This window comes from Vulpes vulpes, chromosome 7 (assembly GCF_048418805.1).
Source record: "Vulpes vulpes isolate BD-2025 chromosome 7, VulVul3, whole genome shotgun sequence".
NCBI classification, from domain to species: domain Eukaryota; kingdom Metazoa; phylum Chordata; class Mammalia; order Carnivora; family Canidae; genus Vulpes; species Vulpes vulpes.
The window spans coordinates 108,077,246-108,213,551 of NC_132786.1; the positions used below are offsets into that span (position 1 = coordinate 108,077,246).

Here is a 136,306-nt window from a genome sequence, read left to right on the forward strand (position 1 = left end):
GTGGCTCAGTTGGTTGAGTATCTGACTTTGGCTGAGGTCATGATCTTGGGGTCCTGTAAGAGAGCCCCACTTGGCGGGGAGTCTATTTGCTCCCTCTCCTTCTGCCCCTCCCCCTACTTATGCAGGTGTTCTCTCTCTCTCAAATAAATAAATAAATAAATAAAATCTTTTAAAAAATATCCATTAAGTAGTTTGGAAAATTATACAAAAGCCATTAACCTGATTACACTAAATATGAAAAACAAGACAGTTTCTATTATTCAATCTATCAAACCATCACCATTTCAAATTTGACTGTAGGTCACATTCATTCTAAAACTGGTCATTGAAAGTAATAGACACTTGCTCTTCCCCTGCCTGATAATGAGTTTACAAAATCCTAGAGGAGATGGCCTGGCTTTCCAAAACTCTTGTTTCTCTGAAGTCTGTGTGTATCAAGCTAGGTGAATTTTCTGTATGATAGGGCTTAAAAAAATTTTTTTTTGGAGTGGTACATTTTAAGCTGTTTGTGAGCTAGAAAGGAAACTCACTTCCTTCTGAAACTCATGAGTTATTGTCGAATAACTTTAACTCAGTAGAAAAAAAATCCTACTGTATTAAAATGAAATGCTAATCATAGCTGTCATTCTCCTCAATACTGGCTTGGCAGTGTTTTTCACTTCTTAACCCAATCAGTGGTGGGGGATGGGAATAAAGAAATAACATTTATTAGTAGTATGCCATCTGTTAAAAAGATATACTGGAGAAATCTGATAGATGTACTTGTGAACATTTAATTGAAATGTTATGTTCTACTGAAGGAATTCAAGAGCTTTTCAAATTCCTCCCTAGCATTTCAGTGAATCACAATTTCAATGTATTGAAAATTCTAAAAAGTAACAAATTGTCTTTTCCAAACCTATGAATCTGTTGTCTTGCACGGGTCATATCTGTAGTTCCTTCCTCTTTATCTTTTCCTTTTTTCTTCACCTCATGGAAGCAACTGAATTCTGGTAATGCTTTTACCTCTCATATTTTTGACAGTCGAAATTGAATCAGAAGCTGCCTCTGATTTTTTTTTTTCTTTTTGCCCTCTCTCTGCTAAATCTGTGTATTTTTAGTGCAGCACATTTTATTTTCCCACCTGTATGATTTGCTTGAAGCTTGATATGAACATGCCATAAAAGAAAATACTCTGCATGTATGAAAAACACACACATTGTTGTGAAATCTGATTATTTCATAATGTTTAGATCTGTTTGTTTCAATGAGAAGGTTGTAAGACTGTTTCAGGCATTAGTGTGCTAGAGGTTAATATTCATTCATTTGCACTTAATGTACGTGTTTTGCCCATGAGAGTGATATGAAAATCATTTGATGAGATCTGTTGAATCTTCTTCCATTCCCACTGCTACTGATGCGGGTCAGCTTCATTATGTTTTTAGTCTGGTAAAATGTACATAACAGAGAATTTACCATTTTGAGCATTTTTAAGTATAGAGCTCATTAAGTACATGCACGTCATTGTCATTTTCACCTGGGTACCTGCACCAGCCTTCAAAATCCAGCCTTGCTCCTAATTTTGTCCCCACTAAGGAAAGAGAAATCTTATCTCTGTTGACTTATTTTCATCATGTGTATCAGAGAAAACTGGGAAAATGGAAGGGGTATTCTTTTCCATCTCTTCTGTGCTTTTAGCTTCATAGTTGGTGAAAACCAAATGCAGTTAAAGTTCTCGAGGCAAATAAAGGCATACCTGCTCTACTAGTTCCATCGTCCCTGGTGCAGCTTATTTCGTGCTCAGGACATCACAGCCAAAGGAATCGTTAGGTGGACCTAGAAAATGTAAATGCTCTTAGAAACTCATTTGGCCTTAAAGGGTCTAACCACCGGAAGCACATAAAGGCTTTTCAAAGTAAAATCTTCAGCTTTACAATGTGTGGAAATAATCCCAAAAAATTAAGAGCTAAAACTTCCAGGTGGCTAAACTTTGCACCAGTGCACACGAGTGTAAAGAAGCCTGCCCTGCCCTGGCCCCTCCCAGGGCAGCTGGAATCCCCTGGTCTGCCCTGGGTCTTGAGCCCTCCTGGGGGACAGGGGAATTGAGGGGTTACACACCAGAAATGAGGAGCCCATTGATGCAAACTGCTTCAGGTTTCAAGCCTTTGGCAGTGCAGTTTTGCATCACTAGATGTCAGTGTGGACTTTCCCAGCTGCCACCTTCTTTCCTCTGTGGGAGATGTCCCAGCCTTCACCCAGGAGCCTTCCTCAGGTCCTGGCAAACACAGGCCTATCTTGATAATTTTAATTTCACCAAATATATTGTCTACACACATATTTTAAAACACAAAATCCCTGAATCCAAGGCTGCCCTCCCTTTAATACCATGACCTTCTAATCTCAATGCTTGCAGTTAGGTGGCGGTCTGCGAGGCTGGGAAGTCAGGACTGTGTTCCATATAGGGTCATTCAAAAACAGCATGCTGGCACACCTGGGTGGCTCAGTAGGTTAAGCATCTGACTTTGGCTCAGGTCATGATTGCGGGTTCCTGGGATCAAGCCTCATGTCAGGCTCTCAGCTTGGAGTCTGTTTGTCTGTCTCTTGCTCCTTCCCTCACTCTCTCCCTCTCTCATAAATACAAATACAATCTTTAAAAAATAAATAAAATAAATAAAAGCAGTATGCTACCACAGACACCCGGCCCCAGGAGACCGCAACAGCCATTGCTACCATGGCTAAGAGTAGGGCAGGGGGCCAAGAAAAATGTATAATTAGCCACATAAGGATTTAAGGATATCATGGGCACGCTTATTAGATTTGTTTCTGGTTTTGAGGCAGCTTATAGTTGGGGGCTTCCGAAATTTTTAAGAAAAGTCATTGTATCAGTCTCCTTGTGCTGCTGTCAGAAATTACCATGAGCATTGTTGCTTAAAACAACACAAATCTATTACCTTACAGTTCTAGATAGAGGTTGGAAATACCAAATGGGTCTAACTGGGTTGAAATCATGGTGTCAGCAGGTCTGCACTCCTCTGGGAAGCTCTCGGAGAGGATCCATTCCCTTGCCTGTTCCTGTTTCTAGAAGCCCCTGGCATTCCTTGGCTTGTGGTCCCCTTCTGTCTCCAAAGTCAACAATGGCCAATCAGGTCCTCCTACTGTACCCTACCTCCTATGCCTCTGCCTCTCCTCCTCCCTCTTTCGCTTACAAGGAACCTTGTAATTACATGGGGCCCACTCACATAATCCAGGACAATCTCCCTACCTCAGGCTCCTTCATTTCTCTTCACCTACAAAGCCCCTCTTGCCACGTAGGGTGACATACTCCCGGGTTCCAGGGACGAGGGCATGGACATCTTTAGGTAGGCATTTTTCTGCTGAACAGAGTCATCATTTTAAAAATAATATATGATGCAATGTTTGAGGTGAAGAACTTTTTAATAGCCTCATTTAGTGTAAGAGGAAACCGCTGTTTGTACCACAAACTGTGTTGGAAAATAACAAGCCCTAAATTTCCCCTGCTCCTGGAATGTTAACAATGAAGAAAAATAAATTTGCCACACCCAGCATTAATATTTGGTCGCCCTCCAACCTGACTGCACAGCACTAGCTCTGCTGCCCCTCGTGACTCCCCATTTTTAGGATGTCTCTCGTGAGACAGGGAGAACCCACACACGAGGGTGGGAGACCTGGCTTCAGGGCTGACAAGCACTGGGCAACATGAAATCCAGGCCTTTGAGAAACCTGACTGAAACAACCCATTCCACATAGGATTGGGTGTCTAAAGCCAACAGAACTTAACCCTGCGCCTTGTCACAAACCCAAAGCTAGTTGTGTTCCACCTTGCAAAGCTGACTTTGTCAGCTTTTTTGTTTGACTTATCAAACTTGATCTTTCGTCCGTACTTCCTACCTGGTGCTACCAGGGAGCAGAAAGCTTCCCCGTCATCCCTGACCGTGCCTTCTCAGTCATACACAACATCCAACTGGTCTGCAAGACCTGTGGAGGCTAGTCTCTTAATGGCTTTTGAATCTACCCTACATCAGCCTCTTGGCCCATCTTTCACTGTACTCTGTTTCCCTCCCTCCTATCAATAAAGCCTCCAAAATACTTCCTGATTTATTTTTAAGCTGTAAACACAATCAGGCTACCTCTCTGTGAGGTGGTTCCCGTCTGCCTTCTGGAATGATTCCAACCTCTTAGCCCAGCACACCCAGCCTGTTAGACTCTGCCTCAACCTACTTTTCCAGGTTATTAGCTCACCTCATGGCCTCCTACTCTTCATTCCAGCTATAACAAACTGCTTGCAGTGCACCCCATGCTCAAAGCTCTCCCTTGCTTCAGGCTCCCTCAGCCTGGAATGCCCATGGCTGCTTAAGCCAACTCTCTCTCAATACTCAGCTCAGTACCACTTCCTTAAGCTTCACCCAGCCCCCATCCGTGCACTCAGCTCCCCCATGCATTTACCACACTGCACTTGATTCACCTCATTATTTACATCTGTGTCCCCTGACTATAAGGTTTTTGGAGGCAGGGACCCTGCTTGGTTAAATTTTGCATCCCTAGTGCTAAACACAGGAAAGGGCACATTAATGACATCCAGCCACTTTTGGTTTAAAGAATGAAGACATCTCCAGTATGGGTCCCAAGATATCCTAATGCCTCCAGGCACCAGGGATGACCCAGTAGAGGGCTATGTTCTAATACCTGCCCAGTTTAGACCTGTATCCCTAGACTACAGCCAGAGAGCTCATCTGGCTTCTGGGAAACGGAGGGTGGGGCAGGCTGAACAGTAGCTCTTGTTGCTCTGGGTTTTTGCTTGTTGCCCGGGAAAATTAGACCTGCAATTATGAGCTTACCATTTCCAACCTGGCTTAACCTGGGAGCATATATCAATCAGTAGCAATTCCAAGGGAATTGGCTGCCTAGGGCATGGGCTGCCCTGCCCTGGCCAAAGAGTGTAGAGGACAGCAGATGTGACACACACAAACTTAATGTGGTAACAACAGCCTGGTTAAGTCAGTAGTAATTCAGGACATGCATTATCACTGCTGTCCCTCGTGATCCCCAGCAGTTACTGAATGTCTTCTGTGTGCAGATTGTCTGGGAGCTCTACAAGCAGGCACTGTAGAGAATTAAAAATAAAACAGAAACAGAGTTTCTGTACTTGGGAGCCTTATGCAATCTAGGCCAAAAATAAGGAGCTTGCCTTTCTTGGGGCTTTTGGCTACCTTTGGTGGGAGGAGGTGGTAAGGGAAAATGTCTTATAACACTTTTTAATCATTCATGTATAACCATAGTGATTTAAACCAACGGTAGGAAGCAGGAATAAGAGTGCATATGCATTGGAGGTGGAGCCACATGCATTATGTAGCAAAGAGCTATTTTTTCTCCAAGCTATTCTTTACCTCACTAGGCTGGGAAAATTCTCTTGGTACTGACCCCATGTCACACCTTTCCACTAAATGTTATATCTTTTTCAACAGTAGGTCCCTAATAATAAAGATCAGGGATTCCTTTTAAAATGCTATGTATGGAATCTGAGCGATTTCTTCATAATGGAGGAAAAGCAGCATGGTTTGTGGTTATTTGGTATTAAGGGTTTTAAAATAAGGGCTTTTAATGATTTTTTTTAAAAAAATGTCATTTCCAAGCCAAAGTAGATTGAGAGTAGAGCATAATATAAATATTTAAGCTCTGATTACTACTCTATGCCACTTTGATATAGAAGAATTATTTTTAGATAATAAAAATAGGTGCTGACATTGTGTCTCAAGCTGTATTTAGAAAGGAAAATGATTCAGAATCTATGTTTAACATAGCTTAGGGATCTGGTCACTGATTGATTAACATGAAGTGCTTTTACAACACATTTAATCCTATTCAGGACCCCAAAGTCTCCTTAGTGAAAGTGAAATTTAACTGCCCTCTAGAATCAAAAGATGTTTTTTAAAAAAAGAAGAAGAAGCTTTAAATATTAGAAATTTCAAATAGCTAATCCCTGGTCTCTCAATCACAATTTCTTTTCAAGTTTCATAGAGATATATATGCATGCACATCCATCCATCCCGTGGTAGAAAAATGTAGGTTTGTCATCATGATATGTCATAGTGTGAAGATTAGTGATGTACATACTTATTAGAAAATGACTACTAAACAGTTATTACCCATAAAGCCTTAAGTGTCAATAATGCATTAAAATTATGCAAAGTAATAAAATCAATTCCAGTGAGTATTAGTATATATTACAATATCTTGACTTGCTAGAGAAAGTATGCAAATTAGTATAACCTGCTAGAGATAGTGACACTAGGATAAAAATTTGTAAGTTTATTAACACATTCATTATTATTTTCAGATAGAGACTCAGTCATTTGAGACTCACAACTCCTCTGTGAGACTGGTCTTATGATCATCTGCATTTTAGAAAGGAAACAGGTTTAGCCAGGTTAAGTAGTTTGCCCTAAATCCCACAGCCAGTGCTGGACAGATCCAGGGCCTAACTCTGGCTTGAGCTTACCCACTTCATGGTGTATGTTTATAATCTGGTAGTGATTGGCTCCATCCTTTGGAAGATAGGCATGATTGATTAAAAAATCAATCAGAGTAAAGGGAAGAGAGAATCTGGCTTACTCATAATAGAGAAGTGTGTTAAAGGCATTGTATAAATTATGGATGTTCTCTGAAAAATTACCACACAATGTGATCCTTAGATATTTCTCTAAACTAACTTCTGTTTTAGAATTTAAGATATAAGTTTCTAATCACCACTAAAATCCTAAACAGTGTTTCCTATAGGATTTAGCAAGATAAATGGAACCCTGCCTTGGGCTCCCCACTTAGCAGGGAATCTGCTTCTCTCCCTCTGTCTCTCTCTCTCAAATAAATAAATAAAATCTTTTTTAAAAAAGATAAATTTGGGGATGCCTAGGTGGCTCAGCGGTTTAGTGCCTGCCTTTGGCCCAGAGCATGATCCTGGAGTCCCAGGTTCGAGTTCCATACCAGGCTCCCTGCTTGGAGCCTGCTTCTCCCTCTGCCTGTGTCTCTGCCTCTCTCTCACTTTCTCTCTGTCTCTCACAAATAAATAATTAAATCTTTTAAAAATAAATAAAAATAAAAATAATAAATTTTAGATGGTCCATTTATTTCTTTAAAGAAATGAAATAGCGATGCCTGGGTGGCTCAGTGGTTGAGTGCTTTTGGCTCAGGGCGTGATCCTGGGGTCCTGGGATGGAGTCCCACATCAGGCTCCCTGCATGGGGCCTGCTTCTCCTCCCCTGCCTGTGTCTCTGCCATGAATAAATTTTTTTTAAAGATTATTTTTATTATTCATGAAGGACACAGAGAGAGAGGCAGAGACACAGGCAGAAGGAGAAGCAGGCTCCATGCAGGGAGCCCGATGTGGGACTCGATCCCAGGACTCCAGGATCATGCCTTGGGCTGAAGGCAGGCACTAAACCGCTGAGCCACCCAGGCTGCCCAAATTTTTTAAAATGAATAAAATAATAGGAAAAAGGCTATTTAAAGATAAGTAATTATGCAGATAGTCCTATAATTTGGTAAAGAGACTGGGTAGTGTATAACCCTAAAAGAAAGCAGGGAAGGGGGGGAAACCATGGCCATCTTTTACATACTACGAGAGGAAACATGGGATGGCAGAGACTTTAGCAAAAAGTGTAGGTCTGGTGCTGGCTGCAGGAGAGACCTATTTACAGGCTGTGGGTCCTACTGACAAATGGTGTGGCAGGTCTTCTGCCCTATGCACATCTGTTTTCCTGACTGTCAAAGATCTGATCCAGCACGGCTTTAAAAGAGTGGATAAGACAGGGCACCTGTCTGGCTCAGTTGGTAGAGCATGTGACTCTTGATCTTGGGGTTGTGAGTTCAAGCCCCATGTTGGGCATAGAGTTTACTTAGTAAAAAATAAATTAAAAAAGAGTGGGCAAGACATTTGCAGCAACCTAGATGGAGCTAGACAGTATAACACTAAGTGAAATAAGTCAGAGAAAGACAAATACCATATGATTTCACTCATATGTGGGAATTTAAGAAACAAATGAACAAAAGAAAAAGAGACAGAGAGAGAGACAAACCAAGAAACAGATTCTTTTTTTTAAAAAATAAGAATTTATTTTATTTTATTTTTTTAAAGATCTTATTTCTTCATGAGAGACACACAGAGAGAGAGAGGCAGAGACACAGGCAGAGAGAGAAGCAGGCTCCATGCAGGAAGCCTGATGGGGGGCCCGATCCCGAGACTCCAGGATCAAGCCCTGGGCAGAAAGCAGATGCCTAACCGCTGAACCACCCAGGCATCCCAAGAAACATATTCTTAACAGATTCTTATTGAGAATAAGCTGAGGGTTACCAGAGGGGAGGTGGGTGGGGGATGGGTGAAAGAAGTGATGGGGATGAAGGACTGAACTGTGATGAGCACCAAGTGATATATGGAAGTGTTGAATCACTATGTTGTACACCTGAAATTAATACAACACTGTATGTTACCTCTAAGGAAATTAAAATTAAAAACAATTTTTAATTAATTAATTAATTAAAATAAAAGAATGGGAAGAGAAGCAAAAAAGAAGAATAAGTGCCCAAGGGAAGAGACTCACTTCAACTGAAATCCAAATTGTGTAACAGCAAACCCATCAGGCAGGTGCTTTTTGTTTTGTTTTAAGATTTTTCATTTTCTAAATAATCTACACCACATTTTCTACCAACTAAGCCGGCCAGGTGTCCCATCAGTGAGGTATTTTTACTGACAAGCCCACAATTAGCATACCTGTTCCAGTGTGGGTTTCTGGCCACCAATGTTGTCGATGTTCAGTGCTTTAACAATTCAAACTCATTTCAAACCCCAAAAGTCTTGGGTCAGAATATCACCATTTAATCATGTGAGGAAGAAGAAAAATAGAGCATATGAAAAAGCTTCAGAGATTAGGATTTTAAAGAGCTGGGGCTCTGTTACTTAAGAGTCACGAGGACATGAAAAGAACAGTCCTGATTATGTACAGGGAAGCATCATTTAGAGCGATGCTTCTCCAAATACAGTCTGAGGTCTTATGGCATCCCTGTTGCTGGGCTGTTTGTTAGAATGCAAATTTTCAGGGCTCCGCCCTGATCCAGGGAATAAGAATCTTGGAGGGTGGGGCCTGGCAGTCTGCTTTAACAAGATCTCCAAATGCTTCTTTTGTGCACTAAAGCTTGCAAAGCAGTGATTCAGATTTTCATTACCAGATTACCACCCATTAGTGGGTTGTAAAATCAATTCAGTAGGCAGTGACCAGTATTTTACAAAAGCAAAATCTAATACAATAGAAAATGGAGCGCATCCCATGTTACATGGGTATGAGCTCATGAAACTTGCTTCTGTTCTAGACATGTATGTACACCCATGTGTACTGATTTAAATGAAGCAGCACTTTTGATTTTTGAAGAACTGGTAGGATATAATAAGAAGCTACACATTTTATATGAAGCCAGAACTGTTTGGTTGACGATAAAACACATTGACAGCTTAATGTGGATTCCTGTTTGGAAAGAGAGTGAAGAGAGAAGGAAGAGGGCCAAGGAAAGAACATAGCAAGCCAAGGTTTTTTAACTCCAGAATTATCATGGGGAAAGAAAAAAAACGGCCTACCCAGAGAGGAAAAGGAGGGGGACATATACCACAGAGGAGATGTCAAGGAGAATAAGTATAAGACAAGGTCATGTATGACCTTCAAGAAACAATCATGTAAGTAAGAATATTCATTCACTCATTGATTCATTCACAGAACAACTATTGCCCATCAGAGGTGCCAGGCACTGTTAGGTGCTGGGGGTTATATAGAATAGAAGAGATGTGAAGCCTATCATGGACCACACTGCTTAGTGACTAGCAAGCAAGATCAACAGCATGATCAGTGCTGTGGGGAAGCATTAACACAGCACTTAGTGGGAACACAGACGTCAGCCCGTGATGATGTGGTTGGAGTGGGGTCACAGCAGACATCCATATGGAGAGGGCATTTAATCAAAATGATGATCACATCTTTTTTTTTTTTTTTTTTTTGATTGAAGGGGAAAGGAGGGAAAATGATGATCACATCTAAACGTGGTATTCTATTTTGAAACTAACCAGTGAGTATCCAGGTCAGTGTTTCTCAAACATTAGTGTGCATCAAAACCCTTTAGAGGAAGCCCTTCAAGCACTTTTGGATTCAGTGGGTCTGGGGTAGGGGTCTGATAATTTGCCTTTCTGACTTAGTCCCAGGCAATTTAGATATTGTTAATCTGGAGACTATTCTTTGAGGATTACTGATCTACATGGTTAAATTAAGAATTCTGTTAGATGGTGTTTCTAGAAGCACAATTTAAAGTAGGTGTGCGGGGCTGTGGGAGTGTGCGGGGCTGCGGGTGGGAAAGGGGTACTGTTTCGCTGCTCTGCACCCACCAGAGCTGGCACCCATCTGCCTGTGGTGTCTTGTCTTCCCTGGAGCATCCTCTCTGTGACCCTGAAAGGATGCTTGGTGGAACGAGAAAGACCTGGCTATATTTTTGTGGGAGGCTGTGGAGGAAAGTCTTTCCAAAGTCCAGGAACCCTTGAGCTGACATTATGCATATGGTGGAAGGTTACAAGGATGGGAACCCTTTTCTGAGGAAACTCCCTAATTGTTCAACCAAAGCAAAGACCACCAGTAGCAGGCGGCCAAAGAACAGAAAAGGAAAGTACTTGCCATTGGTGTGTTAAAATTTCCAGAAAAGTCTTCCCACAGCAGTGCTATTTTGAGAACAACAGGACTAGAAGAGAAGCCTCGGTATCATCTATAGGATCTCCCTTATTTGCCCAGTTTGCTCAAGGTCAACAACAGATTATCAACAGATTAAGACTGGAACCCAAATTCTGTTATGTCTTTCCATTTTGCCACACCAACACTCCTATTTGCTCCTTGTTCTGGTTGTTGAAGTACGTTCCCTCAAAGTTCATACGTTGAAGTTCTAACTCCCCAGTATCAGGAAAATGTGACTTTATTTAGAAATAAGGTCGTTGCAGATGTAATTAGTTGCTGAAGGAGAGTGGATCTCTAACCCAATATGACCCGTGTTCTTATTAAAAGGGGAATTTTGGAGCTGGATAGGTGCGCGGGAGTATGACGTGTTGACAAAGGCAGAGAGCAAGAGGATGCACCTATAAGTCAAGGAATGTCAAAGACTGCCAATAAACCACCATAAGCTGGAGAGAGGCATGAAACAGATTCTCCCTCCCAGCCCTCAGGAGGAACCAACACCTTGATCTCGGACTTCTGGTCTCTGGAACTTTGAGACAATACATTTCTGCTGTTGAAGGGAGAAAAAAAGTAGATAGAATTTAGCTGATCTGCACGCATATAAAAATTAGTTTTTCTTTGCTTACATTTTGATGGGTTAATAATTCACTGTCACTAGAAAATTTTCACTTAACTTTTATTGTAAAATGTTTTACTAAGATTTAATATTTAGCTTAGGTATTTGACAGTCAGGCAACTGTTCTTGTGTGTGGCAAAGACATGCTTGCTATGTGCTTGTCAAAGTGATTTTTTTTTTTTTTTCTGGGCACACACATAAGACCACATTTCCTGACCCTTTTGCAGTTGAGTTAGACCATGTGACTGATTTCTGCCAGCACGGATCGTGGGTCGGAGGGACGCAAACCCTTCCAGGCCTGGCTGAAACTTCTTTCAATTGCTGCCCTTTTCCTCTGGCCAGCCAGGCACACAGGATTTAGAGAAGGCTCTGTGAGGAGTCTGGGGCCTGCTGAGATGCTACATAAGAGCATGGGTCCCTAAGCCACCACTTTGAAGAGAAACCCAAGATTGCCATGAAGGTGGGGAACCATCTGAAGAGAGATGAGAGGGCAGACGAGGTGAGCTCACAACGTGCTTTCCTTGCATCATGGCCCTCAGGTTTCAGAGTTTGATTCCACGGTGTAGCCTATCTTGTCCTAAGATGCCTGGTACAGAGTCACACAAAACACGTAATTATGAGCTTAATGATCAGCTTCAATTTCTATTCTCTTATGTCCAACATTCAGGCTGTAAATGACTTTTCTGGCCACTCATTTATTCAATAGATATTCACCTAGAGGCTACTGTGTGCCAAGTACTGGCAATGGTGAGCAAAAAAACACACGCCTTACATCCAATCATGAAATTTAGTCTTGTGAGGTAGGGACATAAATCAATGCTCAAACATGTAAAATTCTAGCTGTTGTGGGTGTGATGAATGTTAGAAACCTGGTTCTATAAGGGGTGGATTTTTTTTCCCTAGCTAGGAATAAATGTTGCATGCTTTGACATGTTATTAGCATCTAAATAAAAATGATTTTAAAATATAAGTTTGGTTGTGATGAAGCAAAATATAACAAAATCTGGATACAACTAAGACTCATACGGTTTTATCGATAAATCTTTACATTTAATAGTTTTAACTACTGAATGGCATTTGCTCCATGTTATAGGCACCTAAACTTTTAAAATGCATATATAATGATGAATGTGAAATTCTTTAACTTATCAGTTGTCAGCTCCTCAGAAACTTGCAAACAGTCTTTTACTCCCTTTTTTAAATCATAGTGTGTTACTTTTCTATATTCCTGTACCAGAGTTTTACACTGAAGGCCTCATTCAGTAAAAGCTAGATCACATCATATCACTAAATACCTTCTTGAATTAGAACTTGTCATTCTGGTAACCACTTTAGCCTTTCAAATTTTTCTCTGCTTACCGTGTAAACAAAGGTTTCAGTAAGCTCACACACAGGATGAAAGATTTTTTTTAGGTTTGCATTGAGTCACTTTGTTTTTCCATTCTCAGATACTGATACATATATATTGATAAACACATGCATATACTTTCTCAAACATGTTTTATATACACACACAATGCATCTATATCTACATATTCTTCACTTTTTGTTTGAAAACTTGATTCTCATTTTTGGACGATGAAAATCATCACACAAATGACATTACAAATGTGGAAAAAAGATAAGTTATTTATTTGTGCAGCTTGTACAAAAATATCAGTTATTATTTTCACATAGTGGATACTTCAGGCATTTTCAAAATGCATATCCAGACCATGCTCTGCCACCAAGATACTACATAACAGAAATGAACTGAGGATTAAAAAAAAAAAAAAAAAGAAAAAGAAATTCTTTAACTTATCAGTTTGTTAGCTCCTCAGGAAATTTTGCTAATTTCCATTTTAGAGAAATTATAGGATTTTATTATTATTTATAAAGTTTAAGTAATCTCTACACCCAAAGTGGGGCCCCCCATCCCAGATATCAAAAGTCTCATTACTCTACCCACTGAGCCAGCCAGGTGACCCTAGAGAAACCACAGGATTTTAAAGCTGCCGGTGCCCTAGGAATTTAATATAAACATCCCCGGTCAGGAAACTAAAGCCCAAAACGGTAAAGTTTGTTCACGACACGTAATTCAGTTCTGATCCCAGACCTAGACCCCAGATGGTCCTAAATCAGGTGCAGCTTTCTCTGCATCACAGTTTTCGTTTTGCACCCGAAGGTCAGGCTGGATTATCTTTAGTTCTTCCCACTACGCTTCCTCCAACGGTCAGTTTCATGGGGGTGAGTCTAGTGAAGATCTGAGTTGGCTTCTGCCCTCTTGGGTTATTTATGTTTTTGCTGTTTAGTTTTTTATCATCAACATCGCTGAGCTTCTGTCTTATTTAAAAGACACGCTCTGAGTAACATGGATGAGCCTCCGCAAACACCCCTCCCCCCCGCAAACCGAAGGCTCGGGACCCAGGAGACAGACCCCTCCCAACCCCCCAGCAGGGAAAACCACAAGTTGCGAGACGCGGTCTCATCCAGGGTCCCAGGGCCACGTGCGAGGGGAGGGGCCGCCTTCTGGTTGGCGCCCCGAGGGGCTCCGTCCGTCCAATCGGCTTCGGCCCCGCGGTGGAGGAGGGGGCGGGGCCAACGGCCTGTCCGTCACCGAGCCCACGGGCCGCAGCACCTACCACACCGCTGTACCTTGGCGGGGGCGGGGCGGGGCGGGCAGGCCGCGGCCGCGGGGGGCGGGGCCGGGCCGGCGGAAGCCAATCCGCGGGGCGGCGCGAGGGGGCGGGGGTGGGGCCGCCCGCCCGCGACCCAAACACCCGAGTCCGGGTGCACTTCGGAGCCGCGCTGCTCCTCGGCCTTCCGGTGCGAGCCGGGGCGCCTCCTCCCCGGCCGGGCGCCCCCACCCCCGGGGCCCACAACCCCCCGCCCCCCGCGCCCCTCCTTCGCAGCGGGGAGTGCGGCGACGGTTGCCGGGAAGCGCGCGCCGCCCCTCCCTCCCCTCCCCTCCTCCGTCCTCCCCTCACGCGCCGCCCGTTTTTTTTTTTTTTTTTACCTCTTTCCTCCGTTAATACCAGCTGGGTGGCTGGGGGGAGGAGGGAAGGTGGCCCCGGCGGAGTCTGGGCGGGCGCCTCCCCCTCAGCCGCGAGCCGCCGCCGTGTGAGCCGGAGGATGGCGGCGGTGGCTGCGGCCGCCCGGGAGGAGGCGGTACCGAGGCCCGGAGCGCAGAGCGCGGCGACGGCGGCAGAGAGCGGCAGCGGCCCGTCGCGGCGCCTCAGAACCGAAACCGGCGGCCGCCGCAGCGCCACCTGAGCCGGCCGCGGCGCGACCTCCTTGCTGCCCTCGCCCCCCCTCCGCGGCCTCCGGCGGGCCCCCCGCGCCCGCCCCCGCCCCGCGAGCCCAGGAGCGCGCCGGGCGCCGACCGCCCTTCGGGGCTCCGGGCGGCGGCCCTGGACGTGCGGGCTGGTGGCAGCGCCGGCCGCGGCGCCTCGGCCCTGCCCGCTCGCTCCCGCCCTCCCGGCCCGGGGCAGGGCGGACATGGGCGCCAAGCAGAGCGGCCCGGCCGCCGCTAACGGCCGCACCCGCGCCTACTCGGGCTCGGATCTACCTTCCAGCAGCGGCGGAGGGACCAACGGGACGGCGGGCGGCGGCGGCGGCGGCGGCGGCGGCGGCGCGCGGGCCGCGGCGCGGTTTCCGGCTCAGGTGCCGGGCGCGCACCAGCCCAGCGGCTCGGGCGGCGCCGCGGCGGCCTCGGCGGCCCCGCGCAGCCGCTCCCTCGGCGGGGCCGTGGGGAGCGTGGCGGCGGCGGCCCGCGCGGCGCAGTCGTCCTTCAGCATCCCCAACAGCAGCAGCGGCCCGTACGGCTCGCAGGACTCGGTGCACAGCAGCCCCGAGGACGGCGGCGGCGGCGGCGGCAGGGACCGGCCGGCGGGCGGGGGCCCCGGCGGGCCGCGCCTGGTGATCGGCTCCTTACCGGCTCACCTCTCGCCGCACATGTTCGGAGGTACGCCCGGCTCTCCGCGCCTCTCCCTGCACGTGGGCCGCGGCCGCGCCCGCGCCGCTGCCCCCCTCACCTCAGCCGCGCGGCCGGGCTCGCCCACCGCTCGGGGGGGAGGAGGGCGGGGGGGGGGTCGCCGCGTAGCCCCGCGCGCGCCGCCCCCTCCCTGGGCGTCGGTTGTGCGACCCCGGGGCGCCCCCGCACGGGAAGCCCCGCGTCCCCCCCCCCCCCCCCCGGGGTGAATGGAGCAAAGGTTGTTTCTCCAGCAAACCGAGGCGCCAGCCCTCGTGCTTTTGTAGCTTTGAGGATCAGGAAGTCGGGAGAAGACCGGCTGGTTGCCTAACGTGGTTCTTTATAACTGGGGACCCGAGCGGTGAGCTTTTTTTAAAAAAAAAAGAAAGAAAAAAGGAAAAAAAAGGCCGAGAGTCCGTCCGAGCGTGTCGAAGGAACGTAGGGGTGTCTGAGAAAGGAGGGAGTCCGACGGTTCACGCAGCCGTAGCCCCGAAGCCTCTGTAAACAGCCCCACCTACCGCGTAGGCTGGATCGGCCGCGCGTGCGGTGGGAGACGCGGGTTTGAGCCGCTCGGACCGGGGCGTTTGAAACATTGGAAGCAGTTTCTCCGAGGGAAGCCCGATGACCAGAACTCCGCCCAAAAGACGCGGTGAAAAGCATAGGCAGGCGCTTTTACTGGAAAGCAGTGCTGACTAGGAGTTGAGGAGAAGTCACTTTGTGGTGACTGGAAATTTTCAACGGCAAAACGATGAGCTTCTGTGTGGAAACAGGAAGGGTGCACTTGATCAGAGGAAACTGGATTTGGCCTCTTGAGTCCTGTTCTATAGTGATTTACTCTGCCTTAAAAACGGTTAGCGTCGTAAACGAATCCCTTCCCAGTTGGTGAGAAGAAATTGGAAGTTTGATCTGGTCGGGGGTGCTGACTACAGTAGTAGGTGAACATCCCCATATCATTGCCTTGTGTACTGTGATCTTACATAAATTCACAAGTGAGCACAGCCGGAGCAGTGAGAAAAGCATTCCCTCCATTTTTGTAGCCCTTTTTTCCCCCACAGAGGTGAGAAATTTGAGTTGGTCAAGTGGAATGTTCAGTAATTTATCTGTTCTCGTGTTCTGTGCTTTCAATATTCATGTTGGCAAATTGAAAATGGGAATGTCAGGTTTCGTTTTTTTCATGTCATTTATGCTGCCTTGCACATTCAATCTAGAACAACTCTTTACTTGAATTACTTGTTATAATTTTGCTATGAAAATAGAAATATCGACGCTCCTAAAATTGCGTCATTAAAAACCATCTTGCATTTTTGAGAAAAAGAACTGGTGCTGTTCTTACTGTGATTGGAGCACAATGCAGTTGAAGATTAGTTTGATCTTAACACAGCTGTAGTCGTAGTCAGTCACTACACTGAGGAATAACAAAAGACAGTTTCTTGAGAATGGAAGATTAGTGCAAGAATAAAGGATAAGCTGGTTTTTAAAAATATCTTTTTAAAGTGAAAATTTGCATTTAGCAGTTATGATCATCAAAAGGTATATTTAAAAGCTTGCTAAAGGAATAAGAAAGCTTGTCAAATTATTATCTTATTTCTTTAATATACTGATTACTATATTTTTCCTAATTGGCTGATAATTACCCTTAACAAAGAGTTAGTATATCTGTATGGATTTATTTTCTGAAAATAAATACCTTCCATTCAGAGTGGGGGGTGGGGTGGGCAAATAGTTGATATTCCTGCTATTCATGGTAAGTTAGCAAATGAAAAAGACCTAGTTCGTAAGAGTAGAAGTAAAGTAAACTTAGCCTTTTTTTAAAATTTAAGTTCCTAGTTTTGTGCACTTAGTTCTTTTTGTACTTTCAGGGTTAGGATGATAGGAGCTAATAGTACAGTGACGCTGTAGAACTTGTGGCAGCCTTTCCTAACCAGGTCTCTGTAGAGAATAGAGCCCTTAATGTCCTAAGGCATCTATTGTATGCAGCTAATTAACTTTTTTCTCCTTTGCATTTAGAATGATTCTAGGTATGTGTCATTCTTCTGAAATTTGAGAAAACAGTCAAATACTCTGTGTTTGGTAGTTCAGATGAGGAACTCCAGTTGAGAGAGCCTGGAAGGGGTTCAGAGAAATTACCTATTCCCATTGTATGATAAGAACAAATCAATATGCAGGTACCTTAAATCCAAGTTGACACAGGGAGATGGAATACTCTTATGTAAAAACGCATCTTCCTACAGGCATATGCTTTCATGAGATTTTTACTTCTATTTCAATGGGCAGGTTTATCAGGGAAACTTAATAGACAAATACTTCTCATCCAGAGATTTAGGAAGCCAGTTGACGAATCTTTATTTTCAGATGATGAAACCTTATTTTAAAAAATTAAGCTTGATTATACTTCCCATTGACTTAATTTCTTAGTATGTATTTATAGTATTAATGTATTCAGTTATAAATTGTATACATGTTTGGGCATATATAAAGTAATTCCCTCTGAAAATTGAGAAAAGGAATTATTTCCGAATTAGTGGGATGTTTTGCTGTAATTTTGTAAGACTTCTTTTAATTGATATTTATGTTATTTTGTACTAAGAAAATATGGTACTAATAAGATTCAAAATTGTTCTTCTCTTTTGGGCCTGTCATGTAATTTATAGAAAAGGAAAACCTAAACAGCATACCTCTCTCTCTTTCACAGTAGCCTAGCAAGGTGAATTGTTACTAGTTTCATGATAATGAATTACCAAATTGATATAAGGTTTTCTGTGTTGGTTTTGAGTATATTTTAGCTGTATATATTATTATTCAGTTCTCTGGAGAGAAACAGAAGAGAGGTGCTTAATCCAGATATTTTAGTGTACAGAAATTTCCTAGAAATGAAGGATTTTTCTTATTTTTGTTCTTTCAGACTGCTGAGTCTAATACTATTAAAGTGAACAAACGCCTTCTCTTTGTTTTAAAACAGGCCTTTGGTAATACATAGGCTACTATTTAAAAGCCTTGGTGGTATTTTAGGATTTGGGGGCCTTTATTTTATGTCTACATTTTGTCCACTATCAAGTTGCTAATGTTCATAAAATCAGTTATTATGGGTGGATTCTTTAATGATCGATCCAGCAAGGATGGGGAAGGTAAATTGGACTATGAAAAAATATACCAGTGAATGGAGACTGCATCTACAGAAATCATGTGGGCTTCTCTTATAACCAGTCCATGGTTATAAGAAGTGAAAATGTAGAATGAATTGATCTAGACAGGTAACTGGTGGTACTCGATTGCTCTTGGCCTTCTCCTAAATGGCTTGAGTTTGTTTGGGTCTGTGTGTCCTTGAGTGTTTCAGTAGGCTAATTCAGGCGCCTCCTGTTACTTAAGAAACATGCTTCCTTATGTTGAAGGAGTGTGGCTTATCTCTTAAAACGGAATGTTTTAAATTAAATCTGTATTTCTAGATAGGTTTATTTCTCTGAATTTTCAAGAAAGATGCAGGTTTTTTTTTTTTTTTTTAAAGATTTTATTTATTTATTCATGAGACGGAGAGAGAAAGGGACAGAGGCAGAGACACAGGAGAGGGAGAAGCAGGCTCCATGCAGGGAGCCTGATGTGGGACTCCATCCTGGGACTCCAGGATCAGGCCCCAGGCTGAAGGCGGCGCTAAACCGCTAAGCCACCGGGGCTGCCCAAAGATGCAGGTTTTGAAGGTAGTGCATTTTCTCCGTTGTTCCTGAATTATTCTCGGTCATTACTTTTTTTACCAGTACTTAGTGCCAAAATGTTTGAATTTGGGATATGGTGATTCATCTACTTTCTGTTTCTGAATTTTCTTTTATTCAGTTGAAAACCTTTATGCAGTGTGGCAGAAGAGAAATCTGCTGCTTCCTAAGAAAAGTTACACTTCTAAACACTACCCCTGTCCCTGCCGGAAAGAACAAGAACTCTGGTGGCTAATGTTTCTCACCTGTAATCCCACATATCTTAAAACACTATAGGAGATATCTAATGTTGTATGCTTTGTTAGGGTAAAGTGTGGACTCTGTCCTGGAAGTTTCTGCTTTGGGAATATTTTGAAATGGTCTTTTCTCTCCCCCCCCCCCCCCCCCCAGCTTTATTTTTTGATCTTTTATTTTCCCTGAAAATTCTCTTGTCTGTAGGGTAGAAAGTGGGCTGGAGGAAGGAATGGTTTGTGTTGCACTGGGCATCATCTGATATGAAAGGTGCCTGACCTAAGTACTTATGATGCTTTGCTAATTGCAAAGCCAGTCATCATACTAAAGATAGTGCCTCCAGCAAGGCCCCAGCCCTTTCCAATTTGATTGCTTTGCCTGGTAACCAGTTACCAATACTGTTAATTAGGTACCAGCTTTTAAAATATTTACTTTTTATTCTGTGTTTATAAGGAGAATTGCCTTAATGTTACTGCATATCCTGGGTATATTAGCAAATGGGTTAAAAGAAAGAAGTATAGGAACAGTTTTATGTAGCAAAGTACTTCTTTTTTTTTTTTTTTTAAAGCAAAGTACTTCTTAAATGTTTTAACTGTGCGTGCATTTGGTATTAACTAATGAATTAAGTTCTGTCCTTGTTTAAGTGCTTAGAAATTGGGGAAAACGTGTCTTTTGTGTAAACAGCAAAGGGTTCAGAAATATCAGGTTCTGATTATATAAGTTTTCTATGCTGCTTATTAGGAATTGTTATAAATTTTGCTGTCCAAAACAACACATTTATTATTTCAGTTTCTGTGGATGAGGAGTCTGGGTTCAGTTTAACTTAGGTCTTCTGCAAGATTGCAATAAAGGTATGCCAGGACTGGGTTGCTATTTCGCGACTCACCTGGGGAAGGGTCTGCTTTTGAGGCCTCCCCTACCCCCCCAAGTTGTTGGCAGAATTCATTTCCTCATGATTACTAAGCTCATGACTTGCTGCTTTAAAGCCAGCAAAGGAGATGGTCTAGCAGGGTGAGCTGGTGTTACACTCTTACGTAAATATGTACATGTACTCACATAAAGCCCATTGCTTTGCTGCTACCACTGGTTGGGAGCAAGTCACAGGTCCTGCTAGACTGGAGGGAAGAGAATGACAGGTGTTAATTTCAGAAGGCAGGGATCATGTGTGGCCATCCTGAAGTCTACCACATTGATTATAGACTTAGGTTGACTGCTAAACATGCAACTATTCTAACTGTATTTTTAAACTCGTTTTTTATTTACTGTGGGAAAGTTGTAATAATGCATGTGGTAAATGTTGCTTTAGTAAACATGAATTTATTTTTTAAAGGGCTGGCATTGTAGTTTTCAGGGGTGCAAACCAAGCTTCTCCTGTGCTTGCTCGGGTCTCAGTTGAATTTGAGGTTATTATGCATTGTAACAAGTGCTATAGTAGGGCTATTAGCAGAAAGCTTTGTAAGGTTTCCTTGTCCCAGGTAGGGAACACTTCACAGAGGCAGATAACATTTGAGCTGTAAGGATTTAGCAGTTGTACACTGGAGGGGTGGGGGGGGGGTGCCGCACACTGCAGACTAAGGAAGAATCCACAAAAGCCTTGGATTTTGATAAGGCATATTGAAAAGTTAAATGTGTCTGGGTTGTAGGGTGTAAGGAGGACTGATGAGAACATGAAACTAGAAAAGTTGGTTTGGGCCATTTGTTGAAGGCTTTTATAGTGCTATACCTTTGTTTTACTTAAGTTTTTTGTTTTTTGTTTTTTTTTTTACTTAAGTTTTAAAAGTAGGCACCACTCCAGTCGTAGTTTGTATGGATGGCAACCTTCCTGAGAAATTACTGCAGTGCTCCGCCTGTGACACTGTGAGAGCTCCGCTGATCATGATTAAATTGCCTGTTAAGAGAGAGGTAGCAGGAAGATAAGCTAGGACTCTTTTAGACTATCGTTGGTGGAAGACACCTAAATTGAGATTATGGCATTGTGGAGGAGAGGAAAAATTGGATTTGAGTGAGATTTCTAAGGTAAAACTGAATAGGATTGAGAAACCTGGATGCATAGTGATGTCATTAACCAGTATTAAAAATACAAAAAGAAAGAAAAAAATTTAGGAAATGAGGAGTTCTTTCAGGCCTGTTAAATTTGGAGTGGCTATGGGATTTCCATCTGGAAGCATCCTTTAAGCAATTGGAAATACACATCAGTAATTTAGTACGTTACGAAAACTTGAGAAATAGCCAATTAGCAGATTTTAAGTGAAGCCAAAAAATGGATGAGATTACTAAGGGATGAATATAAATTGAGGAGGAGCAAGCATGGAATCCTGGCGAGCGAGAATTTTAAGAGAAAAGCAGAGTAGGAGGACAGTGATCAGAATTGAACCCAAGGAAAAGAAGTTGATAGAAATGTTTTTTATCATAAAAATAATACATGTTCACTAGAGAAGACTAAAATACAGAAAACACTGAAAAACACACAAAAGAAATAGCAAATCACTAGTAATCTTATAGCCAGAAATAACCAGAATCAAATGTTGATGTCTACTTTTTCTTTAAGTTTATTATTAAAATTTTATTTAAATTCAGTTAGTTAACATATATTATTGGTTTCAGAGGTAGAGGTCTTCAGTCTTATATAACACTGAGTGCTTATTATGTCACGTGCCCTCCTTCACGTTCATCACCCAGTTACCCCATCCCCCCACCCTCTCCCCTTCAGTGTCCCCTGTTTGTTTCCTGTGATTAAGAATCTTTTGGGATGCCTGGGTGGCTTAGCAGTTAAGCTCCTGCCTTTGGCCCAGGGTGTGATTCTGGAGTCTCGGGATCAAGTCCGATCGGGCTCCCTGCGTGGAGCCTGCTTCTCTCTTTGCCTGTGTCTCTGCCTCTCTCTCTGTCTCTCATGAATAAACAAACACAATTAAAAAAATAAAGAATAATCTTTTATGGTTTATGTCACTCTCTGATTTCATCTTATTTTTTCCTCTCTTCTATGGTCCTCTGTTTTGTTTTTAAAATTTCATATATGAGTGAGATCATATAGTAATTGTCTTTCTCTGTCTACTTTTTCATATATATGTTTTAGATAAAAATTTGGAATATTCTTTTCATTTTAAACTTTTCTGATGTTCTAATGTAAAATTTGAAAGCTACAGATTTCCCTCTGAGAATTGCTTTAGCTGAATCCCACAAATTTTGAAGTGGTTTTATTAGCATGTAGTTAAAAATATTGTCTGATTTCTCTTGTGATTTCTTCTTTGATCCATGGGTTAGATATTTTTTGATGACATGCTCTTTCCACTTTATCAGTTTCTTCTGTGACCTTGAGATTTTTTTATATGACATGGTTTTTAAGGACGGCTCAGTGTTCCAAAATTCACTCAGTAAATATTTAATGAGGACCCACTTTGTCGTGCACTGCTCTAAGGATACAGAAGTGAAGAACTTAAACACATATCCCTGCTTTCATGGACCTTATATTCTACTTGAGCGAGAGAGTAAACAAGTAAAAATATATCGTGTGTTATAGAGTGTTGAATGTGATTGGGAAAAATGGAGTGGGAAGGTGGGCAGAGATTGTGGGGTGGAGACTTGTCCCTGTGTTAAATAGTGTTTGGAAGATAATCTCACTGACAGGGTTGACATTCAAGCAGAGGGGAGGACGCAAGCCATGAGGGATCTCTAAAGGAAAAGCAGAAGGAACAGTAACTAGAAGGGCCCAGAGGAAAGAGTGTACCTGATGTGAGGTGTGAACAGCTGTGAAACCAGTGTAGCTGGCAGAGGGTTGTAGATGGGAGCAGAGAGGAGTGGGATAGGGCTGAATCATAAAATGCCTCGAACCACGGACCTGTCTTTTTGACTTGTTTTAGAAAGAGATGGGGAAGCATTTGAGAGTTTTCTGAGCAGAAGACTGACGTAACTGGACTCGGGCTTTTAAAGGATTACCCTGGCCACAGGGTGAGAGCAGACGCTAGAGGGCAAGAGTCAGGCAAAGGAGTTAAAAAATCAGGGCAAACTATAACAGTGGCTTGGACCAGGGTGGTGGCACTGGAGGTGGTGAGGAGTGGCCAGACTCTGGATGTCCTATTCTTGGAATATGGAGCCAACTGGATGAGCTGTTGGAGGAGTGCAAGGGGAGGTGGAGTTTATATGGTTTGTTTACATTTGGGCACTATTGGGTACTAGTGCTGTCAAAATCCTGGTGTGCAAATGTTTAGGTCTCTCCAGTTACTTCTTAAAAATTTATCAGAGGTGTGGGATTGTTAGAACCAAAGATATGCATATTTGTTCAAGGCATTTGATCTTTGTTGCTGAACTGTCCTTTGGAAAGCACAGCTTCTTCAAGCAGAGTATAATTTCAGGAGTATCTAATTTTTTTTTCCCCCTCCCCTGAAAACTCTAGTGAGGTTTTTAATACTAAAGGGCAGGTTCATAGGTGCATTTTGAGTAGTATCTATCAGTCATTATTCTATTCAGTGTTCCTTTTTTTTTTTTAGCAGTAAGTTTAGCGTATCAAAAAAGAATAAGTATATTCCATCGTTTGAATTTAATAAATTCTGACCATCTTGTATATCCCAGTTTTTGTTGGAATTGCGATTAATCTGTGATAATTTATAAATTTATTCTATTTGTATATATGTTAGCTGAGAAAAATAGAACAGAGAAACCATACACTATACATAGTTATTGCATGTAATTCTTTTCAGAATCAGCCTTTGGTTTGAATGATAAATCTTACCACTTTTATTATTGATTTTTAAATGTCATTAGTACTGTTATTTTCTTTCTCATTTTGTGAAGTTAATTTTGCCCTTTCTAGCTGCTGCTTTTTTTTTTTTTTTTTTAAAGTAGTCTCTACACCTAACCACCTAACATGGGGGCTTGAACTCATGGCCTTGAGGTTAAGAGTTTGCATGCTCTACTGCCTGAGCCAGCCAGAGGGGCCTCACTCTTCTTAGTTCATTTTACTTTTCATTTGTTCTTTTTTAACGATAAAAGCACTAAGGCAATGATTACTCCTTGGTACATATAGTCACTTTCCGTAGCTTTAGATACTAAGTATTTTCATTGTCATTAAGTAAATGAACTCTCTTGAGGAATAATTTTCTTAATGAAGATTTTTTTTTTTTTTTTTTAACCTGGGAGTTATATTAAAGTGTGTGGCTTTAACATCTTTGGTAAATTTACTGCTGTGGTTCTTGCTATCCTCTTGTTATTTCTAGTTACCTAGAAGTGTTGTGTTGTGGTCATAGAGTCTTAAGACTTTTTCAGTTGCAAATGATAAAAATACAACATAAAGTAGCATTACGTAGAAAAACAGCATTATAAGTCTTGGATGGATCTATGTTCATCCACTCATCCACTCTTTTTTTTTTTAATAATTTATTTTTATCGGTGTTCAGTTTGCCAACATACAGAATAACACCCAGTGCTCATCCCGTCAAGTGCCCCCTTCAGTGCCTGTCACACATTCACCCCCACCCCCCGCCCTCCTCCCCTTCCACCACCCCTAGTTCTTTTCCCAGAGTTAGGAGTCTTTATGTTCTGTCTCCCTTTCTGATATTTCCTACCACTCATCCACTCTTGATAGGCCTTCCAAACCTGCTAACTCTTTCATTTGGGGTAGTTTTTTTGGAATTATTAATATTATTTTTTTAAGATTTTATTTATTTATTCATGAGAGAGAGAGAGAGAGGCAGAGACACAGGCAGAGGGAGAAGCAGATTCCATGCAGGGAGCCTGACGTGGGACTTGATTCCTGGTCCCCAGGATCACACCCTGGGCTGAAGGCGGTGCTAAACTGCTGAGCCACCCAAGCTGCCCTTTGGAATTATTTCTGTGATTATTTCTTCTGCCATTTTCTTTTCTCATTATTTTAGTGTTGGACACTTAGAGTGATCTTTTGCTTTATTTATTTATTTTTCTTTTTATGGGAGTTTTTCCTTCAACTTTTATCTTCTGACCCTGTTGTTTATTTCTGTAATCTTTTAAAATTTCCAAGAGCTTTTTATTGTGAACTTTTTCATACATTTTGTTCTTGTTTTGTGGGTACAATACCTTTTTCTTAGGATATTAATGTTTTTGTGTATGCATTTGGGTTGGTTCGTTGTTGTTTTTTGTTTTTGTTTTTGTTTTTGTTTTTTCCCCTCCCAATTACTTGATTTCTTCCCAGTTGCTTTTTCTCTTTGTTTGGCTTCAGGTTTTCATTAGGTTCTTTCTTCAAATGTTTGGTAATCATTGGCTCATTTATTATTTTAAGCATTCAAAATTCATTGGAAGCAGTCTGTGCATATAGAGTTATCTGTCTGGGCCCTTTTTCTGAGGAATTAAGAAATTCCTAAGAATTAAATTATTGCCTTTTTCTTTGGATTGGTCATATTTTCCAGAGTGGTGTCTCTCTCTCTCTCTCTTTTTGCCTGGAGGACGAACTTTTTATACTTCTAGGAGCAGAGTGAGAAGAAAGTTGGGAGTGTTAACACTCAGTTGGTATTATAATTTCCATATTCATTATCAGTAGATACCTCTGCCTTTATTCCTATTATCCCCAAGTCCAGAAACTTTTCTTTCTCCAATTAACAAACCTTCAGTCTAATGCCAGCGTTAAGGAGGAACAACTGCCTAGTTGCTGGAAGTCAGGGAGAATAAGAGACTTGGAGTGAATCTTCTCTCTTTAGTCCTCTTGTGCCTGCCACTTCTTGTGCGTCCTGTGAATAGGTTGCTTGTCTGCTTTCCTAATTCTGCAAGGAGTTACCACTCATTTTCTTTCCATAGTCTAATGATATCCTTTTTTCTCTCTCTATCCTTTTATAGATTTATTTTCTTTAAAAAATATTATTAATTTTGTAGTATTATTGTAATTATTAATTTTTGTAATTTTGTAATTATTTTTGAAAGATGTTTGAGCTGAGAGGGGCTGTTAAACGTGTTCAGGCAGTTATCCTTAACTTGAAGTCCTCTTTTCTTCTTTCTAATTGCCTTAGAAATATGAATCCATTTCTGTAAATTTCAACAATTCAGATGAAAGTCACTTTCACGTCTTCTCTGGTGATCCCATTCATTCCCAGATGTTACTATTATTATCTTTTGTATGTGTATTTCCTAACCTTTTGATAAATTGACTTACATACTTACAGAGGAAGACAGTTTCATTTGTATGAAATTTTGTGATAGAGACTTATTGACAAGAACATGGTCACACTATATTCTCCTAAAACCTTTTTTCTCCACTGGGTTTAGAAGTTTTTTTTATGTGGCAGGACGTAGAAGTATAACTCTTCTCTGTAACTGCTGCATTCTTAACTATTCCATAATAAGCATGTGCTGTAGTTTAACCATTCTTCTGTTGGTACACATTTAGGTGTTTATACTTTTCTAATGCTGTAAAAACCGTCTTTATCAACATATGCATATGTACAGATTTTTCTCAGATGGGTACTATTATGACACCAAACATCTGGAATTTATGTCAGACTCCACAGGTTTAAGGGCATTGTCCTGAGAAGACTACTCTCACTTCAGATTCAGCTACATTTTGGGGTCCCCAGGCCACCTGTACTTCGGATCAAATGACTAAAAATTTGGAGGAACAGGTGGGAGGGGAGGTCCCATGACTTCTCCGGTTTGATGATTGACTAGAATAATTCACAGGACTCAAGAAAATGGTATACTCAGGATTATAGTTTTATTATAAAGGTTATAAAGTAGAACCAGCCAAATGAGACACAGTGTAAGATCTGAGAGGATCCTGAATACAGTGCTTTCCTGCCTTTCTCCTTATGGAATCAGGCTGGTCACCCTCCTGACACAATAATGGATACACAAACTAGGATGCTTCCCAAAGCCTAGGTGTCCAGACTTTTTTATTTGAGTTTTATTACGTAGATGTGGTTGTTTAAAAATTGGCCACATGATTGGACTCAGTCTCTGACTCCCTCTCCTCTCTAGAGGTTGGCCTGGCTCATCACCCCTCAAGCCTTTACTCTCTTAGGGTTGGTTTTTCTGGTGACTAGCCTCTATTCTGAATTGTCTTAGCAGCATAAAGTCACATGTGATCCCAGGGGGCTCATGAATAGTGAAGACATTCTTATCACTCAGGAAATTCCAAGGGCTTTAGAAGCTCTGTGCCAGGAACCCAGGAACAAAGACCAGACAAATTCTTCATTATACAACAGATACCTAGAAGTAGAATTTTCTGGTTGAATGGTATACACTCTTTAGTTTTTAATAGATATTGAATAGATATCTAATTTTAATAGATATCCCTCAGAGGCACTACAAAATCTATTTTGCACTATTACATAATAATACTAAAATTTTCTGTAACTTTGCTAGTACTAGATGTTAGTATTTTCCTACATTTCTGTTGATGAAAAATTTGGATTTACATTTCCTGATTGCTATTGAAAATAAGCACTTTTCCATGTGTTTTTTATTAGCCACATATATTTCTTTTTTGAATTGCCTACTTGTTGACTTTGTCCATTTTTTTTGTTTTGTTATCTATTTAATATTGATTTGTAGTTCATTATATATTCTACAGATTAGTTTTTGGTTCTTTATATATTTTAAATATTTCCTCCCAGGTTATTGATTTATAAGATTAAATTTTTATGAATTAGGTTTATTGTGTCAATTGTAACGGTACAGGGTTATGAATTTAAATTATTAAAATGCCATGTAAAAGTCTATTGCTTCCTATAGATGAAGAAGAAAGGGCCTTTATTTATTTATTTATTTATTCATTCATTTGAGACAGAGACAGTATGAGCAGCATGAGCATGAGAGGCAGAGGGAGAGGGACAAGCAGACTCCTCACTGAGCAGGGAGCCTGGGGCAGGGCTCCATCCCAGGACCCTGAGATCATTACCTAAGCCAAAGGCAGAAGCCTAACCATCTGAGCCACCCAGGCACCCTGAAAGGGCCTTTGTTAATGGCAAGATTCTTTTGGATGATTTTTAGCTGTCTCACATATTGGATCTAGTTTCATAGGGATTTAAATTATATAAGCCCCCATTTGTCTCTGTCCCATTTTTGGGGAACATTTGAACTCTCTCAGAGTAATGAAGAATGGGAAGAGAATATTTGTTGTGGCAGTATGGTGAGAGAAGTCCAAAGGTAATAACTAATTAAAAAATTCTGTGAATTGTATTTACCCAGATCATTCCTCTTCTGTTTTATTAAGGTGATTTAAAATTGACCATAACTCCAAGTGACATAATTCTATAAATATTAAATTCCCTATTATAATAACTTACTGTATGTTTAGTGTCTTTATAAATTGCTATGTGATGTGTTCTTCATGGAATATAGAAGTATGGAGTAGAAGACTTAGTTCTTATATTTACAATTTTTCCATTGATGGGGCGGGGCATAGAGCTTAAATTTTTTTTATCATTGAAGTGATTTCTTAAAAATTCAAATACTAATTTTTTTTGGCCTAAAACTTTCAGGAATACATCGTTTCTTTTTTATTATTTTTATTTATTTTTTTCAGAAATACAGTTTCAATAAATATCAATGAAGCCTTGTTTATAGAACTTAATGGTATAGTGGTATATGTACTGAATATATCTTAATATCCTGCATGAATGTTACCTTGTGTGATAATATTACTAGTTCACACCCATAGATACTTTACAGTTTATAAAAGCATATTTACATACTCTATTTTCAAGTAACATTTTGTAAGACACCGAGAATGTAATTTTCATATTATAAATGAGAAAACTAAGCCTCTGAGATGTTAAGAAATTTGGCTTTTAAGCTGTTTAAATCATAATGACTCTGAATCACAGGAGTGCTTTTTTTTTTTTTAAATTTTTTTTATTTCACTATGTGTATTAGTTTCTTGCAGATTTTGTAACAAAGTACCACCAGTCTAGTGACTTAAAACAGGGCAAATGTAGTATAGATACGGAGGTCAGCAGTACAAAATGGGTGTCACTGGGCTGAAATCAAAGTGTTGATAGGCTGCTTCTGGAGGTTCTAAGGGAGTACCTGTTTTCTTGTTTTTTTCCCAGCATTCAGAGACCACCTGTATTTCTTAGTTTATATGACCCCTTCGTCCTCCTTCAGAGGAAGTTACATGGGCCAGGTTTTCTCACACTGACATCTTTCTGGTTTTGACTCTTTTGCCCACTTCCACATTTTAAAGACCCTTGTGATTGAGTTGGGCCTACCCAGATAATCTAGGATTATCTCTCTATTTTAAGATCAGTGACTAGCAGCCTTAATTCCACTTTGCCATGTAACCTAACATGGTTCCAGGGATTAGGCTATAGACATGTTTGGAGGGCCATTATTTTGCCTATCACGCCATGATAACTCTTGAGTATCCTTTAAGGAAAATGAGGTAGTTTTGGTTTTATAATGAGTTATCACTGGGAGAGGAAAAAATGATACCAAGCTGTAAGAAAATATTTAGAGTAAACTTTATGTATTGGCTATTGAATCTAAAAGAGAATTAGAGGAAGTTCTTTTTTTCAGAGTGCTTGGCTGGCTCAGTTGGTAGAGTGGCAACTCTTCAGGTCACAGCCATCAGTTCGAGTCCCACATTGGAAGTAGAGTTTACTTTAAAAAAAAAAAAAAGAATCTTTTTCTGAAAGATAGTTAATATTTCCCAAGTCTATGAAGCAATAAAAATAAGTGAAATGGTAGATTACAAAAAAACCTATTGTAGTGATTATGATAGTCTCTTGAATAATTCAAAGCAGAGTTGTCATTTTTATTCATATTAAATACTAAAGTCTAGTTATAGTAAGAGGTTCTTCACTTATAGTCTATTGGTTGCTGAATTCGTAGGAAAAACTTCAGGTGGTCCACAAAGCTTTTGAAATTATACAGAATTTTGTGGTTAATGTTAATTTTTTTAGAGGAATAATTCATGGTTTTCATCAGATTTTCAAAGAGGTCTTTCACCTTAAATTAACAACCATTGGTCTACACATTTTTTTTCAAGTCCAGTTAAATTACTTTTTGGTGGGATCCCTGGGTGGCTCAGCAGTTTGGCACCTGCCTTTGGCCCAGGGTGCGATCCTGGAGTCCCGGGATCGAGTCGAGTCTCCTGTCGGGCCCCCGGCATGGAGCCTGCTTCTCCCTCCTCCTGTGTCTCTGCCTCTCTCTCTCTCTTCTCTATCATAAATAAATAAATAAATAATTAATTAATTAATAAAATCATTTTTTTAAATTACTTTTGGTATAGTTCTCTGATGTTTTTGTATAGTTCTCTTATACTTGAGATTTAATGTGTAAAGCAAAGTAGTAAACTTCTACCATTTGCTAGTTGTTGATAAGGAGTGAATGTTATAGATACGGATCCTGTTTTCATCAAGCAGAGTAATTGTCACATTGTTTTCTAATCTTTTTTTTAAACCGTTTTGATTTTTTTTTTTCCTGAGCCTTCTCTAATTTTATCATCATTGAGAACTGACAGCTTTGTCGAATGGCAGTGCAACTACTTTTTTCTTTTAAAAACTTAGGATTGATTTGCATACATTGGAATGCACAGATCTTAAATGTACAGTTTGAAGAGTTTTGACAAATGCATTTGACAATAATATACTGTGTAATACACTATCAAAATAGAAAACATTTTCTTCAACCCAAGAGTTCTCTTACGCTCCTTTGGAGTCATTCCCACCCAGCTTCCAAAAGGCTGAAAAATATTACCTGTTTCTGTTATCTCGATTAGTTTTGCCTGTTCTTGAACATCGTATATATGGAGTCATACAACATGTACTCTTCCATGTTTGGGGTAATTGTTAAGTAAGTTAGAAATGGGAGGCATTAGAAAAATTAATGAAATTTTTTCTTTCTGCTCACATTTCTCCTCTTTGTCCCTTCATGCCACTCCCTCCACAGTTACTGTACAACACTATAAGGTGCACACTCAAACTGAGAATAAAAGTGTCTAATGGGCACGTAGCAGAAGCTGTGATTGTGTAAATTTCTCAGATACAAGATAAACCTAATTTGAAAATTAAGGGTTGAATTTATTCTTACTTTGTCTATTCTTTAATTTTAAGTTATCTGATTGGGAAAGTTTTTAGATGATATTAAATGTTTTAGATGGTATTCACTATAGCAAAGTGGGATATAGTGGTTGATTTATTTGTGGATTGTCAATTGTCAGGAGGAGGACAAAGTTCCAAGAACCTTATTTTTAGGAAAATATTTCCAAGTATGAGGGAAATTTTACTTGTCTGCGGAATGTAGATAAGCGGGTGAACAAAGATTCAAGAGTCGGAACTTTATTGTTTTTGGTTTAGTCTAAATCTTTTAAAAAATTAAGTAGACAATGGCCAGGCATAATTTTCTTTTTGCCTATAACATGTTTTTGTTTTCATACAAGTCCAAGAAGTATAAATGAGTCAGGGATCATATTAAGTTCTGTGTACGGCTTACTCATACTCCAGAATAACAGCTGGGCCTGAAAGAAATTCCAGCCTTTATGCAAGAGGAATCAGAAAAGGGGATTCTTATGGCTGTTGTGATAGTGAGACCAGCTATACCAGGTCTCTGGAATCCAGATTTGCCAAAGCTGAGACATGTGAGGAGAAGGATCTGCTGGTGTGTGCTAGCCTTCTATATGAAGCTGCATGGATTGGGGGTGACGAGGATGGCAACATCTCAGCTGCGGAGTCCTCTAATAATTATGAGAAAGAGTGTTTTTATTTATAAATTTAAAAAATATATAACATTACATAAATTCTGGTGTAGAGTGTGATAATTTAATACATTCTATGTTGCAAATTGATTATCAAAATAAAGTTAGCACTTTCATCACCTCACATAATTACCATTTATTTTGGTGTAGAGAACATTTTGGATGTTCAGTCATAGCAAATTTCAAGTCTATAATACAGGACTATTAACTGTACATTAAATTCCCTAAAACTTTTTCTTCTTATAACTAGAAGCTTGCACCTTTGACCAACATCTTCTCATTTCCTCTACTGCTCAGTCCTGGCAGCCACCATTCTCTCTGTTTCTATGAGATTGGCTCATTTATTTAAATGTAATTAATATCTATCCACTGTTAGTTTCAGGTGTACAGCATAATGATCCAGCAATAGTGTACATTGTTCAGAGCTCACCACGATCAATATAGTTACTGTCCCGATACAACACCCTTACAGTATTGTTGACTATAGTCCCTGTGTTGCACTTCTCATCCCTATGACTTTATTTTGGAGTAAATTCTTCCCCCAACAACTCAACTCAAACTCATGACCCCGAGATTAAGAGTAAATGCTTTACCAACTGAGCCAGCCAGGTGCCCTGCCATGAGCTTATTATCTTAGAACTGGGAGTTGTTACCTCCTAATCTCCTTTACCTATTTCACCCATCCTGCTGTCTTCCTTCTCTTTGGCAGCCACTAATCCTCTGCATTTAAGAGTCTAGGTTTTGTTTTTTTACTCATTCTTTTGTCTTTTATATTCCATATATAAATGAAGTCATACAGCATTTATCTTTTTCTGTCTTATTTCACTTAGTATTACACCCAGGTCTATCCATGTTGCAAAGGGCAAGATCTCATTCTTATGGCTGAATAATATTCGTGTGTGTATGTGTGTACATATGTATGCATGTGTATGCACTACCTTGGGAAAGAGTGCTTTAAAAAGCTAGTAAACAGACCTTGACCAGAATTCCTAAAAGCAGTCTGGGGCACAAGTTAGCTGCATTCACTTCTGATATATTAAATATTTTTGGAAGGGTCACAGATAACAGAACAAGTTCTACTTAGAAGTAAATAAAACTAGCTTTATGACTTTCATCTTTCATTTTTTGGACTTCAGTTTCCAAATAAACTATTGAATAATAAGGCTTTTAAATATAAAACCATGTCCATAGTTTCAGTTTGAATATACTAGTACAAATTCCATTATTACAGATTCCAAAAAGGTAATTAAATTTACTGTATATGAACAAATGATTAGATCAGCAGCCTAGAGAGAGTGTCCTTCTGTAGGCTAGTGCACTCAAGGGAGTCATAATGGTACTTGTAGAAAGGTACCTGCTGTTGCTTATTCAGAGAAGGAGGTGGTTTTGCTTTTTTCAGGGATGGTGGTGAACTTATGCTCTCAGCATCATTTCCTTGGTGTTCTAAAAGCAATTTTCCTCTCAGAGGCAGGAGCTATGGAAGAATTTGGGAAATTTGACAAGCTTACTCCACAAAAAGTTGAAATCTGTTGGGTACCAAATTGTTAACCATCCCATTGACATTTTTGCTTTTGCTTTGCACAAACTGAATGTATTTTTAAAAGTGATGTTATATATAGCAGAATCTAGAGAAGAATATTCCTTATACTACATATGAAAATGTGATAGCTTTAAAGCAAAGGCAGCACGACAAAGCCTAGATATTCTTTTGTGTTTTAGCTGACTTTAAAATTGAGCATGGAGGAAACTTGTTCTTAACCATCATATATAGTCTCTCTGATTTTTCCTTGTTGTTTTACTTACTCAGTCATTAAATATGTAATGCATGCTGCAGTAAGCTGGGTAGGCTTTCTGGTATTGGAAATGCAAAGGTGAAAAACACTTTTGTTCCCCAAAAATGCATAGTCTAGTAGAGAGCTAGCTTGGAAACAAATGAGTGGTATGGGGCTTGTTTTGGTAATTTTGTTACCAAACGAGTGCATATATGTGTAACAAAGAAGAAAGACTAGGAGGTCTTTATCCATATACTAAAAGTTGATTCTCTCTGGCAAGTAGGAATACTGCTATTTTCTCATATTTTGCCATGTCTCTACAGTAATACACAAGTAGCTTCTATAAACAGAAAAGAACTGATAGTGATGTCATCATCATGGCTACTCTGTTACAATTCCCGAGCTACTATCACTCAATTCCAGAGCTCAGATTCATACTCAGATCCGTCTGACTCTAGGTATCTGCCCTTAACCCTCTGGCCCTAAGGAGCAAAACTTACTTTGGACAGCATCATTGATAGTTTAATCCTATCACTGTTTCCATAAGATTTTCTTGGAAGGAAGAGTTCTGTAGACAGGGCATATTTGTAACGTATTAATGTTCTCTAGTAAAGAAATCTAAGTAACTCATTTTGATTCCTCATTTCCCAAATTAATTTCATAGTAACCTGACTTTATTTTTCCAGTAATCCTGTATGGTGTATGGCTCTCATACTTTAGTGGACATGAGAATCACTCCTACCTCCAGAGTTTTTGATTCAATTAATTTGGGGATGGTGCATGACAGTTTGTACTTTATTTTTTTTTTATGATTTTATTTATTCATGAGAGACACAGAGAGAGGCAGAGACACAGGCAAAGGGAGAAGCAGGCTCCTTACAGGGAGCCCGATGTGGGACTTGATCCCAGGACCCCAGGATCATGCCCTGAGCCAAAGGCAGATGCTCAACCACTGAGCCACCCAGGTGTCCCTATTTGCACTTTTTAAACGAGTTTCCGGAGTTGCTGATGCTCCTGGTCCAGGAACCATACCTTGTGCTCATTTTTGTTAGGTGATTTGCAATTCCATTTTACCTTGAGATACAAATTTAACTGATTATGATATTGGTGTTTTCTTGCTGAAAGAAGGTATCTTAAAAGCTGAAAATAATTGTGTTTAGCATAGAAAGAGCCTCCAGAGGGGCTTTCATTAACTAAATTAACCAAGGGGCCTTATTTCCCTCTGTCATTAGTATTTTTCTGCTGCCCTGTGAACTTCCACTTAGTCATCTGTGGATGGAAATGATTAAACCTGCTTGGAAAGGTTGTAATAAAGATTAAATGATACAATATTTGCAAAAGTGCCTAGTACAGGGCTTGGTGCATTCCAAGTGCTTAATGCCTTGCTAATTGAAGTTCAGTCTCTGAACTAATGGTATTTACTTCACTTGGGAGTTTCTTAGAAATGATTTCACACCCCACCCCAGATTTATGGAAACAGATTCTGCATTTTAAAAATGTCCAGGCGATTTATATGCACGTTGCTACATGAAAAGCACTGGTAGTAGCATGCACCTTAAGAAAAGCTTTCTTGATGCTGTATGTGGCTTATTCTCTACTTTGTAAACTGACCACCCACGGCTCTTTCTGTATAGATGTTACTGATTGGAATATTGTTTATTCCAGAGCCCAGAAATACTTGGCCCAAAATGATAATATCTACCTTGGTGTTTCCTGACTATAAAGTAATGTATACTATTATTAAATCTTGAAATAACACATAAAAGTGTAACAAAAAAAAAAAAAAACTACCTGACAGTCCACTCCCTGTGATAAATAAATAAATCACTAGCACTTTGGTACACTTAGTCAGTGCATGTCTTTAAACATGTATATATGTGCACGCCTAATTTTGAGAGGACTTTTTTCCCCCTTCTTATCCCCTGTACCTTTACCTGCGGAATAAATGAACCCAGTATTTGTCTTCTGAACCTTTGTGCTATGCATGGACATAATATATACACATATAAAGGGATTTTGTGGTCATTGTCTTATAAAAATGGGATTATATTAAGAGTGGTCGCCTGCACCTTTTCTCACTTGAAGTACTGTGAAAATTCCTCAAGTTGTGTACACATTCTTTTTAAGAACAGCTTGATAGGCCATGGTAGGGATATTGGACAAATTATTCTGCTGTTTTTATTGATGATGGTCAGTTTTTGCTACTAAAAACAGAAGTAAAAATCCTTGTTTGTCTATTCTTTGTGTATTGATACCATTATTGCCAGGATAAATTAACAGGTGGGGATTGCTGGGTCAAAGGGTAATTCTTTTTTTTTTTTCTTTTTTTTTTAAAGATTTTATTTATTCTTAGATTGAGAGAGAGAGAGGCAGAGACACAGGCAGAGGGAGAAGCAGGTTCCATGCAGGGAGCCCAATGCGGGACTTGATCCAGGGACTCCAGGATCACGCCCTGGGCTGAAGGCGGCACTAAACCGCTGAGCCACCCAGGCGTCCCTCAAAGGGTAATTCAAATTGCTTTTGTTATGAAATATATTTTACATATAGAACACATATACATCTTGAAGACTAATAAAGTGAATTTTCCTGTACCACCATCCATACTGAAATAGAACATCCATGGTTTCTTAAAATCTCCCTCTGTGCCCTTCTATTGTATTCTTTTTACTTAATATTTTCCCTACTTTTATAGCTTTACCATTCAGTTACGCATCCCTAGAGAGTTAACATGCTCAAACAGTAGGCTTGGTTTTCAACATTATATTAATGGAGTCATTCTAAATATATGACAGTATTATTTGTATACTTCACTTATGTTATTGTCTGTAGCTATAGCTTATCCCTCTTTGTTTTTATATCACATTCTATTGAATGAATACTACAGTTTATCCATTTTTATTATGATGGAATTGGTGTTTCCAGTTTTGTTTTATAAACAATGCTGCCATGAACATTTTTATTCATGACTCGTGCACATATACACAAGTACTCTGGGGCATTGAGCTTCAAACATTTTTGCTTTTTTATCCCCAAAATAATTTTGTTAAGCTGTCTACCTCCTTGCACATTTTTTTTCCCTTGCACATTTTTAAATTGACATTTAATGTTTTTATCATAATGTTTAAATAGTTGCAAGTATGTATTTTCAGGAATATTAAAAATATTGATGTTTTAAAATATTTATATCCCTATTTTTAATTTATTTTTTAATTTTAATTCCCATGTAATTAACTTACAATGTTGTATTAGTTTCAGGTATACTATAGAGTGATTCAACAATTCTGTACTCAGTGCACATCATAGTAAGTGTACTCTTAATCCATCCCTTCACTTGTATTTTCCACCACATCCCCCTACCACTGTAACTATCAGTTTGTTCTCTAAAGAGTCTGTTTTTTAAAAGGTTAGTCTCTTTTTATCCTTGTTCTTTTGTTTTAAGATTTTTGAGAGAGAGTGTGCAGGCATGAGCAAGGAGGGGTAGGGAGGAGGGAGAAAGAATCTAAAGCAGACTATGTTGAGCATGGAACCTGACTCGGACTCAGTCCCACAACTGCCGTGAGATTGTGACCAAGAGTCAGCCACTTAACCGACTGTGCCACCTGGATGCCCCCCTTTTTGTGTCTTAAATTCCATGCATAAGTGAAATCATATGGTATTTGTCTTTCTCTGAGTGGGTTATCTTACTTAGCATTATATGCTCTGGGATCCATCCATGTTACTACAAATGGCAAGATCTCATTCTTTTTTATGACTGAGTAATATTTCATTGTATGTATATATACATATATACATATATAAATATACATATATTTATATATGTATATATGTATATATACACCATGTCTTTATCCATTCATCTATTGATGGGTACCTGGGCTGCTTCTGTAATTTGGCTACTGTAAATAATACTGCAGTAAACATAGGGGTACATATATCTTTTCAAATTAGTGCTTTCATATTCTTTCAGCAAATACCCAGTAGTGTGATTACTGGATTGTAGGGTAATTCTGTTTTTAATTTTTTTTTAAATTTTTATTTATTTATGATAGTCACAGAGAGAGAGAGAGAGGCAGAGACATAGGCAGAGGGAGAAGCAGGCTCCATGCACCGGGAGCCCGATGTGGGATTCGATTCGGGGTCTCCAGGATCGCGCCCTGGGCCAAAGGCAGGCGCCAAACCACTGCGCCACCCAGGGATCCCTGTTTTTAATTTTTTGAAGAACCTCCATACCATTTTCCACAGTGGCTGCACTCAGTTCGCATTCTCACCAATAGTGCAAGAAGTTTCCTTTTTCTCTACATCCTTACCAACACTTGTTTCTTGTGTATTTGAGTTTAGCCATTCTGACAAGTAGGAAGTTTTTATTTTAATTCCAGCTAGTTAACATGCAGTGTTACATTAGTTTTAGGTATACAATATATAAAAGTGTTAAATTTCTATGTTGTACCTTACCCTGTGCTCATCACAAGCGCACTCCTTAATCCCTATCACCTATTTAAGTCATCCCCCCACCCACCTCCCTTCTGGTAACCCATCAGCTTGTTTGCTATAGTAAAAAATCTGTTTCTTGGTTTATGTTTTTCTTTTTCCCCTTTGCTCACTTATTTTGTCTCAAATTCTACATGAGTGAAATCATTCAGGACTTGTCTTTCTCTGACTTGTTTTTCATAGCATAATACTCTCTAGCTCCACCCACATCATTGCAGATGGCAAAATTTCATTCTTTTTGATGGCTGAGTAATATTTCATTATATATATCTGTATATAATGTTCCATAGTTTGGCTATTGTAGATAATGCTGCTGTAAACTGGGTATATTATTGCTCTTTTAAATGTATGTAATAGAGTATAAACATAAAATAACTCCAGTGTTTTGAAATTTGCTGATATCTTTTAAAACATCCACAAACAAGCTAGTTTAGTCTAAAAATGTTGGAAATTTTACATTGTTCCTTTTCCGTCTTAAAATCCTCTTTCTATTCAATTTCCCCCATAGAATTTTATCCCAGTGGAGCACACTTCTGTGTTTAAAAGTCTTCAGTGATCACTTTGTCATACTCTTTAATTCCTGTATGCATGTATATATGTATGTATAGCATGTAGTATGGCTTCATTTTAAATATACTTTAATTTCATTAAAAATTTTATTTTGCCATCAAGTTCTAGATATTAAATATTTTTTGCAGTTTCCAACAATTGATTGAAAATAACACTGAGGTTATAAAAATGTCATATTTAGCATAAAAATACTTTATTGGAAGTGTTTTAATGAAACAGACTGATTGCTTTGATTAAAGTAATTGTCACATGCTTCCTTTGGTCCCAGGAGGTTTTCAGGTCATGGTATATAGTACAACATAGTAAGAATTGGAGAGAGAGAGGTATGGTGTTCTTTATTATAAAGTGGTAGAAGGGCATCTGAAATGGGAGGCAGGGAAGGAGAACCTATACCCCTTCCAAGTAAGTATAAGGAACAACAAGTTCTGAAGTTGAGTGTGTGATACGGCTGCCTTGGAAGGTGTTTGGGTGCCCTCTGTTTCAAGACCCCTGTTCTCAGGGGACAGAGGAATCTTCGTGTTGGTGGAGAATACCATACTGTTTCCTGAAGCGGTGAAACTGATTTTAGGATCTGCTGGCAGTGAGTTTGTGATTCAGTTACTTTGTGGCCTTTGCGCCTTCTACCAGACTTCCTAAGTTTTGCCATTTTGGTGGGTAAGAGGTGATATTTCAGTGAGATCATAATTTTCTTTCCCATGTTGCTGATGTATTCTTTATAAATGTTTCTTCTAATCAAGTGCCTGTGCCTTTTGCTTATTTTTCTGTTGTCATTTGTCTTCTTAGTGATACGTAGGAGCTCTTCTTATATTCTGTTTTCTATCTTTTCACCAGTTCTAAATTTCTTCTCCCAGCTTAATGCTTTTGACAGTAAAAGGAAAAATGTACACAAAGGTTGAGAAAGGTAATATAATAAACCATCATTACTCTGATGTAACGTTTATCAAGATTGTTGCCATACTTTATCATCTATCTCTCTCCCTCTTTTTTTTTCCTGAAATATTTTAAAGCAAATTCCAGACATGTTTCTAAGAAAGACTTTGGTAAACAGAAGTCATCTATTTAACGTCACATTTATCATTCTTCTCCTATTTTCTAAACTCTTCTCTTCTCTCAGGTTTTTAAAAGTATAATAGTTTTGCCTTTTATATTAGGACTTCAGTCCGCCAGGAATTGATTTTTATATATAAGGTAAGGGTCCAACTTTTGGGTACCCGTTATGGATACCCATTTGTCCCAGCACTGTTTGGGAATCCTACCTTCAGCATTGCCACCCTTATCATAAAATGTTTGCTTCCTTCTGGGAGCCTGGGGACAAGAGGATCACCCTACATCTGTGGTCCTGGCTAAGTGTGGCCCCAGGCCAACAGTGTCAGCAGTGCCTGGGAACTGGTTATGCAGATTATTGGGCCCACCTGCTTACTGTGACCTTGGAAGGGGGTGGAGCCAGCCGCATACTAAATAAATAAGTAGGCCCTGCAGGTGATTCTGACACAGGGTGGATTGTGGGAATGCCAGTTGAGGGGTTTTAGACCACTTTGGAATTAGAAATTGGGCAGCAAAGGCAGCAAGAGCTCTATCTGTGGTTCCAGATTTTCAGTGGTGATTTTTCCACCCTTTAACCACCCAGTGTCAGGCTTCAGTGGGTTTTGCTTGAAGTTGCCTGTGGGTGGCATGAGGAGAGTCACTTCTGATACAGTGAAATCATAGCCCATTGAGGGCATCTGAGTTCAAGGCAAAAACCTACCACTGTTTACTGCTTTGGATTTCCAGCTTTTTTCCTCTTATTTTCTGGCCTAAGACTTTGTAGCTTTCTTTGCCAGCTCATTAATGTTTTTAAGATCTTTTTTAATCCTGAATTTGGAATGTTTCTTTTAGGAGGGTTGATCTAAATAGTCTTCTAGCATATTCCTGGAACAGCATTCTCTTTTATTAAATTCAGTAGATTCTGATGGACTGCTTTCTAGGGAAATGCAAACTGAAGTAGTAATAGGATAGCCCTTTCTGCCAGTCAGGTTGGCAGAAGTGAAAGTAGTAACATACCATCACAGGTGACAGGGGTTGTAAGTGATACTGGTAGAAATGTAAATTGTGCTGGTCTTTTAGGAAACTTAAAAACAGCTTTTATGCAGGCAAGTCTTGTCATGTCGAAGGAGTAGATTTAGGGAAGTATGTTGGAAGCAAATGCATCTGGCCATTGCTTTCATTTTTCTGTGGTGAAGACTGGGGAAAAATATGAATGTTACCAGCCTCTCATGTTTAGGGGAGGAGAGGTGGGTCCTGCTTAACTGAACTGCAAAAATAGGTAGACTTGGGAGATATTTACATAGACCCAGAAGAAATAATAGAGAGCTTAAATGATTAAAATATTACAACTTTCTTCCTTGCTAATCTACCAAAAAAGTGTAATAGGAAAACGTGAAATAAAAGACTGGACAAACTAAGAAGGGAACTGTATGCCAGTGGTACACTGGAACGAGTGATTCCTGGAGCTGATGGTTAAATCTAGGATTTTGGCAACCATTGTTAAAATGAAATTATGTAAATTTATATATAAATTTTACCTAAAACATAGGCAGTAAATTCTCAAAACCCGATCACTTCCCAGTTATCTTATTGCATTTTACTATTGTTTGTGTTCCTGAGATTATTGACATCTATTTTATCTGGATGTTCGTCGAAAGACTATGTAACAGTATGCTCTTGCTCTTTTCTTCCTCATTCTGTGTTCAGTGATCACGTATTGGAAACCTGACATCAGTCCTAGTTTATACTATGGAAATCAGTAAATACTGAAAGTCAGGGTTTTTGTCTTTCCCGGAGAGTAGTTGTTAGACATCTGCCAGAATGCCATTGAGTATAAATATCATTTTGCCATTGGAGACTCTGATCGTCTTTCATCTTTGTATCTGTACTTACTTTCTGAAGTTTTGGGCCTTCCACTCTCCTGTATAAATCATTAATTGTTCTTAGGGGAATGAGGAACTGTTTATGCTAGTTCTATGCAAGTGTTAAAGATCTTAAGCTTAAAGGAAGGATATGCCTTTTATTTAGCTTTTACTAGATAGTGTAGACAGTATTTACGCAAATTTGTTCTCCGAGTCTTTTCAAACAATGTTACTTAAAGGTATCCTTGGAAAATCTTTCTTTATAACAACCATAGAGAATTGAATCTGTCTTTGAAAGCCATTAGTTTCATTTATTGAGTTTCTTGTAGCAAGAAGGAATAGACTTCTTTTGTTCTTTTAAACATGGACGTGTGTGTGATTTAATTCTTACATAGCGTTATAGAGGAGGTTGATCAGTTAACACTAAAAAACATTACTTCTAGTATTTCTACTTATGACTGGAATTTGATTTTTTGGTAAGATTACAGTGTTTTAATTATTTCCTACTTGTATATTTGATGTCTTTATGTTTTTAGAAAATCAGTGAATTGGGAAATTTTCCATGAGACTTGTGAGTCACTTTACATTTATCTGTCCTACATATTCTCAGCACTTAGGATAAGAAAAGAAGACTGAAATGTTGTGAACATATTCTAAATTGCTTATTACCATCTATATAGTATAGTAGTTTTGTTTTGTTTTTGTTTTTTTTTTTTTAGTATAGTAATTTAAATTCTTGAAACTGTAGTTGAACCTTTGTGACTTTGGCCAAAAAATTTAGAATCTCTCAGCCTCTATTTTTTCCAGATGAGATTTGCAGCATTTAGCAAATTGGTTGGCTCATGGTAAAGTGCTCTGCAAATGTGAGCTAACGTCATTATCAAGGTGTTAAATTTTATCTACAAGTTGCCCTAAAAGGTAGATATGAAAGCTAGTAAGCAAAAGATTACATGAAATACTTAAAATAATAAAAGCTTTTGAAACAAAGTCATGAAGAGGAAAATCCAATCTCTTAGGGCATTAGATGCATATGAATAAGGTGGTTAAGTATTGTCGCCTTTCATTTGTTCAGCATAATGATTTGATCGCCATACCAGCAAATAATTACACCATGTATTTTGTTCACTGAAATGCTAAACCTTTATAGTCTTCAGTTCTATAAATATATTTTGGATAAATAGTAGGTGATTTTCCAAAAAATAGTGGATAGCCCAATTGCTATAGAAATAGAATTTAAGACAGAATAGGATTCTGTAATCCCTTTGCAATTTGAGTTGCGTACTGACTTGATGGGCGTGATAAAAATTAGACTTTGCCTTCTTTCCCTTCCCAAGTCTGCTTTTTAGAATAGCTGGCTGTGAAGTAGCCCTGTGTCCAAGTAATAAGCCAAACAGGAGCAAGAGGCAGAAGGGGGCATTGGTAATTCATCTCTCAATACTACTAGCAAGTTAGCTGCCTAACCTCTTATTTTATATTTATTTGCTATTTTATTCTAGCTACCTAGAGTTGATATTGTGTTGCCACTTTTTATTCTTAGTATTGATTGGGTTTTTCCCTCTTTTTTCTACTCTGCTACCTCTATTCCTTCTGGAACCAGTAGTTTAATGGTAAGTATTTAAATAAGATTTACAAAGTTTTTGACCTAGTGAGGAATTTTTTGCCCTCACCTGTCTTGGTGAAAACTTTGTAGACTCCAGATGGTCTCTGTGGTTTCCCAGGTTTTCATTGTTGCCTTGTTTGTGTGTAGACTGACAAAACTTTAGTTTTGAGGTACTCCTGTCCTTGCATGCTGTGTCAAATGGCATCCATTGTGTGTGTGTTTCATAGTGATGTTTTTCTTGGAGCTTGCATTCTTTTTTCCCTTCTTACTGCTGTTTTTTGTTTTTGGGGTTTTTGTGTGTGTGTGTGTGGGTGCGGTTGGGGTGAGAAAAAATTTTTCTCACATATGCACTTTTATTTTTCCTGCAGTATTTGGAATCTTTCCAAATTTTTTTGCCAGTTAGATATATGTGAGATGTCTGTTCTGTATACATTAAAGGTATAATTACTGTTATCTTTGGGCAGAATTATAGATCGAGTCCAAGTCTGTTAAATGATACTGTTGTCATCCATTGAACTCTTAACTGCTAAATTTTCTATCAGACTCTGTTGCTTTATTTCTCATTTCAAATTTCAAGATGTTTGAGCCTTTCAAGTATTTTTAAAAGATAGAAATACGATTTTTCAGATTTATCATAGCAATATCTATCCGTCAGGCTGTTGCTTCAAAAGAAATTTGCATTTACCACCAAGCCTCATGTTTAATTTTTTTAAAACTCAGCTTATGAAATATAATTTAATTGAGTAAAAGGATGAGGCTAAGTTTAGAGCACTAAGATTCAAATAGTAAACTTAGAAAGTCACTTTCATAACATTCTGTCATCAAAGAAAATCTCTTAAACTTTTTTCTTATTTATACATAAGAAAAACATAAAACAGAAGAATCCAGTTTTACAAAGTAACTATCATTCTATGTCTGGAAATAGAACATTGCCAGTAGTACCTCAATGTGTCTTCCTGATTATAAAACCTTTCCTTTCTTTTAGAATAACCATAATTTTTATAATAATCATTTTCTTGCTTTGTTTTATCATATATATATATATATATAATTCTGAGGAGTATTTTTAAATTTGTCAGCTCGATATAAGTACAATCATACTCTTACTTTGTTTTTGTTTTTTTTCCCCTAGTATTGTAAGATTTATTTATACTGAGTGTAAGATAGGGGAGGAAAAATAAATTTTCCTCTACCCTTCTGAGTTCTTAGCTGAGACTCTTACAATAAAAGACAGATTAACAAGACAAATCTGACTCCAGATCTCTGCTCAGGATCTTGATCTTAGGGTCCTGAGTTTGAGCCTGTTTTGACTTTCATGCTGGGTGTGGAGCCTACTTAAAAAAGACAAAGACAAACAAGTTTATTAACATGTGCTTCATTAATACAGGGGAGATACCCAGGGCAAAAAGAGTAGCTCTCTCATGGCTTAGATGGCTTGGAATTCAGATCTAAATATCATCTTAGGAAATGGGAGAGGAGATGTAGTCCTCTCAGGGGATAGTAAATGATTTTTTAGGAAAGCTGAATTAGAATAGATGAAGAGGTATGATCATATGTGACATAGTTGGTCTGGATGTGGTGTCAACTTGTAGTCTCCTCTCCTGTGATGAGTCATCCCTCTCTGGTTGATGAAACTCTTGGGGAGGGTATTTATGGCCTTGAGAGATAATGTCTTTAGATAGATAAGGGAGTTCAGAGTAAGCTTCTCCTTGTATTTGTTGTTTTTCAAGTGCTTTCAGCTAAAAATAATCAGTGTACCAAAGAGGGCTCTTCTGGAGTGGCATATTCACTGCCCTCAGTAGCTGTGCTCATCCACATCCATCATTCTATTCTCTGAGTATACCATAGTTTCCATTTTATTATTCTGAACACTGCTGCTGTGAATATTTTGTTAATCACGTATTCTGGTGAACGTGTGCCGATTTCTTTAGGACAGTATTAATAGTGTGGTTCTCTGACCAGCAGCATTGGTGGTGTCACCTGTGAACGTGTTAGAAATGCAGATTCATGGGCTCTACCCTCCTCTACTGAATCATAGTCTCAGGAGTGCGGGTAATAAGCTCTCTGGATGGCTCAGTGGTTTAGCGCTGCCGTCAGCCCAGGGTGTGGTCCTGGAGACCTGGGATTGAGTCCCGTGTCAGGCTCCCTACGTGGAATGGAGCCTTCTTCTCCCTCTGCCTGTGTCTGTGCCGTTCTCTCTCTCTCTCTGTCTGTCTCTGACTCTCATGAATAAATAAATATTTTAAAAAACACTTTAAAAAAAAAAACTCTCTAGATGAATCTTACACACGTTGAAGTTTGAGAATCACTGATACATACCTCGAAGTGGAATTGCTGAATCATTGGCTCTGCATACCTTCAGCTTTATTTTAAACTGTTTTCCAATATAGTTGTATCAATTTTCACTTAGGCTGGTGGTGTTCAAGAGTTCATTGTTGCTCTGTATCATCTGTGACAATTAGTATTGTTAAACTTTAATTTTTTGAAGTAGAACTGTAGTATTTTCTGAGCTCACTTTTAACCATAGTTGAATTTTTGCCTATTCAGATTTATTGCAAAAATTGACTTCTTAGATTTATGGGAGACTTTTTAAAAAAAAATTAGAAAAGTTTTTAAATATACTGAGCGGTAGAGAGAAATAGTACCGTGAACTCATAAACTTCGTATAGTCATCATCCACTTTTACCAGTTAATTATATTTTGCCATATTTGCTTCAGCTATCCCTTTTCTCTGAAATATTTTAAGCCAGATACCATATCATGTTACCTCATATACTGTGTGTATTTAAAATATATGCCATTTCTTTACATGATGATAATCTTTCTTAATGAGGGCCTTTTCTTTTTTAAAAAATATCTTATTTATTCATGAGAGAGAGAGAGAGAGAGAGAGAGAGAGAGGGAGGGAGGGAGAGACATAAGAGGGAGAAGCAGGCTCCCTGTGTGGAACCTGATACAGGACACAATCCCTGGACCAGGATCGGACCCAGGATTGTGCCCTGAGCCAAAGGCAGACCCTTAACCACTGAGCCACCCACGTGTCCCGAGGGCCTTTTTTATTTTAAAAAGAGCAACATCATTAAAAACATGTAAAAATGTTGAAGTTATGACAAGGCACTGTTTATCATTTGTGATATTGTGAGAGATTTTGAATGAACTTACAGTCTGAATACTCTCTACACTCTAATGTAGTCAAGTAAGTAATCATACTGAACCATTTTTTATTTCACCAGCAGAGTCAAAAATTCAGGTTTCTTGGGACACTTGGGTGGCTCAGCGGTTGAGCGTCTGGCTTTGACTCAAGGCGTGATCCAGGGGTCATGGGATCGAGTCCCATATCGGGCTTCCTGCGGAGAGCCTGCTTCTCCCTTTGCCTGTCTCTGCCTCTCTCTCTCTCCCTCTCTCTCTCTCTCTCTCTCTCTCTCTCTGTCTGTGTGTGTGTGTGTGTGTATGTGTGTGTCTCATGAATAAATAAATAAAATCTTTAAAAAAAAATTCAGGTTTCTTAAAATGATGGATTATATCAGGTTTTGCTCTTAAGGATAAGAAAATGTTTTGAGTCCTCAGAAATTTATTCTCTAATAAAATTAAGCATATGTAATGATGTCTCTCCTAGTTGATGATTTGAATAGACTGTTAAAAGAGGCTTTATTCTGGGCAGCCCTGGTGGCCCAGCGGTTTAGTGCCGCCTTCAGCCCGGGGTGTGATCCTGGAGACCCGGGATCAAGTCCCACATCGGGCTCCCTGCATGGACCCTGCTTCTCCCTCTGCCTGTGTCTCTGCCTCTCTCTCTCTCTCTGTCTCTCATGAATAAATAAATAAAATCTTAAAAAAAAAAAAAAAAGACTTTATTCTGACTGTTTTTAGAAGCAACCCTCCCAGACATACAGTCTTTCACAGCCACTGGCTTGTGAGTTGTACTGGGTTTAGTGCCTTGAATCAGCACATCCTAGCCTCAACTTCCAGCAGAATTAAGAGCACATTTTTGGTTTTATAATGAATCAGGCAATGAGTCATTTTTGAGTGGGACTACTATTTGGCATTGTTGGATAGAAGTGAAAGTAGAGGTCACTTTCAGGTACTTAGGAAGGCAAAAATTAAATACTCCAACACTCCATGTTATTATGCAGTAGATAAGATGCACAGTGACCTTTGATATTTTTTTTTTTGCATTTGTGATTCAATTAAATATTAAATCATGCTGATAGGAAACTATAGCTACACGGTATGGAATATATGTTATTATTATTTTTTTTAAAGTCTGTAGTTGGGGCAGCCCGGGTGGCTCAGCGGTTTGGCGCCCCCTCACCCAGGGCCTGATCCTGGAGACTGGGATCCAGTCCCACGTCGGGTTCCCTGCATGGAGCCTGTTTCTCCCACTGCCTGTGTCTCTGACTCTGTCTGTCTGTCTGTCTGTCTCTCATGAATGAATGAATAAATAAATAAATCTTTAAAAAATAAATAAAAAGTCTGTGGTTGAAATAGAAATGAAGCTGGAGTTGGGAATGAAGTGATAATTCAAGGCTTTGTATAATGAATAAAAAGGTGTGAGTGTGTTAAACAGAAGAGTGACAAGATTGGATTTGTGTCTTGAAGATGGCCTATAAAACTATAAAAGTAGTTTGGGGAATGGGAGGATTAGAGCAGATGTGTATAGAAGTTACTGCAGTAGTCCACTAAAAAAGATAAAAGCTAGATACAGGGTGGTGATGGATGTCTGAAGAATTAGGGGATTTGACAGGTCCTTGAGAGGTAAAATCCACGAGGTTGTTGATGGATTGAGAAGAAAGAGGTGCTGCTCCAGAGAAGCAGTGATAATACTGGACTGGAACATCATCATCGTTCCTTAACTCTTTTGTAGATGAAACTTTTAAATCAAGTTCACTGGCAGCTTACAGAGTTTTTGTCATGACCAAAATTTTTCAAAGGGTTTTCAATACACTTGGGGTTTTGTTTTTGTTTTTGTTTTTTAGATTTATTTATTCATGAGAGACACAGAGGCAGAGACATACATAGGCAGAGAGAGAAGCAGGCTCCCTGTGGGGAGCCCTGTGCAGGACTCAATTCTAAGACCCCAGTATCATGACCTGAGCCAAAGGCAGATAGATGCTCAACCACTGAATCACCCATATGCCCCTCAAGGAGGTTTTCGTATTTCTCCCCTTTGAACAAGTATTTAGACACTTTGAACAATTTTTAATGACTTCAGAGATCAGCAAACTTTCAGTGAAGGGCTAGATGATAAATTATTTTGGGCTTTGCAGGCCATTTGATTTGTCACCATTGTACTGTGAAAAAAAGCCATAGAAAATATATAAAATGTATAAAAGCATGTACGTAGCTGTTTTCCAGTAAAATTTTATTAGTGGAACTGAAATTTGAATTTTATAGAATTTTCATGTGTCACAAAGTATTCTTTTTCTACTTATCTTCCCCCCCTCCCCCCATTTAAAAAATCATTCTTGACTCAAGGGCTCTACAAAAGCAGGTGTTCAGGCTGCATTTAGCCCATGAGCCCAGTCGTTTGCCAAAATTGCTCCAAGTACAGTTTCTTTGCAAGAAACCTGTCAGATAAGTAGCAAATAGGCTGTGCCGATGTTAATTCCATTCATTCCTCAGGAGTTATAAACTCTTAAGTTTATAATGCTGTCATTTGATCCTTCCTTTTGTGAGTTTGGAGGGCCTCAAGAGACAGGAATACACATAGAAACAAGGAACTACCAGCAAACTCGGTATAGCTAGGGAAATATTTAATGCAGAGTGAATTCCCTGAAGAACTGTAACTTTAAGAAGGTAATTAACACGGTAGCAATGAGAAGTAGTTTCCAGAGGTCAGCACCTATGGGAAAGAAAGTCAATAACTTTTGTTAGACTAAATACAAATGTGTTAAGAAAGTGGAGTTGGGTGTTAATGTGAGGAACTTGAAGTGTATTTGGGACTTGGCATGTCTCTGCTCTTCTTGGAATATTGCATAGTAGTGATTTCACATCTGTTAAACTTGAAAACCCTTATAGGGCAGCCTGGGTGGCTCATCGGTTTAGTGCCGCCTTCAGCCCTGGGCATGATCCTGGAGACCAGGGATCGAGTCTCACGTCTGGCTCCCTGCATGAAGCCTGCTTCTCCCTCTGCCTGTGTCTCTGCTTCTCTCTCTGTGTCTCTCATGAATAAATAAATAAAATCTTAAAAAAAAAAAAAAGACATTACATATGGAAAACAGTTGAATAATATTTTAAAAAGCAATATCTGGATATTTCAATTACAGTTTTTTGTTTTGTTATTTTTGTCTCACATTTCAAATTATGGTACATTAGTATGTGGGGAAAAGTAGATTTATTCACATAAGTGTTAAGATACAACTAGGATGGCATGAATATGCTGGAAATCTAATTCTTAAAAGATGTATATGTTTTGCATATATTATCTGTGACCCGATGCTTTTCCTTTCAACATTGCTTTGTATTTCTGTTTAAAATATTTTTTCCTTTTTGGGCAGTATAGAGCACACTGAGCAGGAAGTTGCAACTGTAGAAAAGAGGCTAATCTTTTTATTATTTGCTCTTCCTGTTTTCCCACCTACACTCTAGCCGCTCTGCTCTAGCCAGCCAGTATATCAAGGCTCTTGTACTTTCTCTTGCTCTTTAAGCCTTACCAGTTGGGTCTTGTCTTTTGCTTCTCTGTTCTAAGTAACTAAGTCTCTAATTCCATGCAAGTGAATGATATCAGTAATTTTAAGATTTAGTTGATCAGGATCAATGATAAAAGATTATACCTCCTTTAGAAACAAAGTACACACTAAAAATTTTAGCATTTTTAAAAAGATTTATTTATTTTAGAGAGAGTTACACCTTGCACAAAGGTGGTGGAGGGGCAGAGGGAGATAGAATCTTCAAGCCGACTCCCAGCTGAGTGCAGAGCCCAAACACTGGGTTTAATTCTAGGACCCCAAGATCATTGCCTGATCCAAAACCGAGTCAGGTTCCCAAAATTTAGGATTTTATTAAAAAGTAAATCCTTTAGGAATATAATTTACATACTATTTTAATAAAAGCTTTAAAAAATCTTTTATCTTTTGGTCAGGGAAAATTTGTACTGTGATTATCAAGAGAATATGTGCCTCAATGTATTGCCTTCTCTCTCATTTTCCCAGGGTTATGAATGGAACATTAAACTCTTTAAATATATTTTATCTGAAACAGCAGCAGAAAGGCACCAGCTACTGTCCATCAAAGAACTAGTCTAGATTTATATTAAATAAATCTTGGGGAGCCCCTGGGTGGCTCAGTTAAGCATCCGACTCTTGATTTTGGCTCAGGTCATAATCTCAGGGTCCTGGGATCAAGCCCTGCATGGGCTCTATGCCCAGTGGAGAGTCTGCCTGGGATTTTCTTTCTTTTTTCTGCCTCTCCCTGTTGCTTGCTTGCTCTCTCTCTCTCTCTCTCTCTCTAAATAAATAAATCTTTAAAAAATAACAAATTTTGGAATTTCTATTTTCCCAGCCCCATGGTCTCCATCTCATTTTCTACTTTTTAGAGAATTAAGTTTTACATATTTTGTTGTCTTTAATTCTGATAGCTGACAGTATAATAAAATCTCCATGTTATGTGTGTGTGTGTGTGTGTGTGTGTGTGTTACAGGTATGTGTTTAAGAGGAAGAGGGAAAAGAAAGAGAAACAGTGAGCCTTGCTTTAAAAAATAACATTTAGGGGGTGCCTGGGTGGCCCAGTTGGTTGGGCATCGGCCTTCAGCTCAGGTCATGATCCCAAAGTCCCCTGAGTTGGGCTTCCTGCTCAGTGGGGATTCTGCTTATCCCTCTCACTTTGCACCTCCCCCTGCTTATGCTTGCTCCCTTTCTTTCTCAAGTAAATAAAATCTTTTTTTTTTTTAATGTCATTTAGCTACCTGTTCAGAGCTGCCATTGTTAGTTTGAGCAGTAAGAGAATTATGGAAAGAAAAAGAAAAAACTACACTTTATCCCCAAATTTGGGCAACATGAAGGATACATTAGGAGGAGGATATAGTTGTTCATTCATTTATTAAGTATTGAGTATCTACTTTGGCACTTTGGCATGGTACTTTGAAGTAAATGGATATTTTGATGTGAAACAAAGATACGAGTTTTTTTTTTTTTTTTAAGATCTGTTTTAAAACCAAGTACGATATTTTGAACATTTCATACTAAAGTCATTTGACAAGTGGTTTCATTAAGACTATAATGGTGCCTGTAGTTCTTGAATAAATTTTTAGTCTAATGAAGTCTGGTTACTGCACAATAAGAGCCATAATTTTGTTTTTGTTTACATTTTAAAGAGACTTAAGACCTTCAGTAAAATTCAGCTGAACCTTTGACAGATAGTTTTTGAGATAGCTAAAACATGATGAGACAACAAGGTTGAAAATGATAGGAATAATATGTAGACCTTACAGAACCTGAAATGAAATGGATGATAAATAATTATAAACCAGTTGATATTGTTTCTAGAGCTCATTATCCAACTTTGGTCATATTCTGCAAGTCAGTGGACTTGGAAACATGTATTTTTAGAAGCCAACTATTTTGGGACATTAAGGTAATTGAGAATTTTAGCTGTCGCCTATCTATATAGATTTATCCTAATTTTTTGCTGTAAGCCAACAAGTGTAAACAGTTGTTAACTGTAGTGGTTAGAGCTCATTGTCATAATTATTCTGAAATCTATAGTTTAAATTTTTCTTTTCTTTGACCTCTGTGTTTATTTAGGGCCATGGCAAAACATATTGCTCATATGTATGACCCCATAGACTAGTGGGCATTATACAGCTGAACTGTGTTTTAGATAAAAAGCTGTGGCTCAGAGGTGCATTTCTCCATCTATCGTGTGAATTCCTAGAGCAAATACTTCGTATTTGCAATACTCCTCCCATCCCCACCTTCAACTGTGAGAAAATTGCAGAGCCTGTCGTCCTGTATATGAAAATAAACAAATAAATAGACTGATTCCTGTTGAAGCTCATTCTCTGTTCCAAAGGTGCCTTGAATGCTGCTATGGTCTGAATGTTTGTGTTTCCCCCCAAATTCCTATGTTGAAAACCTAATGCCCAAGGCTATGGTATTAGGAGGTGGGGCCTTTGGGAGGCACTTAGGTCAGGAGGGTAGGACCCTCAGGGATGGAATTGGTGCAGTTATAGAGAGGCTCCAGAGAGCTCCTCATCCCCTTTCACCCTGTGGGGTTACAGAGAGAATTCTGACCAGGAAGACCTCATTCAGTGGTTATGGTACCCTCATCTCCAGAACTGTGAGAAATAGATTTCTGTTGTCTATAAGCTACCTAGTCTCTGGTATTTGGTTATATAAATAGATTGAGACACATAATATAGTCAAGTCTCTAAAATTGCCCCCAAAGAAGTAGAGACTAAATTACCCCTGGCACTGAGGCTGCCTCCTCCTCCTTTCCTGATAGTGATGAAAACTGCTTACTTCCCTTCATCTATGTTTTGGTCGTTCTGTACTTTGCTTCACCACCTTCCAACCCCAATCTGGATGTGTGGCCATTTTGAGGTTCATTGATGACAGAAGATATTCAATATATTGAATTTTATAAGGCTCATTTGTACTAGTTAAACCACTGATCCTTCAGTCCTTATACTATTATTGGCATACCTTCTTATATTATAAATTAAAGGTACCTTGTTTATATCACTACATGGAATTTATTTAGTTTTCCATGGGAGCTGACCTGTCCCATACTGCCATAGTTCTAAGTTTACTTTTCTACCATTCTGAATAGCTGTTTGCTTGTTCTATTTTCTAGCTGTTTAAGAAGAGTAATCACATCATACCCTATTTAGCATTCTTATGTAAGATGGGCTAATTTCTTAATTCATTCAAACAGATTTAAACACTGAGGGGGTTGTTTGTTGCACTTAGTGTAGTTTTAATATAAAAATATCCAGTCCCACAAGTATCTTATCAAAAGAGGGAAAAGAAATTATCCTCCTTCCCCGTTTTAAGCTACAAAGAAACCTTTAGAGCATATTTAAACTCTTGTAGTACGTTTTATGAATCATTCCAGTGTGCTGATATTTAACATAAAAAAATTGTACTTCTGGGGTGCCTGGAGGGCTCAGTCTGGGTTAAACATCTGCCTTCAGCTCAGGTCATAATCCTGGGGTCCTGGGGGTGTCCTGGAATAGAGCCCTATGTCAGCACCCTGCTCAGTGGGAAGGAAGTCTGCTTCTCCTTCTCCCTCTGCCCCACACCTGGCTTGTTCTTTCTCAAATAACAAAATTTAAAAACATATATGTATATTATGTATCTGAAAAAAGAATAAAGTGATAGAATTACCACAAATAGCTAGATAGAAAATAATGACTTTCCCTGATAGACTTAAAATATGACCTTGATAAAAACTAAGTTTTTTTAGGAATGTTTTTTATGCAAATTGATCTATATTGATGTTTGTTTTGTAGGTTCATCAAGGATTGTTTTTGATGATTTATAGAATTTGATATTTAAACGTTTAATCTGGTAAATATGCTTGTTGAGCAAGGTTAAAACTTACTCTACATTGTGTTGTAGGAACATTTGTTATCCTGCCGTTTTTATTTTGTTAGAGATATTTTTGTCCCTTATTATGTAGGTGTGATTATTAAACAATATAAGTTTTACTTAAATGTTTCCTTTTGGCTTGAGCATCTTTTTTCATATAGCAGAAATTTTACTTATTAGAGAAATGTGATCGTTAGAAAATAGCCTGCAACTCATCTTGCTGGTAGTTACTTAGGTTTACTTGGCTTTCATTTTCTGAGGAAATTTTTCATAACAGATAATCCTATATTTGCCAAATTCTGAATAGGTCCTACTGGCAAATGAAATCTCTTTTCAGTTTACGCTCTAAACCTTTTGTTGTATGGCATATGTTGTATATGCTGTAAAACTTTGCTTATGGAAGTTGATTTATTGATCTTTCTTTTTATTGGCATGTTTTTGCTTCTTATTGGCATGTTGAGAACAAATTTACCTTTAAACTGAATTTTTTGAAAAAAATGCTGTTCATTCCTGCAAACAATGGGTAGGACTCTATTAACTGCAGTTAGAATTCCCTAATCTGCTTTTTTGTTTGTCTGTTTTTTAAGATTTTATTTATGAGAGAGAGAGAGAGAGAGGGAGAGAGAGAGAGAGAGTCAGAGACACAGGCAGAGGGAGAAGCAGGCTCCATGCAGGAAGCCCGACGTGGGACTTGATCCCCTGTCTCCAGGATCACACCCTGGGCTGAAGGCGGCGCTAAACCGCTGAGCCACCGGGGCTGCCCCATAATCTGCTTTTAATTGCATAACTCTTGCCTCTGTAGAATCAAGACCAACTATACAGTCCATTCATGCATGTGTTTAGGTACTTATTGAGTCAACTATAAGTCTAGCTGGATGCTAGGGTAGGGTGATTGAGTAGAATACTTAGAATATACAATTTCTGTCCCACAGATATTAATCCAATTTCAGAAATAAAATCTACATGGAAGAAATGTTGTAGATGGTATATATCAAATGATTGTTACCAGTAAACGGAATGTAGAACAGAGATGGATACATGGTTTTGAGTTCTCTTAAAAGGTTTCATTGCAATGGTGAGACTTGATCTGGGCTGAAACAAATAGGAACAGATCTTTTTTTTTTTTTTAGGAGCAGATTGTTAATAAAATTAGAGAAAAGCAAGCCATATTGGCTAAGAGCAAGAGCATAGAGGTGTGAATAGGTATATTTTGTTGGAGGAAAGATTAAATTGGCTACACCAAATTTGTACTAGGGTAATCGTTAACAATTATCTGAAAATCCCAGCGTAGGAGAAAACAGAGTGTGTTTGTGTGCAGTAATGTAAAAGATGATCAAAAGCCAGAAGCTGTGGTAAAAACCTCGATAGCTTAGGAATTGGAAGAGCCAAATTCTGTCACACTTGATTTTTTTGCACTTAGGTTGCTGTTCTCTTCAAGTGAGCAATTTAAACCAAGAGAGCCAGTGGACTCCTTTTGTTTTAATATTCTTCAGTTCCATTATTGAAAATAGGAAGTGGCAGTCACTATTTTGTATTACCTGGGGTGTTTGGTGTAGCAGATGGAGGTCACCTGCTGTAAATATCCCCCAGAACACAGCCCTCTGCTACTGATTCATCCATTGCCCTATTCAGTGCAGGTATACTTAAGTTTTTAGCTTATTGGTCATTTCCTTTTAAATTGTAGTAGTCAGGGGATCCCTGGGTGGCGCAGCGGTTTCGCGCCTGCCTTTGGCCCAGGGCGCAATCCTGGAGACCCGGGATCGAATCCCACGTCGGGCTCCCGGTGCATGGAGCCTGCTTCTCCCTCTCCCTCTGCCTATGTCTCTGCCTCTCTCTCTCTCTGTCTGTGACTATCATAAAAAAAAAAAATTGTAGTAGTCAATTCAACTATCTAATTGATATCAGAAGGAATAGAGCTTTGTTTAAGGGAAAGTGTAGAGGAATAGTTTTAATTTTGGGAAAACTTGGAGTACCAGATTTGAGTCGAGGACATTAGTAATCAGTAGGGTTAATAGTAGGTTGATAGCATCTGAGGGAGGGGCTTCAGTGCCAACCCCAGGGTCACAGAGTTTGTATGTGGTAGACCTGGATTTGTACCCAGGTCTATACTACAAATGTAGTACAAATACTACAGACCATTTAAGCTAATAGGAAGATAGACACAAGTAATTACCATCCAATATTCTACATTATAGTATTGGAAGTGTCATCAAAGCACAGATAGAAGAAATACAGAGGGAAGGAATGATTAGATCAGCTCTGAGATGGAGCATTTAGAGAAAGATTTCTGGAGAAGGAGGATACCCAAGTAGAGCTTTGATAACAATCTCAGAGCTGTGAAGGGTAAAAGACGCGGAATAGTAACATTCATGTATCAGTACCTCTGTATTTTGCTTTAAAAGACCAGGGTTATCTGGCTCATTTCTACTGTCCATTCTTTTCCATCAGTTCCCCCTCCTCCTTTTTTTTTCTCTTAAGATTTTGAGAGAGTAGCTCACATGTGCAAACACGAGGGGGGGGGGGCGGGGAAGGACAGAGGGAGAAGCAGACTGCAGAACAGGGAGCCTGATGTGGGCTGATCCCAGGACCCTGAGATCATGTCCTGAGCCAAAGGGAGGTGCCTAGTGGACTGAACCACTCAGGTTCCCCTTCCTTGTCCTTTTTATACAAACATGATTGTAACATTCTCCTCCCAGTTTGGGGTGGTTCTATCATTTTCACCTTGTCAGCATTTTTAATATTTATATGCCATACCAATGATTGAAAACTGTACCAAAAATTCCTACAGTTTTCAATGATTTCTTCAATTAAATTAAATAATATTGTATGTAGTATACATACTACTTATGTGTGTATATAAAACACCACAGCTTGTCCATTCCTGAATTATTTATTAATCTCTTGAATGGGTCTTGAGTATTTGAGGATATATATTTCTTAAGTCCTACTTTTTCTCCCTTCTAAGTGTTCTTTTAAATTTTTTTTTTAATTTTTATTTATTATTTATGTATTATAGTCACAGAGAGAGAGAGAGAGGCAGAAACACAGGCAGAGGAAGAAGCAGGCTCCATGCACTGGAAGCCCGACGTGGGATTCGATCCCGGGTCTCCAGGATCGCGCCCTGGGCCAAAGGCAGGCGCTAAACCGCTGCGCCACCCAGGGATCCCCCCTTCTAAGTGTTCTGAAGACACCCTCCCTCCCAGGCATGCACAAAAGTGTGTCCAAAGTAATATCTGTGTATTCTGTGGATAATTCTGAGACTAGTAAGATTTCTGCCACCCTTACTCCTCAATTATTATAGATATCTTATGTTTTTTCTGTTTAGGTAGTCACTAGGATTCGATTCTTTTTTTAAATTTTTTTTTTTTTAGTCTTTAATCATTTTGATCTTTTTTTTTTTTTTTTAAGATTTTATGTATTTATTCTTGAAAGATGCAGAGAGAGAGAGAGGCAGAGACACAGGCAGAGGGAGAAGCAGGCTCCATGCAGGGAGCCCGATGCGGGACTCGATCCTGGGACTCCAGGATCACGCCCTGGGCCAAAGGCGCTGAGCCACCCAGGCATCCCTGATCTGTTCTTTTGATTACATTCTGTATTTTGGGGAAAGCAGTTAGCCTTTGTTTTCCATGAATTTTTCTTTTTTCAGATTACTGCCATTTTTGTTTTGTTTTTCCATAACTCTCTGCTTTCTATGTCAGTGATGTTGTCACTAGCTTTTTTTTTTTTTTTTTTGTCACTAGCTATTTCTATTTCTCTCCAGTTCTTCAGTGTTTTTTATTTCCATTACAGGTTTACTGTCATATTGAATTTATTTGCTGAACTATAATAGCTGTTTCTGGAGTTCTTTAAATTGTCTCAGTCATCTGCCTTTTTAGTATGGTGGATTCATAGCATGTAGGTCCTATACTGAATCCTTTTTTATTATTATTCATCAGAGAATGGAGTCGCTTCTCCATTGGGAGAAACAGTCTCTGTTGGGACTGTTGTCAAGGGAAGAACAGTGTGGGGAGAGGGTAGAGAAAGTGATCTAGGGAAGGCAGCAGCTTCAAATCAGATATGTTCTTGCAGAATACTCTTTCACTAGGCTGATGTGTCCTGTGCTCTGAAGACATTCCTTCCTTCAAAATAGGCTTAATTAAATCAAAATTTAAGTAAAATAAATCAAATGTATATTTTGTGTATATTTTGAAAAACGTACTTTTAGTCTTATAATAAAAATTATTATTCCCTTGCCTCAATTATCCCCAACTCCCAGGTTTTTTTCTTGAAACAACTATTTTCAATACTTGTAGCTGTCAAGTATTTATAAGTAATATGCTTATATTCTTTGTAATTTTTTAGATGTTAACTATTAAGTACTTATTAGAGAGATGAGGACTTACTATATATATATCACCTGTCTTCATTTTTATCCTTCTACCTTTTGAACATCTTTTTAAATGATGCTCTGCTTGATATTCATTGTTTATAGATTACATTCCTGTTGTGTATTTGGTAGTTAGAAATTGCCTCTATTTGCTTACTTGATTTTTAAAATTCCTGTCAGTTCTTCCCAAATTTGCAAAAGAGTTATAAAACTGTCTGAACACAATACTGTTTTCCACCCGATAAAACACATCAAAAAACCTTATCTGTTCACTCTCTACCACTTCCCACCCTCTTCCTGTCTTCCCTAGATCCTCTACTCTCCTCTTCCAGTCTGGACCAAATACCTTCTAGACAATTATCCAAGGATTTCCCTTCACCTCACCCATTTCCTTTATCTCAGTGTCTTTCTCTCTCTTTTTTTCTTTTCTATTTGCTCCTTTGTTTCAGTGGACCATGTGTTATAGAAATTGCCTGAGGGTGCATAGGAAGGAAAGTGCTTTGATAAAATGTATCAGTCAAGTGTGACTAGTAATAATTTGGATATGTAGTCTAAATGAAATAATTCTGAGATTTTTAAAGTTATTACTTCATTTGTCTCTTTTCAAGTGTTGCTATTAAGAAGACTAATGCCATTCTGATTCTGAAAAGCAGATAACTAGGCTCTCAAAATATTAGTATCATGAAAGGCAAAAAAATGTAAAAGTCTGGGAAATAGTTCTAGATATTTTTCATCTTTTTTCATTTTGAAAGCTTTCAGGCTTTGTTCTTATACCTAATGCTCTGTAATTTCACAGTACCATACCTTGGTATGGCTATTTATTTTCATTTGTTATATGGGTACATTCTTTTAATTTGCATAGTCATGAACTTCAGTTTGGGAAATCATGTTTTTGGTAGTTTCTTCCCTTTTTCTCAAGTCTGTTTCTAGTTGGTTGGATGTTAGACCACCTGAATTGATCTTCTGATTTTATTATTTATTCTCCTGTTTGACTTTTGGCTCCACTTCCTTCGAGATTAAAAAAGATATGCAGAGTAATGGTGAAGGACTTAGGCTGTGAAGCCAAAAGCCCACTTTGGTTTTTGGCATTGCCAGTTTCTGGCTGTGTCACCTTATGTAAGTTACTTACCCTTTGAGGTAAGTTACTTAACTTTATGTAAGTTACTTTACCTTTTCTTTTCTTTTCCTTTTTTTAAAGATTTATTTATTTATTCATGACACACATACACACACACACACACACACACACACAGAGGCAGAGACATAGGCAGAGGTAGAAGCAGGCTCTCTCTGCAGGGAACCCGATGTGGGACTCCATCCAGATTCCAGGATCATGCCCTGAGCCAAAGGCTCAACCCCTGAGCCACCCAGGAGTCTCATCCTTTCTGTTTCTCATTTGCAAAATAGGGTTTGTATTAGTACCTCATTCAAGGATGTGAGAATAAATGAGTTAATTGACCTAAACTGCTTAATTTCCTGGTATATAGTAAATGTTCATTGTTGATTACCTCAAGTTAATATTGAAGCTAAGTTTATTTCAAGAGCTTTTGTTTGCTTCTGTGTTCCTAGTTTATGGTGTATTGTTTCATGGATGCAGTATCATCTTGAACTGTTGGGACAGTTGAGGAAATTTGGGGAAAACTTCCAACATATAAGATGGACCCCACAACTAAGTAGAAAGAAAAGTAAATAGAAATCTTGTAAGATTTTTGGGGTTCGGCAATGCTCAAGTTCTCTTGTTTCCTGTGTTGATGGTTTTATCATACTTTCTTCGAATTTGTTTTGGCTGGAGGCTCTTCCTAAATTTCCTCATAATGAGGTTCTAGTTAGATTTGGTGGAAGTATATATACGTGTTGTGCCCTCAGTGAGTCACATCAGGAAGTACAGATGTTAGCTTGCCCTTTTGTCGGTGATACTAAGTTCAGATTTAAGGTGAGGTGAGATAGTTTCTACATTTTAAGAGTACCTTTTTATCTTTGTTAGTGATCTTGGGTTGATATTTTCAGAATGTAATTATTTATAATTACTTTTGCATTCTTTTTAAATATAAGATACTATGATCTCTTATGTCATTATCCATTTTGATTCTCAGGTTGTCCAAATCTGACCAGGAGAAACTTTTTGAGGCTGGCTTCTTTGCCTTTTTATGTGTTCATATCAACTTTGAGCACTTCCTTAGTCTGGCATAACAATATATTCCAGGCTCGCCTGTACTTTCCCTGCCCCAGACCTAGAACCCAGATTTTTCTCCAAGGAGCTCTTGTTTTTCTTCACAAAGGAATGATATTAAGAACCGTCAGATCTGGGAACTGAGTCTGCTCTTTGCTACGCAGAGGTGTCATTGCTTCCAAGTACTTTTAGTGGACTGATCTGAGTGTGTGTGTGTGCATGCACGCATGCATACTTATATTTGTACCTGCACAAGCCTGTGTGTGTTTTTTTGTTTCCATTTATATTTAATTTTATTAGGGATTTCCCCCCAATTCTTGGAGTTTGTTTGTTTGTTTGTTTGTTTGGATATGTATTCATTAACATTGTTCAGAGGTCCAAAACTATTAAAAGGTACACCCAGGAGTACCCCCCCTTTTATAGCCACACTTTCATTACCTATAGGTAACATGTATATAAACCTTAGTTTGAAGCTTATCCTTCCTTGTTTATCTATTTGCAGATAACACACATGTACATGTATTCTTAGTTACTCTTTTTTGGTGCACAGTAGTTTGCATACCATTGCACTCTTTTTTCACTTAAGATAGTCTTGGTATCTCTCCATATCAGTTCATAATGACCTTTCTTCATTTCCTTTTTATAATATAGTATCCCATTATAGATGCCTAATAGTTTCTTCACTATGTCTTTTATATGGTTTCAATATTTTGGCTATTCCAAAGGGTGTCCTCATAACTTACTGTGTGTGGTTTTAATTAAAACACATTTTTTTAAAAGATTTTATTTATTTATTCATGAGAGGGAGAGAGAGAGAGAGGCAGAGGGAGAAGCAGGCTCCATGCAGGGAGCCTGATGTGGGACTTGATCCGGGGACTCCAGAATCACGCCCTGGGCCAAAGGCAGGTGCTACACTGCTGAGCCACCCAGGGATCCCTAAAACCTAAATTTATTATCTCTTGAGGTTCTATGAGTAGAGTGGAATCAATTGTTGGAGCTCTTGCTTGGAGTTTCAAACAGTTGCAGATGGAAGCTGGGGCTAGAGTTCTCTGAAATTTCAAAGTAACTCAACATCCAAGGTAGCTCACTCAGTATACCTGGCGTTGATACTGGTCATCTCAGGGCTCACTTCTGGCTGTAGCTGACATTCCCACTGGAATGCCTATTTGTGACCTCTCTATGTGGCCAGAACTTCCTAGAGCATGTCAGCTGGGTTCTGAAAGGAAGTATTCCAAAAGCGAGCATTTTAAGAGGTCCAAATGGGAGCTTCAAGGCTTCTTAAGATTTATCCCAGAATTCCCAGAACATCACTTCTGCACTCTTGATTCACTAAAAACATTTAGGCTGGCCCAGATTTAAGGGGAAGAAAATTAGTCGTCTTAATGTGAGAAACAGGGTGCATGAAATTGAGAGCAACTATATTTGAAGACTGTAAATGTATCATAGTCTGCCTTCTGGCAATCACAGTTCACATCCCTTCCATATGTAGGGTGTATGCACTCTTTCCAGCATTCACACAGTCTGATCCCATTAAGGCATCAATTTGAAGTCCAGGATCTTGTTATTGGAGTCAGGTCCAGATATGCATGGATAAAGCTGCTCAGGTGCAGTTCCTTCAGTACAGTTCTTCAAAAACAGTTCCCCTTGACCTGAAGACCTATATTGAGACCTTTATTTCTCCTTATGTCTTTGAGTTACTATTGTCCAGTGTTTTTTCATTTCCTCCATTTCTTCTAGGACGGATCTAATGGTGCTGAACTTCCTCAGCTTTTGTTTTATCTAGGAATTTTATAATTTCTCCTTTACTTTTGAAGGAATTTTGCTGGATATAGGATTCTTAGTTGATAGGGTTTAATTTTTTTTTCCTTTGAACACATTAAATACATCAGCCCACTGTCTTCTGGACTTCAGAGTTTCTCATGAGAAATCTGCTTATGATGTTAGGATCCCTTAATGTGATGATCACCTTTGTCTTCCAGTTTTCAAAATTCTTTGTCTTTTGAAAGTTTGCTTATAATGTATCCTGGTTTGGGTGCCTTTGAGTGCATCTTACATGAAGGCTGTTGAGCATCTTAGATGTTCATATTCATGTCTTTCATCAAGTTTGGGAGGTTTTCAGCCATTATTTATTCAAATATTCTCTCTCTCTTTGTCTCCTGGGACTCCCACAATGCATATATTGCTCTGCTTGTTGGTGTCCCATGGGTTCCTTAATCTCTGTTCACTTTTCTTCAGTCTTTTTTTCTTTATTCCTCAGACATGATCTTTTCCATTGTCCTGTCTTCAGATTCACTGATTATTTCTTCCTCCTCAAATCTGCCTTTGAATTGCTCTAGTGAATTTTTCATTTCAGATACTTTTAAAGTGCAGAATTTCTTTAGGGTTTCTATTTAGGTTTTCTATTTATTGATATTTCCATTTTCATATTTTGATCATATTTTCTTGACCTTTTCTACATCTTCCTTTAGTTTTTTGAACATCTTTAAGATAGACATTTTTGGCTAGTATATCTGCCCTCAGAACTTTTTCAGTGACAGTTTCAGTTTTATATTTTTCCTTTAAAGGAGCCATGCTTTTCTAAGCATACAGCTTAGAGTTGTTGTTTTTTTCTCGCTGAAAACTGGTTACTTGAATCTAATCATGTGGTAACTCTGGAAATCAGATTTTTCCCCTTCCCCAGTGTCTGCCATTTTTCATTATTGTTTTCTGTGGGATGTATTGTAGGCACTCTCTGAGGATCATCAGCCTGAGGTAAAAACTTAAGGTCTTCTCTGAGACTTACCCTGGGCATACAGAGTCTCTTTTCAGCTTCCCCTGTATATATAGTTTTGAATCTCTTCTTAGTCTTTAATGTTGGGCTCTCAGAAAGGGAAAAAGCAAAAAATAAAAGGGGGAAAGGTGGATATAGGCCCTTTAAATCCCATTGGAGTTTCTTCAGCCAGAGTGGGGGGCCTTACAGTGGGAGCGGTCCAACAGCAATGACTACTCTTCTCTGTATCTGTACCTCTTTGATCAGAAGCAGCAGAGTGCAAGGTTCTGGTATTTGAAGAACAAGAGTCCTCTGTACCCACCCTGGTTCCTGCAGGCTATGTGTAAGCTGCTCTAACAACAAATGCACTGCTGCCTGCCGTGTAGCTGGGGGTGGGGGTAGTGGGAAGGATAGCTGTTACTGTGCTAAATCCTGAAATGAACCACAATGTACTGCTCAGGTCTTCCCCCTGGAAGTTGCAAGCTCCAATAAACTCCAGAGTTCCAAAATAGTTCCCTCAGGCAGACTCCACCAATGCAATTATTTAGTTGGGGAGGCCAGTTCCGCTAGTGCTTTCTACTCCACCGTCTTCCCGGCATCTTCTATCTGTGCATGTGTTTTTTGTGTTTGGGGGACAGGATTGCTGGATCAGAAGATAAATATATGTGTAATTGTGTTAGATATTGCCAAATTGCCCTCTGTAGTGGTTGTAAAATTTTGTATTCCTTCTAGGAATATATGAAAGTACTTGTTTTCTCACAGCCTTACCAACAGTATGTTGTCAAGCTTTTGAGTATTTGCCAATCTGGGGTAAGTGGTGATATCTTAATGTAGAGCTTTAGGAGAGAAAACAGTATGTACAAAGAACTAATCCGAATTTCTAGTTAAATAAAGTGAATTAAACGTGTGTTTTGCTTCCCTCCTAAAACCCACTAAAATGGGAATAAAGAAAAGTAACTTAAGAGGAATAAGAGGAAGGTGTTTCTTCTATTCTGACACTGCAGTTATTCATTTGTTTAAAGATCAGTTAACTATCCTTGTTTAAAACTTTTCCCCATTTTTCTGATACTTGGTTTTCCACAATTTTTAAGAATCCTTTTATATTAAGGATATTGTGCTTTTGTGATACATGTTGTAAATAGTTTTGTCTTTTAAATTTGTTTCTGGTATGTTGTGTTTTAACCATGCATTTTTTTTTTTAAATTGTGTTATATTTATGAGAGAGGCCCTGAAAAGCTAATTGGAAGCTTTGTGTTTAAGGCTGGGGTTTATCAACAGACAATGTTTCATTCTGTGGGACCTTTTGATTTAAGAGAAGAATCTACCAATTTCTTGATAAAGATAAAGGAAATTGGCAGAGGGGCCCTTTTCTGTACGTAGACCATTTATTTCTGTGTTTTCTTTGTTGTGTGTGGGGGTCCTCAAGTCACTCTATTTTGGGTCTTTTATTCTATACTTAGCCTTCATTCTCTTGCTATACTTGGGGAACTGTAGTTTCTTCTAGTTGCTATATGTTCTGGATTGAGGACATAGAACCCCACCCCCCACCCCCCCCCCATTCTTTGTCTCAGGAAGTCATTTGGAGGTATAGATTGAAGAGTCCTTTGAGAATTAGGTAGTAAGAATTGACTGACTTCCATAGACACTTAGAATGTCTGTTTTCTCAGTCCTGGTAGTCTGTTTTCTCATCTGCTGTCTCCTTTCAAGTTCTTCTTTGTCTTATTTTTATTTTATTTTCTCTTTCAGTGGATTTTAGATGGGAGGAAAAAGAAACATTAATTTATTGTATTTAACTAGAAATTCGGGTGGTTCTGTGCACATTGAGTTTTCTCTCCTTAGGTTCTACTTTGTGAGCAATTGGATAGTTCTCAGTAGTTCACAGTATTGTACTTTGGTGATTTAGAGTTTATGTGCCTAACTCAGATGATTATGATGAATAGTTAGAAAATTGGCTGCCTTTTGCCCTCTTTTATGTCCTGTTTAATTTCAAGGGAAGAAATTTTTTTATAGTTCCAAGCAAAAGATTGTTGGTTGGTCCTTGAAATACGAATGCTACTTGAGAGTCTGTCTTATCCCCATTTGCTATAAGTTTCCTTATATTGGTATAGTCTGTGTTTGATGATTATAGCTATTTTGTAGTTTCATTCTTTTTTTTAAGATTTTATTTATTTATTCATGACAGGCAGAGAGAAAGAGAGGCAGAGACACAGGCAGAGGGAGAAGCAGGCTCCCTGCAACGGGCACGATGTGAGACTTGATCCTGTGACTCCAGGATCATGCCCTGAGCCAGAGGCAGATACTCAATTGTTGAGCCACCCAGGCGTCCCTGTAGTTTCATTTTAGATGAATTTCCTTTCCTCCTTTTCATTTTGGTGGTTTTTGAGAAGGAGAAGTATGTTTACTTTTATTCCTTTTATTATTATTTTTTAAAGATTTTATTTATTTGAGAGAGAGAGAGCATGAACAATGGGGGGAAGTGGCAGAGGGGGAGGGAGAAGTAGATTCCCCACTGAGCAGGGAGCCTGGTGCTGGGCTCAATGACCTGAAGTGAAGGCAGATGCTTAACCAACTGAGCCACTCAGGCACCCCTATTCATTTTTAAAAAAATGCATTGTGACAAACAGTGTTCAAAAATCATGTGTTTCTTTTCCTAATTTGTATACAGTTCTACATGAAGTGTGATTCTAGTCTGACACATTTGATAACAGTGTATTTAAGCCACAATGAAAGAGGAAGGTGCCTCTAAACAAACATGTGCTGTCAGACTTTGAGTTTCTTTCACTACCCTTCTTCATTAGCTTTTGTCTCTCATATAGCACATTGGCTCCGAGATCTCCGTGCACACCATTGTCCTCTCCTGGCCAGTAGTTTCTGTTCTCCTATAAGTTCAGCTTAATGAGCCACTGGTCTCTCTCTTACCTACATGTGACCTTTCTGCCTCCACTCTTTACAGCTGATGAGATGAGTGTACTCTCTTGCTGTTTCTTGTCATGTTTCCAAGGAAAACAGATTGGCCCACACTATCTTTTTGTGCCACTTCTGAATTGTTTTTCCTAGCCAAACTATAACTTGCCTCCATTGAGTCTCAGGTGTCCAGTGCTGCTCAGGTCTGTTTAGGGATGACAGAGAGGGAGGCAGCAAGGCAACAATAAGGAGCAGTTCTCCTGGTGAATGAGGGAGTAGGATAGAGCTGAGTATAGAGCACATTCCCTATTTCAGTATACCAGTTTATTTTTAATAGACTACTTTAGGCAAGTAGTGCCTGAATATTGAATATTGAATATTGTAGGAAACTAGCTAATATTTAAGTGTTAGAATTGACTGGGAAATCTGCCCTACTTGATGCTATTTTCAGTTTGCTTTGTGACTAGTAGCATAGTGTGGGAGAAAGATCATTATACTGGAAGACAGGAGTCCTGATTTTGCCGATGTTGACTTTCTTCATCAGAATAATTTCTAAAAGGTCAGTGGAGTAGAATAGTTTCAAAGGTACTATCTAACTGTAAAACCTTGTGACTCAGATTGTGCCCTACGAAGCTGGGAAAGGTAATTTCCACAAAATCAGAAGTTTAGTTAATGTTTTAAAAAAAATAGAAACAAGAATCACTGGGCCCATACATTAGAAAAAGATAGGGGAGTTTTGTAGTGAGTCTAATTCTTCTCATTTGTGTTTATTTAAAATGGGATGGTCCTTGTAAATTGATTGAAGTCCGTTATACTTAAACTCTTTTTCCCCAACTTAACTTGCAATTAAGTAGTTATTACTGTAATACTGAAATTTGAAATGCTTTTTGTCTTTGATGCTTTTTTAAAAAATGGAATTGTATATTCAGAATAATTGAGTAAAATGGATTTCTTTTAATTTTTAGGATTTAAGTGCCCTGTATGCTCAAAATTTGTACCTTCAGATGAAATGGATTTGCATCTTGTGATGTGTTTAACAAAGCCAAGAATAACCTATAATGGTAAGTTCAGTGCTTTAAAATACTATTTTAAATTAGAATTACCGTAGATTTTCTGAATTTTATGTTTTAGGTGAAATTTAAAAGGCAAGGAACCCTGGAGCTAACTGGTATTTTAGTTAGGTTTGGTGCATTGGCTTTACTGTTCCTTCATGACCACAGTCTCCAGACATTTAAAATTCCAGGGAAGAGTTTTCAGTGTAGCTTTGGTACTTTTTGAAATAGACTTGAAAAACAAAATCACATGATTCATTCCTGGTTTTTTTCAAAATTTCATTAATAGACAAATTTCAGAAGCCTATAAGAAATTTCAGGGACTTTTCAAAGGTAATATTTGGTTTAAATAGAATAAGCAGAAAAAAAAATAGAATAAGCAGGAAGAGCACCAGTAAACGGTGAAGCCGATTGAAAGGTTGACTTCATGCAACAGATGTCCTTTTATCTTTGAAGATTTTTTTTAAATTTTATTTATTCATGATAGACATAGAGAGGCAGAGACACAGGCAGAGGGAGAAGCAGGCTTCATGCAGGAGCCCGACGTGGGACTCAGGCCCGGGACTCCAGGATCGCGCCCTGGGCCAAAGGCAGGCGCCAAACCACTGAGCCACCCAGGGATCCCCCTTTTATCTTTAAAGAGATCATGACCCCAGTGAAATCAATAGTTGGTCGCTTAACCCACTGAGCCACCCAGCACCCCTCAGTACATGTCTTTTGAGAACCTGTGGAGTATAAGGTGTAGTGTTAGGAATTTGGGATACAGCAGTGAATAAAACAGAGATGGATCCTACAACCTAGCATCAGCCATAGGTTAATCAATGTAGTGGCACTTAGTTAAGAATCTGAAATTTCTCCCCAGATTACAAAAATGCTGGGGTGAGGGGTAGACTTTAATATTGAAATGGACATGTTACCCTAACTAACTTTTTTGCAAACTGTTTTAGGAATCTTTCTCTAATGTAGTGGTGCTTCAGCCACACTATTATAATAGTGGCTGATGTGGGAAACAAAGGCAGAAGAAAAATTATTATATTTCCTGACTGCCTACAGCTCACTGAAACAGGCAGAGTGACCTTCCTCTAGGGACTCAACTGCCTCGATGTTAATACTTTGATAAGAGCAAAAGGCAGTCTTAGCCCAATCCCCAGGATCCTGTAAGTCTATTTGAACATAAAAAAATTCCTTTGGAAACTTCCTTTGCTGCTTACCCCTAAGATACATGTTGGCAATCATCCCCTAAGCACATGACCCACCAATTATACATCTGAAGGGTCTCATGACTCAGGTTTTATTAGATGGTAATAAATGACTTTTTCCCAACAAGAGCTAACCCCTCAAGGTCCTGGAACCTTGCTTCCAAAATTCCTCAGAGACTTAGGCTATCCCTAACCCCCTCCTAACTTGGAAGTCCACAATGGGCCACTCCTCATGAACCCTCTGTAGCTCTTTCTGCCCACAGGTCCTGTCCACATGCTTTAATAAAACCACCTTTTTGCACCAAAGACGTCTCAAGAATTCTTTCTCAACCAATGGCTTGGAACCCTAATGTCTTTTCCTACATCAGTGACAATAGAACTCTTTTTTCCCACTTATTTTCCAAAGAATAAGCAAAAGGAGATTGTAGCAATTCCTTTGAATAGTAAATGTACCTGTTGATTATATCCAAACCCCTTTGCATTGTGAAATTGAATTGGCTAATTTGCATAATACAGTTACAATTCAGTTACTTAAAAATAAAAAAGCATTCTCAGGTTCAAAATTTGAGATAAAAGTGATTGGGCCTGTTTCTCATTTGTACTCAATTATCTTATCCTTACCCTTCATAATCATGTTTATTACATGTGTCTTAAAAACCCTTAAATGTTAAGAATTTAGCCTTGAATTTTGAAAGCAAAATGTTAATTCTTTGACTATATTTGCATAAAACCTTAGTATTCATACATTTACTTTTTGTGTGATATATGTACAGTACAGTCTTTGTGAATGTTGATTTTGTCAGTTTTTGATTTCCTGATTTAACTGGACTCAAGTCATTAAGGTTTTTTTTACTAGCTCATGTATTTGGTGTCTTGAAGATATCTTCAAGACCCAGTAGGTAACATTCTGCTTGGGATACTTTTTGTTAAAAAGGAACCTACAGGCCCAAGATCGTGTCACTTAGATCAAGGCACCAACTCAGTAAACCAGGACTTTAATACCTAGCCTAACTGCAGTTACAGCCTTTAAGCAGTCAACATGAGAATTTCCTGGTCATCACTGGAAATCTGATAGACCCCTTCACTTCCCTTTGGAAGGGTGACCTTGCCTAAAACAATGGATTCTTTGCTAATCATTTTCCTTTTTCCACTCCCTCTCTACCTTTAGAAACCTTTCCTTTCTTGTAGCCCTTTGGAGCTTCCCTCTACTTGCTAGATAGGATGCTGCCTAATTCACTGATTAATAAAGCCAATCAGACTTTAAAATTTACTGAGTTGAATTTTTGTTATTGAACACTATAAACCCAAGGATTTAGATTTTAAGTATTTGATAGTCTTCCAGTCCAGAAGTTAGTAAACTTAATGCAAAAAGCAAAGTCGCAAATATTTTTAAGAATGGCTACCTACTTTATAGTAGGTAAATCTGAAACTTTTTAATTTGTTAAATACATATTAAGTGTCCATAAACATTTGAAACAAGCAGCCAAAGCAGCTTCTTTATAAAAATTATATGTGGCTCTTGAAATTTTAAACATGAGACAAGTGGCCAGCTGTGGTAAAAGAAGGAGTTTTGACTGACTGATTTAGATTAGACAGTGGTGGCTAATGCACTATATGCCTCCCCATAACAGTCTGTGGGAATTCTTACACCACGTTCTTTTGAGGGCAGAACCCCGCAGGGAAGGAAAAAAATAATCCTTCTTCCCTTCTGAGTTCTTGGCGAGCCCTTTAATAAAAGACAGATTAAGAAGAGGAAAAACAAACAAAAGTTTAACCTGGTTAAATCTTGTATACATGGGAGATACCCAGGGGAAAAGAAGCAAATCTCTGAGATGGTCTAGAATGTGTGTTTGAATACCATTTTCAGCTAAAGACAAAGTAAGGGTGGGGTTGGGAGTGGCTAATTGTGGGAGGTTACCAGGAGAATCATGGTAAACAAGGGGTTTGTTATGCATATTTAAGTCTGCTCCTTCTCCATAGATGAGATTGTCTTGCAATATTCATTCTCTTAGGATTTAGAGTCAGTCTTTTCTTCCTGGTGCTGAAAGAGAGACACCCTTACAAACAGATTTCCTTTATAAATGTAAATTTCTCTTACAAAAGGATAATTTTTACTCTGTTTTCAGAGCTTCTCCCGTGTCTGTTTTTCAGTCTTTTAAAATAATCCTTATACCAAAGAGGCTTATTTTGTGGTAGCATATTCTGTTACTTCAGGCTCCCAAATCTCTATCACAGGTGATGACGCTTTGTGAAAACTGGTCTCTTTAACGCCTAAGGTAGGCATCTAGGATTACTATAATGTTTAGAGCAAGGTGATTCAGAGTCTCTGAAATGGAATTGTTTTAGTCACTTGGACTTTTTATAACTTCATATTTGAATTCCTGGAAACTGATTCTGTGGAGAGAGATGGAGCTTTTAAATTGTGTTGATACTCAATTGAGAGTTCTATTCAGCATAGTGCTTATTAATAAGTTCCACCTTTTACATCCTTTCCTACACTAACTGGAATTGAAATTTGGAAATTTATTTGTTGAATGTATATTAATTTAACTGTATAAATATTCACAGCAAGGAGATTAGTTGGGCTTGTTTTTCAGGCTGGATATATTTATAGTCCATCTCTAGAATAAGATGAATTTCAGAAATTTAAATAGAAGCTGGTGATTCAGAATTTTAGATTTATACTCAGAGATGTTACTTTAAATGTTGGTTTGGTTTCCAGACTAGCTCACAATAATTTCCTTTTTTTCTTCTTTAACCTGTAATACTATATGCAAATACTCAAGTCTTGGTAACTGAAAAAGAAAATGGGCTAAGTTGAAGCTCTCAGGGTTAAGGCAGCTGGCTCAGCAGAGGTTCAGGTAGGAGGCCCAAGGCTTTCTGGCAGGGAGTGATTCAGAATGATGAGAGTGGTTATCTATTGCAGATGGTGTTTTGGCAAATGGGAAAAAATTCATAGTTCCACAGTGAGCATTCATCTGTATAGATCACCCATGAATCAGGGACTGCCTGTTGCAGGATCACTGAGTGTGCCGGGCCAGTTAAGAAAGAACTCTTGAGACATTTTACGGTGCAGCTTAGTAGTAAAGTTCATTTAAGTAGTACAGGGACAGGACCTGTAGGCAGTAAGAGCTGCACTTTGTGTGAAGCGGCTGGGTATATGCTTAGTGTTCAAGAGGGAGGGAACACACAGTATTAGATCATCAGTGTTTTCTTTGACTTTCTACTCGTAAAACCACTTTCACAAGATTTCTCTGGTGCTTATCATTCAGCTTGATATTAACTGTCGGTGACATATACAGTCATGAGACCCCCTTAAGAATGTAGCAACCAGTCCATATTTGATCCTTATCGGAACTATGCAGGCTATAGGTCAGCCTTCTGGGCTAAAGGTGAACATTTTTCTGCTTCTGTCCCTCATCACTGCTTATTTCGTATACTTTCCCTTTTTTGTGTGTGCTTCATTGTTTAGTTTATGGACCTAATCATTCATTGTGAAGCTAATATAAGTTTTATGAGTGCAGAATTTTTCATTTCCTTGTTCCTCATTTTCTACAATGTTTCAGAACCAAAACTAAAAAATGAAATAAATATTGTAGGCAAATTCTTAGTCTTGATTTTATTGGTCCTTAAAGTTTGGATGATACCATGTTTTTTTGTCCTATGAAGTTCAGTTTTTATTTTGGTCTCCTGTGCTTGAGGGTAGTAAAGATTCGTATTTGAGAAATCATTGCTATTTTGGTAGTTGGTACTATGTGTGTGCATGGGTACTTGAAAGAGGTGTAAATTAAGAGTTACTCTTCTGAGAGTTAATTATAAACTTATCAGTGAATCAAAGCAGAGCTTTTCAGAATCATCAGGAATAAACCTGACTCTGCAGACAGAGAAAGATGTGACTATTACGCTGTCAAAGTAAACAAATTTGAAATAAGATTGAGTCACTTGGAAGGGAGCTTGTTCTGTCATGAAAGTGAGAAAAAAGGCTCCCGCCTTCTGTGCAGTCAGCCAGAGAATGTAACTTACAGACTTAAACATTGAAGATACATTACACTGGGCAATCAGACTTGGATTCCGGTGTGCACAAGTAGCTTTCTAGTGGCCTGGCTTTCTGTGTAAGAAAAAAATGTACTTTTTCCTTCTGTAGGTATTATGGCTTTCCAGGTGGTTGTGGTTTTCCTTTTAAATTATAAACTTGCTTTTTGCCTTACATACTACATTTTCTTGGTTTTAAGACCCCTTCCCCATGTTTTAATCTTTCTGAATTCAGGATGCTTTCTGAAAATGGCATATCTCCTATAATTGAGGTAAAAATATTTTTTTTTGCAAACCATTAAGCAGGATTTTTTTTCTTAAAGATTTTATTTATTTATTTGAGAGTGAGAGCATGCCTCTGAGAGCATACAAGCAGGGAGAGGGGGTGTGCGATGGGGAGAGGCTGGGGGAGAAGCAGACTCTCTACAGAGCAGGGAGCCAGATGCGGGCCTCAATCCCAGGACCCCAGGATCATAACCTGAGTTGAAGGCAGATGATTGCTTAACCGACTGAGCCACCCAGGTGCCCTAAAGCAGGATTTTAAATAAGGAGGTAGTTAGTTACCATTGTCTGAGTTTGTGTGACCTTTGCTTTTGTGGAGTTTCTTTTATTTGTGATTTGGCATCTGTTTATTTATTTGCCTTGGTGTGGTTACTGTGGTTGAGTTTTAACTTTTAAAAGTGGATTCTTAATAGTTTTAAATGACGTGGTAAAAGGCTACATTATAGGACAGCATTGAAGTAAAGTTATTTTTTTGTACCATAGATTGTCATGCAATGCAGTGAAATTGAAGGCAGTAGAAAGTGTAAAACCCTTTATACTATTATATTATAGAGATTTCAAAATAGATACCTTAGAAGAGGCTGGCAAAATAATAGCACAACTATTCTAAAACCCACATGGGATCCTATAGAAATATACTGTTATCTATTAAAGGTGTACCTGTGATGAAAAATTAAAAATATACAAGGACTGAGAGCAGATGTGATTAGAATTACCACCCTCAAGAACTTTAGAACTATAAATAGATTTATTTTCAAATAAAGGATGAATAGGAAATAAGCAAAAAAAAAAAAAAAAAAGACACATGGCGAAAAGATGGAAATTGAACTCTTTAGGCTTTAGTTATTGAAATTAAAATCTCAACAAATAGATTAAAAGCAAATTAGATAGAGCCATAAGGAGAATTAGTGAGGTATAAGATGGGTCTGAGGAAATAAAGCCGAGAGTAACAATGGTGGAAAATATGAGAGAGGTACATGGCGTGTAGCCTAGAATAAGAGCATCTACCATATATAAAATAAACTTAGAAAAAGAGATGGAATTTGCTTCTAGTTTCTAGTTCCACATATGAAGAAACTTGGAAGTAGCCACTCTGCCCTAGCAACAAGTAAAAAGCCGAACAGACTGAAAAACCAATAACTTTTCTTGGTTCATGAGATGGGAGGACACCGTGATTGCAGAGACAGAGGAGCCTCTCAGGTTTGGCTTACTGGAGCAGAGGCTCAGGAGTCGGAACCAGTGCAGGAAACCAGTGCCAAGGGTAGGTAAACCTAAACTGTAATTGAAGATTGCTGGGGGCTCAGTGCAGACAAATCTGAGAGTTTAAAACTCCACGAAGACCAAGTCACAGTGGGGCCTCCACGGTTTTGTAAGATTCTCCTCCAGGAGCTTGCCCAGGTTCCCATCATAAATATGGGAGAGGAATCCCTTCCTGCTTCTGGTAAGGGTTGGGGGAAAGGGACCATTTTGAAATATACCAGAGGACTCTGTTCTCAACAAGGCTTGCCTCAGGGAAACTAGTTAACCAGAGCCTAACTGAACTGGGAGAAGGGAAATCCTCACCTCCAGCCCACCCTAGCCATCCTTTTCCACCTAATGAAGGAGAAGAAAACGGAGAAATATTTATGAAGTTTATAGTCTGGAGGCATAGGCTCACTAAAAGACCGTGAGATGAAAGGTATAAATAACATGCTATACAAAAGGTATTATGCATGCGAGATAGGAGATGGAATTGGCAAGAGGCAATCTTTGAGGGGAAATGGCAGAGAACCTTCCAGAATTGCTGAAAGACAGGAATTCTCTGATTTACGGGAGCATTATGATGCCAAGCAGAATAAATAAAAATGAAATCATACCTAGAGACACCATAAACCAAGTACTGAATAAAAAGAGAAAAATGTTGAAGTAATCTGAAAAATATTATACCTTGTTCCACTTGTATTAGCATTTCTAAAATGCTTTTTGTTTTGTGTAGTAATGTGTTTATAAAGGCAATGGATCAGGAATGGTCATATAAGAAACTTAAACATTGTTACAGTCATACATTTATGAAAATTGTATGCCTATTTTATAAGATAAAAATAATAATAAATAATAAATTCAGTTTTACTGCCCTACTTTTAATGTATAGCTGCTCAAAAGCAGCACTAATTTGCATTTAAAATGTTATAAAAAACAGCAGTACCTTGAACAAAGTATTAACTTTGAATTCAGCTTGCTGAGTTCTTCAGGTCCTCATTCTACTACATACAGCTGTGTCAGCTTGGTCTTTGTTTTCTCTCCCAGAAACCTAGGGCTAGAAGTAGTGCCTCATAATAGATTTATTATAAGAATCAAGTGAAAAATCATGCATAGTTCTTTGTAGGTAGTGAGTGCTAAGTAAACAAGAGCTGTTCTTACTAAGAAATATTTCCTTTGACTTGGAGAGGAAACCTATCGCAGGTGCCATATTTAACATGCTAACAAATCTGCAATTCCTTTGATATTTTATTTTAAAAGCCCATAGTTATTTAATCCCAAATTAGATGTCTGAAGGTCTTGCACAGGAGTAATAGTTGTATAAGATATGGAGAAGGAGTGGGGAGCAGTGGGAGAGTAATTTGACTGTCTGCTCTTGTAATGATGTAACAATTTAAAGCTGCACTTTAATAAAAAAAATACTTTTTGCTTTTTATCAGCAACCTCATGGCCTACATAGCTAAAATCTGAAGTCTGAATTTGACAGGCAGATTGCTTAATCTTCTGGAAGCCTAGGTCCTTTCATGCTCCCTATAGAAAAGAAGTACTGTAGAAAGTATAGTGACTTACATGGATAACTGTTTCTCTGGAGATGCATTCTTATGGCATACTAAAGGAGATACATAGACTAGAAATTGAACTAAAATACATAGTTCAGTGAGAAGAAAGTTCTGATAGATTTCTAAAGCATGAAGTAGGTTTCAGATTCCTTTTCTGATTTCATTAATACAATTTCGAGATGATGACATTTATTTACCAATTCTTGATTTGTTTCATTTCATAGATCTTTCATATCATATCATTTATCAGTCTTGACTCTTTTGTGTTCTCCTTATCCTTGCATCACTTTCAGAAAGTTGATTTTTTAAAACATTCTAACATTTAAAGTAGTAAACTTTCTGATTTTAAGAAATCAAAGAAACACAAGAGACCCTAAAAGACCAAGTGAACTGACAATATCTCTCCTCAAAGGGAAAAGATTTGTTCCCTGGTCACTCTCTTGTTTTGGTTAAGATGTGTGATATTAACAAAGTCTTATTTCCAAGGAATTCTAATACAAATATGAATAAAGTGCATTTCCAAATTTCTTTTTTTTTTTTTTTTTTGCTTTTCCTCTGTGAGAGTAAAGCTAGGACCCAGTCCACATCTGTCAACAGTTTTGCCCTTTCGCAAAATACTTTATATGTATAGAAAAAGATAAATTATTTAGATATTTAATCTAGATTTTGAAAGGATTTAATACAATTTAAACAGAGGGCCTGTTGAGAAATAACAAGTAGGCAGGTATTGTTTGGGGCAATGGAAAATGATAAGAGAGTTGAAGGTGAAAAGATAGATTAGTGTGATGCCTGGGTAGCTCAGTGGTTGGGTGTCTACCTTTGGCTCAGGGCACGATCAATCCAGGAATACTGGGATCAAGTCCCGCATTGGGCTCCCCAGGGAAGCTGCTTCTCCCTCTGCTATGTGTCTGCCTCTGCCTCTCTCGGTATCTCTCATGAATGAATAAATAAAATCTTTAAAAAAGAAAAAATAGATTAGGGCTGTATAAAGAAGTTTTTAAGAAACTATTTCAGGGCAGCCCCGGTGGTGCAGCAGGGTGTGATCCTGGGGACCCCAGATCGAGTCCCACGTGGGGCTCCTTGCATGGAGCCTGCTTCTCCCTCTGCCTGTGTCTCTGCCTCTCTCTCTGTGTCTCTCATGAATAAATAAATAAAAATCTTTTTTTAAAAAAAAGAAATTATTTCAAACTTGGATCTTTCATATGCAAAAATGTTTGTAAAGAAAGTAATTTCTTTAAAGACCAGTTTAGAGAATGGTGTGATACTTGGTGTGGAAATGGTTAGGTGAAGCAAGGGGAGGAGAAAGAGTCATGTCAAGGCATTACAAAGAGAGGATGAGTTGGGCTTAGTGAGTGCTAGAAAACAAGAGGGAGAAGTGTTGGCTTCAAAGCTCCCCAGAGTTTCCCAGTTGTGACCTGAAACTGCCCTGCTATGCAGAGGGCAAGAAGAGACCAGGGAGAGGCCAGAGACCAAAGGAAGAGACAGACCATTACCATTCCAAATTGCTGGGGTCAGTTCTTTGTTTTTAAAAAATATTTATTTATTTAAGCATCTCTCCACCCAAAGTGGGGCTTAAACTCACAACCCCAAGATCAAGAGTCGCATGTTCCTCTGATTGAGTGAGCCAGCCAGGTACCCCGGTAGGTGACAGTTTTAATAAGCACGGGAACTTAAATACTAAGTTTGTCTTTGGCAGCAACAATATGGGTTGATCTCTGCCTGCCAAATCTTAAAAGATTATATAGAGTCCCTAACTAGGTTTAGTTGCTTATATTGTCCTCATGTTCTCAATACCACATAACTATCTCAAGGCTGTATCCTTGAGGCAGCTTCTGAGAATAGGGAAGGGAAGCAGAGTGCACATTTTAAGGACAGAGGAGAGGAGTGAGGAGCCTCCAGATTCCCTGAGTCCAGCTAGTTGACTTTGCCTGCAGTTAATAAGCCTTTCCAACAAAGAGTCTCAGGTGACTTGAGGGTTAACAGTAGAGTGACTCACTGTGGGGTAAAGAGATAGTTAAGAGAGTATCTGGTTCCTCTAAACAAATGCCAGGGATGTTGATCTTTGCAAAATGTGAAAATTATGAAATGTGATTTTTTCCCCCTGCCTAAAAAAGGGGGAAGTAAGGATTCTGCAGAGAGTTGCTGAATAGTTTGTTGAGTTGAAGAAAGATGTTAGAGAGGACTATTAAAGAAATGCTTGTGAATATTTTTTCAGTGGCCATTTATTACTTGAATAACTTGTTTTTAAAATCCTTTTTTTCCTCCACAGTAGCCCTGATAATTCAAAATAATTCCCTGGATTTGCCTCAGACATGGCCTTGAGAGGTATATTCTCAGCCATTGAGTGGTTTGGTTTCAGGGAAGGCAGTATTAGCATAGTGGCCCTGCATTTTGGGGGGATTGTATTTAAGTCTTAACATTTTAAGGGTATTAAGGTAATATAACAATAAAAGTCATGAAGAATATATTCTAGATAGTCCTACTTCTTTGCCATCTAAATATTTATAAGATTTAGGATTTGCTTGATTTCTTCCATTTTTCTGCTAGACTGATGTGGGATCTCTGGACTTCTTGACCTCCAGCACCTCCTAGATTATGATTATTTGGGTGTTCTTTTATCTTAATCTCATTAAACTGTACTCCTTAGCATTTACCTCAGTCTTAGGCCTTTCCTTGTAATGCTTTTTGGTATGAGCAGCCTTTTTATAACTAAAAAATCTTTGACAACCAGCACCTAGATCTTGGTTTCTAAATATTTAGAAGTAAATCTCCAGTAAAAAGAACCAGGCTCCATTGGTAAAATAGCTGATTCTAGGGCTGGAGCAGAGAAAATAAAGAGGAAGCTGGAGATTTTGTATTGTCTGAAAGCAAGGAAGTGTTCAAAAAGATAAGGTTGTGTCAGAGGGACACAGGAGCCAATCTCGGAGAATTGCCAATGAACAATTTGAGCGACAAAATTAGTATAGCATAATACTGGGTTAGAACCAAAAGTATAAAATAAATATATCTGAGTCAATCAGTAAATAAATACATAATAGTAAAAGTTTAACCTGGAGACTTCATCCTCAGAGGCAAACCACACATTTCTTTAATTAAAAAAAAAAATTCTTTTACATTTCCACATTCATGTTAGTGATGCTATAAAAGAATTTTCTTCCAAAATCTTCTCATGCGTCATATATGCTCTTTCGTTTTAAGTGCTTTCAGGATACACTAAAAAAGCAGGTGTAGGGATCCCTGGGTGGCTCAGCGGTTTCGTGCCTGCCTTTGGCCCAAGGCGTGATCCTGGAGACCCGGGATCGAGTTCCACGTCGGGCTCCCTGCATGGAGCCTGCTTCTCCCTCTGCTTGTGTCTCTGCCTCTCTCTCTCTCTCTCCCTCTGTGTCTCTCATAAATAAATAAAAATCTTTAAAAAAAATAAATAAACATTATCTCTTTTAAAAAAAAAGGTGTATGTGGCACATACGTAGTTTGAAGTACATGATCTTTTTTTTTTTTTTTTTTTAAGATCTTAGTTTATTATAAACATCTCAATGTGCATGAGAGGGATTTAGGGGAATGGAAGCTACTGTTCTAAGCCCAGCAACAAAAGACCTTATCATTTTTATTTTATTCGTGAGAGACAGAGAGAGAGAGGAAGAGATATAATGCGGAGGGAGAACAGGTTCTCTGCAGGGAGCCCGATGTGGGACTAGACCCTGGAACTCTAGGATCACGCCCTGAACCGAAGGTAGATGCTCAACCGTTGATCTACCCAAGCATCATTTTTAGAGGGGAAATGTGAATTAATTTTTACCTTGTGTTAGGTTTTATATTGTGGAATTCTCACAGTGAGGGCTTCTATTGAAGTCTTATTTTCTAACTTTAGACATTTTGTGTTTATTAGATACAGAGTACAGATGAGTTGAATATGCAGTTTACTCATTAACAGAAAACTTGACTGTGTTACCCTTTATTAAATCACTAAGAAAAAAAAAATCACTAAGAAAGATGTATGCTTCTTTTTAAAAATTGAGATAAAATTGATATATAACAAAAGTTTCAGGTGTACATACTGTTCTTGCTCAATGCTGTTCTTTTAAAATTCCACTTATCAAGGAAATATGGCTTGTCTATTTTTTGATTCATTGAGAACCTATATATTTACTGTTACACTTGTTGAGTTGATATCTAGTATTTTATAGTTTTGTTACTGTTATGGGTTTTTTTTTTTTTTTTTTTGCCACTTGAATTTCAAACTGGTTTTGCTGATTTAAAGAGAAGCTATTGGTTATAGGTGAATCCTTAGATTTTCTAGACATAACTGTCATCTGCAAATGAAGATAATGTTTTCAAGTGTTTATATATGTTTCTTTGTCTTACTGCAATAGTTTGAAGCTTAAAAATGATGTAGATAATAGTGGTGCCAATAGGCGTGCTTGTCTTGTTCAGTGTCTTTAGTGTTCCACTGTTTAATAGGTACTTATTCTGAGTTATGGTAATTTATCTTTATTGGATATATGTGATTCTTCTTTTTTACTGAAAGCAAAAAACAGCTTATTTTCCCTGTTTTATTTGTTGATAAATTGTGTTGATTTTCTAGCGTTTTAGTTGAGTTGATTTCTAATGTGGCTGGACTGCACTCTGGTCATGTTTTATTATTGCTCTATTGAAACATTGATATCAAACTTATATAAGACAAAGATTATGCTGGCAAAATGAATTGGAAAGTTTTCCATCTTTGCTCTGCTCTGTAATAATTTAGCCCAAGAAGTACTGTTCTTTTCAGATTAGTTAGAATTCAACTATAAAACCATCTACCTTTTTAAAGGTAGATCTTTGACAGTCTTTCTAACTTTTGTTATCATTTAGCATATTCAGATTTTTCTACTTCCTGAGTCAGTTTTGGGAATCTGCATTCTGCTAGAAAATAATCATTATCCTCTACATTTCCTAGTTCATTGTTCATAGTACCGCATATAACATTTTTTACAGTTGTTTTAATCTTTGTATTGTCTTTGGCTATATTGCCTTTTTCATCCAAATGTATGTTTTTGGTTTTGTACTTTTTTGTGCCGTATGCTCTCTAAAAGGGGCATATATTTCATTGATATTTTCGAAGAAAGTACTTCAGAGTTGTAAATAAAGCTGCTAGCTTATTATTACTAAGTACAAATTAAAGCTACTTTGAGACCCCTGGGTGGCTCAGTCAATTAAGTGTCTGTCTTTGGCTCAGGTCATGATCCCAGGGTCCTGATATCAAGCCCTTGTGTCAGGCTCCCTGCTTCACTCTCTCCCTCTACCACTCCCCCTGCTTGTGCATTCTCTCTCTCTCTCTCTCTCTCTCATAAATAAATAAAACCTTAAAAAAAATTAAAACTACTTTATTTTTTCAGTCTTTCCATTTTTAAAAAGTATTTTAGAAATGGAAATACTTTCCTTGGGGCACCTGGGTGGCTCAGTCAGTTAAGTGTCAGCTCAGGTCATGATCCCAGAAACCTGGGATCAAACCCTGCATCACATTTCACATTTGCCTCACTGCTCAGCTGGGAGCCTGCTTCTCCTCCCCCTGCTGCTCCCCCTGCTTGTACTCTTTCTCCCTCTGTTAAATAAAATAACTAAAATCTTAAAAAAATAAATAAAAATTTTAAAAGAAATATTTTTCTTATAAGAGCTTTAGTTATATCTGGGGTTTTAATATAAAACGTTCTTGGTACTTACTAGATAACTTCTCATACCAATTTTTAATCTGTTTGATTCAGGGTTTAGCTAGAAAAAAAGGCTTATTTCAAAGATACAATTTGGGGGGAAGAAATTAGAAGTCATTTTGATGTTATTAGATTTACTTATTTATTTATTTTTTATTTATTCATGAGAGACAGAGAGAGAGGCAGAGACACAGGCAGAGAGAGAAGCAGGCTCCATGCAGGGAGCCTGACGTGGGACTTGATCCCAGGTCTCCAGGATCATGCCCTGGGCTGAAGGTGGCTCTAAACTGGTGAGCACTGCTGGGCTGCCCGATTTACTTATTTTTTAAAAATACATATGTGGGGACGCCTGGGTGGCTCTGCGGTTGAGCGTCTGCCTTTGACCCAGGGCGTGATCCCTGGATCCGAGACTCCGGGATCCAGGATCGATTCCCGCATGGGGCTCTTTGCAGGGAGCCTGCTTTTCCCTCAGCCTGTGTTTCTGCCTCTCTAAATAAATAAAATCTTAAAAAATATATATATATATATGTGTATGTGTGTGTGTGTGTGTGTGTATACTCCCAATAAATTGAGTTTGATTGCATTATTGAAATAGTCTGTATCCTTGCTTATGTCTGGTCACATAGTCTGACATTTAGGAAGGAGTTTGTTACAGTATCCCCTCTATGGCTATAATTTTATCAATTTTTTTCTTTTATTTGAAATCCCTTAAGTTTCTTTTGGTGATATTTGCCTTGCAGCAGTCTTTTTCCTGGCTTTGTATATTTCATAGCTGTTATTTGCCCAAATATTTATGATTTATTTTCCTTTTGGATTGATTCTTTTTATATTATATACTTCTCTCTTCTGCTTTACCTAATAATCTGTTTTATCCAATATTATTTTGACTAATGCTTATCAAAAATTGCGAAGGGCCTGAGATTTTATCCTTCTTGCAAGCTGACAAGTTAGCCTGCCACAGTTTCATGGATTCTGGCAGAAACTAGAATCAAAGGATTTTTATTGTTATTACTCATAACAATAGCCAAAATATTAATATTTTCTTGTGCCCCTTCTTCCAGCCCCAATTCTCACAGGATGCTATGAGAAGGGTCAGATGGTATCTGCACACTCAGTGGGTTGCATTGCAGAAGAGGAACCCTGAGCTTCATTAGGGAACCTGAATCTTTCATTGTGGAAAGTAAGCAGGTCTACTCTTGGCTCTGGAAATGACACTGTCTCAGTCTTCCCAATGCTGTTTGCTCTACAGAAAGCTTTGAAAAGAGAGTCTGAGACACGCTGAAACATGAAATAGCCATGGAGAATTGTCTCCCTACAGTTTCTTTTTATTTGCATCCACCTGCTATTTTTTTGCTCATCCCTTTCTTGTAATTGATTTTAATTTTGTGTTTGAATAGGTAACATGTATGCAGTAGTTCCAAAGCAGAGAGACCCAAAGGATGTCCAGTGAAGTCTCCCTCTCACCTCAGCCCCACAACTACCTTTCCAGCGGCAGGCAGTAGTACTACCAGTTCTTGTGATCCTTCCAGACATATTTAATGCATATGCAAATATATACACATAATCTGCCCCCACACTTTTTACACAGTGATACCATGCTGTAGATGGTTCTGAACCTTAGAGTTTTTGTTTTTTTTTTCATAATACATCCTAGAGATTATTCCAAATGAGCTTCATTGTTCTTTACAATAACCTTACATTTTATAGGTGGGTAAGCCACAGTTTATTAACCAGTCCCTGGTTGAAGGATGTTAAATTTTTTCCTGGTATTTTGTAGGTGTATAAGTAGGTCTATGGGATACAGTCCTGGAAGCCTTGCTTGGTCTGTGACGTATGTGAATTTGTTCTATCTGATAATACTTCGAGTTTTATCTTTAGTGTAGTGCTGGAGTGTATTTCCTAGTATTTTATTTAGGATTTTTGCAAAAATGAGGTTGGCTGGTTTGGGGGTAATCTTTTTTGAGTCTTAGAATCATTGTTAACGCTTGCTTCAGAAGAAATAATTTAGATTTCCTTTCTCTATGCTCTGCAGCTGTATAAATAGCATTCAAATCATCTGAACTTCAAAGGTTTGGTGTAACTCCCTGTGGAAGTGTCTGGGCCTCATGTTTTTTGATAATCACTCTTAGACAACGGTCTCTGATTTCTATAGAAATTGATCTGTTTGGATTTCTGCCTTCGGTCTGTTTTGCTTCTTTAAAGTAGAAAGTTAAATATTTCACTGCTGTATATTATTATTAGTAAGTCTCTTATGGAGTTTCTTTTTTAAAAGATTTTATTTATTTGAGAAAGAGATCATGCCTGCGCAAGCAGAGGGGGAGGGACAGAGGCAAAGGGAGAGGGAGAAGCAGACTCCCCTCGTGCGCCCCCCCCCCCCCCCCCCCCACTGAGCAGAGAGCCCGACATGGGGCTTCGATCCCTGGACCCTGAGATCAGGATTTCAACCAAAGGCAGATGATCAACTGACTGATCAACTGACTGAGCCACCCAGGTACCCCTTATGGATTTTTTTCTTTTCTGCCCAAATGTGATCGTTTTCCTAATTTTTTTACTTACAGATCTATATTTGCTCTCCACCCTTTTTATTGTTGGCCTTAGATACCTTTGGATCTATCATTTTTTCCTGTTTTAAAATTCATTTCTGAAAATTCATTTTCTTTTATCCTTTTTTCCTTCCCTTCCTTTTTTAGCACAAATATCCAAGGATATGAGTTATCACTTATATTTTAGTTCTGTTCCATAGATTCTGATATATTTTTATCACTGTTACTTTCTTGTTTAGTTATATTTTCAGGATATCTTTCTTAAGTGAGAGTCTTTTTTAAATTCCTGGGTGTTAGGTGCCTTTTTCCTCCAGTTTTGCTATTTGTTTTCTAGTTTTACTATATTATGACCAGAGGATGTTATCTGTGCTAGTTCTGTTCTGTATTTTAATTTACTAAGTTTTTCTTAGTTGTTTAATATGTGGTCATTTTTGGTGAATGTTCCATTTGCCAAAGGCCTATATCCATCTTGTTTTTCACTTCTTTTGTCATGGACTGAGGTGAATTAGTTTCCTCCTGCTGACATTTCTATTTTTATTTGTATTACCTATATATTTTTTTGCCTTATACAATGTCGATACTATGATTTTTTATTCATAATTATTATAACTTAGGCGCAAATTGCATCTTTTACTATTTAAAGGATCCTATGTCTCTTTTAATGCTTTTTGCCCTATAACCTTGTCTGATATTAAGAGTGTAATTCTCTCTCTCTCTTTTTTTTTTTTTTTTTTGGTATTTGCTTGGTAAGTGTTTTCCTTTTAGATTCATCTTTTTGTTTTAGATATACTTTTTGTATACAGTATAGGGTGGGATCCAATGTAGTCTTTTTTTTTTTTAACTGTTGGATTAGCCCATTTACATTTAGTAATACAGCTAATTTTTCATCTGTCATTATTTTATATTATACTTCCTGTTTTTATAGCTTTTTAGAAATGTTGCACCAAGTGACCAGTTTTTCTGTGCTCCATATTTTTTTTTTGTTAGGAAGAACTGCATATCTTTTTTTAGAGATTAATTTTGTAAGTATAACTATTTAACCTTGATGCCCATATTTTTACACACTATTAATTTCTATGAGCAATGATGAAATGAAATGAAATGATAAAATTTCTTCCTTTTTTTTTTTTTTTAAAGATTTTATTTATTTGAGAGAATGAGAGAAGGAGGGCAGAGGGAGAGGGAGAAGCAGGCTCCCCACTGAACAGGAATCTTGATGCAGGCTGGATCCAAGGACCCTGAGCCAAAGTCAAATGCTTAACCAACTGAGCCACCAGGCACCCTGATTCCCTTTCCTTCTTCTATATCTTGATCTTGGTTATTACAATAGCTCTTGCTTACTTGTAATAGTATTAAATATATTTATACTTCTCTTGTTTGCTTTCTCAGCTTTAAATGATACTTTTTGACACCCAATTATTAAAGATAATAATTTGCTCTTTTACCTTTCTTTAGGTATTCAATTTATACATTATCTAATCATAATTCCCACATTTATTTTGGTCTTACAGTTAAGTAGATTCAGTTCTCACTGCCAGTCTTTTTGTTTTTCTAGATATCTCTTGATTAGCTGAAGTTCATCCTCATGTAAATCCTTTGAGAAGGGCTCATGGAAGTAGTTTTCTAGACTTCTTGCTTAGGTGTGAAATCTTTGGGTACACTTTCTTATTATGAACATTCTTCCAATCTCATTGTGTTAAAATGCTACTATGAAAAAGTCTGACACCAGAAGGATATATTTTAAATAGATTTGGGTTTTCATGGCTAGTTTTTTTCTAGGACTCAATGTACCCTTCAAATATGCAGCTCTAGTTATATTTTCATTTCTGTAATATCCTCTTGAATATTATTTTATTTGATTTATTTAAGTAACCTCTACACCCAACCTGGGACTCAGACTCATGACCCTGAGATCAAGGGGTTGCATGCTCTTCCAACTGAGGCAACCAGGTGCCCCTTGAATTATTTTTTTTTTTTTTTTTTTTTTTGGCTATAGATGTGCAGTTGGATCTCTTTTGTTTTCAATGGATGCCAGTTTTTTTCTTCAATTTTTAACACTTTCTTCATTTCCAATTTATTTTTCTTGTTTGTGACTCCTTCACTCCCTGTGATTTCAGGAATATCTGCTTGCTCTTATGCTTCTAGAGTCACCTTTATTTTGTAAGTTGGTTTCTCTCTTCTTTTTCTTCCTAACTCCTGAGGTGCTATATCTTTGCATGTGCTCCAGGACAGTTGCTTTCCTGTGTTTCCGTATGTTTTTCGTTTGCTTGTTTAAATCCATGTCAAATAAGTTGATTTGTGGAGGCTGAATAGTAGATATATGATGTTCTGTTACACTATTCAATACACATATTTTATATTAAAACTGATGTGTTATTTATTTCACTTTGTTCTTGTCCAACCTTCTCTGGATTGATCAAGTTGCTTTCCCTTCCCTCCAGATTAAGTTACAGCTTTTACTGTGCATCTTGTTATTACCTTACTTTAATGTGTATCTTTAAACATATTTTTCTATCTTTCCATTAAAATTAAGGGTTTTCTTTGTACTTTTCCCCCATTCTTGTTCACTTTTGTCTTCTCCACATCCTCCCCTTCTTCCTGGATGTTCCAAAACAGTCTACATTCCACATCATTAAGTTTGCACTGGTGAAATACTGTTTTCATTTCAAAAACTTATGGTTATCCTACAGTTTCAGTCACAGAATTATCTATTTACATTTCACTTACGGTTTAATTGCTCACTGCTCTTTTTTTATACTCTTCATTTTTTCTCTGTTTATTGAGATTTTTGTTCTCATGTTCTTTTCTTAGAAGCATTTACATGAATAGTTTCCTTAGACACCCTTTCATGGATTATATACTTAATGAGATATTGCTTGCCCAGATGTTTTATGGTTTACCTTCATAATAGAATACAAGATATTTTATACTTTGCTAAATACAGGATATTGTTATTTCAGGTTTTTTTTTTAAGTCTATAAAATTGTTCTACTCTCTAACTACCAATATTATAGATGAGAACTCTGGCTAGGTCTCATTTTTTTTCATTGTAAGTTACCTGTTCTTTACATTTGGAAGCTTACAGGTTGATTTTGTGTTTTGAAGTTTGGAAATTCTATTTTTTCCCTAGGATGCGTGCATCTGTTTTAGTGTTCTTCCCCACACTACTTCCATCTCTAATCAATCTTGCTTACAGCTTCATGTGCCCTTTCAGTTTAAAACTCATCTTTAGTTAGCTCAAGGATTATTTCCTTCTAGTATTTCTTTCTCTGTTCTCTTTTCTCTTTCTCTAATTTCTGTAACTTCAGTAATAGAGCCGGATTTGTCCTCTGTGTCTTATGTTTTAATTCATGATTTTTTGGAATTTTTTTGGAGTTACATACATGACATTCTAGATTAATAATTTAGTTTTTTGCAGCGACTTTCTCTGAAATATTAAATTCAAAAATTATGGGTTGTGATTTTAGGACTTATAAAGTTGTCATCCCTCCATCCCTTCCTGGCTTCCTTCCTTCCATTCATCCTTTCTGACTCTATAGTAGGCATCTATTTCAGTCTGTGGCATGTTTCACCTTCATTCACATTGCTCTGTGTACTTAGATAGCTCATGACCTTTTTCTGTTACATAATGTCAGCAGTTGTAGAATCTCTTGACACACATGTAAATCACAGTGGTAACTTCTTTCTCTGATAGAAAAAGAGCCTAGTGATCACTAACTTGGTAAACATTAAGCCCTTTATGTTTGAAGGTGTGAAGAAAGAAGTTTCCCTCTTCTTGGGTGCAGGGAGATTTCTGTCTTCAGCCTAATTTTGTGGCTTTTTTTCTGGTTTCTCCATGTTGAAGCAGACTTGTTCCCTTCTTCATGAGAGTCACTCATGAAGAAGTCAGTCACTGACTGACTGGAACACTTAAAGATCGAAAGACTTTGAGGAGTCGCAGTGAAAAGAAATAAACCTTACAAATCAGTGTGTCTTCCCTGTCCTTAGAAGTATTTGTTTGAAAACCCTTTTCATACTTGTTCTTGATTTTCATGTGCTTTCATTACCTGAGGTTCAGATGAATCTAGATTTAGATTCTCCATGATCTGTGAATTAGTCGCCATTATTCTAGAAATTTAGTAGCAGATCAAGAAAGAAATCTCCATTGTCAGTGTTTCATGAGTGTTACTGTCAGAGCTGCTCGTTTTCCCCCACACTTTTTCCAGATACATTTGAGGTTCACACTTTGCTTTATTATCTCAGGACTGGACATTTTAAATAGCTTTCCTGTGCATGCATACTTAATACTTTACGTACTAATCAACCTATAAGTATTTGTTGGCAAACTCAGTATATGTCCAATGCTTTCTGGTTGATTGGCTGATAACATCATGGGTAAAGAAGTCAGTACACTTAACAAAAAATAGGTCTAAGCTCATCTGAGTCATCAGACTGCAAACAAAGTGCCCAGGTCACTGAAACAACTTTGGGGCATTTTCTCTGTTCATTGGCTGTTTCTTTATCACTTGGTGTTTCTTCTGAGATCTTTTGCTTCATTAGCTGTTCAAAAAACATTTATCAAGTACTTACTGTGTGCAAAAAACTATGCTACGTGCTGGAATAAGCAGAGCATACAGGGTTCCCTGACCTCATGGAATTTACTATGTCCTTACTATAGAGATTGCAGATTATTTACTACATCTGACTCCATTCTCTTATTTGGCTTATACAGTATCAAAATGGATTTTTTTTTTTCAGTCAGTATTTTGAAAATGAGAAATTTCACCTAAAAACCTAAATTTGTAGCTGCTTTAAATGTATACTATCTGGCCATGTTGGGCCCTCATTCCTACGTGGCATTCTGCTCTAGTAGCAGGTCCCCCTTTAGATGGGACTGTGTGCATCAGTTTGTGTAATTACCTCTTAATCAGTTGGCATTCTTCATCACAACTGTGCTGTTCCTTTTCTTACAAAATTATTAAAAGGTGAGCTACTCCTCAAATGTTTTCTGGCTAATCCTCCTTTGGGCATTTGAGTTTGTGACCCTTGTATGATATTTATTAGCCTACTACTAATTATCTTACAGCCTCAGGGAGGAAGCAGAAGGGAGAGACATCATGTTTTAGCTCCAATCACCAAGAAGAGTAGACAGACACATTGTAATACCCCTTCTCAGATTCATTCTAACAAAACAATAGAGTTTAGTTCATAAATCTTATGGTAGTTCTGACATAATAGGTATTTTTGCATGCTGTAAACCATTCGAGTTGACATATTTGTTTACCTCAGTAATACCGTAGTAAAATTTTGTTTATATTCAACTAACATTTAGTTTAAGTCTTTACGTATTTGCATATTTGTTAGCTCTTTTGCTTTTAATCAGTATTAAAGACCATAGAGATAAGGTTATTATGACCCATAGTTTAGTTGAAGAAAAACGAGGCTCAGAGAGGTTGGCACATTGTCCAAAGTCCAAGCCTATTCTTTTTTCCATGAGACTGCCTTCTCACATTTGCATTATCTCATTAGATCTTGACAACAATCTTAAGAGACAGGTGGAGCAGGTTTCATCATTTCTTTAGATTGCAGAAAGCAAACTCAGAGGAAGAGTCCTTTCTTGCCTGTGATGACAGCTGATGTTCAGAACTTGCCTGTGCCTTCCCAGCCACAGTGCTAGACACTACACAGGTCTTACTTCTTACCACTCCCCTATGATATGAGTATTGTTATCCTCATTATATTCCTAGAAATTTGAACCTAGAAATGTCTATAAGTTTGTGGGGTTTTTTGCTGTATCATATTACCCAGGTTGCTTGACTCTCTATTAATTAATACATTAATAGCCTACATTATAATTTAGCACACTAATCTAATTTTAAAAGTACTCAATAAATTAAGCTTGAGTATCAGCTCTTTTGTATTTTTAGGAATAGTGTTTTCTCTCTGCAGTGTTCAAAACAAAAGGGGACCAAATTTAAGTTTAATTCAAAATCTATATTTTCTGTTTTTGTGTATGTTCAGTTCTGAAATATTCTTTTACTTTTTAATGTGGACAACTTGTCTGGGAAAATACTTGTTTCGAGTTTAGTGAATCAGTGTATTGATTGTGAATTTTGGTTTATTGTTGATTTGTGACAGGGAGGGACATAGGAAAGTTATCTTGATTTGAAGATTGGGGAATAATTTGGTAATGTAATAATTTCTTAGGTGAGTTGTATGACTTTTGGTAGCTTGTATATATTATACATAATTATATATATATATATATATATATAATTTTATTTAATAATCAACCCTAGCTAGGCTTTTAAAATAAATTAGGGGGAAAAAAAGGCCCAAGAAAGCCAGATCTATTCAGTATTGGGTTTGGGTTCCTTTTGTATATTTTACCTTTTAGAGTTTATAGTTTTGGTTCCATTTTATTCCACTTTTCATTTTCTTGGAGAAGGCACCAAATGTCTGTATTTCCAAAAATATTCCCAAGAATACACATTTTTACTTAAAAGTCATCAGAAGAGTCACAAGTTCTCTGTATCCATTTTTAAAGAATTAGTCTTAAATTGTTTCTAACGATGCAGATGAAAAGTAGCTATGTGCTTAGTCAATTCTCAATTATATTTAAAAAAAGCATTGATGCAGTAATTGTCGGTAGTATTGAGGCATAGGAAGCCAGTAATTCCTAGCTGAACCAGTGTCTAAAAGCTGAGGTTGACCATGAACTTTTGAGTTTTAGACACTTTAATAAAGTTTATTCCCATGTTTTTATTCATATATTTATCTTATAGTGAAAATGGCAGTTTCCCTCTGTTAAGTATCATTTCTAGTTCCCTTATTATATTTAAGTACAGTAACAGCTCATGGATCGATAATATAAGGTTAACTTTGTCTTTTAAGTCCATTAGAAGTAAATTTCTTTCTGAAAGTATTTAATAATAAACCTTGTGAGCCCCTATTTTTCATTCTTTGAGTAATTGCTTCTTACTAATGTTATGAATTTTTTTAATTCTTGATTTTTCTAGGGATTATTTCACATTTCAGCTGCTTTTGTTTTCTACTGCTATCATTGAGGGTTCAAGAACAAAAAATAAGTCTTCAGGTAACATGCCTGATCCATAGTAGTGCTTGGCATTGTATTTTGCTGAAAAGATCATATACCTGTCTGGATGCTTGATCTGAAAATAAAATTGTGATGATTATGAAATATTCGCATGGAGTTTTCTTGGCTGCCTCTAACAAATTTGGTCTTATTCGTTTTGTTTCTTTTTAAAAAAATCTTTTTTTTTTTTTTTGGCTGTCTGCTTTTCTTCATGTCTTGATCTGCAATAAGTATATTGATATGTGCTTGTACTTGCTAAATATCTTAATTTTGCATATTTGGCTGCTTGAATTTTAAGTAATTTTTTTGGGCAATGCAAATTAAGAGCTTGAGGCTATAAGTAAAATAGCAATTTACAGAAGTTTTTAATTAGTTTATAAGAGTATGTTCCTTACCTATTATATATTTTCAGGTTTTGTATTTTACTAAAATGAAATAAAATTTAAAATTCAATGTCTCAGTTGCACTGACCACATTTCAAGTGCTATTTTCAGACCATATGTGACTAGTAGCTACCATTCCAGGCAGCACAGAGAAAAAGACGAGTTTCTGTCATCATGGAAAGTTCTAATTGGATAGGGCTATTTCCCTGTGGAATAGAAGGAAGTAAGCAGTAAAGTATGAGCTTGTTTCTGATACTAGTTTTGACGGCAGCTTGGTAACTCCAGAAGATAAAACATATGATCAGTCCTAGAATACTTCCTCTAGATATGTAGCCATCTCCAACTTGAGTATTTCATACTTAAAATTGCCTGAAATAGTTCATTTGCTTCGTTGATTATGTTATTTTAAAGTGAAATTGTTTGTTGTAGCAAAATTCATATAGTAAATAGGCCAACAACTTAGCCTAAATTTGAATCCTGACCTCAGAACTTAGGTTAGTAACTTCTGATAAGTTACTTAACTTCTTTGAGCCCTAATTTCCTTATCTGTAAAGTGAAGGTAACATTAGTTACATCATAGGATTAATAAATAAATTACAGTAACTATATGTAAAGATAAGTAACAGAGGGGACATGTTTAGCGCTTTTAAATATAGAACGAAGCCAAAACATTTAAGAATTAGGCCATATTGTTTGCATGGACTTGTTCCCACACTTGAAACTATAATAGATCTCTAGGAATGGTTAAGTCAAGAGTGTCCTGTAGAAATTTCTGGTGCATGGGATTATTTATGACATTGTGTGAAGTTGGAACAACTAGAATAACCAGAATGAGGAGAAAAAGAGAAAAATGATCAACTTTTGTTTTTGGAGAAGTCTGTAAAGTACTTTCTGATAACAGGGGTAATAAAAGTGAGTATTTTGTATAATGTTTTGATAACTTAGAAAGTTTTTCACATAATTCTTTAGTTTGATTCTTTAAATATTTTGAGTACCTTTATTGTACTAACATTAAAGAAGAGTAAAAGGAAACTCATAGTTGACCAACACTTTGTTGGTTATGTAGCTAACTTTGAGGATAGAAATTTCTCTTAAGTTTTCAACTTTAAATCTTATGCTCTTTCTAATTCAACATGGTGTTTGATAGCAGTTGTATTTCTGAGGAGGTATATATTTCAGAATCTCTATGGATGGGACCTGCATATATGTAACTTATTTTCTTCTGTGTTGAGATAGAATGCCTACCGAAGTGATTCTGGTGCCCATCTCTGGTTAGAAATCATTGTTCTAAAAAAAAAAAAAAAAAAAAAGAAATCATTGTTCTCTTCTGCTTTAATTATTTTCCAAATGCTTAGGTAGGGCATCAGCAACACTTGAAAAAGGAAATAAAAATTTAGTTTCCTATCTTTAGTGCCTCTCCATTTATAAGTGCTTGTGGAGAGCCGGAATCCAGTCAGACAATTTAACTTCTATAGTTAAATAGTCTTAGTATTCCCTTCTCTGCTTCTCTCATAACAATTTTGGCTAGTTAATTGTCTGCCCTCAATGTTTTTGCAGTCCTAAAGTGTTTACTTCATATTGCTTATAGTAGTATCTTTGTGAATGTTTTCAATTGACTGGCTAAAGATTTTTTTTTTTTTTTCAAGTTTTTATTTATTTATCCATGAGAGCCACAGAGAGAGGCTGAGACATAGGCAGAGGGAGAAGCAGGCTCCCCATGGGGAGCCTGAAGCGGTCTCAATCCCAGGACTCTGGGATCATGCCCTGAGCCAAAGACAAAAGCTTAACCACTGAGCCACCCAGGTTCCCCAATTAGCTAAAGATTTTTTTTTTTAAGATTTTTATTGATCTTTTCCCAGCTGTCTTGAAGGTGCTTCAGTACCCTGGACTTAGTAATTTTTCCCCAGCCGTATTTGACTCTGAATATTTCACATTACCGAGCTCAAAACTGTCCTTTGAATGAAAGGACAGTGTCATAATGGGTGAGAGAAGAGAATATTCTAGCAAACCCCGGTCATAGGTAAAAATCATGTTGCCTAGTGAATCTTAAAAAATGAAAAGCATTTTCAAACCTAAAAAGACCAATATTCTGGGAAGTTGCATTTTCAAACTTGAAAACTGCACGTTTACTATTTGAGATTGTAACTGGGATTTAGCAGTGTCTAAACTGTTTCTTCACTCAGACTTATCAAAATGCAGTTGAGCAGTAGTTATGATATGTTAACGTTAGCTTTTAATTTCTGAGCAGAGATCATTTCACTAGAAGCTATTAACAGTGAATATTGGCTGCTTCTGCATTGAAGTTTGCTTGGAATGTTCTTATATATAGGTGTACCTTTCTTAACATAGAATATATAGTTCTGATTATGTTAATTACATGCAGATTATATCTGTCTTTGTTGTTATACCATAAATAAATTTACTTAAAAACAAAATAAAAACCAAGGCCTTCATGATATTAAAATTTTCCCAACAGGAATTGAGACTTGGTCATAGGTCACCATAAAAGTATTGTTAAGACACTTATTTTTTTGTGAACATTGCATTCAGAAGTTTGTACTTAATGGATTTCTAGTTATTTTCATTTGGTGCTGACAATCTGTTACATAGTAATATATGGCACAAATATGGCAATGCTTTTATTTTTTAAAGTTGGCTATCTCATTTTCTTCATATAAAGTAATGGAGATTATGTGGTTTATTAAATTTAGATGCAATATTAATATATTCCAAAAGGTAGAAATTGTGATACCATATTTTGCCAATTTTAAGACACACTTCCTTTTCATACTTTTAACAGCTCTGGAAAATGAGATGCATCTTAAAATTGATCTGTGTCATTTTAATGGTGGGTTTTTTTGTTTGGGTTTGGTTTGGTTTGGTTTGGTTTGGTTTGGTTTGGTTTGGTTTGGTTTTGAGGGGCTTTTTGTTTTCCTTACCCGTGTGTAAACTACTGGTACATGCTATAATCATTGATGTCTTAGGCTTGATAAAAAGTGATTGATTTTTTTTTTAAGTTTATTGTAGAACTTAGACTCGTTATGATGTGGTATATCTTTGTGGTGAAAGAAATGATTTCTATGAGAATATACTGTATTATTTGGACTAACCTTTCCTAAGATCTTTTAGCATCTCCTTCACATCCTATCACTGCTATCCTAGTGTGTCAAATGGCAAAACTGAAACAATTTAATAATGAGTTTATGAGTTTGATGTACTTTATTCAAGGGGAGACAATCCATAGTTTGAGGGAGTACCTAGTGCCTTATGAGCACTTCCCAAGGTATTTTCCCAAGAGCCATTTCTATAAAATATTAGAAGAGGCAGCCCCAAAACAGGGCATGATTGGCTAGGAGGTCCTCCTGTTTTCTGTGGTAACATAAGCTGCCTATAGCCTTACAGTGAGGTGTTTTCCATAAGTGCAGGATGATTTAGGTTTAGATTTATGACATGGGTGGGGCCACTGGAGTGGCTTCCTTCTGGGTCCCAATATAACAATTAACAATCACTAATTAGGTTTTTTTTTTTTTTTTTTTTTTTTTTTTTTTTTTTTTTTTTTTATGATAGTCACAGAGAGAGAGAGAGAGGCAGAGACACAGGCGGAGGGAGAAGCAGGCTCCATGCGCCGGGAGCCTGATGTGGGATTCGATCCCGGGTCTCCAGGATCGCGCCCTGGGCCAAAGGCAGGCGCCAAACCGCTGCGCCACCCAGGGATCCCAAGGTTTTTTAAATTAAACTGGTTTCCCATCTGTGGAAAGATGTCCAGAACAATAAGAGGAAAATGGAGATCAAGAAACAAGGAAGAAAACATTTGGGATCAGGATTGGGATGGGTGGAGTGAAGATAATGGATGGGAGCTCCAGGGTGAAGAAGAGAGAAATGGGGATAGGACACTAGAGGGGAATGTTAATAAGAACATTTTCCACTTACCCAGCTTTACTTATCCTGGTCAAGTCTCTGATTGTGATACATCAGCTTGTGAACTACCCAGTAGTTAGCTAGAATCATCACAAGCATATTCTCTAGATTGTGAATACAGGAACTCTTCTTGCTGAGACCTTTCCTCACAGGGGGTGCCCTGCTACTCCTCCAGCTTTACCGGTTAATCCTAGCATCTGCTGGTATAGACCCAGTAAGGTCTGTGTTTCCTTTTATGCATGCTGTCTCAAAATAAGTAGCCAAAGGGGGAACTGCTTCTTAGACAATGCATTTTTCTACAAGGAATGATTACAGATATATGCACAATTAAATTCTTTGGTTTTATAAGAAGTGTGGGAGTACCAGACAAACACTGACTTTTAGGAACTTCCTACCTTGCTCTATCATTCAGCATTTAGATAGAGCTTGGTGTCGTCTTTGCTCTTTAGCCTATTTGATTTTTATTTCTACAGATAGTAATTTAGTTATCTGTGGTATAAATTCATACTGCGTGTTCCTGCTTTAGCTTTCTATTGTCTCTGCTTACTAAGTTCTCATACATTCAGCGGTTTCTCCGTATTCTCCAGCGATGGTGTGTTTTAGTTCTTCCTCATTTTATCTGGCTAACATAACTCTGTTTTAGGCAAGATCCTTTTAAAAATAAAGCTTTAACATTAATATAATATTTAAATTTTCAGTATAAAACATCAATTGAAGGACCTTTTTTTTTTTTTTTTTTTTTTAATCAGAAGGAATTTTTGCTTTGTAAAGGGTTTTACCATAGTAGTATTTTAAACACTCTGCAGGGCCCTCTGGAAGCCAGTCTAATTGCCGCCTGGTGTTGGCTTGGCATTGTTCTGGAAAAGGATTGAAAAGAACTGTTGCATGTCTGAAATTCTCAAGTTTCCAAAAGTCCCTTTCAGAATCTACACAAAAACTTTAATCTACCTTTGGATTTTCTTGAGTTAAGCAGACCTTTTTAAGAAGTCTCCTATTCAGAATGATCTCTGAATTACCCAATTTTGTTATTTTTTAATTTTAAAAATTATAATAGTATTTTCATGCCTTTTCAGCCATATTAGACTCTAATTTTTTTTTTTGAACTATCTTGGGCACCAAATTAACATTGATTAGTAAGAGAAGGAAAATAAATTTCAAATTGCAAATTACAGTCTTGCTGATAAGTTTTATAGCAAAATCCTTTTCAAGTCATGATTCTGCACTATTCTTGCTTACTGTAATGCCTCAACTAAATGTAAATGGAAATAAGAGATGCTGTCTATAAGTAAAGGTAAATATTTTTCACTGACTTATGAATAGTATTTCAAATATGGGTGCTGAGTTTTATGTATTTCTGACAAAATATGTCAGTCACCACTCTTTATAAATTAGCGTTCCCATAATTTTTCTTTCAGTTTTATTGTCCTGAATTCATTTTCTCTTTTCTCAGAGGATGTACTGAGTAAAGATGCCGGGGAATGTGCAATATGCCTTGAAGAATTGCAGCAGGGAGATACTATAGCACGACTGCCTTGTCTATGCATATATCATAAAGGGTAAGTTTATTTTTATGTTAACCAAGTTGATATTAGAGTAAAAAGTGCTTCTCAAAAGTTTCAAACACATTGTCCTTAGGGCTAAAAAGTTTTCTTCTTAATTGAAACCCCCTCTCCCTGTTTCTTTAAAAAATGAGCTTTTTATTTCCTGCTAGAACTAAGATTTAAGCCCCAATCTGTTTGTAACCAAAAATCCACCATTTGTTAAACATTTACTATTACTCAGGTATTGTCTATAACAGCTTAGCTAGGTTATCTCATGTAAATCTTGTAACAATCTCATTTTATAATTGAGGGAATAAGCCGAGGAACAATAGGAAATCTCTCCAAGGTCATGTGGCTGGTAAATGGAAGACGTGAGATTTTAGCCACGTCTGTTTGGCTCCAGCACCCATCTGGATTCTCATAAAGTATTCTTGGTTTCAGAGTAACGCAGGACAATTTTTAGATTAAAAAACTAGTTAAGGTAAACCAAAAAATAGAAGACTATAACATTTCAAACCAGTGAAAGGAATAAGGTAGAATTTTATTTAAAGGCGGGAGTGGGGGAAAGCATAGAGAACATAATAATAATAATACAAAATAAGGAGGCGAAAATAAAACTAGTATCAGTAATTTTAATAAATCTAATATGACAGACTTACCAGTTGAAAGCAGATTGAAAGATTGGGATAGGCTTTTGATGAGTGACACACTTAAACATAAGGATATAGAAAAATATGAAAGTGAAGATAGAAAACTGTGTCTAGGCAAATATTAACTACAGGCAAACTGACAAAGCTAAATTGACATCAGACAAAATAAATTTTAGAAAAATATTACTAGTATGATATGATAAAAGTATATAAAATTTAGTTTTTTAGGGGATCCCTGGGTGGCTCAGTGGTTTGGCGCCTGCCTTTGGCCCAGGGCACAATCCTGGAGTCCCGGGATCAAGTTCCGCATCAGGCTCCCACCATGGAGCCTGCTTCTCCCTTTGCCTGTGTCTCTGCCTCTCTCTCTCTCTCTCTCTCTTTCTCTCTCTATGTCTATCATGAATAAATAAATAAATAAATCTTTTTTTTTAATTTAGTTTTTTAGTGAACCAAAGGACACAGTCTCAAGGTAAAATATTTAAAGAACTATCAAAAAAAATTGACAAATATGTCATAATAATGGAAAATTTCAACATAGTCCTCATTGAGTCAAACAGATATACACAAAATGAGTAAAGACCTAGAACAATCAAGCAATACAGCTCACAGGTTTGTCTAATGGGTGTATGTATGTATATCTGCACCTAGCAATTGATACATTTTCTTTTCAAGTACATATGAAGCATACAGAAATTAATGGTGTACTAGGCCATAGAGCAAGTTTTAGCAAACTACAAAAAATTGGTACCATACAGAAAACTGTTCCTTGGTCAGTTATAAAAGATGAATAATCTTCACACATGCTTCTAAGTAATTTGTAGATTAGGGAAGAAATGTAACGAAGGGCCCCTGGGTGGCTGAGTTGGCTAAGTGTCAGATTTTGGCTCAGGCCATGATCTCAGGATCATGAGATCAGTCCCCCCTTGGTCATAAGATTGAGCATCCCTGATGGAAACCTGCTTAAGATTCTCTCTCTCCCTCTTTCTGTCCCTCCCTCTCTGTGCATATATGCACGTGTTCTCTCTCCTTCCAAAAAAAAAAAAAATTAAGGACTTAGCAGGGTTGCCAGATACGAGCTCAAATGAAAATCAGTTGCATTCATATCTCAGTAAGAAAAAAGAACTTTTTTTTAATAGAATAATAACATTAACAGCCACAGAAACTACAATAGCTGTGATGTTAAGAATACATCCTACAAAAGATACTCAAGATTGAAAACTTCATTGAAAGATACAGAAGATCTAAAGTTTAAGTATACCATCTTGTGGTTAGGAAGACTCAATGTCATAAAAATGTCACTTAACCCCAAATTATGTAGTTAATATTATCCCATTCAAATCTCAACTAGTTTTTTTCATGTAATTTTACAAGTTTCTAAAATGTACATGGATGATACCCATATGGTAAGAACAGTCATACTCATGAAGAGGAAAACTGCTGGGGGACTTGCCCTGTACAAATATATTATAAGACTATTAATTAAGACAAATGTGAAATAGGCAAAGGAATAAAGTCCATAAACACTTGTGCATATATGAGAGACAGCATAGCATGGAGTTTAAGAGCATGTACTCTTGGGAGTTAAGCTTTCCCCCCATATCCCAGCCCTTCCACTAGTTCATTGTGTGATATGTTAAGTTATTTAGTTTTTCCCTCCCTCAGGGAAGGAAAATGAGGCGATAGTACCAATTTCATAGAGTTATGAGGTTTTAAGTGGGTTAAATTTTAGAAAGTACTTGCACATAATAGCTGCTATTACATAGTAAGTAAATGAATAAAAAATTGATTTGGCAGAGGTGGTATTACAGCAGTAGAGAAAGAATGAACAATTCAGTGAATGGTACTGAGATCAGTTGGTTATTGTTATAGAAAAATAGTTGAAGCCTTATTTTATAGTTGAGATAAGAATCAGTTCCCAGTTGACTAAACATATGCCTAGGGAAGCTAAAATCTTAAAAAATGGAGATAAATATTCTTGACCTCTTGGTAAATATTTTTAGGGCTAAGATACCTCCCCCCCCCAATAGAAACTTGAAAGAAAAATTGATAAACTTTATAAAATTTAAAACTTTCTTGCATCATGATACTGTGAAAAAGTAAAAACTAGACCTCAGACTGAATTTTTTTCACTACACGTAACAATTTATTGGGATGGTATCTGAAACAATATTCTCCTTCAGTAACTTTGTGTAATGGGTTTAGCTCATTGCAGTTGGTTGAAGAACAGTGACAATATAATGAGATTATCATACTGGTTCATACAGAAAATATCTCAGCACATTAGTGTTTTGCTGCATCAAATAAAAACAGATGAAAACGTAAATGGGAACAAGCTATGAGAGTATACAGCGTAGGTATACCTTGTTTTGTTGTGCTTCATTTTATTGCACTTCACAGATACTACCTTTAAAAAAAAAAATGTAGGGTTTCTTGCAACCCTGCATAGAACAAGTCTATTGGTACTATACTGCCAACAGCATTTGCATCCTATTTATGTCTGTGTTATGTTTTGGGTAATTCTCACAAAATTTCAAACGTTTTCATTATTTGTTACAGTGATCTGTGATTGTGACTTCTAAAACCTCAGGTGGTAGTTAGCCTATTTTCACAATAAAGCATTTTTAATTAAATTATCTAAATTTATTTATTTATAATAGATTTATCTATTATGCATATAGTTTGAGACATGATGCTTTTGCACACTTTAGTAAAGTGTGAACATGCACTGGAAAACAAAAAAATTTATTTGACTTATTTTATTACAATATTTACTTTATTTCCATGTTCTGGAATTGAACACACCCAGTATATGAGGTGTGCCTGGTACTATAAGAATACCCATCCATGGAACATTCTGACATCCAGTTCAGTTAGGCCATGTGATTTATTTGGAAGTGCTTGCTTACTTCATTCATAGTTCTCAAATTTTGTGCATTGGGCTTTTGTCCCCATATTAATATTAATATTAACCCTTCCTTAGTCCTCTATTTTTAAGTAACCTATACACCCAACATGGGCCTTGGGCTCACAACCCTGAGATAGAGTCCCATGCTCTACCAACTGAGTCTTTATGTCAAGCTGATTTCACCTTTAAAAAAAAAAAAAATCCAGGATCCCTGGGTGGCGCAGCGGTTTAGCACCTTCCTTTGGCCCAGGGCACGATCCTGGAGACCCGGGATCAAATCCCACATCGGGCTCCCGGTGCATGGAGCCTGCTTCTCCCTCTGCCTGTCTCTTCCTCTCTCTTTCTCTGTCTCTCTCTCTCTCTGTGTGACTATCATAAAATAAAAATAAAAAATAAAAATCCTATATCTACAGTGGTATTTTATTTATCTGGAACAAACAGAGCTTTGTTCTGGTTACAAGGTTGTATTATTGGAGTGGTCTGCCTTAACGTGGTTTTCCCATAAACCCTGTTAGTTTTAGTATATGTCTGATTTGGTAGAAAACAAGGATCATCAAAAATGTGTATACTATATTATAGCTGAAATATTTGGATAATTTGTATTAAAAAAAGGCAAAATAGAAAATTTGGCAAAAGTTGTTAAGTCAATTCAGAAAAAAAAAAAAAAAAGAAGAAGAAGAAGAAGCCCAGATGGCCAGGAAACATACAAATGTAAGTTGTTATACTTGGAGAATAGTTCTGTAATAGCTATGGGCTGTATATATTCTACATCTCAGTAATTCCACTCCTGTGTGTAATCCCTGGAGGAATTCTTGATCTTGTACTCTAGGACAGTGCTGCTACTCAGTGTGCAGGTCCAGGGTGAAATAAAGGAGCTTGAGTCAGAATGTAAATCAATATAATACTGTCTTCGTTGAAAAAGACTTGCAGTGATTAAAAAAAAATAAAAAGTGTGTTTAGAGGCAAAATTAATGAGTATTCTGACTCAAAAGCTCCTTATCTCATTGAGAACTGGTAACAGACGACTCATGGATTAGTACTGTATTTGTGGGCCACTCTGAGTAGAACAGCTCTAAGAGACATGTATAAGATGTCCATGGAATCATTGAAAGTGTCCATCAGTAAAAGAATGGACACATAAATTGCAATATGCTTGTATTTATGGAATATTACATACAATGATAATTTCTCAATATGAGTCAAAATTACATGGCTGTAAAATAAGTGCCCATTTTAAATCACATAGGAACCATGAATTGTTAAAATATCTGGAGTATTTTGTTTAGTACTTATTTTTTTCTGAGAGGGAGGTGAGGGGCAAGGGTAGGGGGAGAGGGGGGAAAGAGAGAATCTCAAGCAGACTCCACTCCCAGTGGGGAGCTTCACAGCCCTGTGATCATGACCTGAGGTATAACCAAGAGTTGGACTCTTACCTTGAGTGAGCCACCCAGGCACCCCTGTTCAGTACTTAATTTTAAAGGATATTCCGGTAAACCAGAGGACAACTAGAGCCAAGTAAGTAGATAGAGAACAGGCTGAAAACCATCTCTAAAGCCAATTTGGGCATGATTATTTAGACAAGTCTTAATGGTAACAAATTATTTTAGATATTTAAAAGAATATTATGTGGATGAGATATGTTACTTATTTTCCTTTTTGTTTCATTATTTTTACCCACCAAACTATCCTATAAGGTGATATGAGAATAATACATAATAATTTTGCCTGTAAGCATATCAGCCAAGTCTTCTAACTTTGTGGCATATTCAAATTTGAGAATGTGTCAACAGTGAGAACGTTGAGCAGCTTAAATTCTACTTGGGTAACTTCCTAGCTGTTGGGAAGTTACTTAACCTTATTAAGGTCTTGCCATTTATCACAGTGAACTAGAACTTTCTGCAGTGATGAAAATGTTTCGTATCTTTGCTGTCTAGTAGAATAGCCAGTAACCATGTATGTGGCTTTTGAGCATTTGAAATACGGTAGTGTGACCAAGGTACTGCATTTTTCTTTCATCATGAGTTTAAATTTAGCCACATGTGGCTTGTGGCTACTGCATTAAACAGTGCAGATCTAATCACAAAATACTTTATAAATGCAATTAGATGATGGTATATTTGTGTATGTATATGTATTGTAGAATGGGATAGAATTAAAATCAAAGGCTATATTTATATGTGAGTATTGAAATACAGTCTTTTGGGGGCACCTGGGTGTGTTAGTGGTTGAGCATCTGCCTTCGGCTCAGGTCATGATCCCGAAGTCCTGGGATCATGTCCTGCATCAAGCTCCTCACAGGGAGCCTGCTTCTTCCTCTGCTCATGTCTCTGCCTCTCTCTGTCTCATGAATAAATAAATAAAACCTTAAAAAAAAAGGGAGGAATATAGTCTTTTAAAAGATGATACAGTTAAGAATTAGAATTTTAAAATGGTTTGATTACATTGATTAGGGACATGAACAGATTGATATTTGCATGAATGAAGATTTTGAAGAGAGAAATATCTGTCCACGTTTGTCACTTAATTTTGAATACTGCTTAAGTGGTAGTTCTTTAGATTCTCTTTTGGTAAGGGTTGTTCTATTTAAACTACTTTATAGTGTAACTTTGCAAAGGTTGTTTCCTTAACTTCTTTGAATAATTAAAATGTGAGATGCCTGGCTGGCTCAGTGGGAAGAGCATAGAGCATGCCACTCAGTCTTAAGATTGTGAGTTCAAGCCCCATGTTGGGTGTAGAGATTACTAAAAATAATAATAATAAATTAAGATCAAAGTGTAATAAACAGATCCTTATCTTTTACTTATATGGCAAATATCCTTATTTAAAATATTTTTTTCTGTAAGAAAGAAGTAAGAATTTTTATTATGGCTATTATCTAAATAATTAAACATAAGTATTTCAGTTTTTCTGGTTTTGTTCTTTTCTAGCTGCATAGATGAATGGTTTGAAGTAAATAGATCTTGCCCTGAGCACCCTTCCGATTAAGCATCAGCTTCCTGTTTTATAGGTAATTCTCTGTTTTTCTTTTTTAATTGCTTATTAAATTGTTACCTGGGTTATACATTCTTAGCCATCATTTTTATTCATTCACTTATTTATTGAAGTGTTTGTGTGTCCATCCGTCTGTCCATCTGTGTCCCAGACATTGGGTTAGGTTACTGTGTAGGAAACTCACATGGAAAGAGAACATAGAAAACAAGTATATTGATTCCTGAAGAAAGTCTCATATTGAGTAACTTCTCCATTCTTGGTACTTTAAAACACATTAGGTTATTTAATTTTAGGTTAGTGCTTAAATCTGTGAAATATATGATTGGTATGAACTTCACACATGTACATATATGTAGTCATTGTAGTACATGTTACCCTGTTTTACCACTAAGAAATCTGAGGCCCAAAGTAATTAATTCCATGACTTTAAGAAGCAGTATGCACAACAGTCCAAGATCATGCATTTAGGAAACAGAATCAGATTCTGTACTCTTACCCAAACTTTACAAGTATATTCTTAGGTAATGCAGTATAATATTATAATTCTAATCATAATAATTAGTTGGCATTTATGTTGCATTATTATGTGTCAGACATTGTTGTAAACATTTTACACCTATTAATAACTCATCTAATTATTGTAACAACCCTTTGAGCTCAGGACTCTTGCTATTCCCATTACACAGATGAGGAAACAGAGTTATAGAGAGGTTAAGAAACTTGACTTGTCAAGCTAATTCCTAGGTAGAACTGGGATTTGAACCCAAGCATATTGGCTCCTAAGATTGTGTTCTTAACTACTTTGCTGTAATTAAGTAGGAGCATTTTCTTCAAAAAGTTGCATCATGTATTCATTCATTCAGTTTAATCTTGCACTTTAGTATATCTTCAGCCTGTTATATAGTGTGCGTGTCTATATATAGTAGAAGCAAAACAGAAAAAAATTGAATTTTAAACCAAATACAGAATGTTTTGCTCTGCTGATATCACTTATTCATTATCCTGCATTATCTGAAAGTGTTCAGTGAATTGAATGATAAACTCACTTGACTATTGCTATTTTCCATATTCCATGAAGTGAGTTAAATGAATAATTTAGCTTTGAAAAAGTAACTTCACATATATGAAAAGCTTTTTGTGAGAAGACTTGCAGAACTGACATAAAACATTGGGTTTTTACATCAAGGCAGAACATTTTAGCCAGTGCTGGAATAGTTTCAGGAATTGGAGCCTCTATGTTCAGAGTCTTAAGATGGTAACCAACAAGTCTTTACTGAATGGCTAGGCCTGAAGACAGAAAACTGGAGCAGGTTGTTGCCCTTAATGAGGATAATTTAATAGCAGAAGATTAGAGTATTGAAAGAGGAGATTTGAGGTCACTGAAGAGCTGTTATAGCAACCAAAGTAAGAACTGCAACATGAAATGAGACCTCTTCACAATTAAAGTGGGTCTCCATGGGAAATGTGAAAGCCATTGTAAGCTGGAGGGTACGAGAAGACTATTAGCTTTTGAAACTTTTACTGTGAGGTGATTCACATCATATTGACACACCAGAGGTGTAAATTGGGATAAGATTGCCGTGTAAAGGAAGTGTGGCAGTAGAATGATACTTTTGAGTATATGTGCAGGTATGTTTGGATTTCACGATGAGCAGGTTTTTTGAAGAGGAAGATGCTTTTGGTGTATCTTTAGTGTAACCTTACATCTGGGCCAATCTAAAATTATGACTAAAATTATAGAAGCATTTTAAGAGAAGTACTAAAAACTAATGCTAATAAATGAAGTTTTTATCTTAGTATTTTACATACCAAGGTAATAGGTCTAAAGTTTTCACCTATAGGTAAAATGTATTTTAGAGGCAATAAACTTTTTTTGTGTGAGGTGGGATTTTATGGTCATCAAGTTTTTATTTCATGGTCCAATCAGCTAAATTTTTCCTTTAGTGTCACAGTGAGCCTATGGATATAAGGAACATGAGTCTCCTCTGGTAGTCAGTATGCATGTTGGTCTTAAATAGCATTTCAGTTTTCTTACCTTAGGTATCAGTATTGTCTTTTTACTGACTTTTTTTTTTTTTTTTTTTTTTAATAGAATCTGAGTGGGACACCTGGGTGGCTCAGTGGTTGAGCCTCTGCCTTTGGCTCAGGTCGCGATCCCAGGGTCCTGGTATCCCACATGGGGCTCCCTGCAGGGAGCTTCCATCTCCCTCTGTCTATGTCTGCCTCTTTCTGTGTGTCTCTTATGAATAAATAAATTTTAAAAATCTTAAAAAAAAAAAAAAAAAAACCTGAGTTTGCTGGCACTTGCCCTTAGAGGTCTTATAAATCAATGGACTCTATGGGCCTTGAAGAGTCATTTTTACAAATGTATAGTTATGGAATATCTTGACTCAGATTTTTGTTTCTGTTCTGACTGCTCTTATTTATCAAACGATAAATTTCTCCTATCCCCTTTGCTGTGCCAGATTAAATGTGTGCATTTGAAGAGGATTTATTACTAGAAGATTAGAAAAAAAGGGAACATCTAGCAGCATGTGCAGCATTTCTGATACTCTTCAGCATAAGTATTTAATGGATGGTCCAAGATAGAGATACGTAACTGTCTAAGGTTTTGATTAGTTAGAAATTGTTTACTGTTTTTACTTGAGGTTGTTCGTTATTTGGGGAAAGGTTAATAGGTGGTGTGTAGGTGCTTGTGTGTTGTGTGTTTGCTGTACTCTGGAGTCGTCTTTATTGCAGAGGGGAAATGACTCTTATGTGGTGGCTATTTTTGTGACTATTTTAAGCTTTAATTGGTCCTTCAGTGACCTTTAAATCTCTTCTTTTGCAGAACACTAATTTTAGGAGTTTTTAGAGCAGTAAGTAAGTGTCTGAAAGCGCCTAGCAACTAAAGCATTGTTCCTGGGGGAAATGGATCTTCTACTTTGATTTGTATTAATATCATGGACTACTGCTTAAACCTCATGCATCTGCTTCTGCGCAGGTTTTCTTGTCTTTCCAAGATGCTTGAAAAACTGAGAGGACATGAGGATCTGTCTCTGGAAAAAGAAAACAAAACTGCAGGCATACTCAGCCCGAAATCTGAGTTCTGTGAGACTTGGTGATGCAGAGATGGACAATCATACAGGGAATAACCCTGCTGAAGAGAGGACAGTTGCCACAGAACTCAGTGTACCAAACATGCATATAAAGGACACACAGGGATTTTGAAAATGCTGCACATCCCTTAATAGTCATCTACATAGGTAACGCTGATAAACATTTTGTATTCAGACGCCAAAGTTAACTGATTTAGAAGTTGATTTTATTAAGTTGTCTAGAGCCGCGCCACTAGTTGTGTTTTGACTTGTATTTTAGTTGGGGGCTCACTTTATTTTCCCCAACATGATGTTTCTGCATTCATCTCTTCTTAAACTGAAGACCACATAATGTACTTCTTATAAACTAAAGTCTTAAATGTGAAACCAAGATATGTAATCAAGCAGTAAAACATTCTCTGAATGTAGACCATGATCTCAAGTTCTTCTGTTTTTATCCCCAGGAGTATAAAATAGACTTCTACGTAGGAGAGCTAAAACATGGTAATGTTTGAAATTAAAGGTTGAACAGTATCAGAATGCAGTCCAAAGAGTAAATCACGTTGCATAATGACATTTTAATGAACTAAATCTAAGATTGTCTATTGAATTGCGATTAAATGTATTATTTCCTCTTAAGTAAAACTGCTCAGTAGTTCATCAGTAATGAATCATCCTGCAGCTATGCAACTTTTTAAAAAATACAAATTACCAATTTTAAGTGCTGCCAGCTATAATAACTTTGTTTTAACGGGTATTTTTATTTGTTCTTTTCATGTAATTATTTTATTGTGCTTTGCATCTCCAGTTTCCCACATTTGGGTAGAATGTTTAGCAGGTTAGTAACTTATGAAAAGGGTAAAATAAAATTTTCTTGGGTGGAACTTGGAATAATTTGAGAGACATTTTATATACTTTTAAAAATCTGAATTTAATTGGGATGCCGGATTTATAGCAATTTGCATCTTTAATTTTCCAGATAATCTGGAGGTTAGTGTTTGATAAATGATTTTTTTAAAGCAAATATGAAGATTTTGTTAATTTATAATTTATTAATGTGTTATTACTGTAATTGAAAATGTTACAGAGACTTTTAAATTCAGTCTTGTGTAGAAAGAAATGTATTAAGCAAAATTATGTGAATAAATATTCCCACAAAATACATCTGAATGGTTAAAAAATACTGGAAGAGAGCTATCAGGGCTTACAGTAGTGAATGTCTTTTTTTTTTTTTAATACAAAAAGATACCAATATGTAGACTTCATATTTTCAACATACAGGGAAAATGTTATCAGTGAACATTTAAGCAGTGCACTTTACTTGATATAATTGAAAGTTGCACAGTACTGTTTCCTTATTTTAAGCTTGCTTTATTTAAGCATTTGCTTTTCTATTTAATGCTGCTACTCTTATTCTCAATTTTTTTTCCCTGTTCTGCTTCTGTTTCATACTTTTTGAAAGGGCACGTTCAGGAGCAACTGCTGCTACCCAGAAAAATTGGTGGTTATGAAGCAATTGAAAGAGTTTTTCATTGCTTTCTGTGTGATTATAGACCAGATAACATTTTCCCTAAAGTTATGCTGTGAAATGCCTTTTGTTATGCTGCAATTGATGAAAGCATCCCAAGCCTCCTTTGTGACAGCTGACAGCATGGTTTCATAGGTGCTTTTTAAACCAGTTTTGGGAAGTAATTTTCCCTTAAGGAAAATATCCTTTCCTTAAATTTTTTTCTGTTATCATGAAATCTGAATACGAATCCATTTTGTTTCACATTTTTAATATTGTAAGCTTTCACACAGAACACACATACCCACTCACCCCAGGAAAAAACCTCTTAGAATATTCTGTGAATAATTCATTTTTTTCTATACTGGTATATTGTTATAGTAAGAATTGTTTTGTCGTCTTCCATTCTTAAAGACAGAGATTAACTCTGCCTCTGGTAATGACCTATTCATATTCTCCTGGAAGTTGATTTTTCTGATACGATTTCCTCCTTGACTTTTAATCTTCTAATACTTCGTTCTTTCCCATCTTTGTCCTATCCGGCCCTTTAGCCCTCTTGGTCTCTCTCGGCCTCTGACTGCGCCACGGTTCTGTGCTGCAGCTGCTGTGGTAGAAGCTCCTGTGCTTTAGAAGAGAGTTCAGTGTTTATCTGTGTCTAATGCGCCTTGATTATTCGATTTGTCTAGAACAGTATTAACTTAAAAAAAAAATCTGTTGATAGCAATCCCTTTTTTTGTTAAAATTGACAGAGGTTAGCATTTTTTTACTTTAAGTTCAGTTTCCATCAGTGATTCCCTAAAGTTGAGAATTTAGAAATTGAAGAATAAAGTTTTTATAGCCCAGATACTCCGATTTTTACTCAAAGTCGCTACCCTGGAAAATATTATAATATTCTACACAATGTCACTTACAATATTTGTAAATCTGTATGTAGACACTGAATAGTCTAAGTAGGATATAAAAATCACATTAGATATATAAGTATGTAGCTTGAAACTACTGACAATTGGGTATTATGGAGACAAAATAAAGATTGAAAACCTAGATTACCAAATTGGTGATAGCTTTCTAGAATCTTTGTAAATACATGTTTTCCAGTAAGATCGCACTCGCATATTTAGAAAGCACGATGTTCTGAAATTTCACTTTAGTGCCACTCTTTATAATGGGCTTATTGCCAATTTTGACTCCTCATTTTTCTTTCATCTGGCTTTTTGGGTTTTTTTGTTTTTGCCAGAATGTGTAAGAGATAGTAAGATTATTCTTACTTTTGACTTTTTGCCAGAGAAATTAGACTAATCCTCATCTTAATCTGTTTTTTCTGATCTGGTTTTAAATCCGACATAGATTGTATTTTAAGAGCAGCGTCTGTGATTGAAATATAAATAATGATTTCTATAATAATTTTCTTGTGATAGCTGAACAACATTTAAAAGGCCATGTTGTAAACTGTTGCATGCTATTTGGGTTTTGGTTTCTTAGTGCAAATCTTATATTTCTTTTAAAATGTTACAGTTATTTTAGTTCTCACCTGCTAAACACACTTTATTAGAATGTAACTCAAAATGCCCGAGGGTGCTGCACCATCAGCATGTTTGCAATATGTATTTTGAGAAGATTTCAGGTTAAAAATGTTTCAGTGAAAATGGCAGATTCCTTTTCAAAGCTTATTTTTCTTTCTAAATTTGGGTATAGTGAAGTTTAAGAGCAGTCATTTAAATTAACATACTGTATAGCAAAACTAAGAGATACTTCTTTAAATGAAAAAGATAGTAAATTAAGTGTAAATAATACCTAGTTTTATTTACCACCTTGGAGAGTTGAAGAAAGAAAATTTCCTAACAGTAAGCTACTATGTTCGAACAAAGCATGAAACTCTTTTTAAAAACTCAATAATTGAATTTCCTATGTGATTGATAACCCATATTTATGCATCGAAGATAATATCCACATCATCTTATTTTTCCACAGAGGAAGTTTCCATATAAATCAGATTATTGGGAACTTTGTAAAACTGCATAGAGGTAAATGTTGCTTATTAATTGTGAATACAGTTTGTTAGTTGCAGGAAATCTTCCAGTGCATTGGGGCCATTTTCTTGCAGTTTGATCTATCCTGAGGTGAACTCAGTACATATTGAGAATGTGTTAAATGTGAAATGTCCCTTGTTCTTGTACAGATACTTTTGAAGTTTTAAAAAATTCTAGCATGCCAATATTTTGTCTTTGGCCCATCACCTCCACCCCTTAATTGAAGTGTATAACTTCTCATTTTTTTCTTTGCTATATTGTGAATAATAATAATAGTTAAATTGTCTTGTTTTATTGTCTACTTCTCTATCCAGATCTTTTCATTCTAAAACTATATTGCTACTTGGTTTTCTGTAGAGGAAATTGCTATTTGGTGTACTAGTGATTCTAATTGGGGAACAGCTGACTGGGTAAAAACTTTTGGTAATAACTGACCGAGACAGTACTTTGAGTGCCACGTTCTGTGAATACTCTGCTTAAGCTAGGAAGCCGAATGTTCTTTTTAAATCACAGAATTCTTGAATTGAATTGGAAATATCTGGTCTTTGAAGTCCAGCTGATTCTCTGGAAAGAATTAAAAGCACTGAGGAAAACCAGATATGTCAATATTAAGTTTTAGCTGAAACATTACTATATTTAGGAGAGTTGGTATACTTTCAGATATTTAAGCCATCATTAACTTTAGACCAATGGCTAAAAATAAGATCAATTGTTGATTGCTTGTTTATAGAGAAGCAAAGAGCAGTATGGCATAAACTCACATCCCAGTAATAAAGGAAAAATTTTAAAGTGATATTAGTATCTGTCAGCCAACCTTGCGCTTCTTAGCTCTGCCCTGGACTGTGAGATACCTGTTAGAACCCCAAGTCTTAGAATCAAAAGTGACTGATTTCTCCTATTATAAATTTTCATGCCTGTCCTTTGATTTGATATGCTGAGATTGACAAGTACCAATGGTTTCTGTTTATAAACTTATAGTTCTGCCTTTGCCCTGGTGCTAGCATCTTGAAAAGGTTACATTTTTAGTAGCATTTTGAGCACCTATATGCATATGATACAGTTAACAGATCCTTTAGGGAGATTAAAAGAGAGTTTGGAATTTGATGATGGTATTGATCTTTATTACAGAAGTCCATTACATCTTGCAATGACTATATGAGTATCAGTTTTTTTAGAAAACCACAGTAATAATAGATATTAACTTCATTGCTTTTGTTCATGGTTTCAACAACTCTTCTATAATACCTCTTAATTTCGTCTATTAGAAAGTATTTTCCTGTTAAATTAAAATATCCAAAGGATCCATCACAAAAAATATAGAACATGTATTAGGAACAGCTTGTATGTTCTAAACTAAAATGGAACAGTTCATTACTGATTTTTTTAATCAATAAAACTTCCATATGATCTTGCCAAATTATCCTTTTATTTAGAAATAGAAAATAAGAGAATGTTTCCAGGGTAATTTGTCATATCCACTGTAATGTCTAGAAGCTGACAGTATATTACAGTAAAACTGAGAATTATCTGATTGCTGAAAGGTTACCATGAATTAACATGTCACAGTTTCTTTATTTTTTTTATGCCCATTTGGTTGAATTTCTGTAACAACTTAAGAAACAACTGTAGTGGTAATGAACCAAGAGTAACCATAAGTAAAAATGTACTTTGAAATTTCTAATGTGAAACCCAATTTGTAAAAATTTTTTAATTGAGATATGATTATAGTAGAGCTATTAAGTTTTGGGGAGGGATGGTCTATCAGTGTATAATCATAACTTTCCGAATTTAGATTGTACTTGGTAGTGTTACATTATGTTTCAAAAAGAAGAGTATTAATCTTTGGAAGCACAGGTTTCATGATATAAGAAGTGTTGAGCTTTGTAGCACAGTGGTTAAGAACACAGGTTCCAGAGCCAGACTCCCTGGTTTTGCTATGTCTGTGACATTGGATGAGATGCTTAACTCTCTGTGCCTTGCCTTTGCCTATAAAAAGAGGTAAAACTACTGCCTACCTCAAGGTTTTTGTGAGGATTCATTGGGAAGGTACATGTATGCACCACAGACACACAACACATTAAGCACTTAATAATGTTAGTGGTTATTATAGACAATAAAAATATTTGTGCCCGTCTATGAATAAATTGTTATTCTCTCCAGTCATAAGATGCAGGACTAATGTCTTAGACTCTAGCTGATGTGTTTTTAAAACCTACGTATATAATAGAGGACATTGTGGATTCTGTTCTTCCTTCATGCTAAAATCTAGAGATTAACTCGCCCAGCAATTATTAAGCGTACTTGGTTCTTGGACTGTTAGGGACCAAGATTACAGAATTGCAAGATAACTAATCTCTAAGACCTTTTTTTTAAAATATTTTATTTATTTGAGAGAGAGAGAATAAGCAGGGGGAGCAGCAAGGGGAGAGGGAAAAACAGGCAGCCCACTAAGCAGGGAGCCTGATGTGGAGCTCGATCCCAGGACCCCCGGATCATGACCTAAGCCAACGGCAGACACTTAACCAACTGAGCTCCCTAGGCACTCCAACTAACCTCTAAGACCTTAATCTTTAGTGGGAGAAGCAAATAAGTGAGCATATAATAAAGATTGCTGTTATAGACATATATACAAGGTATAGTGGAGGTAGTGAGGAAGGTCATTAAACTAGGCAAGAGAATGATTAAAGTCTTGAAGAACAAATAGATCATACATAGCTCCAGGGGATATGGATAAAAGGACATGTGCAGTGGGAAGCTTGGGAAGGGTATTCCCAAGCAGAGAGCATAGTTCAGACAAGCAGGACATTCTTGGAGAGTTGCTAGGTCTAGAGAGGTAAGCAGATGGCAGAGCACGAAGGGGATGCATGTGCCAGACTACAATTGAAAGGTTTTAAGCAGGGAAAAGGACCATCAGATCTCTCATCAGATTAGAGAGGAATGAAACTAGAGGCAGAGAGACTTTGTTAGAAAATTTATAGCAGTTCAGGTAAGATAAGGAGAGGCAAAACTAAAGGAATGACAATAGGGAAAGGAAAGAGGAAGAACTTAAACTTAGTAAAATGAACTCATCTTGGTGTATTCATTTACATGTGCAGGATGAAAGGGCAAGACCAGGACAGCTCCATCTGTACTTTCTCCATGTTGGGAAGAGTTGAATCTTAAGGACAGGGTATCTCTACTTGGGGAAAACTGATCATGTCAGAAGTATCTCCTGGAGAACCAGAGATAACACTACCAAGAAATCGAATCTGAAATCGGAGCCTTGAGAGAGAAACCAGACAGGAATAGTTGGCAAGTTGCGAGAAAGAGAGAGAGAGAGAGAGAGAGAGTGTGTGTGTGTGTGTGTGTGTGTGTGTGGCTATTAGGGTTCAGAAGTTATTGAGACACAAATGTTGCCAACACTGTTAGAAGAGTCAGTAAGTGCGTGATAAGTAGGGTACACTGCGCCAGTGTAATGGCATCTAGGTTGGTTGAGTTGGACCTCTCCCAACAGCCCATCCTCACATTCTCCCTTAACTTCATATGCCTTTTGGAATAGGGCTGTGTTTTCTCATGCTGGCATGGTGAAATGCTGAGTTGCATTCTGAAGCGTTAATGAGTTTTTCTCTTTGGTTCTTTTGTCCCAGATCCTTTCCATTATGCCAGTCTTCTCAGCCACTCACAACAGAAGAAAGTTCCTGTTGGAAGTAGAGTATTTGTAGAAGTTGTTATACAGGAAAGATGGATGCTACCTGCAGTAGATAGATTAGGCTAGGCAAGAGGAGGGCCAGAAGAGGTTTCTTAGTTCCTGGAAGGCTGTGGGTTGCCAATGGGTACTTCATGATTATCTTTGTTTAGCGAAGGACAGAAAAAGGGGACTGATAACTTTATATTTAGTCCCTGGAGAAGCAGCAGATATCTTAGGAAATCCTTGTATTATATTAGGTCAAGGAGTCCATTCTCACAGATTCCCTAATCTAATACAACACATCTCTAGGGACACTAAACTTTCACAGGTTTCTCCAAATTGGTTCAAAGATGCATGGGTTGGTAACTTGGAACTTCCTAGACCAGGAATTCCTACAAAGCAAGGCCTGTGAGAATAATAGAAACTTAATACCTTAGAGAGAATTGTCCTAAAATGTAAGAAAAAAATCTTATATTCATAAATATCATTGCATGATTTAAGATTTGACTTCTCACATAAAATGAAAATACTTTTTCTGCAATACCTTAATGATGCTGTGATTATCAGATCGTTGTTAAATTTTGCCTTATAGTGCCTTATTCTTGTTCTTTTCTATGAACTTATGAATTCAGTGTTCATTATTTTATGAGAGTTAAAAAGTACCTGATCAAAAAATAACTTTCCAACAAAGTCAGTTTAAGACTTAAATCCCTTCTGATTGGCTTGATAACTTAGTAGCTGGGTAACTGAAAACAAACTATGCTGCTAGCCATGCAGATTTGCGTTTCAGAAAAATATCAAAGAACTGTATGCCATGAACCTTTTAAAGTAGCTCATTTATAATTGAAGTGTTATTAAATCTGTAAATGTTAAGGATATTCATTATCCAAATAGTCAGAGGATATCCATCAAGGAAGTCAAACAGCAAACAGTTCATCCATTGTTGGAGTTCAAACATTGCAAAGGCTAATAAAGACCTTCCTCAGGTGTTTAAATATCCAAACTATTGTCATTTTAACATGTAATCAGTACAAAAATTGCCAGTGAGATATTTTTAGATCTTTGTTCAGTCTTTGAAATCTGATACATATTTTATAGCACATCTATATTTGGAAATAGTCTATATTTTAAGTACTCAAGAGCCATTTGCAACCAGTGGCTGATAGGTCTACATGAGTCTGGGAGGTTGGTTTTCCACTCTAATCTGTCATCAGCTAAATATTTTTGAAGGTTTTATAATTCTAATTTGGTAAAGACCTTAATCTCTGAAAGTTAATTAGGTACCATGCATGAGCAGATCTAGTCCTGTTGTCACTAAACTGAGTCAGACTTTTCTAATTTTTTCAGCGAGGCTACAAATACCTTGAAAAGGTTGATGATTTAAGGAATCCTCTTTATTTGCATTCACAGATGTCACTGGCTTTTGTTATGGCTACAGCGTCTTGGTAAAGATGCACAAGCTCTGATCAGTGTTATAGTTAGGAGTTGATGTGTTTGTGATGGCCAGCAGGAATTGTGGGAAGTGCCAATGAATAGCTCTAGTCTCAGTTGCTCCCTGTGTAGAGCCTTGTGGAGACAGTTGCATGAGTTTCAGGCCTTCTAGTAGTAGTTAGCTTTGTACCACATCCATGCTTAAAATGCTAAGCTTGTCAAACAGAAAACAGACCCTCTTTCACAAAACTGACACTTCCTAATCCAGCTTTGAGAGACCCTCGGTGGTGAAGTAAGATGCTCCCTGGTTTATGTGGGTATTCTGTGCTTGAGCGTCCTGATAAAAGGAGTCGTTGGGTGGAATTGCCAGGGAGTTTATCCACAAGGGTGGCTACACGTGGGAAGACAGATAGATATATTGCTCTCTTCAACTTTGAGATCCCTGTAAGCAATAATGCTTATTAACACTTGGCTGAAAATTAGATAAACTTGGGACATAGGGAGGGGAGACCATTGTTTTTTCTTTTTAAATGGTGTGATCCTGTTGTACAGCCTATATACAACTATATCTAGGGGTTTCTCACACATACTCCAAATGGAGTGTCAGCCCTTGGGGAGGAGAGTGCCAAGCTTGTCACAGACCTCTACAGCTAAGATCTAGCTACATTTCCTGCAATTCTCTTTCCTCAAACTTTTGGCTCTTTTTGAATGAGAAAACTATTCCTTTATCATTACCCATTCTTCCCAGCTCTGTGGTTCATAGAATAAAACTGCCTGATTCAGCCAGGCTGAGGTCCTTGAATTTTTTTTTTTTCACTTTGCACACCAAGTTTGTAGGTTCCTAAAAGCCCTTTCTGCCTCCAGCCCATGGCTGTTAGCCTTTTAGCTTTCGAGTTCATGTTTCTTCCTTTGACTTAAAAAAAAAAGTTTGTTTTATGCTCATTGTGTCTCCCCACTGAAGCAGCAGCTGCCAGTGAGTCACTGAGTGAGTTGCCATAAGCAACTAGGAACAAAAGGCATGAAAAATGGCAGCAGTTAATAATTCAGAAATAGCATTGCTACATCACAGCAATCACTAGAAAACCACTGTAGGTAACTGTTTGTGAGTATGTGAGTAGCTGTAGCATGATTTTCATTCGTAGAGCTATGTTGGAAATCTTGAAGTCTTCTCAGCCTAAAGATGAATGTGTGGGAGTTACTTGAACTGGAATGCAGGGTGAACTGAAGTGTTGGTTCATTCATTTAGCACATATTTTTTGAACATTTGATAGATGTGAGGACACTGCATGTACGCTGATGTGGAAAAAGGAAAGTTTTCTGCCCTTATGGAGCTTACGGTTCAGTATTTTTAGCAAAAGCTGGTAATCAGGCATGGCATAGCAAATACATAAATAACATGGTGTGTGAAACCTAGTTCTTGAATAAGCATTTGTGTCAGATCTTTCAAGGCATAAGATCATTAAAGTCATTGGAAAATACTTTATTTGTGCACTTATTAACAGTTTCATGCTGGTGCCAGACCCTGGTATGTGTCAGTGCTGCTAAAACAGGTGAAAACAATTGAAAGTACTACAAACACTAGGATTGCAGGAGAGACACCAGATTTGTTAGCTCATTTTCCACTTTTTAGAGGACTGTTTCCTTAGTAAGAGTAGTGATTATGTTTCTAACCAGATTTTTTTGTCACAGCTTTTTAAAGGCCACGTCAGTAAGTTATAATGTACATACAACAAAAACTTTGATTGTAAGCGTACAGTCTGATGAGTTTGGGCACATATATACACCTGGGTAACAATCACCACGACCAAGATAGAAAACATTTCCATCACCCCTCAAAAGGTACCAAGCCCCTTTACACCCTTTTCCCACCTGTCCATCCTCATCCCCTATCAGTCATTGATCTGCTTGTGTTACTGTAGATTAGCTGAAAACATTAAGTATGTCCTTTATTTGTATAAGGCTTGTTTTGCTCAGCGTATCTGTGAGAGGCATCAGTGTTACTGCTTGAACTAGTTCTCTTTTTTTTTAATTACTGAGTAGTATTCCATTATATGAATCTACTACAGTTTGTTATCCATTCTCCTATTGGTGGGCACTTGGGCTCTTTCTAGTTTGGGCTATTATGAATAAAGTGGCAGTGTACATTGATATATAAATCTTTATGTGAACATGTGATTTCATTTCTCTTGAATAAATATCTAGGAGTGGAATAATGGAGTCATATGGTAAATATTTGTGTCACTTTCTGAGATACTGCCAACTTGTTTTCCAAATTGGCTGTACCATTTTACACTCCTACCAGTGCTCTGTGAGGGTTTTCCCACATTACGGTCAGTACTTGCTGTTGTCAATATTTTGAATTTTGGCCATTCTAGTGGGTATGTAGTGGTATCTCATGACTTGGTTTGAATTTACCTAACCACTAATGATAGTAATATTGTAACATTTGTCATTCCTATATTCTTTTGGTTGACGGTCTGTTGAAATCTTATACCATTACTGTTAACAGTTTTGTGGAGGCATGATGTACATACCATTAAATCCAATCACTTAAAGTGTTCTGAGTTCATACAAGTTTAATATGTGTTCATAATTCTTATTTTTGCTGAATGGTTTTCTGTTATATACCACATTTGTTCATTCACCAGTTGATGGAAATTTGGATTGTTTTCACTTTTTTGGCTACTATGAATACTGCTATGAACATTCACCTTCAAGTCCTTGTGTGGACATAAGTTTTTCATTTGTCTTGAGTAAGTACCTAGAAGTAGAATTGCTAGGTTAGGTGTATGCATCTGGACATGCCATCCCATCCTGTGATATGTTGGGGGCTCACCCACTGTTCTCTCCTCCCCAGATCATCTTGTTCAATTTCTGCTATTCTGATGATCATCTGTCAGTTGGTTACCAGCAAGATTGAGGTTTCTAATAATACCCCTGATCATGAATTTTTTCCCACGTTTTGCTCAAGCAAGGAGCCCCCTCCAGCAAGGACGCAGCAGGTCCTCACAGCTCCCCTCCCCTTCCCCCCACATATACCGACACACACTAATAGAACTACAGTACCATAGAACTTGGGAGGTACAGGGGGATAATATGTGGAGCCAGAAGGATGGGGAGACTGCCCTGGGCTAAAATGCCAGATTCCCACAGTTTTTACTAAGGTTTTATTAGGTTTTCCTGGGTAAGTATTTCTCAGTTTGCTGCATGCCTTTGGGTCATTTCCCAAAGTTCTAAAATGATTGAACAGTTTTGTCAGTTTTTTACATTACTTTTTAAGAGGCAGGAAATGTGCCATACTCCTTACCCAGTTATTCCTGAAATCCCGTGGAGTTCATTTTTTTTTTTAAAGATTTTATTTATTTATTCATGAGAGACACACAGAAAGAGGCAGAGACACAGGCAGAGGGAGAAGCAGGCTCCATGCAGGGAGCCCGACGTGGAACTTGATCCCGGGACTCCAGGATCACGCCCTGGGCCAAAGGCAGGCGCTAAACTGCTGAGCCACCCAGGGATCCCGAGTTCTTCATTTTTAAGTTGGGTTATGCATCATCCTATTTGTAAGTTGTAAGAGTTCTTTGTATGTTCTCCATACAATTATTTTGTCACATATATGATTTGCAAATATTTTCAGTCTGTGGATTGCCTTTTCATTTTCTCAGTAGTGTCTTTGAAAGAACAAAAGTTTTACATTTTGATAAAGTCTCGTGTACTATTATTTTTCTTTTCCTGTTCATGCTTTTTTAGTCCTGAGAAATTCTTGCCAAATACAAAGTCACAGAGATTTTCTCTCTCACTCTTATATTTAGACCTGTGATACAGCTCCAGTTAGTGTTTGTATGTTGTATGAAGGTAAGTATTAGGGTTCATGTTTATCCATATGACTTTCCAGTTTGTTCCAGATCATTTGTTGACGCACTGTCTTTTCCCTATTGAACTAACTAGATATCTATGTTGAAAATCAAATAGCTTTGTATGTGTAGGTTTATATCTGGGCTTGTTTTTGTTTCATTAACCTATCTGTATGTCTGTACTTATGCCAATATTACACTGTCCTGATTATTGTAGATTGGTAGTAAGTTTTGAAATCATTGCTTTCAGTTTTGAAAGAAATTTTTCTGGGCCTAGATTTTCTAGATCATCCCTTTTTTGTTCTTATTTTAAGTACTTAAACTGCCCCATGTCTTCTACATTACGTAGCTTCAGGCAACAGGTAGGTTTGCCATCATTCTTCTTTAAAAAATTTTTAATTGAGACCATTCACATGCCTCGAAATCCACCATTTTGAAGTGCACAATTCAGTGTTTCCAGAATGTTCATAAAGCTATGCAGTCATCACTATCTAATTTTAGAACATTTATATCATTACAAAAAGAAACACCATACTCATCAGTAGTCCTGCTCCATTCTCCCCTTCCCCCCTGCTCTTGGTAATCACTAACCTATTTTGTCTCTCATTGGATCTGCTCTTCTGGACATTTCATTAAAAGGAATCATACAATATGTATCCTTTTGTGTCTGGTTTCTTTCACAATATTCTCAAGGTTCATGTATGCTGTACTACGTATCAGTACTTCATTTTTTAAAATAGCTGAATACTATTCCATTGTATGGCTACATCACATTTTGTTGATGGACATTTGGGTTGTTTGGCTAGTAATGCTTTTGAGTATTTATTTGTGCATAAGTCTTTTTTTGTGAACATATGTCTTCAAATACTTTGGGTATGTACCTAGTAGTAGAATTGATGGGTCATATGTATGGCAACTTTGTGAAAACTGCTGAACTTTTTCCAAAGTAGCTGTACCATTTTACATTCTCACCACCATTGTGTAAAGGTTTTAATTTCTCCACATCCTCACCGACACTTGGTATTGTCCATCTTTTTTAACTTAGCTATCCTAGTGGCTATGAAGTAGTATCTCAATGTGGCTTTGATTAGCATATCTGTGATTAATTATATTCAGCATCTTTTCTTGTGCTCATTGGCCGTTTGTGTATCCTTGGAGAAATGTCTGTTCAAATTCTTTCCCTACTTTAAAATTATTGTTTTATTATTGAGTTTTAAGAATTCTTTTAAAGATTTATTTATTCTGGAGAGAGAAGAAGCATGCACATACATGAGTCAGGAGAGGGAGAAGCAAATTCCCTGCTGAGCATGGAACCTGATGCAGGGCACTTGATCTCAGGACCCTGAGATCATGACCTGAGCCAAAACCAAGATCAAGTGTTCAACCAACTGAGCCACCAAGGCACGCCTTAGGAATTATTTAATACGTTCTGGACTCCAAACTTTTGTCAGATAATACGATTTGTAAATATTTTCTCATGGTTCTGTACACTGTCTTTTCAACTTTCTTGATAGTGACCTTTGCAGCACAAAAGTTTTCATTTCGATGAAGTCCAATTTATCTAAATTTTTTCTTTAGCTGCTTGTGCTTTAGGTGTCGTCTAAGAAACCCATTGCTGTATCTAAAGTTATGAAGATTGACACCTTATGTTTTCTTCTCAGTTTTACCATTTTAGCCCTTAACATTAGGTCTTTGATCCATTTGGAATTAATTTTTGTGTAGCATATGAGGTGTAGGGGTCCAACTTAATTCTTTTACATATGGATTGTTCCAGCAGCATTTGTTGAAAAGACTTTCCCCCATTGAAGTATCTTGCCTCCTTTGTTGAAAATCAACTGACTATATATAAATGTACACTTCTATTTCATAACTCTTAGTTTTATTCACGGATCTGTATTCATAGGCCACTACCAAACTATCATCTTGATAACTAGATATTTGTCCTTTGGAATGGGGAAGTGTTTTGGCTTAGAATCGCAAGTTTTTCATGTCAGTTGAACTAACAGGGAATGCCAGTTTGTAAAATACTAAGTGAGCTTTACATTTTTGCATAAAGTAAATGATAGTGTCATACAAATGATGAGAAAGTTCTCAACTGGGCATTTTTCCCTTATTAGAGTTGACCATAATCTTGACTTTATTACAATATCTTTACAAATACTCTACTGCCCTATCCCTTGTGTAGCAGAGTGAAAACTTAAACCATGTTGATGGTTGCTGTTAAGTATTTGAATTGTTAGCTGCCAAGTTAGTATATTTCTAAAAATCCTTCTTGGGACACTTCCAAAAGTAAATATGTAAGTGCTTACACAAAGGAAAAATAATATAATATTACCTCAAATCCCATCATATATAATCACGGTTAGTATTTGGTGACTATACTTTTACTTATCCATCTATGTAAACATAATTTTACATGCAGAGTATCACACCAAACATTTTCTTCCAGCCTATGCACTCAACAGCATGTCCTCTAAATATTTTTGTCATTAAATACAAATCTCTACTCCTAATTTTGATGATAACATCATACATAGTACTATTGAAATATTTATAATCTCATTTACAGTGTTACTGTTGAAAGTTCAAGCTATTTCTATGTTACACTCAGGTCGTAGGAGTTCAAGTTTCTCTGTACTTAGAGAAAATTCATTTTTCTGAATTTTCTCACTATTTTCCCATCTTTGCTATTCTAATAAGCGCAAAATCAGTTTTCATTACATTTCTTTAATTTTGACTGTACTTGAACATCTTTCCAATAGTGTCCTGGCCATTTGTATTTCCTTGCAAATTGCCTGTTTTTTTCCCCCTAATGCCTTAAGATATTTTTTAATGTTAAGATTATTTTTAAAATACAAACCCGTTTTTCAATTTGTCGTTTCACTTTGAGTCTCACTTATTATGATAGTGTTCTTTTCCTGTGTTTTCTTATTTTGTTTTTTCTACTCAACATTTTTACCTTTTTATAAAGATAATCATATTTATCAATTTTGCCTTTATATTTTTTACTCTTGTGGTCATATTGAAAAGGATTTTATCCATCTTGGAAGTTTACATAAATATTGGCTTGTATTTTCTCCTGGTACTTTTATATATATAATTTATTTTTAATACATTTAAATATACAATCCATTATAACAACTTTTAAAAATTATAGAACTTTTTGTTTGGCACAATATATTTGAGTAATGTGTCTTAGTAGGTAGATTTTGCTTTATTTTTTTGGAAAATCACCTACTTAAGCTTTTAAAGTCCCATTGTGCCAATGCTGGAATAACGATTAGTAGTGAGATACGGTTTTCATATGTAATATTTATGCTTTTTCTTAATATTCCAATCTCTGCATAAATGTCACTTCCTCAGATAGGCTGTCTCTGACTACCCTGTCTGTATAAAGTGCACTGTTGGATCACTGTCTAATGAAGACCACACTCACTGTTCAGTATCCTCTTCCCTATTTGATTTTCCTCATAGCACTTAGCACTCTGACCTTGTTTGCTTATTATCTCTCCCACCAAAATGTGGATTCATGAAAGTGGGGATCTTTTCTGTTTTGTTCATTGCTATATCCCCAGAACCTAGGACTCATTCTGGTGCATAGTAGCCACTCAATAAATATTTAAGTCAGTGACAGTGTTTTAAAGTATATCATTGTACTTTTTTGATGTGTTGACTTTTGTTGAGATGATGTGTGAAAGAAAATTATCCACCAGTATCTCTGAAATTAGAAATTAAAACAATAGAGGAATATAATTCAATATAAAATGAAACTGTGCAGTCAGCTAATACTGGGGCCATAGGTTCATTATACCTAATGATAAAAATACAGCTATTAGTTAAGCTATTCACATCAGCCTTTTCTTTTTCAGGGTTTTGTGTTATGCCATTATGCTCATAAAAGTGGTAGCTTGTTTTGGAGCATTCACTGAGTGCCAGCCATTGTGCTCAGCGCAATTATCTCATTTAATCCTTACAACAACTCTTATCAGAAAGGGGTTTTCAGGGGATCCTTGGGTGGCTCGGCAGTTTAGTGCCTGCCTTTGGCCTAGGGCGTGATCCTGGAGTCCCAGGATCGGGTCCCGCATCGGGCTCCCTGCATGGAGCCTGCTTCTCCCTCTGCCTGTGTCTCTGTGTCTCTCTCTCTCTCTCTCTCTCTCTCTCTGTCTCTCATAAATACATAAATATTTTTTAAAAGGGGTGGGGGAGTTTCATCCTTATTGTTACAGATGAGGAAGCTTGAGAAGGTTAAGTAACTTGCCCAGAGCAAATCAGCGGTAGGTAACTGAACTTGAAATTACAAATATGAATATCAGGATTTGAAAGTATACCAGCAGGAGTTTGTAGAGGTTATAAAGGCAAAGCTCACTGATCTGCCCTCATCCCCATGTTCCCTGTTTTCCTTACCCTGCTTTATTCTTTTTCTAGAATACCTATCTTACAAATTTTATGTTTTATTGTCGCTCTTTCTCCTTCCAGAATATAAGTACTGCAATGTCTATTAGTCAGTTTTGTTCACCATTGCATCCATGGGGTCTAGCACACTACCTGGCATATAGTAGGCTCTCAATAAGCTAAATGATCAGAGTAACATACTGGAAGTGTGACAAGGACACAGCTAGTGTGAGGAATGTTATCTTTTGACACGAGTTTATGAACCAAGAAGCAGAGAGATAGAAGGATATTTGTTGGAGAAATGGAAGTTACGACCGTCAGAAGAACTAAAATGAGACCATTGAGTGTTAGGTCTTCTAAGGAGTAGTTTTGGGTCAGACTGGAGTTGGGTGGATGGGGCTTCCTTTTTCCTTGTACTCTTCTGTAAGATTTGAATTTTTACCATATACATCACTTACTTAAATAATAAAAGCATTTTGGACTTCAATTCTGGTGATGGCTGACTACCAAAAATAATAATAAAATACTAGATTCTTAAAAATGAAGAAATGAAAAAAACAGGAACTCTCAGGTCAGTTTTTGGATGAAAGTCTATAATCAAGGAAGGAAGTGGATTGTTGGAACAAGAAAGCTGCAGGAGTTGTGAGCTATAAAGAGGGTTGTGTCAGTGCTCTTGAAGCAGGTAAGGAAAAGAAATAGAAAAGGTAATGTACCTGGGAGGTTCGTGCAGATTTGCTTCCCTGAAGATTTGCTCCTTAAGTATGCATAGTTGGATGGGCCTAGATTCTCAGAATCTGAACTTAACAGAAGCACAACAAAATCTCATCCCAGGCCTTTAATGCTTTTTTCAAGGTTAATGTGCAGCAAGCAATAAAGATTTCTGCAAGTTATGCAAGCAACCTGAATGTGAATGAGAATCAGCAAAAATCAGAGATTACTTAGACCAGTTACTATATAATTATCATGTTTTAAAAGTTTATTGAGAAATAATTTACATAAAGTAAAAATCACCTCTTTTTAGTTGTGCAGTTGTATGAAGTTTGATAAATATATGTGCTCACATACCCATCAACACAAGATAGAAATCCATTCCATTACGCCTAGAAAGCTCCCCGTCTCCAGCTTAAGCCCCTGGCAACTACTGGTCTGTTTTCTTCCCTACAGTTTTGTGTTTTAAACGATGGCCTGTAAATGAAATCACATATGTAGATTTTGAGCCTGCTCTATTCACTTAAGTTAATCACTTGAGATTCATCCACGTTGTTGTATATTATCAGTAAGTAGTTTGATCCTTTTAATTGCTGAGTAGTAATCCATTGTGAATGTACCATGTTTTGTTCATTTACTAGTTGAAGGAGATTTGGGTTGTTTCCAATTTTTACTGATGACAAATAAAGCTGTTGTTAACATTCACCTGAAGATTTTGTGTGTGAATAGATTTCATTTCTCTTGGGTGCATTTCTAGGAATGGGATTGCTGGGTTGGTTATAAGAAACAACCAGCTTTTTTCGAAGCAGCAGTACCATTTTGCATTCCCACCGCAATGTATGGGAATTCCAGGTGGTTCACAGACTCAGTGGAACTCAGTATTGTAGGGGGGTTGGTGGTGGTGGTCGTTAACAGTTTTGGTTTGCTTTTTTTGTTGTTTATTTTTTGTTGTTACTGGGTGTATGATTTATCTCATTGGTTTTTATTTCTATTTCCCTAATAACAAATGACATTGAATATTTTTTCATTCTTATTTGATGTCTGTCTTATTTAAAAGCAAAGTTTTAAACTCATACAGTTTTTAAAAACTGATTTGTTTTAGTTATTGAATTTTGGGAATTCTTTATATATTCTGAATACAAATCACTTATATCTTCTGGTCTGTGGCCTTTTTATTTTTTAAATACCTTTCAAAGAGCAGAAGTTTTAAATTTTGGTGGCAGTCCAGTTTTGTCTTTTTTTTTTTTTTTTTTTTCTTTTACAGATCATGCTTTTGGTGCTGAATCTAAGAAATCCTGGACTATCTCAAAGTAATAAAGAATTTTCTTCTATTTCTTCTAGAACAGATGTGAGCAAACTTTTCCTGCAAAGAGCTAGATAGTAATTATTTTAGGCTTGGGAGTCTATAGTCTGTGTTGTAGCATGAAAGCAGCCATAAACAGTACATATATGAATGGTGTTTCAGTAAAACTTTATCTACAACAACAGGTAACAGGTCAGATTTGGCCCATGAGCCTTAGTTTGCTGACCAATGTTCTAGAAGAATTAGGTGTTCGGTTTAGTCTGTGACCTATCTCCAGTTCACTTTTTTAACATGCCAAGTATGAGTTGAGGTCCTTTCTTTTCTTTTTTTTAACCTACATATGTCCAATTTTTCTAACTCTGCTTGGCTATAAAGACTGTTCTTTCTCCAGTTACCTCTATACTTTATCAAAAATCCATTATTCATACATGGGTTTATTTCTGGATTATCTATTCTGCTTCTGTTTCTGCTCTTCCCTAACACTACGCTGATTACTGCTTTGTAGTAACACTTGAGATTAGGTAGTGTGCGTCCTCCAAGCTCTTTTTTTCCCCAAAAAATATTTTAGTTTTCCTAGTTCCTTTGCTATTCCATATAAATTTTAGAATCAGCCTGTCAATTACTACAAAAACTCTTAGAATTTTCATTGGGATTGAATTGAATCTAAAGGTCAGTTGTTGCAGTCTAATAGTATTGACTTTTCTAGCAACTGAACACAGTATCTCTCCATTTAGTTGAGTTTTTTAAGATGTCTTCAGTAATTTATAATTTTCAGTATATAGATTTTGCATATAATTTGATAGGTTTATACCTACATATTTCATATTTTTTAGTGTTACTAAAAATGATAATGTTCTAAAAGTTCTTACTGCTATTATGTAAAAACTATTTTTGTACACTGACTTTGTATCCTCTGATCTTAAACTCACTATAGTAGCTTTTTTGTAGATTCTTTGCAGTTTTCTGTATATACAATCATACTGTCCACAAATAGAAATTATTTCTTCCTTTCTAACCTGTCTGTATTTTACTTCCTGTTTTCTTTATTTTTTGCTCTTCTCTCCCTTCCTTCTCCCTTCTTTGCTTTTCTCTTATTACATTGGCTAGGGTCTCCAGTATGATTTGAATGGAAGCCCTAAAAGCTGAGAACCTTGCTTGTTCTTGAACTTAAAGGGAAAGCATTCAGTCTTTCGCTATAAAGGTTGTTAGTTGTAGTGGTTTTGTAGATACCCTTTATTATAATAATGAGGAAGCTGCCTTTTGTTCTATTTCCCAAAAGGATTTATAATGAATGGATATTGAATTTTGTCAAATGCTTTTTATCTACTGAAATAATCATATAATTTTTCTTTTTGAAATCTAATATAATGAATTTCATTGATTTTCGAATGTTAAACCACAATTTTATATATTTCGGATTCAGTTTGCTAATGTTTTAAGGATTTGTTTGTATCTATATTCATGAGAGATATTGATCTGTAGTTTTCTTGCAACATCTTTGGTTTTGGTATCACAGTAGTGGAGGGCTCATTAAAAGAATTGAGAAATGTTCCTCTGTTATTTTCTGAAAGACTTTGTATAAAAGACTATGAGTTTTCCTCAATGTCCTGCTTTAGCTATATCCGGCAAATTGTGATATGTTGGTTGAAAAGAATGGTGAAAACAAGATTGGCTTAAATATTGAGGGTAGACTGTACTGGGAGTGTAAATAAAATTTATAACATTAGGGATAAATTGTCCCCTAAGGCAGGCAGATTCCCTAAGTGAAAATAGAGTTCTTCCAAATCAAGCTGGAAAGTCTCTGAGGAGAACATACTGACCATTGCCACAGGATAGCCCCAGGATTTGTACCCACTTCTAATGAATTTATGTCTATACTATAATGATTTCAACAGAAGTACTTTGTTGAGGTGAGATTAGCTTCATGTTTTTAAAAGGCTGGAAGTTGGGATTAATAAGTATGAAAAAATTAAAATATCAGAAGGGACCTGAGGTATATAAAAAGTAACAACTGTTCAGTTTTTTTTTGTCAGTGAATTCAGGACAGGAATGAAAATAATCTGGCAGTCCATTAGATTTAAAGCAGTAGCTATGGACAGAGAAAAAACACATGAGTTTTACCTTACATAAGGTCACAAGGAAGATGGGATAATGGAAGTACAACGGTGAGAATACGTAAAAGCATTCTGTGAAACCATGAGGTGGATGCTAGAGGGCACCAAAGTACAGTATGTATGATTTGCAGTAAAGCAAAAAAATAAATAAAAATATCAGAAAATTCATCTTGTTCTGCCATGCTGGGTGGAAGTTGTCTGCTTTGTGCCATCATCGCTTGGATCTGAGAGTCTTGAGTTAGCCAACTTTATCTGAAGATCATCTGCTCCTAGAGGATTTTTAGAATTCAAGAGCTCAGGATCTCCTGGAAAGGCCTGTTACATCAAGATTCAAAGGTACTTTGTCTCTAATATTGTATCACTTTTAAAAATTTCTCTTAGGATTTTTTCAGGTTTTGTCCTTTTAGTCTGTGTTTGGAAAACTAAAAAGAGTGTTCATAATAGTTTCAAGTGTGTTAAAATTTGAAGTACGAAACTTCATTCTATTTTCCTTTTATAAGATGAAGAAGCAAATCACAGGTTACCTTGTGCAGTTCCAGGATATCCAAAGAAATTTTCTTTTTAAAGATTTTATTAATTTATTTTAGAGAGGGGAGGAGCAGAGTTGGGTAAGGACAAGCTTACACCATGCTGAGCATGGAGCCTGACGTGAAGCTCAATCCCATTACCTGGAGATCATGACATGAGCCAAAATCAAGAGTTGGCTGCTCAACCTGAGCCACCCTGGTGCCCCAGAACATTTAGTTGTAAAAGACACATTGGTAGTTTCACTGTTCTCTAGATGGAGAAGACAAAGGAGTTGATACGGAGACAATATAAACATAAAAAGCATCTCTTCCAAGTTTTTTTTTTTCTTTTTTTTAAAGATTTTATTTATTTATTTGTGAGAGACACAGGCAGAGGGAGGAGCAGGCTCCACGCAGGGAGCCTGACATGGGACTTGATCCCGGGACTCCAGGATCACGCCCTGGGCTGAAGGCGGCACTAAACTGCTGAGCCACCCGGGCTGCCCTGTTCATTTGTTTTATTTCTTAAATTTCGCATCTGAGTGAAATCATATGGTATTTGTCTTACTCTGTCTGATGTTTCACATAGCATAATACTGTAGCTTATCATTGCAGATGGCAAGATTTCATTCTTTTGTTGACTAATACAATATTCCAGTGTGTGTGTGTGTGTGTGTGTGTGTGTGTGTGTATACACACATACATATACCATATCTTCTTTATCAGGTGATGGACACTTGGGCTGTTTCCATAATTTGGCTATTGTTGATAACACTGCTGTGAACAATTGGGTGCATGTACCCCTTCGAATCTGTATTTTTGTATCCTCTGGGATCACAGGGTAGTTCTAAACTTTTTTTTTTTTTTTTTGAAAAAATCTTTTTAGAGAGGAAGCACAAGCAGGGGGAGGGGCAAAGGAAGAAGGAAAGAGAATCCCAAGCAGATTCTGTGCTGAGTGCAGAGCCTAATGCAAGGCTTGCTCTCATGACCTCGAGATCACAACCTGAGCAAAAATCAAGAGTCAGATACTCAACTGACTGAAACACCCTATTTTTAATTTTTTGCGAAACTCCATACTATTTTCCAGAGTGGCTGCACCAGTTTAAATGCAGGACATTTTTACAAGTTGAAAATGTAAAAGCAGCAGCAGTAAGTGATGATAAGAAATTTCATTTCTTTCAAAAATAAGGAACTTTGTGTGAAAATGATTTATGAGTATACATAAGTACAGAGATTTCGCAGTGCATTTAAAAAGAAATCCTAGGGGCACCTGGGTGGTGTAGTCCATTAAGAGCCTCCCACTCCTGGTTTCAGCTCAGATCAGGATCTCAGGGTCCTGGGATCCAGCCCTGAGACCAGCCTTGGGCTTGAGATTCTTTCTCCCTCTCCCTTCACCTCTCCCACTTGTGCTGGCTCTGTCTGTGTGTGTGTGTGTGTCTCAAACAAATAAATCTTTTAAAAAATAGAAAGAAGCTCTATCTGTACAGAATGAGTTGGGTCATTTTACAGAAATAGAACTCTAATTTTAATATGACTTGTTATAGCAAGTGATGATTTGCAGTGAAGAGTTTGTGTGCCTTTCATTAATGTACCTTTCTCAAGCCCTCCCAAATATTTAAGTGCATGTAAATATGTAGTCAATTTACAATTATAATTCTGCTTTAAAATACAGTTATCTTGATGAGCATATTAGATAAACATATGTAGTATATTGAATTTACCATCTCAATAAAATTAACAGTTCCCTTAACATAGATAAACCACAACTATTATCTCATATGTATTAGATATATTGTTTTATAACTGTACTCTAGGTTAGTCTCAAACATTTTATTACTACCTTAACCAAAATAACACATTCTGTTTCCTCTAAACACAGAACTAGAAAACATAAACCTATTTTTTTCTCCATTGCTATACATTTTGCATCTTTTAAAGACTTTCTGATATACAATGAACATCTATATTCATAAACCAAAAATTCATACCATGTCAAAAGTTTTAACTTTACTACTTTTTGGATCTGATAACCTAGTAACCAAGATCATTATTCAAACAGTTTTCCTCCTGTATTTTAGCAAGAGAAATTTAAGGAGCCATTATGTGTAAAGCTTGAGGCTTTAAAAAAAATTGAATTGTACCTGGACTGCATGAATATCTGAATAACAGAATACTTTTTGATATATTTTTGATTTTTTATTCCCAAAGTCTTTCCAAGAGAAGGGGAAGGAGAAGGGAGAGAGAGAGGAGATGAGAAGGGGTCAGCTGTAGGCAGATCAGACAGGGGCAAAGTTAACCTACCACCTGATAATTTTTTAATTCTGAAAAATATACTTTTATAATTATAGAAACTGTTGCAGGATTTACAGTGCAACCTGTGTCACTTTGAAAGGTTTTTTTTTTCTGTGCTTGCATCAGAAATAATTCACCTGGGAGGCCCCTGGCTGGTTCAGTGAATAGATGCATGACTCTTGATCTTAGAGTTGTGAGTTTGAGCTCCACGTTGTGTGTAGAGATTACTTAAAAATAAAATCTTTAAAAAAAAAAAAGAAAAGAAAAATAATTCACCTTGTTAGGCTAAGGGAACCATTGGATTTAGTTTCCCTTCGATCTCCTTTATAATCAGAGGCTTCTAGTTCTTCCTCTTTGCGGCTAGAATGGGACATTTTTACAGAGACCTTTTTGTTGATAATATCAAACTTCCACATCCCCTGACCCATCAAAAGAAATACTGCTAGATAGTGGTCAAGAAGGTTTGGAGTATATGGGTCAAGACTGGTTTTGGGAAGTCCTTAACAATGACACAAAGATTTGACAAAGGTCAGAGGTTGACACATTAGCAAATATGAGGGACCTCTTCATATGGAGGTTGTAATTTTAAGGGACTTTGAATATGGATAGTTCTGAAGTTGGAAGAGGAGGGAAGTAAAAGGAAAGATAACAAAGTGTGGAACAGGGTTTAGGTGGATCCACCAGTGAGGCAGATTTAAAATCTTTCACATCTCATTGGTCTAGGTAAACAGTTTTAGGGAAAACTAAAACTATTTAGAATCGGGATTGTACTTAGAAGCCTCTCCATCAGTTTCTTGGCTGTATTTTAAAATAATTTTTTAAAGGTTTTATTTAGTAGAGAGAGTGAGAGAGCGACGAGTTGGGGTGAGGGGCAGAAGGAGAAAGAGAAGCAGTCTCCCTGACAAGCAAGGAACCCAATTCTGGGCTCGATTCTAGGACCCCGGAATCATGAACTGAGCCAAAGGGAGATACTTAATTGTCTGAGCCACCCAGGCATCCCTAAAATAATTTTATACTCCCAAGGAATTACAAAAAATAGTACCAAGAATTGTAGTGTACCTTCACCCAGCATTCCCCAGTGCCTCAGTGGTGATTTCTTGTATAAGCATAGTTCATTATCAAAACCAAGAAATTGACATCAGTACAATACTTTTAATGACAGACCTTATTTAAATTTTTATATAGTTTCATGAAATTTTGTCACATATGTAGATGCCTTTTTTTTTAAGAGTTTTAAGTAATCTCTACATCCAGTGTGGGGCTCGAATTCACAACCCTGAGATCAAGAGTCCCCTGCTCTACTAACTTAGCCAGCCAGGCAACCCCTGCTAACATATGTAGATTCTTGTAACTACTACAACAGCCAAGATACAGAATTGTTCCATTACCACAAAGAAACTCTCTGATACTAACCTTTTTATAATCATGCCTTCTCCATACTTCTAACCACTGGCAACCATTGATCTGTTCTTCATCTGTATAATTTTGCCATTTCAAGAATATTATATAAAGTATAATTATATAGTATATATCCTTTTGAAATTAGCTTGTTTTACTGAGCATAATAGCCTTGAGAAAAAAAAAATAGCCTTGAGATCCCTCATCCCTTCATAGTTTGTTGCATGTATCATGCTCCTTTTTATTTCTGAGTAATATTCCATTGTATGGAAATACTACCGTTTATCCATTCACCTTTTGTAGGATATTTTGATTGTTTCCAGTTTTCAACTATTAGAAATAAAGCTGCCAAAAGCATTTGTGTACAGATTTTTTTTATGTGGATGTGTGTTTTCATTTCTCTAGGATAAATATCCAGGAGTATGATTGCTGGGTCTTGTGGTAAGTCTATGTTTAACTTAATAAGGAACTGACAAATTCTTTTCCAGAGTAACTGTACCATTTGATATTCTTACCAACTATGTATGAGATATCTAGTTGCTCTGCATCCTCACCAGCAGTTGGTATTGTGGAATTTTTTAATGCCATTCTAGTAGCTGTATTAGTGGCATATCATCATGGTTTTAATTTGCATTTTTCCTAGTGGATAATGATGTTGAAATCCTTATGTGTGCTTATGTACCATTAAATACTGTTTACCATTTGACTATCCTCTTTGGTGAAATGTCGAAGTCTTTTGCATATTTTCTCATTAAATTTTTTATTTTCTTACTGTTGCATTTAGAGGGTTCTCTTACTGTTGCATTTAGAGGGTTCTTTATATCTTCTGAATATAGATCCCATGTCAGAATTGTGAATTGCAAATATTTCTCTGAGTCTCTTTCTCTTAACGGGGTCTTGCTCAGAACAAAAGGATTTGGTGTCCTAAGAACTCCGCTTAATTCGTAAGATTTTCTCCTGTGTTGTTTTCTAAAAAAATTATAGTTTCAGTTGTAAAACTGAAGATTTATGATCCATTTTGGTTAAGGTTTGTATCAGGTGTGAGGTCTAAGCCAGAGTTCCTATTTATGCCCAGGAATGTACATTATTCACACACCATTTGTTGAAAACACATCCTTTATCCTTTGACTTGCTTTTGCCTTTTTGTCAACATCAGTTGGCTAGATTGGGTGAGTTATTTCTGGCACTCTTTTCTGTTGACCTGCGTAATCCACATTACCACATTGCCTTGATTATTATAGCTATATAGTAACTTAGAAAATTGGGTAGTGTGATTACAGCAACTTTTCTTTCTTCCCCCTTTTTATTTTCTGTTTGTTTTTGTATTTGTATTGAGAAACCGTTTCTCTAGATCTCCAAAAAACCCCTGAGATTTCATAATATACAGTAAGCCTGTAATTAATTCAATTTGGGGAATATTGGTATCTTTAGTGTGTTGAATTTCAAAACATAAACATAGTAAGTTTCTCTATTTAGGTCTTCTAAAAATGTTTTTATCAGAGTTTTGTACTTTGTCCATACAGATCCTACACATATTTTGTTAGATTTAGCCTGAAATAGTTCTCTTTTAGAGGGAGCAATTAAAAGTGGTTTTGTGTTTTTAATTTCAGTTTTGATATGTTCATTGCTGGTATATAGAAATACAATTGATGTTTGTATGTGACTCTTCTCTCCTATGAAGTGCAAAACTAAATCAGAAGTTTTTCCTTCTGTTCTGTTTCCTGGAAGAAATGGGTTAAAATTGCTGTTATTTATTTTTTTAATATTTGGTACAGTTCAGTAGTGAAACCATTTGGCCCAGAGACATCATTATCAAAAGATGTTAAGGAGATCCCTGGATAGCTCAGAGGTTTAGCGCCTGCCTTTGGCCCAGGGCACAATCCTGGAGTCCCGGGATTGAGTCCCGCATTGGGCTCCCGGCATGGAGCCTGCTTCTCCCTTCTCCTGTGTCTCTGCCTCTCTCTCTCTCTCTCATATGAATGAATGAATGAATGAATGAATAAATAAATAAATAAATAAATAAATAAATAAATAAATAAATAAATCTTTTTAAAAAAAGGTTTTAAACTATTGATTGAATTTCTTTAGTAGTTGTGAGACTATTCAAGTTACCTATTTCATTTGGGGTAAGTTTTGATAGTTTGTAGCTTTTGAGGAATTGGTCAGTTTCATCTAAGCTGTTGAATTTATGTACATAGAGTTGTTTGTAGTATTCCCTTGTTATCTTTTATTGTCTGCTGGGTCTGTAATATCTGCTGATATTCCCTTTTCCATTCCTGATGTTGGTAATTTGTCTCGTCTCTTTCTTGTGGGCACTAAAATGCTTTTTTAATCCATTATGCTCATTTCTTTTAATTCATATGCATAAACTTTATATTTAATGTAATTATTGATATGTTAGGATTTAAATCTATTTTATTTTTGTTTCTTCTTCTGTTCCTCTTTGATCTTTGCTGTCTTCTGTGAGTCACTTGATCATTTTTTAGTATTCCATTTAGATTTCTTTATAGTGTTCATAAGTCTGTTCCTTTGTATAATTTTGTTAGTGGTTACTGTACATTTGAATATGTAACATCACAGTCTACCATTATCAACATGATAGCACTTCAGATAGAATGTAGAAGCATACATTGGATAGTTGGGGTTTTGTTTCCTTTTTGTGCTAGGGTGCCTATCAAGTGAACAATTTGCTCATGTCAGATTTCCCCAAAGTGACCACTGCATTACATAATTGTCCTTGATGCGATTGTGCAACTTGGAAGGTTGTATGCATGATTTATCAATATAGCAGGATATCATGAAGGAAAAGGTGTTTGGTCTGAAGTTGAATGCAGACTTCAACTACAAAGACCTCATGAGCATTATGGCACTGTAATATGCTTGTGCAACTACATGTCTCCAGCATCTGGCCAAGGACCAGCTTTTGCCAACTGAGGCCTCATGTAAAAAACAAAACAAAAAGAGCCCTAGGAAGATACAACTAAAAAGAGTCATTCTTAAAATATCTTGAAAGGTGATTGTTGTGGGCTGAATTGTTTTTTTCAAAATGTTATGTTGAAGTCTAAACCCCAGGTACCTGTGAATATGACATTATTTGGACTCTAAGTCTAGTGACGGATATCTTTATTAGGAGGCTAGGTTTGGAGATGCAGAGATACACAAAGAGGGAAGTAGGCCATGTAATGACAGCATCAGAGATTGGAGGGCTGCTGATATAAACCAAGGAGTACCAAGGATTACAGCAACCACCAGAAGCCAGGATTTTTCCCTGCAGCCTTCAAGTGGGCGTGGCCCTTCTGCCACCTTAATTTTAGACTTCAAGTCTTCAGAATTATGAGGGAATTGGTCAGTCTATTGTTTTAAGCCACCTAGTTTGTTACATCTGTTGTGGCAACCCTGGCAAACTAATAATGATGCAAGGTAAAGTCTGTTCCAAAGATGCAGCGCTGATGAGATGTCCTAAACTCATCAGCCATCAGGACCAGCCTCACTGAGTTTGTCTGGTCCATGTCCCTCACTATAGGCTTTTCCCTTATAGATGAGTGACAGTTAAGACAGTGGATAACCAGACAGATAATAGTAATGCCGAGTTAAATGCTTAAAAGCAAAATTTCACCAAAAATTTCATCAGAAGTCCTAGGAATGAATTCTAGACCTAAGACCGAAGAGCTCAATAGATTATTTGGAGCTCATCTTCAGCTCCTATTGTTTCAGAAAGGGTGGCCTTGAGAATATGGAGATTCAAGGAGTTTGAGGTATATACACCATTTCCAGGTTAAGGGTCACAGTTTGGGTGGGGGAGGGTTGAAACCAGATCTCCAGAGCTTCCACTTTCGTCAAAGCTCACCAGCCAGAGACCAAGCTGCATACAACCGAGGTCAAACAAAGTGAGGTTTCTGGACCTAGCTGAGGAACCCAGGGGCGTCCTTGTGAGAGAATGGTGCAAGCTTGTAGGTTTGAACTTGTCCTGGGGATTCAAGAAGGGCCAAAAGAAGTGGAGACCAGTAGTGATTTGGGTACTGTTGGAGCTATTCGATTATGTACCTTGGTAATCTTACCTAAGAGGCAGTACGCTTAAAGCCAAGCTAGTCCTCATTGTCCGAAAACAAAATATTGGAAGAGTGGAGATGTATAATTATATTTGTAGCTGCAATGTTTTTGTCATTCTCTTGTTTCAGACATGCTCATGGGGTGGCTGTACTCTGTCTTGGTCCACCATGGTCACAGAGTTGCCTTGTCATTGTTGACGTATTATGATCATTGTTTATGTTCCAGTGGGAATGTTACAGCCTTTCTATTAGTTGTCAGGGCCATTTTGCCCTTTCTAAGGGCCTGGCCTGGAGATAGCATATATCAATTCTGCCCACATTCCATTGGTTAAAATGCAATTATGTGCCCACACTTAAATGTACAAGAAGCTGGAAAGTAGATTTTAGCTGTGTGCTCAGAAAGAAATGTGAATTACATAGCAACACTCTTTGTTTTGGGTTTTTCTGGCTGTTCCTTTTGAATCATTTTCTTCCTTTGTGCCCATTCCCACTCCCATAGACCTACACCCCAGTATATTTAATATATGTCTTTCTGATTTACCTTTTCTATATTAATTAGATTTTATGCATCTCTGAAAAATATATATGATTCCTTTGAGTATGTTTTTAAAATGTACATAAATGCTTGTCTTTCATTTGGATTATTCGTTTTTTCACTATTTTTTGGAGATCTATTTATGCAGCTACCTATAAGTCTAATTCATCCCTCCTGATTGCTTCAGAATACTCCATTCATATTCATTCAACAATTTATTCTGCTGTGTACCAAAGACAAAAGCTTTCCTGATAATGTCATGTTTATTCTTTCAATTATTTTTGCTGCATAGTAAATCACCTCTAACTTAGTGCCTTAAGATAACAACAATAATTCATTTTATTCCTAAATTTGCAATTTGGGCTGGGCTTGCAGGGACAGCTCATCTCTGCTCCATGCGTTATTAGCTGGAGCTGGCAACAACTCCCTGGGTTGGAGCCAGAACCAGCTGAAGGCTCAA

General features: G+C 37.4%; 1 protein-coding gene across 2 annotated transcripts; it reads left to right on the forward strand.

Moving 5' to 3' along the window:
- Positions 1-14,617: 14,617 nt before the first annotated feature.
- On the forward strand, positions 14,618-109,885 carry ZNRF2 (zinc and ring finger 2). 2 transcript variants are annotated; one of them, XR_012002739.1, is made up of 6 exons: positions 14,711-15,307; positions 66,896-66,991; positions 90,522-90,598; positions 96,350-96,455; positions 102,923-103,002; positions 105,970-109,885. XR_012002739.1 is itself a non-coding variant. In XM_072764646.1 (5 exons), the coding sequence occupies exons 1-4, from the start codon at positions 14,842-14,844 to the stop codon at positions 102,978-102,980; spliced, it is 726 nt and encodes a 241-aa protein (XP_072620747.1). In that variant the 5' UTR covers positions 14,618-14,841; the 3' UTR covers positions 102,981-103,002; positions 105,970-109,885. The 2 variants fall into 2 exon arrangements, 1 of the variants encoding a protein (XP_072620747.1); XM_072764646.1 differs by lacking the exon at positions 90,522-90,598 and having other exon boundaries at positions 14,618-15,307.
- The last annotated feature ends 26,421 nt before the right edge of the window (positions 109,886-136,306 follow it).

Excerpts from the sequence above, each read along its gene's own strand:
- ZNRF2 (XM_072764646.1), top strand. The coding sequence starts at position 14,842 with ATGGGCGCCAAGCAGAGCGGCCCGGCCGCCGCTAACGGCCGCACCCGC. Across the intron at positions 15,308-66,895 it reads CTCGCCGCACATGTTCGGAG|GATTTAAGTGCCCTGTATGC; the intron begins GTACGCCCGGCT and ends TTTAATTTTTAG. Across the intron at positions 66,992-96,349 it reads GCCAAGAATAACCTATAATG|AGGATGTACTGAGTAAAGAT; the intron begins GTAAGTTCAGTG and ends CTCTTTTCTCAG.